This window comes from Indicator indicator, chromosome 8, assembly GCF_027791375.1.
Source record: "Indicator indicator isolate 239-I01 chromosome 8, UM_Iind_1.1, whole genome shotgun sequence".
NCBI classification, from domain to species: Eukaryota; Metazoa; Chordata; class Aves; order Piciformes; family Indicatoridae; genus Indicator; species Indicator indicator.
Window position 1 is genome coordinate 5,205,001 of NC_072017.1, and position 140,118 is coordinate 5,345,118.

At 43.7% G+C, this 140,118-nt stretch overlaps 1 protein-coding gene across 1 annotated transcript; it reads right to left on the reverse strand.

The window, feature by feature from the left end:
• Positions 1 to 17,583: 17,583 nt before the first annotated feature.
• Positions 17,584 to 74,389, reverse strand: GRXCR1 (glutaredoxin and cysteine rich domain containing 1). Its single transcript, XM_054383296.1, has 4 exons — positions 73,943 to 74,389; positions 33,631 to 33,870; positions 21,605 to 21,670; positions 17,584 to 17,763 (listed from the first exon to the last, which is right to left on the reverse strand). The coding sequence occupies exons 1-4, from the start codon at positions 74,387 to 74,389 to the stop codon at positions 17,584 to 17,586; spliced, it is 933 nt and encodes a 310-aa protein (XP_054239271.1).
• Positions 74,390 to 140,118: the final 65,729 nt, after the last annotated feature.

Consider the following 140,118-nt stretch of genomic DNA (forward strand, 5'->3'; position numbering starts at 1 on the left):
CACAAGAAGGTCTCCTGGGAGCCTTCTCTTCTCCAGATTGAACAGCCCCAACTCTCTCAGTCTGTCCTCATAGGAGAGGAGCTCCAGCCCTCTGCTCATCCTGGTGGCCCTTCTCTGGACACATTCCAGCATGTCCAGATCCCTCTTGTAATAGAGGCTCCAGAACTGGATGCAGTACTCCAGGTGTGGTCTCACCAGAGCTGAGCAGAGGGGGAGAATCACCTCCCTTGACCTGCTGGCCACACTTCTCTTGCTGCAGCCCAGGCTCTGGTTGGCTCTCTGTGCTCTAGTTTAACACCATTGCCCCTTGTCTTATTGCTACAGTACTGCACATGGTTGACTTATAAAAGAAGCACTGATGGATGGACTAAATGTGATGTATTTGATACAAATAAGAATCAGCTTCCTTCAGACCACCAGTGGCAAGAAATTCAGCTACACAGCTTGTCTTGCAGAAAGGTAGGAGAAAACTAGGAGCCTATTTCTCTGACACTAAGAGGAAGAATCTAAATCTTCTGCTGTCAGATTTGGTCTTTAATACATGCAGTATTCAACACATTTCTGTCCAGGTGAATGAGGCAGAGTACACAGACTGCATAGGGCAGAGCACCTCTAATGTCTTCCCTGAGCTCTAAAGAAATGAGAAGATGCTGTGGATGTGGAGCTGGCTGGAGAGCAGCTGGGTTTGGTCCAATACCAGGGGAATAGGAGAATCCAGGGAATAAAAGTAAGCAGAGTTACCTAGATGAGAGGTCTAAGTTGCTGAAAAGAGTGATTATAGAGCTGTTCACCTAAAGAACCAACATGTTTAGCAAATGGCTGTGGTGTGGAGGGGCCAGCAGAAGGGATCCTGAGTGTGTCAAGTTGAAAGGAAAGCATCAGAGTGCACTGGAGATGCAAGATGTAGTGAGTGTACAGAATAGCCTCTCTATAAAACCTTGCTGGTATAAAGTGCTGGTGTTCTGGTTCAGTTAACTGCAAAAGACAAGTTTTTTCTTTTTCCTTGCGTGGAGAACAGAAGAAAGAGGCTGCCCTAGGGGAAAAAAAACCAGTTGTTTCGTGGTTCTGCTTGCTGCAAGCAAAGCTTTCTTGCTTAACTGTGCTTCTGAGGCTGCAAAACACCCCAGCAGGAAATTACACCCTGGCAATCACGTTGTAGGAACACAGCCAGCTCTGCAACATCTGTCTTTGCCCAAATTTTGCCCAAGCCAATTAAATCCCTTCATAACCAGCTGGTCCCAGTGCGCCCACACACTGGCTCAGCCAGCACAGGCTGGGGCAAGGCAGCTTTCATTTCCACCTCTCTGCACAACTTGTGCACTGCAGCCTCAGCCTTGCTCCTGTGGGTTCCCCTCACCAAAATGCCATTGCATTCAAGCTAAGGCCAAAGCCACCCTCAGAAATGTCTCCAGCCTTCTTTTACTGTGTGATCCACATTCCCTAATGCACAGCAAACATTACCTGGTTCTTCCTGTGTTTCAATTATGGTTGTCATACTGCTGTCACTGTCCCCCAGTGAATTCTAGGCTGTAAGTACTTTCCCAGTACTCAGAGCCTGCAAAGCCTTGTTTTTCACATCAGTTCCTGACATATGAAGCCTCCTGCTCATGAGAACAAGGGCTGGACTGACTGACCAACCCCAGCACAAACAACACTTTTCATTTCAGGTGCCTTTCTAAGATAGCTTTTTTCTGTTTCTGCTGGCTGAGGTCTCTTGCCCTCTGGCTTACTGTCTTTTCAAAAGGAAATAAAAATAATTTACAAAGGTTGCTGCCTGTCATTTTATTCCCTAGCAGACAGAGTTATTAAGAGCAGAGGGCAAAATAACACAGTATCATGGTTCTGTCCTCTCTCTGCTCCTGTGTATCAATCAATTAAGATCACACAGTGGAGAAAGTTTTACAGTAGATTTTCATGAAAGTCATAGTCATACACTGATGAGGCTGTTGGCAGAAATGTAAGTGAATTATGGTCTGAGCAGGGATGAAGCCATTAAAGGCAAAACGTCCTCCAAGTCATCCCTAAGGATCAGTACGTTTGGTACCCAACAGCTTTTCTTTACTTAATGGTGCTGCAGTGGGAATTAGAGGAGACCTGTATGCCTTAAAGGACTTCTTATCTCACATTTGAAATGCTGTGTCCAGTCAGTGCAGGGTTAGGGGATGCAGGAAGGAAAAAAAAAGGAACATGGGAAGCAACATTGTTTTGAAATTAGGAGCTGAAACAGCTATTTTCCTCCTTATAACCCAGCCTAAAATCTTTATATACCTCAAGCTGTGTAACCAATGTCAAAACATTTATCTGATATGGATTTACCATCATTGTCAAATGAAAACTGTAGCACAAGATTTGTTCTTAAAGGGGGCAAAAAATACATTTCTGTAAGGTTTTTTTATTATGCCATTTAAGCAGCTTTTTTTAGCTTTGTTGTTTTTCATCAGTGGTCAATATATTTTTCACGCTTTCCCTGTATGACAAGGATTATTTTTTATAGAGAAACAGCTCTACCTTGATAACTTCCTACATGGACTCATCAACATCTTTATAATCTACCACCTCTTGCTAGCACACAGAAAGGCCCTGTGAAGATAATGTTTTAGCCTGATTCTCATTCAGAGACAGCTCTACAGGGAAAATCATCTCTGTTCTACTCAATCACGATCACTTTGGTGTATTGAACTCTGAGAGGTGCTGGAAGACCTCAGAAAAAAGACAAGCTCATGTGAAAATAATGTCAGGTGTAAATATTCTTGCTGTTCACTGCACTTTCCCCAACAAATATGTTTCAGAGTAAGCACAAGAAATTATTCAGGGTTCTGAAAAAAAAAACCCTGTTCCCTAAATATGAGCATGATGCATATCAAAGCATGAGATAGAAGGGTTATATGATTGCTCATGCCTTAAATGTTGCTGTTTATATATCTGTGAATATATATAGATTCCATAATCAATACTATATGCATATTATACACACACACACACACACACATCTGTGTGTAATTCATGCCCATGACCTACTTTAGGTATTCTGAGGCATGATTTTATTTTCAACACGTTGTCTGTATATCATCCAAATGTCTGCATCCACTCTGACTTATTCAAACTTGGTTATATCATCCAAATAATCCCAAGCATGTTTTAAAAATATATTCTAATCTCTTTTTTGCTACCTTAAATGCAACAATATTTGCATGAGTCAGAAGAGGAAACACCACAGCAACAATCTGTTTGCTCCTTGGGGCTGGAAAGACCAACATGCTGAATCGTAGAAATGTCAGGACTGGAAGGGACCACAAGGATCATCCAGTTCCAACCCCCCTGCCATGGGCAGGGACACCTCACACTACATCAGGCTGCCCAGAGCCTCATCCAGCCTGGCTGCAAACACCTCCAGGGATGGGGCCTCAACCACCTCCCTGCACAACCCATTCCAGACTCTCACCACTCTCATGGGGAAGAACTTCTTCCTCATGTCCAGCCTGAATCTCCCCACTTCCAGCTTTATTCCATTCCCCCTGGTCCTATCACTACCTGATATCCTAAAAAGTCCCTCATGAGCTTTCTTGTAGCCCCCTTCAGATACTGGAAGGACAGAAGAAGACTCTTCACAGTATCACACAGCATCACAGTATATCAGAGGTTGGAAGGGACCTCAAGAGATCATCAGGTCCAACCCCACTGCCAGAGCAGGATCACTTAGGGGAGTCTGCACAGGAATGCATCCAGGTGGGGTTGGAAAGTGTCCAGAGCAGGAGACTCCACAACCCCCCTGGGCAGCCTGTTCCAGTGCTCTGTCACCCTCACTGGAAAGAAGTTTCTCCTCATGTTGAGCTGAAATCTTCTATTTCTTTGAAGAAGATTCTTTTAAACTCTGGTTTATACATTAGAGCAAAATAAGTGGCTCTCTTTTGTGTCAAGTCATTATTTATCCCTTTAACCTCAGCCTGGGGTGCCCCTCTGTGTAACCACTTGTGAAAAAATGTCCCCAGCTTCTGCTGCTGTTGACCAGATATATCCTTGTCCACCAGCAATGTGATTTGAACTGTTTCTGTGCAATGGGTTACCTATGAAAAAGAGCAGCCTGTTTCCACAGGCAAATAATTATTCTCATGGCAAGTATAAACCCTCTGTTCTGGAGCTGGAGGCTTTGTCCTTCACTTCTGACCTTAAAGCTGTCCTGAAGATTTCAGGACCTGCAGTGATTCTATTCATAATTCAATCACAAATTGCTTCTCCCCTCCTATTACTGTGCCTTTTTCTTCTGATTCATTTTTGATCAAAGTGGCATACGCTTTCTGAGGAATGGAACAGGGAAAGAGGGACTTGTGATGCCAGAGGAGAAAGCAGCAGGCATACAAACAGATCTTTCCCTCCTACATCTCAGTGCACAGCATTAGCTGCGAGCCCTCGAGAAGCAAGAGCAGCTGCAGGAAAAGCAGTGGCACTTTTGCCATGGTGATAAAAGAGAGCAGGAGGCTGAGCTTGCAGAGCTGTATTGTGTTGGGCAGAAACAACTGCAAGTGTTGAAAACACTGCTGAACAGCCAGCAAGTTCAGCCAGCTTCTAATACCTTTTTTTTCTTATTTGGTTGGTTTGGGTTTTTTTGGTTCGGTTGGGATTTTTCTTTCTTTCTTTTGTTGTTTGTTTGGTTTGGTTGTTTTTTATTTGTTTGATTGGTTTAGGCTTGGGTTGGGCTTTTGTCTTTTGTCTCTTTTCTTTTTTCTTTTTTTCTTTTAATTTTTCTTTTTTTCTTTTAAATTTTCTTTTTCCTGTTTTCTTTTTTTTTCTTTTGTTTGGTTTCATTTGGGTACATTCTTTTTGTTTTGTTTGCTTGCTTTTGTTTGTTTGCTTTTGGTTGGTTGGTTGGTTTAATTTGGTTTGGGTTGGACTTTTTTTTTATCTTTTCTCTTTTTTCTTTTTATCTTTTCTCTTTTTTCTTTTTATCTTTTTTTTTTTCCTTTGGTTTAGTTTGGGTTAGGTTTTTTTCTTTTTTCTTCTTTCTTTTCTATTTTTTCTTCTTTCTTTTTTTTTATTTTTTATTTTTCTATTTGCTATTTTCTTTGTTTTCCTTTTGTTTGGTTTCATTTGGGTAGGGTTTTTTTGTTACTTTTGTTTCTTTTGTTTGATTTTGGTTGGTTGTTTTGTTTAGTTTGGTTTGGGTTGGGCTTTCTTCTTTTTATCTTTTTTCTTTTTTCTCTTTTATCTTTTTTCTTTATTCTTTTTTTTCTTTGGTTTATTTTTGGGTTGGGGTTTTTTGGTTTGTTTTGTTTGCTTCTGGTTGGTTGGTTGGTTTAGTTTGGGTTGGGCTGGACTTTTTTCTTTTTTTCTTTTTTCTTTTTTCTTTTTTTATTTTTTATTTTCTTTTTTTCTCTTATTTTTTTCTTTTTTCTGTGGTTTAGTTTGCGTTGGGGTTTTTTTTGTCTGTTTTGTTTGTTTTGGTTGCTTTTGGTTGGTTGGTTCGTTTTGGTGTGTTTGGCTTGGGGGGGGTGGTTTCTGTTCTTGTACAATTCTTTATAATCAGAAAAAGCAACAATATGTCAAAAGTATATTTTTACCACTGTGTAAGGTCCACGGCACCATGCTGCTTGTCTCAGTGTGATTACAAATGTTGCCCAACATCTGAACAATACGATCATTAAGGAGCTTCCTAACTGTTTTGAATTACTTCTGGTGTCTTGCAAAACTGCTGACAATAAAATGCTTTCAGGACAAAAGCTGGCTGATAATATACAGCATATCCCACATGGAATTCTGCCTACACTGCTGGGTTCTCATTTAGAGGGATATGAGGAAGAACATTTCCTTCTGCTGCGCTCTAGATGCTGTTTTCATCATTTTCATGGGAGCTGTGATATTGTTGGTGATATTTCTTCTAATCCCTGCCTGTATTACAGACAGGATATTTCATACTTCCAGAAATGGCTGATGGACCCTACAGAGCACAAGCCACACACAGCAGGGATTTGACTGAATTTCCATCTGCACATGACTGTGTGCAGTCTCTGTGGGGAACACCAAGCAGACAGATGGACAGATAGATAGATGGATAGATAGGTAGATAGATAGATTAGGTAGACAGACAAGAGAGAGAGAGAGAGAGAGACAGATATATAGACAGATAGATGGATGGATGGATAGATAGATGATACATAGACAGATGATAGACAGACAGATAGACAGATTAGACAGACAGATAGATTAGAGAGAGAGGGAGAGAGAGAAAGATTAGACAGATAGATTAGAGAGATCGATAGATAGATTAGACAGACAGACAGATGGACAGATAGATGGATGGATAGATAGGTAGATAGATAGATTAAGTAGACAGATAGATAGATAGGTAGATAGATAGATAGATAGATAGTTAGATAGATAGATAGATAGATAGATAGATAGATAGATAGATAGATAGATAGATAGATAGATAGATAGACAGACAGATAGACAGACACCTCTATGGAGATATTAATACTAGATTGTTTTTTAAACTGTAGGCTCCAAGTGAGAAGGAATTCTTTGCACTCCCAACGATGTTGATTGTTTAGCCATTAGAACTGCTTTGGTCTGGTAAAGTCTAGAGCAAGTCATAAATACCATGTTGGGGAAAGGTGCTTCCAAGCACAGCTTTGACCTTATTTGGCAATAAAAATAAGAATGCCACGTGGAACTGCGAGGTTGGCAAAGCAAATTGCTGGGGACAGTGGGATAAGGGTTTGGAAGGAACATGAAGCTTTATTTCTCTTTGTTCATAGCTGTGTGTCCTTTTTCAGTGAATAACTGATGTCACTTGTGGTAATTAACACTTCTTTTTCTTTTTTTTTTCATAATCTGCCTTCAAGTGAAAGAAAACCTTCTGAACAGGTTGAACATAGCTCAAGGTCTAGGACAAAAGTGCATGAGAGTAGGAAGGTAAAATGTAGTTACTTAATAATCTTAATTTGGTTGATTTCATTTAATAGGAAAACACATAAACTATTTCATCCATGAAAGGTGGCTGTTATTTTTCTATCAATTAGAAGCAGTATCCAGCTAATGAATGTGTCATCATTAAGCTCCTTCCCTTGCAATTAAGGTAATAGAGGTCCTTCAGGGATAAGACATTTTCCAGTGTTTGGTCAATAGAAGCAGCACTCACAAATGTTTAGATCTCTATACAAAAATGACAAAATATTTACAGCTAGTTTCAACTGCAGCATAGAGGATTAGTGAGGGCTGGGGGGGGCAAAAATAAGTAAAAATCACTAAGTACAAATGCCCAAAACTCAAAAACTCTTCCAAAAACTTGTAATGACCTCATTTAGGACGAAACATAAATCCATAATCCTACAGGCAAGATGTGATCCTTTTGAGCTATCATGGAAAAACATTCCTTTTGCTGAAAATATTGATTGCAGTTTAATGTCAGATGATCAATTACTGATAAAGACTGCCCCCCCCCCCCCCCCAAAAGAAAAAAAAAGAAAATAAAAAAGGATGTTACCAGCATGCCCATATTGATGCCTCTCTCTCTAGTGATCAGTGATGAATTGGTGAACCTGCTGCTCAGTGTTAGGGAGCAAATTTACAATAGAAAGGTGAACTTTTTTATTTGCTTTACAATGGGATTTGGGTTTATACACAATCAGCTTTTAAAAGTGAAAACTGACAAGTTATAGCTATGTTTAACAACTTAGTTATTTCTAAGCATCCAAGGGAGGAAAGAAGCAAAGTCAGAAACTCTCACTTTTTCAGATATAAATCTTTTGGAAAGACTTTGTATTGAAAGTGTGGTGGGTTGAAGATTCCCCATTCTCCCCAACAGGGAAAAACAGGGAAAAACTTCAAATAATTTACTTTTTTTTTAGGGGCAGAAGATTTGAGGTATTCCAATCTCTGCCTGAAAACATCTATGTGAATCTCAGCATCAGTGCCTCTGAGGCAAGCAGAGATGTTAAAACATGGATCACAGGATGTCAGGGGTTGGAAGGGACCCAAAGAGATCATCAAGTCCAACCCCCCTGCCAGAGCAGGACCAGAGAATCCAGCACAGGTCACACAGGAATGCATCCAGAGGAGTCTTGAAAGTCTCCAGAGAAGGAGGCTCCACAACCTCTCTGGGCAGCCTGTTCCAGTGTTCTGTGAGCCTCACAGTGAGGAAGTTCCTCCTCATGTTGAGGTGGAACCTCCTGTGCTGCAGCTTACATCCATTGCTCCTTGTCCCATCACAGGGGGCAAATGAGCAGAGCCTGTCCCCTCCCTCCTGACCCCCAGCCCCCAGATATTTATAAACATTTATTAAATCCCCTCTCAGTCTTCTCATTTCCAGACTGAAAAAGCCCCAGGTCCCTCAGCCTCTCCTTACCAGGCAGTGTCCAGTCCCCTAATCATCCTCATAGCCCTCTGCTGGACCTTCTCCAGCAGGTCCCTGTCCCTCCTAAGCTAGGGAGCCCAAAACTGAATGCAGTACTCAAGAGGAGGTCTCACCAGGGCAGAGTAGAGGGGGAGGAGAGCCTGCTATCAGAGTACTCAAGCATGATTTCCCCTTGGTAAATTCACACTGACTACTCCTGACTGCTCCTGATGATAGATTTAGGGATGGTAGATGTAACCTGTCTTACAATTCAGAATTCCTGTGCCCATTATGAAATCCTTTTCAGATTCACAGCCAAGAATTACTTTGTCAAATTGTAATTGTTATTGATATGATCAGAATGAAAGGCCACCTTGGAAGGGGGTGGAGGGGTGGGGAAAGTGCTTTGGGGATATAGTAAAATTCAAGAAAATAAAGCTCTCTGTCAAGTCAAACAAAAAAAACCCTCTCTCTCTCCCTGTATATATATATATACACACATATATATAAACCTCTCTCTCTCTCTCTCTTTATATATATATATATAAAATACATAGCCAAACAAGAAAAACCTGTCTCTCTCCCTATATATATACATAAACATCTCTCTCTATATATTATATATATATATAAAATATAATATATAAAGTTAAATTTATTAAATAATATGCATAATAAATACAATATATATATAAATATAATAAATAAATATGAGAAATATAATAAATAAATATAATTAACACAATAAATTAAATATATTAAATATATATTTAATATATATATTAGAGAGAGAGAGAGTACTTTGGCTTTATGCAGTCCCATGTTGGATGAAGACAGTTGGTTACAAGAGGTTAATAGCTACTCAAGCTGGCTGTCAGGAGGAGAGGAAGTCAAAGGCTGACACCAGCCAAGGATTTAGGATAGCAGGATGGCATAAAGTACCTCTATTAAGAAGAGAGGCTAAACTGTTTGAGGGAAAGAAAATGAAAGAGAGAATCTGGGATCAAATACCAAAACCATGTCATGGTATAGCAAAGTATTCTGGACCATAAGTTATGACACAGCAAAGAATCATGGTAGGAAATTCCCAAGACAGGACAATAGGATTTGTGGCTGGGCCCCAAGGCTATAAATCCTCCAATAAGTAGATAGACCAAGCTGGCTGAAGGTAAGCATAAAGTGCATCACAACATATTTGGCATTATTGAGCATTAAATGCTCTGGAAGAAGAACAGACTGCAGTAGGAAAGACTTATTACCATCATAGACCTGATAAAGGAGTGGAGAATCAATGTGGAAAACCAGTATAGAGGTTTTTGAACCATACTGCTCATGAAGGATGTCCTGAAAGATCAGATATGGTAGCTATAAAAAGAGGAGAGGATTTTGTTGTTAACTTTTCTTTGATACAAGATGGGAACATTTGATTGAAAGTGTGGGAAAAGATTGATCAATTTAGGAACATTATGTCCCAAACTGGTAACATATTTTTTATCTTGTTCTTGCTTCTCCTGAGAACTTAACTGATGGGGGGAAAGAATAACAATAATTTTCTCCTTGCATTTAAAACTACTGTTCTGTTCTTTGATAGTGTGCTGTTAAATTTTATTCTATGGTCATGATGAGAAGCAAAACCTATCAGCACCAGCTATTAGCATCAAGCTGTAAAGAGAGGCAGCAGCATTTTCAGCATTTCCCCATAATACTAAAAGAAAATATTGCAATACCTCAAATACAAAAGTAATGATGACTGTTTATAATTTTTGTAGTAGTAATAATAATAATGATAATAATAATATAATTACAATAATAAAATTATAATATAAAAATTAAAATAATTATAATAAAATTATAATCATTATAAAACATAATAAAATTATATACTAAATACATACTAAATAATAAAAATATAAAAATATAAAATAATAAAATAACAACAATAGGAAATAGAATAAAATTATATAAATATATATAGTTATATATTTGTATATGTTTTTATATTTGTGTATATATATTTTTATATATTTATATATTTATATATAATATAGCAATTATATAAAATATACATAACAAAATTTTTATAATTACAATAAATTATTATTATTATTATTATTATTATTATTATTATTATTATTATTATTATTATTATTACTCAAGTTTTTACTGAGTCCTTTAATTTTGCAGACTGAGGTACTGACCTTATGTCTTGCCTCTCTGATTAGATCCTTGAGGCAGTGTAAAACACTCATTGGCAGTGAAGCTCTATTGATGCATAAGGTTTAAGATAAATCTACCAGCCCTAAGCTTTGGAAGTGTTTTGCTGGAGTACAACACTGCTGTCCTAATATGTGATATTGCCACGTGTCATATGATGGAGAAAATTACTGTGCAAAAGGCTTTTGGGAGTAAGACAGAGTTTAGATGTTCTACAAAGCTTCAGACATTGGTTCAAATCCAAGGCAAGGTCCCAAAGAGAAATAGTAGGTACTGGGAGTTAGCTCAGAGAGTGCTCAGATTTAGTTGATGTTTGTAGATTTGCCATCCTCACTCATCTATGATTTACCTAACCTGAGATCAGAGAGGAATTTCTCCCTTATGTGAGAGATGAGAATGCATCCACCAGATTTAATACTTACAAAGTGAAATAGCCTCTTTAAAGTGATAATTTGATGAGCATTCACATTGAAATGATGACATTTGGTGACTTTGTATTGATCATGATTTCCCTACTTTGCACTGATCATGCTCAATAATAAAAAGAACAACTTGCAGTCAAACCTTCTGCCTGATCACACAGCCCTGGCTGGTTTTTTGTAGTCTCAACATGGCTTGTTTATTGCTGTTTTATTTTTTTTTTTTCTCTCTAAATCAAACTATAACTCTGTCAGCTACCAGAGGGCATTATCCTGAAGCATAATTCTTCTACAGACTTTCAAATTTCAGGTCACTAAAATTACTTTTTGTTGAACTTAATATCTGATTGGGGGTGGGGGTGGGGGGTGACTTTGAGATAAATCTTTGGTTTCAATAAGATCATCCTTCCACCAGTGGAGAAAAAAATATGAGTCCTCAAAGAGAGACAGGCAATATATGTCTTATTATGGAGTGGCTTTTCTTGAGTGGGAAACTTATTGGATTCCAGCAATCTAAGGTTAGGGGCTGCCCTGCTGGAAAGCAGCTCCACAGAGAAAGACCTTGGAGTGCTGCTGGACAGCAAGTTCTGCATGGAACAACAATGTGATCTTGTGGCCAAGAGAACCAATGGGATCCTGAGGTGCATCAAGCAAGGTGTGTCCAGCAGGGCTAGGGAAGTTCTTTTACCTCTCTACTCTGCCCTGCTGAGACCACAGCTGCAATCCTGTGTCCAGTTTTGGGCTCCCCAGTTCAAGAGAGACAGAGACCTGCTGGAGAGAATCCAACAGAGAGCCACGAGGATGCTTAGGGGACTTGAGCATCTCCCCTGTGAAGAGAGACTGAGAGCCCTGGGGCTGTTTAGCCTGGAGAAGAGAAGGCTGAGAGGGGATCTGATCAATGTCTATCAATAGCTGAGGGGTGGGTGTCAAGTGGAGGGGGCCAGGCTCTTTTTGGTGGTTCACAGTGATAAGACAAGGAACAATGGGTTCAAACTAGAACATAAAAAAATTCAGCTCAACATGAGGAGAAACTTTTTTGGTGAAGGTGATGGAGCCCTGGAACAGGCTGCCCAGGGGGGTTGTGGAGTCTCCTTCTCTGGAGACTTTCCAACCCCACCTGGATGCATTCCTGTGCAGACTCCCCTAAGTGATGCTGCTCTGGCAGGGGGGTTGGACCTGATGATCTCTTGAGGTCCCTTCCAGACTCATGAACTGTCATACTGTGATCTTTTAACTCGTCTGAAACCAGTTTTTTTCAAAGTAGAGCTGATAAGCTGGAAGCAGCTTAAACTTCAAGTTGTTGTTTGTTTGCTTTTCCTCAGCCTTCTAATGAAATTATTTCCTGATTCATCACCCCTAAGCAAATTAATGCAAGAAGAAAGAAAAATGGGATTAAACATAAAGATTTATTTCTAATAATTCTTTCTGTTCATATTACTGCTGGAGAACAATGCCCTTTACTATCATCTCTAAATTATTTAAAGCAAGCTAAGCAATCTAAATTCTTCTTCTTCTTCCTAAATTATTTAGGGCCTAAGTGTTTCCTCTTGGATGCTTTCATGTTCATACAATGTATGCCAGGCTAAGTGAATCAAATTAATTTTAATGCAATAAGACAAATGCAATCGCTAGGAAAAGGACTGGAAGAGCCTTCAATATGTATTTACTCATGAAAATTGTAGAACTCAGGACAGTAAAATTCATTTCTTAGTTTCATTAATAAAACTCCAAAACTCTCAAGGAACTTTTGTTAATTTTTTTTATGTGACACTGAAGTCAAAGGTAGATGATTGTTCCCTCCTCTCACCCCCCCCCCCAAGTGCCTGATTACTTACAGCAGAATTCATTTCTTTCAAGACCTATCAGATTCTTTTCATTCATAATGATGGGTTCCTAAGTGTGGCAAATTGACTCACAGGGTCAATGAGCATCTTGGAGGGCTTCAAGACTCATTACATTCTTATTTTAAAAGCCGTGCTGAGACCACAGCTGCAATCCTGTGTCCAGTTTGGGGCTTCCCAGTTCAAGAGAGACAGAGACCTGCTGGAGAGAATCCAACAGAGAGCCAGGAGGATGCTTAGGGGACTTGAGCATCTCCCCTGTGAAGAGAGACTGAGAGCCCTGGGGCTGTTTAGTGTAGAGAAGAGAAGACTGAGAGGGGATCTGATCAATGTCTATCAATAGCTGAGGGGTGGGTGACAAGGGGAGGGGGCCAGGCTCTTTTGGGTGGTGCACAGTGATAAGACAAGAAACAATGGATACAAACTTGAACGCAGAAGGTTTTACCTCAACATGAGGAGAAACTTCTTTCCAGTGAGGGTGACAGAGCCCTGGAACAGGCTGCCCAGGGAGGTTGTGGAGTCTCCTTCTCTGGAGACTTTCCAACCCCACCTTGATGCATTCCTGTGCAGACTCCCCTAAGTGATCCTGCTCTGGCAGGGGGGTTGGACTGGATGGTCTCTTGAGTTCTCTTCTAACCTCTAATGTTCTATGATTCTATGACAAGAGACATTTTTACAATACTCTAGATAATGCTACTCATGTAACCCTGCATGTCACAGTGGAAGGGGAAAATTGGCTAGGCCTATTCAACCAACAGTTTAAACCTCTAGAATGGTTCTCATTGGTTTGAGAGGACCATCTGTGGAGATCAGCAAACTTTAGAATTAAGCCAGTAAGCTCCATGACTGATATATTTTTTAGACAAGAATTAATAAGCCAAGCTTGTTTATGCAGCACTGCCTGCAGAAACCCTCCTCATCCCAAAGCAGTCTGAAATATTTTATTACAGTGAGCTGCTGACAGGTAAGACAGTCTGTCTGGGAATAAACAGGGAGTGAATTGGAATCTACTCCCAGATGCACTATTTCTTGCTGAAAAAGCCTTGATTTTTTCCTTACAGCAAATGGCTGTGACTCAACCACCTCCCTGGGCAGCACATTCTAATCCCTGACCACTCTTGCTGGGAAAATTTTTTTCCTAATGTCCAGTCTAAACCTATCCAGTCACAGCTTGAGGCCATTCCCTCTTCTTCTACCACTAATTACCTGTGAGAAGAGACCAGCTTCTGCACAACATCCTTTCAAGGTAGTTGTAGAGAGCAATTTCAGTTTCTACTTCTCATTTCTTTTTCATGAAAGTAACCAGTAGATAAAGCCCATGGGATAAAAATATATATATATTAAAACTTAAATTTATAGAAAAATGAGAGAATGAATTGCATCATGTCATTCCTGAATATGAATCCCAGGAAAGCCAAGCCACCCAATACCTGCAGCATAGCACTATGGGGAATATATGGCCCACTGGAAAGTGTGCTTTGAGCTACAGGACTGAGCTCTCCCAACCATTCCCTTTCTCAGGATCAAAAAAAGATTATTTTGCAAAGCAGACAGCCTAAGGATTTCCCTGCTCTCTGATACTTGCTCTTATGTATGTTAATATGCTGAGCTGTCATCAGAGAACACCTACCTTGATCCTCAGCTCAGTGGGCCAGAAGCAGGAGGAGCAGAACTTGATGCATTTTGGAAATTCTCTACACAAAGATGCAGCTGGATGAGTCTTGTTAGTCAGAGCAGAAGAGATCACTGATAATTCCTCAAAAGTAGAGATGCAATACTGATGTAAATCAGAGCAAAGCTGCATTCTTTACCTGTTCCCAGAATGGTTTAAAAGTTATATTGCTGCATGATATATCTCATACTAGAAAGCATCACACCTGGCTCCTGGGTTTGCTTTAGCATTAATGTCATTCTGTCACATTCAGTGCTTCTAGGATGGTTGGAGCAAGCTGATAAGCCAGATCCAAACCCCTATCAAGATGGGAAACCACGAGGTAAAAATATCTTCTTGCAAAAAAAACCCAAAAAACCTGTGTTTACTTTTCTTGCAGGCTATGATGAGGAAAATACAGCTGGAGATGAAAACAAAACAAACAAACAAAAAACCCCAAAGTGGTAATTCAGTTGATGACAGAGGAGAAAAGAACTTTTCTAGTTCTAGTTGTCATAGGTTTCTTGAAAAGTATACAGAGCTTGAAGAATGTTCTGATGTTCTGCTTGTGAACATTACATGTCCTGTGGTTTATTTTGCTAGCTTCCAGTCTCCTATAAAAGCCTTCTGAAGAAAAAAAAAAAAACAAAAATACTCCAGAATGTGACCTTTTGCTTTCATCATTTCTCATTTTAAAAAGAAAACTATGGAGATTTTGCCTCTAGTTCAGTGTCTCTGTTTGAAGAGTAGTGCCTTAGCTGGGACAGTCTCTCTAGTTTTCTTGCAGATAAATCAGGAAAGAAACTGGATTTAGTGTATCTGTCTCAGCCTGAAGAGAAGTCATTTTCTGATTGTCTGGGAGGTAGGAAAACCAGACTCAACCCCCCCTTCCCCCCTGTTTCATATCAGTGAAGAACATTTTCAGTGAAACATAATTTGACAAGTTATAGTAATTTGGCCATGTGGTGTTTCAGTGGAACGCTGGTGATATGGACTATCTCATCAAGCAAAATGTCCTTTCAGGGGTAAAGACTGCTAAATTACTCTGGCATTCTGGCAGACTGGCACTCTCCATTTCCCTCAAGGATGAATTTCCTTCTGCCACCTGAAGTGTGGATCCCAGATCACCCCCTAGATCCACAGGGTGCTAACAACTGGCGTTCTCCACTTCCCTCAAGGATGAATTTCCTTCTGCCATCTGCAGTGTGGATCCCAGATCACCCCCTAGATCCACAAGGTGCTACCAACTGAGCAAAGTTAAGTTTCCATGCATCAGAAATGCTGACACTCTAAGCATCAGTATTCTGCTCTGTGCTACACTTCATTCCCTGTCATACCAGTCTGGACTGCAATATTAGGCAGAAATGGAGGTTCCGTGACAGTATTAAATAACAGGAGAGGGCTACATTTCCTTTCTTTTCTTTTTATCCATGCAATAATAAGCTGAGCACATCTGCAATTCAGAATTTTATATCTGGGGTGCTGCTTAGAATTGTGAATGGCCTCTGTAGAAAATGTAATCTCTCTCATGTTATGCAGCAGATCCAGGCAGTCCTTCTGAGCCTTGCTGTTGAAGCTGTAGGAGCAGGAGGATCTCCAAAGCAAGTTCATGCCTGCACATTCAACATCCCATAGAATATTCATTAAGTCCCTTAGAGTCAAATACTCAAAAAGATAAGTTAGCCCAACCTGTCCAACTCTTCAGCACCAGCTGCCACCTCTAGACATACCAGGTGGAACAGAGGTGGAGGAAAAGTTGTTGTCTGTTGATCCAAGCACCAGAAAACACAATGTTATCAGAAGGGGTTTTTGCAAGCCAGGTTTTGTGCAGCTGTAGTTATCCTGCTTTGTACTACAACTGTGCTGTGTCTGAAACACTGAAAGGACAGAGGAGTGTCCCATCACAGGCAAATCTAGGAAGGTTGTATGGGAAAGAGAGAAAGAAAATGTGGTCCCCCACCAGAGTAAGCAGTGGCTTAACATTTGCTAAAGCAGTTTGGGCAGGATGAAATGCTTGCTATGGGAGCCTTTTCTAGCCAACACTAATTTCAACAAGCTGCCAAACCTCTGTACTGTTTGTGCCAGTACAAACTGACAGCAAGACTAGGAGGAAGATGTGCAACATTGGTATGAACAGAAGGAGGTGGTACACTAAAGCACCCTGTTAAAAAGCACTCTGTGGAAGGGCATGAATGTTAATGCAGTTCCAAAGTGGAATATATTCAATGTGGAGAAACTACAACCCATTCAGAGTATCATTGACTAATTCTCTTGTGTTTGTGTTTGTGTTTGGGAAACTCACCAAAAATCACAAAGGTATAAACAGTGCTGGAGTTGTCTGGGCAGAGACCAGTGGTCCTCCTGGAAAGAACAGATGTCCTGAGACACTCACAGCAGGCTAGCTGTCAAACCACAACAGCTACTAAGCTGCAAAAGCAGAAATCTCATCCTCAAGTAATTTATACACAGTTTATAAAGCTTTCTGGTGTTCTCACTTGATTACTATTAAGATCTCCTGTGATATGCAGGATCCTAAAGCTCTGAAGTAGTACAACAGTGGTTATCAACACGCTGTTGTGTTAAAAGTTCATGTCACTTTGTCTAACAGCATTGAATTAGTAGCAAAGGCAAAGCAGTGCTAACAAAGAAAGCTGATCCATGGGACTTTTAAGAAATGTTTCTGTTCTTCTGTTGCCACTTAGAATTCAGGCCAGAATTCAATCAGTGGATTTTTCAGGGAGGTGCAAAGTGGCATGGTTTGGTGCTAGTTCATATCACAAAACCTTTATTCTTACTGATCTTGAAAGCAGCAGTTAATAATCTGAAGGTTAAATTTCATTTTGCTGTAATCTTGAGGGCATGCTTCAGATGATTCCCTGTAGAAAAAGGGAAGACTTCACATTCAAAGGGTCAGTAATTCACTAAGTTTTGCAGGAATTAGAATAATAAAGAAAGCAGGGAAACATATTTCAGAGTTCACGAGCCGGTAGAAGTATACTACAAACGGAATTTTTTTTGTGTGTTTTATTGACTGACCTGGATGACCAGATTAATGTTACAAAAATCCTATTACAAACTGGTGCAGTACCACAAAAGCAGCGTGTGGAGGTGGAGGTGGAGGTGTGACTCTTATCCTGCACAGCTCTGGCAGCGCTGTAGCCCGTTCTCGTTGCAGGCAGTGCACTTGAGGGCTTTGAATGAGTCCGTAAAGCAGTTCCGAAACACAGACATCTTGCTCCCATGGCACGCTGAACACGGCAGGAAACCAAAGCCCCCACAGGACAGGCACTCGTGGGGATGCTGCACTCTCTGCTCAAAGAAGAATGTGAGAAAGACAAAAATGTTACCTCATCAACCAGCATAAGCTCTAGGACAATGAGGGCTCCGGGAGAGCTGAGAATCGCAGAATCGTGTCAGGGGCTGAAAGGGATCTCCAGAGAGGGAGACTCCACAACCCCCCTGGGCAGCCTGTTCCAGTGTTCTGGCACCCTCACAGGGAAATAATTCTTCCTCCTGTTTCCATGGAAATTCCTATGCCTCAACTTCCATCCATTGCCCCTTGTGCTGTCATTGGGCATCACCCAGCAGAGCCTGGCTCCAGCCTCTTGGCACTCCCCCTGCACATCTTTATCAATATGAATGAGGTCACCTCTCAGTCTCCTCTTCTCCCAGCTGAAGAGCCCCAGCTCCCTCAGTCTCTCCTCATAAGGAAGAAGTTCCACTCCCTCCATCATTTTCGTGGCTCTGTGCTGGACTCTCTCAAGCAGTTTCCTGAGGTCCTTCTTGAACTGAGGGCCCCAGAACTGGACACAATATGCCAGATGTGGCCTCACCAAGGCAGAGTAGAGAGGGAGGAGGACCTTCCTCGACCTACTGACCACACTCCTTCTAATACAACCCAGGATACCGTTGGCCTTGGCCACAAGAGCACATGAATATTCTGGTTCCCATCAGAATCACAGAAAACATTCAATTGGAAGAGACATGAAAAATCATCCAGTCCAGCCCTCAGCCCAGCACTGAAGGGTCAACACTAAAGCATGTTTGGAACTGCAAAGTCCACACACTGCTTAAACACCTGCAGGGATGGTGACTCCACCACTGTCCTGGGCAGAACATTTCAGTGTTTGATAACCCTTTCAGTGAAGAAATATTTCCAAGTATCCAGCCTCAACCTCCCCTGGTTCATCTTGAAACCATTTCCTCTGGTCCTGTCAGTTCTCACCAAGCAGAAGAGGCTGCCCTCTCCTCTCTCCAACCTCCCTTCAGGTAGCTGTAGAGAGCAAAGAGGTCTCCTCTCTGCCTTCTCTTCTCCAGCCTGAACAACCCCAGCTGCCTCAGATGCTCCTTGTAGGCCATGTGCTCCACACCCTTCACGAGTTACATTGCCCTTCTCTGGGCACATTCCAGAACCTCAAAGTCCTCTTGTAGAGAGGGGCCCAGAACTCAACACAGTACTCAAGTTGTGGTCTTGCCAGCGTTGAGTACAGAGGGATGATCACCTCCCTGTCCCTGCTGGCCACAGTGTTTCTAATACAAGCCAGAATGCCACTGGCTTTCTTGGCCACCTGGGCACACTGCTGACTCTTGTTGTGCTGACTATCAACCAATACCTCCAGGTCCCTCTCAGAGTCACAGCTTTCCAACCACACATCCCCAGGTCTGTAGCTTACCACAGTGGTGTTGTGTCCCAGGTGGACCACCCCATCCTGAGATACACCACCATGGAAAACCAGTACACATCTGCCTTTTCCTTTGGTCAGATCCACATGCAATGGTCAGAGAGGCTCACTTGCAGATCCATCAGTCACATTATACCCCAGTAGCCTGTGTTTATACTTGCCCAAATAGCTAAAGGAGAGCTTGCATGCATCACTCTGATGTAGTCTAGGTCTAGATCAGTTCTGGGAGGTGTTGCAATAGATTGGATCTAAACTCCAGGCAGCTGATGCTGGTACTGTTGTTTCTACATTCTGTGTTAAGAGATGGACTTTTAGCATTTGCATGCTCCTGCTGAACATGTTCTGGTTACAGTTAGAGTTGATCATATCAAAAAAGCAATTCATAGCTTCTGACAAGTAGTGCTTGAGGAAATGAGTGGCTTAGTCAGATATAAGGTTGTGGAATTCTGAAGCTTTAAGCATAAAGATCATCAATATTCAGCAGTTATACCTGGAGAAAATTGCTGTAAGCAAGGTTTGGGGTCCCTAAATTACCTTAATTCCCAAGCACAACAATACTTCCACGCAATTTTGTATTGGATTAAAGACAATGGAGAACACAAGAAGAGATTTCAATGACATTTTAAAGTTTCACTATTTTGTTTCATGATTGCCTTAAGTTCTACATCAAAGCTGCACCACCCTGGGTACTTACCACAGCACTGTTGAGTAAACACTTTGCAGATTTATTTACAAAGAAAGGACAAAAAAAGAAAATACCATCCAATTCCTGCTAGAGTTAGTCTGAGGAATTATGCACCACTAAAGAAAAACCGTACAGAGGGTGTAGTCCTTCTTGTAGCTTCATGGAGCAAACTGGAGAGCTTTCTGCAAAGCCATTAATCATGGCACTCATCTATTGCCAGCTCAGATGAACATGCAAACCAGGCACTTTCCCTTTTTCTCCTGTACCTCATAAACTTGCCACTATTATTCACCAGGCAAACCAATACTACTGTCTTCCCCAAGGACATTGTTTGGAAATATTTAATGCAAAATTAGCATTTTTATTTTTATCTCAGGAGAGCTCAGATCTTCCACAATTTATGATGCTGGTTCACTTCATGGGAGATGATTGCAAATAGTCTCAAAAGTTGTAAGAGAACAATATTTTTTTTTAATTTTTACATTCATTATTGCTTGCTAGGCTTGTAAATAACTCCCTTTCCATGTAGTTAAGAGAATTAAAAAAATAAAATAAATCAAATAATAAAATGCAAAATTGTTTTAGCTCCTTTCCTTGGAAAATGGCCATTTCCTTCTAGAACAGAGGACATTTGTGTAACCACTTTTTGCATCTTCAGGAACAAAGAAACCTGACTGCACCTGGCATCTGCAGCAATCAGGGAGTAGAGATCATATTCAGTAATCAGTTATCAGTTTGCTGCACTCTGACAATTCTTTGTCTTATAGGTGAGTTTTCTGTCCCACCCCAATCCCCTCCAAAGTAGGATCTGGGGCTATTTAATGTCAAAGTAATGAAAAAGTTCAAACAGATGTATCAGCTAACCTTTTTCAGTCAGACATCAAGATTTGCATATGACATAACCATATCAGGGGGCTGGAGCACCTCCCCTATGGGGGCAGGCTACAAAAGTTGGGGTCATTCAGCCTGGAGAAAAGAAAGCTCCAGGGAGACCTTAGAGTGGCCTTCCAGTACATGAAGGGGGCCTACAGGAAGGCCAGGAAGGGACTTTTTACAAGGGCTTGTTGTGCAGAATGAGAGGGAATGGACTGGAGCTTGAGGAGGGTAGATTTGGACTGGATATTAGGCAGAAATTCTTTACAGTAAGGGTGGTGAGACTTCATAGATGTCCAGCCTTAGTTCTAGCCAGAATCATGGAATCATTTTGGTTGGAAAAGACCTTTAAGATAAGCAAGTCCAACCATTATCTCTCTCTACCAGGTCTGGTGCTCAACCATGTCCCTCAGCACCCCATCTTTGCATCTTTTAAACACCTCCAGGAATGGGGATTTAACCACCTCCATGAGGGAGCCTGGAGAATGCAGATGTTCAGGTTCCTAGCAGCACACAAGGAGGTGGCGCAGCATCCACACAAGAGGTCTGACTCCCCTAGGGAGTGGTGAAGGTTAAATACCAATAATTATGTCAGCAATTATAGAAAAAGTAAAATGATTTTCCTCTCCTGCTGTGGCAAAATGAAGAGAAAACAGAGATGGACATTTTGATTGATGTTATCACCATTCATGTTTCCTCAGGCTTAATGGGCTGTGATACTAGAATTTCATTCATTCATTCATTCATTCATTCATTCATTCATTCATTCATTCCCAGAGAAACACAGAGCAAAAAAGTTTGGGATTGACAGCTTCTACCAGAACTCAAGGAACTGGTTAAGAAATCAAATCTACTCAGTGACAAATATTCAATGTACACTCCTTCTGTTTATTTGCAGAAAGACAATTACCTCAATTTTGGTTAAGAGATCCTGCAGGTCCCCAGATTCATTCATTAGTAAAATTTTCTCAGCACCCTATTAGCAAGAAGAAGAAAAAAGGTCAACCAGGTCACCATGAAAAAAAAGAAAACAACAACAACAAAAGAGCAACCAGAGATGATTAGAAGATTTGGTCTTGAAAACTTAAACAGGCTGAATATATTTGACTCACAGAAAGTATCTTGGAATTAGGACAACCTTAGGAAAGCTGGAAGGAGAGGAGAAACTAATCACAGTTCTGATAGTAGAGCCTGAAGTTCATTACCAGGTATCACATCACATTGCCTTTTAGTGAAGGGTGACAAAATGAGAGGAGGAAATTGTATTCCAAGTGTCCTGCCAGCTGAGCATTGAATTAAAACATAATATGGCTAATACGTAATGCAAGGCCCAAAAAAAAAAAAAAAAGTAATGAAAATACTGTAACAACATTAAAGTTAGACACAACAATGAATAATAATGGGTTAGGTTGAGTACATTAAGCCTCTGAGGAGTTCTGTGATTTGAGGAGGTACTGAAGTGGTTTTTCCTTTTTTCCTCCTGAAAGTAAATGCTATGAGATCATGGAAGACAAAGTCAGTGTCCAAGATGATGTAAAAGTTCTTTTTCCTTCTTTTTCTAATTAGAGGGACACATTTGAATGCTTCACTTAGGTGACTAAATTCACCAAATAATAGTACCAAAAACCCAGTACCAAATACAGAAACTTCTAAATAGTGGATCACTAACAAAAATTGAGGAAACTAAGACACAGACAGAGGAAACTGCCCAGCCCTTACCCACTGCCAAGGGCGATTGGCCACATCTAGATCAGGTGGTGGGTTCATGCCATTGCACTTCCCCAGTTTGATGGTCTCTGCATGCCCACATGGTTAAATTTCATCTTTGGATTTGCTTCCAGCATGAGCTGGGAGTACCAGTGAGGTGCTGGTATGCAACTGTGGCCTGGTGAGATGCTGGTACACGGCTGAGATGTCACAGGATTATAGAATCATGGAAACATCGAATTGTTTTGCTTGAAAAAGACCTCTATGCTCATTGAGTACCACCATCAACCTACCACCACCATAGTCATTGAACCATGTCCCAAACTGCCATGTCTACACTCTTTGTGAACACCTCCAGGGATGGTGACCCCCCCACTGCCCTGGGCAATCTATTCCAATGCCTGACCAGTCTTTCAGTAATGAAAATATTCCTAATGTCGGCTCACAGCTGAGGCATGGTGGGATGCTGGTACAAAACTGAGGTGTGGTGGGACACTGGTACAAAGCTGAGATGTGATGGGATGCTTATAGAAAGCTGAGGTGTGGTGGGATGCTGACACAAAGCAGAGGTGTGGTGGGATGCTGGTACAAAGCTGAGGTGCAGTGGGATGCTGGTACAAAGCTGAGGTGTGATGGGATGCTGGTAGAAAGCTGAGGTGTGATGGGATGCTGGTAGAAAGCTGAGGTGTGGTGGGATGCTGGTACAAAGCTGAGGTGTGGTGGGATGCTGGTACAAAGCTGAGGTGTGATGGGATGCTGGTAGAAAGCTGAGGTGTGGTGGGATGCTGGTACAAAGCTGAGGTGTGGTGGGATGCTGGTACAAAGCTGAGGTGTGGTGGGATGCTGGTACAAAGCTGAGGTGTGGTGGGATGCTGGTACAAAGCTGAGGTGCAGTGGGATGCTGGTACAAAGCTGAGGTGTGATGGGATGCTGGTACAAAGCTGAGGTGTGGTGGGATGCTGGTACAAAGCAGAGGTGTGGTGGGATGCTGGTACAAAGCTGAGGTGTGAGGGGATGCTGGTACAAAGCTGAGGTGTGGTGGGATGCTGGTACAAAGCTGAGGTGTGAGGGGATGCTGGTACAAAGCTGAGGTGTGGTGGGATGCTGGTACAAAGCTGAGGTGTGGTGGGATGCTGGTACAAAGCTGAGGTGTGGTGGGATGCTGGTACAAAGCTGAGGTGTGGTGGGATGCTGGTACAAAGCTGAGGTGTGATGGGATGCTGGTACAAAGCTGAGGTGTGGTGGGATGCTGGTACAAAGCTGAGGTGTGGTGGGATGCTGGTACAAAGCAGAGGTGTGGTGGGATGCTGGTACAATGCTGAGGTGTGGTGGGATGCTGGTACAAAGCTGAGGTGTGGTGGGATGCTGATACAAAGCAGAGGTGTGGTGGGATGCTGGTACAAAGCTGAGGTGTGGTGGGATGCTGGTACAAAGCTGAGGTGTGGTGGGATGCTGGTACAAAGCTGAGGTGTGGGATGCTGGTACAAGCTGAGGTGTGATGGATGCTGGTACAAAGCTGAGGTGTGGTGGGATGCTGGTACAAAGCTGAGGTGTGATGGGATGCTGGTACAAAGCAGAGGTGTGGTGGGATGCTGGTACAATGCTGAGGTGTGGTGGGATGCTGGTACAAAGCTGAGGTGTGGTGGGATGCTGGTACAAAGCAGAGGTGTGGTGGGATGCTGGTACAAAGCTGAGGTGTGGTGGGATGCTGGTACAAAGCTGAGGTGTGGGATGCTGGCACACAGCTGAGGTGCAGTGAGATGCTGATACAAAGCAGAGGTGCAGTGGCATGCTGATACAAAGCAGAGGTGTGGTGGGATGCTGATACAAAGCAGAGGTGTGGTGGGATGCTGATACAAAGCAGAGGTGTGGTGGGATGCTGATACAAAGCTGAGGTGTGGTGGGATGCTGGTACAAAGCTGAGGTGTGGTGGGATGCTGATACAAAGCTGAGGTGTGGTGGGATGCTGGTACAAAGCTGAGGTGTGGTGGGATGCTGGTACAAAGCAGAGGTGTGGTGGGATGCTGATACAAAGCTGAGGTGTGATGGGATGCTGATACAAAGCTGAGGTGTGGTGGGATGCTGATACAAAGCAGAGGTGTGGTGGGATGCTGGTACAATGCTGAGGTGTGGTGGGATGCTGATACAAAGCAGAGGTGTGGTGGGATGCTGATACAAAGCAGAGGTGTGGTGGGATGCTGATACAAAGCAGAGGTGTGGTGGGATGCTGATACAAAGCTGAGGTGTGGTGGGATGCTGATACAAAGCAGAGGTGTGGTGGGATGCTGGTACAAAGCTGAGGTGTGGTGGGATGCTGATACAAAGCAGAGGTGTGGTGGGATGCTGGTACAAAGCTGAGGTGTGGTGGGATGCTGGTACAAAGCTGAGGTGTGGTGGGATGCTGGTACAAAGCTAAGGTGTGGTGGGATGCTGGTACAAAGCTGAGGTGTGGGATGCTGGCACTCAGCTGCGGTGCAGTGGGATGCTGGCATGCTGCTCAGATGAGCCATCACTTTGATCTGCCCACAATCAGCCAAAGGGACTTTCAACCCCAGTCCCCCACCAGCACCACTCTCCTTGTTACGGGGAAGAGGTATAGGAAATGCTGTTAGGGAGCACAGGCACCACCTATGAGTCACTAATGTATATCTTAGTGTCCAACCACTCACAGTGCTTTGCTGGAAACAAGGCTACAAGTGTGTAGGCAAAAAGACAACTAAGGGCCATCCAACATCAACCAGGATTTTGCATGATAAACTACTACAGTTAATTTCCCTGGAGAAAGCTTTTTTTGCTCCAACTTTGTATGTGATGATGACTTGTGAAATTCTTCACAATGAGTGTAGTGAAATACTGCAACAGGTTGCCCAGAGAGGTGGGGTAGGTCCCAATCCAAGAGACATTCAAGGTGAGGCTTGACAGGGCCCTGAGCAACCTGATCTAGCTAAAGACATCCCCACTCACTGCAGGGTGGTTGGACTAGTTGGCCTTTGGGGTTGCTTTCCATCCTGATGCATTCTATGATTTTTATCTCAGCTAAAAAGCAAACTATGAAGGTTTAAGTGACTGTGAGTGCCATTTCTTCAGTGAATGCTACTCTCACAGTGCTACCATTTCAAAGAGATTTTTTTTTAATAAAAAGAAGTAACTAGAAGGTAATTGGTTGTGGTTAATTAGTCACAGAGGATGACAGAGACTCAGATCAGCCTGCCTTGCTTGTGCTGACTCTTCTATTGAAACCTGTTAGAGATCATAGAATGTGCTGGCTGGGAAAGGCCTCTAGAGATGGGCACATATAGATGGAGGGCACAATGTGTGGCATCTTCAACACACACATTAATGTTTCCCTTTCAGCCTCTTTCACAATTGCCCTCTAATCTTTCTGCTTTCACACAGAAGGGGCAACAGGAGCCACTGACACAACAGAGCAAGTCAGTTAAGACAGGGCACTGAGTATCAGCTCTGGGCATAAATACACTGCAGCAGCTCAGGACCAAGCTGGCACTGCCTGTCTGGTGCAGAGACATTAAGGAACTGCAGCTTTATTGGTGGTGTTGCAACACTGCAAACTCCCTGAGCTAGATAAGCCCCAATTTGTTTAGGAGAAGATCTGTACAGCAGCAGCTGGCAAAAGGATTCCTGTGATTTGTGTTCCATGATGCAGTGATGCTGTGTGATAATGCTGACTGCCTTTTACAGCAGTGTAATTAAAAGTCTGACAGGTTTCCCATTATATAGATTCATATATTGGAGGATTTATATTTCAGATGACATTCAGTCAGCCAGCTGTGTTATTTTCAAAGTGGAAAGCCTCATCAGTATGCTTTTAAAATCCAAGCTCCCAATGTCCAAATGGCTATCAATGTGTTGAAGTGTTTCATCCTGTCTTCTCTGATTAATAGCTGCCTCAAGTGAAAGTGGAATAAAAGATACTTTGCAGAGGTTAACCTTCCCTTTGGATTAATGAATCTTAACACTCAGAGTCTGTAATTACTCGAGTAATTAAAGCTGCTGTTAAATAAGTCCAATAGCTGCTTTCTGACCAGAAAGTGCTGCCTGTCTTTCCTTGCTGGACTGTGCTCAGTGCACAACTACCCTCAAAGGGATGTGTAACACTAAACATTCTGTCCCTCCTAAAACTTACATAAGGAAGCACAGGGGACAGTGGCAATCATGTTTAGAGAAGCAGCAGGGAGAAGGGAGGTTTTCGTTTGGTTAACCAGTTAAATTTCAAGCCACCAGCTTATGAATCCTTTTTCTGCCCTCTTCAATCTCTCTCTGCTATGGTGGAGGAGCCCAGGAGCTGCCCTTCTTTTGGCAAAGAAATGCAACAAACTTGGCTACATCAGTCAACAAGTTTCTTAGACCACTTTTTGTCCTTCAAAGCGTTTTGCCAGTTCTCTTCTAAGAAGGGCCCAGACATTAACATTGTTAGTTCATGTGTTGTCCCACTAATTTCAGAACTAGGACAGATCCAAGGTGCACTAAGTTTCCTGCTGCCCCAGCTCTGCACTGTCACTAAACCAGTTGGTTGATCACCTGTTTTGGGTGTAAACCATTACCATTTTCAGGAGGTAATTCCTCCTCACACATAGATACATGGCTCTGCACCTGCTGATTTTGAGAAGGAGCCTCTCTTCCACATTCCTCCTTATATACAGCCAAAACTTGGCATGGCACTGCCACATTTGTCTTGGGGACACATTTGCTGCATGGATAAATTACATCTCTTATTTCCTTAAAACCAATTTTTTGCTAAGTCCAAAGGTGAGACTATTGCTGAGGCAGCAGAATGCACTCACACAAGTTAGCACTATTGCACCTGCTATGTTTCTTCACTGTGGCTCAGTGAGGGGACAAGCTGCATGTGTGAGTCTTTCCCCCAGAGCTCACATGATCTTCACCTTTCACAAGAAGGTGCCCCTTGGCAGCAGACATGCATGGAGTATGACTAAATGCTTGGAAATCCACCGTAAACTGAGAAAACTGACACTGCAGCATAGCACCAGCACCAGAGGTGATGGATTTCATCTGCAAAGAACTGAAAGACTGATGTGTAAAGAGCTACCAGGTTAATTGAGCCATGCTGTTTCTGATGTCTTAAGCTGCAAAGTGGAGGAAACAAGTGAGAAAATGCAGGGTGATATGATGCAATAATTGCATCATCATTCTACTGCCACTGAGCCACTCATTTCAACTCCATCACCTGAACATCAGGAGAATGTATTTGACAAAGCGTGGAAGCAACTGAGAGCTACTAAGCATAAAAACCCACTAGAAAGCAGCAAAAAGGAAGCTTAATTCATACATAACAAAAAAAAACCCCAAACCCCGAGTTACACAAGTATTTTCTACAAGTCAATTACAAAAATAACCTCAGCACTCTTGAGAAATAATCATAACCAATGGGTAAAAAAACCCAAACAAACAAAACAAAACTAAACAAAACTAAACTTAGTCTCATGCTGGGAAAAGTAAATGGGAAAACAGGTTCTTCAGGGAAAAAAATATAAATTCAGGTATTTGAAAAATATTCAAGTAGGGTTGTATGGCAAATGAATACTGGAATTCAATCACATAACTTGAAGAGAAAAATCAAATAAACGGATTTGTAAAATATCATGGGTTTAAGACCCACAGAGGTTCTTAGGTCCTCTAGAAGGACCAGATAGTCACAGTATCACAGTACATTAGAGGCTGGAAGGACTTCCAGAGATCATCAGATCCAACCCCCCTGCCAAAACAGGATCACTGAGGGTAGTCCACACAGGAATGCATCCAGGTGGGGTTTGAAAGTCTCCAGAGAAGGAGACTCCACAACCTCTCTGGGCAGCCTGTTCCAGTGCTCCATCACTCTCACTGTAAAGAAGTTTCTCCTCACATTGAAGTGAAATCTTCTAAGTTTGTGCTTTCAGATGTTGTTCTTTGTCTTATTAGTGCAAAGAGCCTGGCCCCCTCCATTTGATCCCATCCCTCACATATTTATGGGCATTGATGAGATCCCCTCTCAGTCTTCTCTTCTCCAGACTAAACAACCCAGGGAGGGAGCCCCAGTCCAGGGGATGGCCATGGGAAAATGTAATCTACGTTATTTCATTCCCATCAACCTGCATCCCCTTTATAAATGGACAGTTCTGTCTGTTCTGACTTTTTCTCCCTCTCTCCTGCTCCCAGTGCATTGGCCATTATCCCTTGTTTGGCATTCTGGGGGAGGCTTTTGGCCTGAAGCAGCCTGGCTAATTTTTGCTACACAATTTTGACAGGCTCACAGGAGTTTGGTCTGGTTGAGAGGAAGGTTTCTGGGAAGGTGTTGGGCTGGTGAGGTTTTGGTAAGCCCAGGTTGGAGAACTGAGCTGAGACAAAATATGAATTTGTGTATTTTGTGTTTTTTTTGTATTCATCTGTGAATAGTACTCCCATTTAATTTCCCAGTTCCAGCAGGAGCAGGGAGGGGATTGTCCCCTTGTACTCAGCTCTGGTGAGGCCACACCTTGAGTATTGTGTCCAGTTTTGGGCACCTCAGTACAAGAGAGATGTGGAGGTGCTGGAGGCAGCGCAGAGGAGGGCAAGGAAGCTGGGAAGGGCCTGGAGAATAAATCTGATGAAGAGCAACTGAAGGAGCTGGGGATGGTGAGTTTGGAAAAGAGGAGGCTGAGGGGAGACCTCATTGCTCTCTACAACTACCTGAAAAGACCTTGTGGAGAGGTTGGTGCTGGTCTCTTCTCACAGGTAATTAGTGATAGGACAAGAGGGAATGGCCTCAAGCTATGACTGGGTAGGTTTAGACTGGACATTAGGAAATTTTTTTCCCAGCAAGAGTGGTCATGGATTGGAATGTGCTGCCCAGGGAGATGGTTGAGTCACCAAGCCTGGATGTGTTTAAAGGTGGTTTGGATCTGGTGCTTGGGGATCTGGTTTAGGAGTGACCCTTGCAGAGTAGGGTTCTGGGTTGGACTTGGTGATCCTGAGGGTCTTTTCCAACCTGAATGTTTCTGTGATTCTGTGATTCCTTCCAATTCTGTGGAGCATTTTTATTTCACTCTTTTCAGGAGGGGTAAAATAGCTCTCTGTCCTCTCCACCCAAGACAAAAATTATTATACAGTGAGCTAGCACTGCAGCTAGATGATTCTATTTGCCTTTTATTTTTTTCTGTGCACCCCTTTTCCAGGAGGGTGGATTGCATAACATAAACCCCTAACAATCCACAGTGCCTTTGTAAGAAGAGTGACTGAATGCCCCAATTCTTTTTCTAGTTTCTTGAAAGCATTTTTTTTTTTCCCTTATTCTGCTTTGGCATCCCAGCAGATGGCATAATTCCATTTCAAATGGAGACAGCCTCAGGTGAGAAGAAGGGATTGGATCAGCTGGCAGCAAGCACGCTGCAGCAGGAACCTGCAATTTCCTGACAGACAGATATTTAGACAGCATGTGTCAAGAAATAGTGATTCAATCCTGAAATAAATGGGAAGATTAAAAAGCCTGCTGTACTGCAGGACTCCAGGACTTTGCTTGACAAGGGCTAAATATGATTTTTTTTCTACTGCTTCTACCCAAGCTGGGGGGTTGTTTCATTCCCCCTGTGCAGGCAGTGATAAATTCCACAGTGCTGTGAGGATTTATACACAGCCTGCAGAATTCCAACAACCTTGTCCATGCTTCTGCACAGCTTGGATACTGTGTACTCTAATAGATGCATATAGGTGGTGTTCTGGTGCTTCTGTTACGTTTATCTCTATGAAAACAATCTTGTCCCCTTTCAAAACTGTTTGTATTTTAATTAGGGGTTGGTTTGGGGGCTGGTTTTTTTTATCCTTATGACTCGTTGAAAGGTGCATGGCTCAAGACAGGTTCTCCTTTGTATTGCTACATGCCAGCTCCTTCAGGAAGGGATTTGCCTGAAGGTAAGTATTCAAAATTACAAAAAGAAAGACAGAGAGAAAAAATATTGAACGATTAATTTACTGGCTCACCAGGCTCCTGAATTTCAGTGTTGCATTTGCGTATCAGCAGATAATTATCATGAAAGGCATTATAAAACTGCCCACTGTTACCAATGAGACTAAATTCTTTAATTAGCTCATGACTGCATTATAAAGAAACATGAGCCCAGCATAGGTTCCAGCCAACTTACTGCCTTTAGAGCCACTGATGCATTGTCTTCTTCAGAGGCCACCACCAGGCACTGGGGGTGAACACTTCTCAATATGCAAAGTGCCTCCCTCCTTATTTCTCTTCTTAAATGAATGAATGCCAACCTCTCTTATGAAGCCATATGAAGGCCAAGAAATAAAAATCACCATGAAATAATGGGGTTTGCCACCTTTACCAAGCAGAATGTGTGGACACAGATCCCTTGCCAGTGTGGGTGACAGGTTTATCCTGGAGCTCCCTTTTCCCATTGCCTTGCAGCTCCATGGTTCCTGTTGGCATCCACAGTGGGCTGCCTGTATTAGCTCTGCTCACACTGAACCTCCCATCCTGGCTCCTCTCAGTTTAATTAAAAATTATGATCAAAAGAATAAAGAAACCCCCTCAAGTCTGATTTCTTCTATTTTTTTTAGCAGATACTTTTTGTTTTCTTGAGTTAAACAATGTGAATGCAGTAATAAATGTCGGTAGTCCAAAGCACCAAATTCTTTCCTCATTATTTAGCTACAGGAGGTAAAATCTGCTGAGCACTTGTTATCAGGTAGTTGGACAGCTAGGTTTGTCTCTCCCACAGACAGCTAGCTCCCCAATTCACTTCCCTTCTTTTTTATACCTTTCCAAAGCACCCCAAACAATACTTAAATAGTTTTAATGAGATTATATTGCCTGTTACACTCTTACTCCCCTGTTAAAAGTCAAGTTTCCCATGGTCTTCCAGAAAAGAAGTAAAAGGAGGAAAAAAAGCAGCAGTGCATTGATGGGCCATCCATCACACTAAAATGACTGCAACCAGGCTGCACCTACAGACCAGCAAATAATTTATTCAGTCCATTTCAGCACTGTAACTGAATTCTTTTGACAAATTGATCATACAAGGGCTGAGATTTTCTTGGAGTCAGTCCACAACTCACTACTTTTACTTTTAACATGATAATTAAATGAGCAAATCTTAGCCTGAATCCTGTTGAATTTTAAGCTGCTTTTGAACCAAGCAGCTCCCAGCTGGCTGGAGGACTCTTGAACTCAGGTTTCTTATCAAAGCATCCTCTGCAAGGAGGTAAAAATCACTGCTAATATTCTGCATGCAGGTGGCTGTGCAGCAATTGCAGAGGTCTGTTGAGTCCTGTGCCAGCAAAGGCATTTGTTACAGCACTTGGGGAAACCTGCCTCATGCAGAGCACATGGAGAGCTGGGGAGAGGGCAGGGAGAAAGGAGATTGAAGTGTTTATTCAGGCCCAATATCAATTATGCCTGGCTGTTTATTACATTTCACTTCGTTACTTAAATCTTTCACCTGCCTCATGCAGAGCACATGGAGAGCTGGGGAGAGGGCAGGAAGCAAGGAGATTATTCAGGCCCAATATCAATTATGCCTGAGTGTTTATTACATTTCATTTTGGTACTTAAATCTTTTGTGAAAATGAAAGTGTTAAACAATAGAAACACAACCACCCCACTGTGCTTAAAAATAGTTTGCCTTCACAAATCACAGCCTTGCTGGTGGTGCTAATTGCTAGTTCTTTATTGCTGGAGACAATTACCTTCTCTGAGCTCTCAAGCTGTTTTCTTTCTGTCACTTCCCAGAATCTTTTCCTTTTCAACTCTGATCTTTTTTTTTCTTTTTTTTTTTTTTTCCACTTTCTGGTAAAATACATTACAAAAGTACAAGCTGACCTGAATGAAACGGTGACTCCAAATATCAGCAGGATTTTATATCCAGAGTACCAGAATACAAATCTGGATTATAGATTTCCATTTGAAGTTAATGTCTTGCAACAGGACAGGGTTGGGCTGTTTTGTCTCTATCTCCTACTGTAGGCTTTTCTAAAATTGATCTATTCTGTACCTAAAACAACATTCAGTTGATTTCAGATACAGACAACATCTATACAATTCAATGCATGTTTAAGGTTTGACCCCCTAAACTGTTACTTTCATATTCAGCACAGCTAATTCTTCACCATGAGGGTGGTGAGACACTGGAACAGGTTGCCCAGGGAGACACTGGAAGTCCCAACCCTGGAGGTTTTTAAGGCCAGGCTGGATGTGGCTCAGAGCAACCTCATCTAGTATGAAGTGCCCCTGCCCATGACAGGGAAGTGGGAGCTAGATGATCCTTGAGGTCCCTTCCAGCCCTTACAATTCTATGATTCTATTATTCTATGACTACAAACAAGCATCATGCTTTTTCTTTTTCCCTTGTGTTTACTAGGTAAGCAGGAGGAATCAAGAACTACTATGAGATGTAAACATTTGCAAGACCTAAATAATCAGCACAGATGCACATTTGCTGTAACCTCTGGAAATCTTCTCACAAACATTCTGTTAGCTGGCAACAATTTAAACAACTCCATTACTGTGAACTGATTTTGCTTCTTAACAATTTATCTTTCTCAGTTTCTAGCTTGTTTAACATAGATTCTATCCAGGGCAGGCTGCTTTTGCTTTGTAGGTGGTCTGAAACAGGCTCTGTGAGATCACTTATGGAAAGCTTTAACCCTCTTCACTTTCAGTGGAGTTTTAAGAAACTAGTCATAGACTTTAGGAGTTTTTTTTTCCTGATTCAGACTTCCAAACAGGTTCTACATGTGACTTGGAGCAGTTTACTTTCAAAACGTTGTGAGGAGTTGGAAGAGGATGATCCTTGAGGTCCCTTCCAACCCTGGCAGTTCTATGATAATACTAAATGAGAGGTTTATGCCATGTGTGTTCCTCTTCCCTGGTCAATGATACATACAGGTTCCCATGAAGGAAAAAAGAAAAAAAATCCACATTTCTCTAGATATTCATGGTTTCAGCTATGCAGATAAGCTATTTTTTAAGAAGCAGTATAGCTTAGATTGTATTCCTGCCTTTATTCCCCTCCTGATATTCTCTTCCCAGTTATCTTCTGCGTCTTCAGATCAAACCTATCAGTGTGGATCTGTGCAGCACGTACCACACACAAAGGGGATCTCTGTCTTTGTTCCCATCATTCCAGCATTGCAAGCAATTTTCTAAAAAGCCTCTTTCTCATTCCTCAATATTTTCATCTGTTCCTTTAGACTGCAGAACAAAACACAGGCTCATGCTTTACTTACCCCAAGATAATGGCCATCAATAAACACAACAGGGAGTGAGGGCACTTCACAGACCCTCCTGCATCTTTCATCTAGTTCTTTTCCATAATCACTGTTCAGAGCAATGTTTTTTTCTTCAAACTTAACTCTGTGGTTTTGAAAGATCTTTCTAACCAGTTCACACCTCTCGAATGTGTTTCTCACCACACGAAGGCTGGTAGTATAAATTACTATGCGGCCAAACTCTGGCACTGTTGATACCTGTGGGGGGGAAGAAAAAAAAAAATCAGTTCCCATTACATTAAGTAAGGTATTAATAGCTTCCAAATAGAGTGTAATTTAATTTCAAATATTATTTAAGAAAAAAAATAATAAAAAAACTAATCCAACATTCTACTCTTTTTCAAATGTAAAGATGGAAAGGGAGGAATTCAGTTCGTGCAGTCACCAACTTCAGGCAATTAAAGCTAAGTAAGATGCAGCTTCAGCTTTTTTTGGAAAGTTTTAGAGATGGTGAGTCAAGTTAACATTTTCAAGACAAGAGATGTATTTTAGATCCTGGTGGACTTCCAAATGTGGATAAGTCATCAGTGTTTTGTTGATGTCTGGTTCTGTTATAACAGTGACTCACATCTGCAGAAACAGAGTCTGGTAGTACCCAGACTAAAACTAATGTTGATAGCTCAGGTGTTGTTGACCACCTCCTTTAAGCAAGGACAGGAGTCTAAGGTAAGCATCACATCCTTAAACCAGCACTAGCTTAAAATACTTTAGGTCCCTCCAAGCTGAACTAGATTGTGACTGCACAGTGGGCAGACATGGAGCACAGTGGTGATGGAACACTGCAACAGGCTGCCCAGGGGTGTTGGGGTCTCCATCTCTGGAGGTATTCAAAACCCACCTGGATGTGTTCCTGTGTGATCTGCTCTAGGTGATCCTGCTCTGGCATGGGGGTTGGACTGGGTGATCTCTCAAGGTCCCTTCCAACCCCATTCTGTGATTCTGTGAGCCCTAATTTTTAGTGTGGACTCACGTAAAATTGACATCAAACCAACAACTAAACCACTGTGTATTTAGTGTCCAATTCAAAGCTCACTGCAGCCAGAGGACGCAGTTTCCTTGGCTGTAAAAGGTCTCCTAGTGCAATTCAGACTTCACTTTTTAACTCACTTCTTCATATCACTCCACCTGTGGAAAATTTCCTAGACATCAGCCTGAAACTGCCACATCTGCCTAGAAAGATGCTTACAAGGTTCAACGTGTGGCACAGGGCTCTCCAGGAAAACACTTGCACTTCACAGATCACTTAGAAATCACTGAAGTATGATTCCAAACATATGTGATGTAACTCTTTTCCCACCTCCCCTTCTGGGAAGGAAGCATGCTATGAAAGGTCAGCATTTATTTCTCTTTGGATGGATGTCAGAAATTCAATTTTAAGAACAACTGTTATAAAGAGTGGGGTACTTTTCTCCCACCTGTTTTCTAGGCTGAAAAATCTGTTATGCTGCTACTGCAGCATTGACTCTTCTCCAGCATATTGTTCACACATTCCTGTGTGAGCAAGAGAAAGGATTAGCTTGTCCTCTACTTAAAAGCCAAGTACTCTTCATGAACACTGCTAAGTGTTTTAGGAACCAAACCACACATAGCTGCCAGGAGGCTAAGGAGAGATCTTATTGCTCTCCACAACTACTTGAAAGGAGGTTGTAGTGAGGCAGGTGGTGGTCTCTTCCCCCGACTAACTGGTGATAGGCTAAGAGGAAATGGCCTTAAGATGTGCCAGGGGAGGTTTAGATTGGACATTAGGAAAAATTTCTTTACTAACAGGGTTGTCAAGCATTGGAACAGGCTGCCCAGAGAGGGGTGGTCACCATCCCTGGAGGTGTTCAGGAAGCACATAGATGTGGCACTTCAGGATATGGTTTAGTGGTAGTGGTGTCTGGGTTATGGTTGGACTCTACCTTAAAAGCCTCTCTCAACCTCAATGATTTATAATTCTAGGAGCTCATCCTTTTCAGAAATAACCAAAAGGAGTCCTTAAAATACTCCTTGAAAAGATAACGTCATATGTTCTTTGTTTCCTCCTCTACAGAGAGAAAATGCATTTTGAAGTGCAAACCCACTGAACAGGCTGGAAATTCTTGTTCCTTCACAGCTCTAATCTCTAATGCTGCTTGTTCCCAGACACCAGAGGCTGGCAGCATAGATACAGACAGTCATTATCTAGCAAAGCATCAGGGCTGTGGTGTCCCTACAGCATACAAATAAGCAGTTGAAGAGGCGGAAAAATGGAAAGTTGTAAAGTGATCTGGAAAGCTATCAAGTGGAAGGTGTGCATGCAGAGTCCTTTTTATGCCTGTTCCTTTATTTTTCCCTGTTGTGCCAGGGAAGCAATACCCATGTTTGCCCTGCAAAGCAGTATCAAGGGCATTGACTATACAATTATGCAGGGACATTTTAGTAAACAGGTTGCTTTTTCACAGAACTTGTCCTTGCAGGATTTTATCACACCAAGAAAAATCTTTCCTGTCATCTTCCTGGAAATACAAAATGGTAATTGAATATAAGAATCAAGGCAGAGAGGTTTCCAGGGTTTTTCTTAATGAGAATCTATTGCAATACTTATTTTGCTATCCAGCTCAGGCAGCAAATTCAGGTAGCTACAGCCTGTGATATTCACTGACTAGAATATACCCTTGAAGTAAATCTGCAGAATAATATTTGAATATTGTGGGTTTCTTTCCTAGATTAGAACTGTAGGAAAGGGAAAGAAAGAGAGAGAGAGAAAGAGAAAGAGAAAGAGAAAGAGAAAGAGAAAGAGAAAGAGAAAGAGAAAGAGAAAGAGGGAAAGAGAAAGAGAAAGAGAAAGAGAAAGAGAAAGAGAAAGAGAAAGAGAAAGAGAAAGAGAAAGAGAAAGAGAAAGAGAAAGAGAAAGAGAAAGAGAAAGAGAAAGAGAAAGAGAAAGAGAAAGAGAAAGAGAAAGAGAAAGAGAGAGAAAGAGAGAGAAAGAGAGAGAAAGGAAGGGAGGGAGGGAGGAAGGAAGGAAGGAAGGAAGGAAGGAAGGAAGGAAGGAAGGAAGGAAGGAAGGGAAGGAAGGAAAGGAAGGAAGGAAGGAAGGAAGGAAGGCAGGAAGAAGGAAGGAAGGACGGGAAGGAAGGAAGGAACGGACAGGAAGGAAGGAAGGAAGGGGAAGGAAGGGAAGGAAGGAAGGAAGGAAGGAAGTGGACGGAAGGGAGGCCGGACGGCCAGGCACGGCCGGCAGGCCGACGGACGGAAGGCCTGGCGGCGTCAGGCCTGGCCGGCCGGTCCTGCCTGCCGGCGTCCTCCGGCTGCCGTCCTGCCTGCCGTCCTGTCTGTCTTCCGTTCTGCCGGCCCTCGCTCCCGTCCCTCCCGCCCTCCCTCCCTCCCGCCCTCCCGCCCTGCCCGCCCTCCCTCCCGCCCGCCCCCCCCCCGCCCCCCGCCCCCCCCCCCCCCCCCCCCCCGCCCCCGCCCCCCCCCCCCCCCCCCCGCCCCCCCCCCCCGCCCCCCCCCCGCCCCCCCCCCCCCCCCCCCCCCCGCCCCCCCCCCCCCGCCCCCCCCCCCCCCCCCCCCGCCCCCCCCCCCCCCCCCGCCCCCCCCCCCCCCCCCCCCCCCCGCCCCCCGCCCCCCCCCCCCCCCCCCCCGCCCCCCCCCCCCCCCCCGCCCCCCCCCCCCCCCCCCCCCCGCCCCCCCCCCCCCCCCCCCCCCCCCGCCCCCCCCCCCCCCCCCCCCCGCCCCCCCCCCCGCCCCCCCCCCCCCCCCCCCCGCCCCCCCCCCCCCCGCCCCCCCCCCCCGCCCCCCCCCCCCCCCCCCCGCCCCCCCCGCCCCCCCCCCCCCGCCCCCCCCCGCCCCCCCCCCCCCCCCCCCCCCCCGCCCCCCCCCCCCCCCCCCCCCCCCCCCCTCCCGCCCTCCCTCCCTCCCCTCCCTCGCCCTCCCTACCCTCCCACCCCTCCCCCTCCCTCCCCTCCCTCCCCCCCTCCCGCCCTCCCTCCCTCCCTCCCTCCCGCCCTCCCTCCCTCCCTCCCTCCCTCCCTCCCTCCCTCCCGCCCTCCCTCCCTCCCTCCCTCCCGCCCTCCCGCCCTCCCTCCCGCCTCCCTCCCTCCCCTCGCTCTCCCGATCTCCCTCCCTCTGCCCACCCTCCCTCCCCCTCTCTCCCTCCCTCGCCCTCCCTCCCTCCCTCTCCCTCCCTCCCTCCCTCCCCCCCCACCCAGCCCCTCCCACCCCCCCACAACCACTCCCTCCCAAGTACGCCCCCCGCCCAAAACCCCAAAGCAATCAACCCCCACACCCAAAGCCACCCCACCACACACTCCATGAGCCCAAAAACGCAGCCGGCCACGCAGACAGGTACATCATATGCATTACATGGGCCATGACCACAACTTTACTCTGGCTGTGGAATGTGGGCAGATGGAAAAAAACCAAAAACCATTTGGAACAATTTACATCGAACACTGTCTGACGCTTCCTGTGAGTGGGATTCTCACTGAAACCTGAAGCTGATGGAAATCATTCGGCCTGAGGTGGCAGCTTTTGTGTCAGATCCAGGAATCCCCATGCACATGGGCCAAGAGTGTGCTTCAGAGAAAGTGTGCATGGAGAAAGACTGCCAAGGAAGGGATTTAAGGTTTCAGAGGGAAGTGAATGCTACCAGCTCCCCAAGGGTCCAAAGGCAATAGCAGAAGACCTTATTGTGGCCTTCCAATATCTGAAGGGGGCTACAAGAAATCTGGTGAAGGACTTTTTAGGGTGTCAGGCAGTGATAGACTAGGGGGAATGGATCCAAGCTAGAGGAGGGGTGATTAAGATTAGACACCAGGAAGAAGTTCTTCACCATGAGGGTGGTGAGACACTGGAGCAGGCTGCCCAGGGAGGTGGTGGAAGCCTCATCCCTGGAGGTTTTTGCAGCCAGGCTGGATGTGGCTCTGAGCAGCCTGATACAGTGTGAGGTGTCCCTGCCCAAGGCAGGGGGGCTGGAACTAGGTGATCCTTGAGGTCCCTTCCAACCCTGACAATGCTGTGATTCTATTACATCTACCTGAAGAGCTTCTGTTTTGTTTAGGAGTGCCAAGTAGGCAGCAACAGCAGTAGCATGACCTGCATCACTTCAAGGCACAGGCTCCACTCTCATTGCTGTAGAAAGAGCTGCCCATTTTCTTCAATTTAGAGAGGAAAAGTAATGGTTGCACCAGTTCAATCCTATTCATGGTTGAACACAAGCAAACCAAAAGATCTTTCTTATTTTGCTCCTGATTCAGTCTTTTCCCAGACTTCTCTACCAGGTGGATGAGGGCTTTTGCAAATGAGTTTGTAACACTCTGGTGAGCAACTGGGTGAAACTTATCCCTCTGCCATCCCATGGGCATCCATCTGATGTGGCTGCAACCAATGTAATCATTAACTGAGCAAGCCTTCTGCAAACAGCATGAGAAATATCACTCCATGAGGATAAGCATCAAGAGAGACCACTGAACAGAGGAAGAAATTGCTAATGAAGAGGAGGAGATGTAATAGAGCAAGTGGGTGATCAACAAAACAAAGGGATGCAGGAGACTGAAAAAAAAAAGGGGCTGAAAAGACAGAACTAATAATAATAATAAAAAAAGATAATAAATCAGAACCTGAAATTTCAGGATGCCACCAAAGAAAGAGTAGTACAAATTAAACAAATTAAAATCATGAAAAATATGACCAAAAAAAAGGCAGGCAAACAAAACAAAGTAAATGATAAAAGAGAGAAAAAAGCCACTGAAATATGACATCCTGTTTTGGGGGTTTGTTTGTTTGTTTGTTTAAATCCAGTGTAAATATCCAACAACAAACATATTACAGAATATGTCACTCTCCAAATTGTTTCAGTATTTTGGGATGTTTAAAAAAAATCAACAACAACATTTGGGTATTATTTGAGCTGTAGAAATATGAAATATTAGGGAATCATACTCCTAAAACATATGTTCAAGAATTTTCTTTTTCCCTATATAACAGCTGCCCTGACTATAACAACAGACTTCTCAGCAGCTCTGAAAATGTACTATAACAGTCAGGTGCTTCCATGGTGCTGCTGAAAGCCAGATAAATTATGTATCCCATAAAACTCCCATGGATGTCTCTGGGTACAGATTTTCCCCACTGTATCTTGTCTTCTGGATCCAGCTGCAGCTGGAGTAGCAGCAAAAAGAGTTCCTGTTTCTCTACTGATCCCACAGCTCCCCTGGGTCCTGAACAGTCCACCTAGTCTAAGCAGATATCACTCACACTCCTATTTGTGAGGAGAATTAATTATTGAAGGAGAAGAAGAAGAAGAAGATGAGGAAGAAGAAGTAAAAAGAAGAAAGAAGAAGATAAAAGACGAAGAGAGGAAGAAAAAAAGAAGAAATGAGAAGAAGAGGAAGAAAGAAGATGAAAGAAGAAGAAAGAAGAAGAAAGAAGAAAGAAGAAGAAAGAAGAAAGAAGAAAGAAGAAAGAAGAAAGAAGAGAAAGAAGAAAGAAGAAAGAAAGAAAGAAGAAAGAAGAAGAAAGAAAGAAAAGAGAAGAAAGAAGAAAGAAGAAAGAAGAAAGAAAAAGAAGAAAGAAGAAAGAAAAGAAGAAAGAAGAAAGAAGAAGAAGAAGAAGAAAGAAGAAAGAAGAAGAAGAAAGAGAAGAAAGAAGAAAGAAGAAGAAAGAAAAAGAAGAAAGAAGAAAAGAAAAGAAAGAAGAAAGAAGAAAAGAAAGAAGAGAAAGAAAAAGAAGAAAGAAAAGAAGAAAAGAAAGAAGAAAGAAGAAAGAAGAAAGAAAGAAGAAAGAAAAAGAAAGAAGAAAGAAAGAAAAGAAAGAAAGAAAGAGAAAGAAAAGAAAGAAAGAAAAGAAAGAAGAAAGAAAGAAGAAAAGAAAGAAGAAAGAAGAAAAGAAGAAAGAAGAAAAGAAGAAAGAAAGAAAGAAGAGAGAAGAAGAAAGAAGAAAGAAGAAAGAAGAAAGAAGAAAGAAGAAGAAAGAAGAAAGAAGAAAAGGAAGAAAAAAGAAGAAGAAAGGAGAAGAGGAAGAAAGAAGAAGAAAGAAGAACTAAGAAGAAAGAAGAAACAAAAAAGAAAAGAAAGAAGGACGAAGAAAGAAGAAAAAAGAAGAAAGAAGAGGAACGAAGAAAGAAAGAAGAAAGAAGAAAAGAAAGAACAAAGAAGAAGACAGAACAAAGAAGAAAGAACAAAGAAGAAGAAAGAAGAAAGAAAGAAGAAGGAAGAAGGAGGAAAAAGAAGAAGAGGAAGAAAGAAAAAGGAAGAAGAAGGAAGAAGAAGGAAGAAGAAAGAAGAAGAGGAAGAAGAGGAAGAAGAAGTAGTGATTTCTTCACCGTATTTGTCAGGAGTTGCTTTCCCAAGGCTATAGACTTTCCTGAATATCTTTTAGGACATTTTCATGTCTGCTTTGCTGGCTTTGAGCAGCCCTTTATCTTTGGACCAAACTCATAAAGTGGATATATTTTGCAGCACTGCTACAAGCTGGCCAAATTCAGAGCTGGGGAATTGGTCCAAGGCAATGATTTTCTACCTGTGGTGTAAATGTGTAAAATATTTGTGATGTAAGTATGCAAAATATTTGTGGTGTGAGGATGACCTTGGGGCATAAATTGACTGCTCATAAAACAGTGCTAACATTCTCTTTGTGAAAACCTTTTTATGTGACCACCTCTGCAAACAAGTAAACAGAGAAGCCCAGCAGTGAGAGGAAGACTCATGATGTAAACCTTCATTTTTACTTGGTTACAGCTGAAAACTAGAACAGTAACAGTACAAGAGTAGTCATGGGGCTGGTTTTGGTTTGGGTTTTATTTTTTTAATCTTCTCTATGGATAGAAGGCAAAAACATGTGGTTTACCTTCATTGGTGTGGAAAAAAACCAAACCAACAAAAAAAAAACCAAACACCAAACAAACAAACAACTAAAAGAACTTACATTCATATCTCTATATAATTTTTTTCAATAGTGGTGTCACCCAAAAATTTACACAGGATTCATTTAGAGTAGAAAGTAACAACTGCAAAGCACTCAACCCACCAAGCCAAGTCTATATTTTGCATTTTGTTTCGTATTCTAGCAAGAGCAGAGTATTTTTCTGCTGATATTGATGGGATGCTATAGTACTTTGGCCAAAACTGAAATGTTAATGGCAACCTTTATCACACATGAGATTTTGTCAAGGTTTTTAGTGTGTTCAGATATGACATTCAACAAATGTTATTCATGCAGTAGTGAATTGCTTCTGTGACCTAAATCAATGGCTGATATGCCCTTCTCTGTCTCAGAATATCATCTTTCAACATCTCAGAGTTGTTCTACTGAAATATGCACCCCTTGGCTCTGCAATTAGATACTATCAGCCTGGCAGAGGTATCTGCTGTCCACCAAGTCAGCTGAGGCAGGAATCTAGAGCATGTTACACACATAACAAACCCTGTGCTAGAAATGCTTCAGTGAGTAAATGCAACATCCATGAGCTAAAGAAAATGTCAAGTAAGAGAAAATCATAGAATCATAGAATTGTCAGGGTTGGAAGGGACCTCAAGGATCATCCAGTTCCAACCCTCCTGCCATGGGCAGGGACACTTCACACTACATCAGGTTGCTCAGAGCCACATCCAGCCTGGCTGCAAAAACCTCCAGGGATGAGGCTTCCACCACCTCCCTGGGAAACCTGTTCCAGTGTCTCACCACCCTCATGGTAAAAAACTTCTTCCTAACATCCAATCTGAATCTACCCATTTCTAGTTTTGCTCCATTCCCCCTAGCCCTATCACTACCTGACACCCTAAAATGTCGCTCCCCAGCTTTCTTGTAGCCCCCTTCAAATCCTGGAAGACCACAATAGGGTCTCCTCAAAGCCTTCTCTTCTCCAAATGGAATAATCCCAACTCTGTCAGTCAGTCTCCATAACAGAGTAGCTCCAGCCCTCTGCTCATCCTTGTGGCCCTTCTCTGGATACCTTCTAGCACCTCCATATCCTTCCTGTAATAGGGGCTCCAGAACTGGATGCAGTACTCCAGGTGGGGTCTCACCAGAGCTGAGCAGAGGGGGAGAATCACCTCCCTTGACCTGCTGGCCACACTTCTCTTGCTGCAGCCCAGGCTCTGGTTGGCTTTCAGGGCTGCAAGTGCTCACTGCTGGCTCATGTTGAGCTTCTCATCCACCAGCACCCCCAAGTCCTTTTCTTCAGTGCTGCTCTCAAGCCAGTCCCTGCCTAACCTATATCAGTGCTGCCCCGACCCAGATGTAGGACCTTGCACTTGGTCTTGTTGAACTTCATAAGGTATGTGTGTGTGTATATATATATACACACACACACAAACACAAACACATATAAATGAACACATATTTTTGTGTATGCTTACATCTCTAGAAGCTTCAAATCAAGATGCTCACTTCATAATTGGCATTGCATAGCTTGTAGCTTGAATCAGCATCAATAACTGACAGAAAGAATTATGCTCTAACACTAATTTTCTAACTACAATCTGGTTTGGATTTCTTGGCTTTATTTCCCACTCAGGAACAAAAGGAAAGAAAACAACTGCAACTTTCTTGTCTTGCAGGGGGGGGGGAAATTCAATTTAAGGATTTCATTTCTGCAAGACTGAAAAGCTAACTAGCTTTTGGGTTTTAAAGGGCTTTAAAAACAAGTACTAAAAAGTAATGTTTTTTGAGATATTTTTTTAGAGTTAACAGCTAGCATCAAAATATATCCTTTTTTTTTTGTCTGCATGACACTTCATCAGGACACAAATGCTTTTGCAAAATGGGTGGTATTTAATGAAAAGCATAGCTTTCATCACAGCACAGTTTAGAAGGAAATGTGCAATGGTTTTTGAATGAGATGGCTGGAGGAGGGGAGGTCTGTCTTCTAGTGAAACCTACAACATTTGCCATCACAACAGCTCAGTACAGCGTTAAGGGAGTTGCAAACCTGTCCCCTCCGTCTGTCGTTGCTGGTTGCCTAGTTCAAATGAAAGATTTAATGGCATTGTTTCAGGAAGAATTGATTCACTGGCCAGGAGACCTCTTCCAACAAACAGATCTCATTGATCAAAGTGAAATGCTTTCCTTTGTCAGGTAAGATCTATTTACACATACAGGAGCAACTGCAAGCTGTCCCCCAGCTGCAGCATGCACTCTTGGTACAAAGCCACACTCCTTTCTACTTCACTGTTTGCAGTCCCAAGCCTCCATGGGCTCTCACACAGCAAAACACAGCCCATATTGAAGTTTAAGAACTCTCATCAGGGTGCACTAAGGCTGTAGTCCCATTTGCATTGACTTCAAGGACCTGTAGCTATATCAATATTTAGGAAAGCCCAGAACTTGAACTACATTAAATTCAGAAAACTGCATTTTAGTGAAGCTCTCTAGAATAAAGACTGATTTTCTGCAACAGTGCAAGTCACATACTCAGGTCAAAGTGTGTACTGACTCCTTAAATACATCACTTCAAAAACATGAGACTGTTTTCTTATCTTGTTTTGTTAATTGAAGGGACTAGAACTGCAGGTTTGGGAGTCTGTGAGGCTTGGGAGTAGTGGGATGATATCTCTGGTTATCATCCTCATAACCACCAGCAAGCTGGGAAGGGCTACCAACACCAACCTGTAAGTGGAGACATCAAGAGCTGTGTTGCTAAACAAAGTAGCCAAAGGGTCTAGGACATTCTCAAATACAGACACTAGTTTTGCTGTCCCCAAGAAAGTGGTCACTGCTTTTCTCAGCTTTCAAAATAGCACAAATATTTGTGCCTTTTGTCTGCCTGTATTCTGACACTCACCTTCCCCACAAACAGCAGCCCTAGGAATGCATTAATTTCCACATCCAAAAGCCCAGGCTCCTCTGCCTGTTTAAGTGTCCCAAAACAGGGCATGAAACATCTCAATTTTTCTCATCTAAGTTTCATAGAGCTAGGAGCTGGTCTTAGTGATGGTCTTAAAGCTCTTTTCCAAACAAAATGATTCTGAGACTCCATAAACAGGTTTGTGATCCAGCAAGAACCTGAATTTCATGATCCTCAGACTCCTAGCCGCTCTTGTCTCTCTTATCAACACACCTACCACATAGTGCTGATTGGAGCATAGCACAAGGTTAGCATCCTCTAAATTGTTCATCAGCTAGAGCATGAAATAGATCCAGGGTGTCATTACACCTAAGACATTGGCATAGTATCTTTATAGAGATGTCTGTAATTAATTTGTGCTTTCAGGCTATCAGTTTTGGGGATGTCCGACGAAAATAACAAAAGTCATAATAATATTGCCTGTGACATTTATACTGTTCCTTTCACCCTAAAAATCACCAGAATAACCCAAAACAAAGAAAAGAAGACCTTTCCATGTTCTGCCACCAGGCATATGTGTGTTGTTAGCCTTTCAGCTCCTCAGATAGCACAGTATAACATCATACCTTTTACTTTTTATATTTTTTAAGCCACTGCAGGCTTTCCCACGTATCTTCTGGCACAGACTGCTATGCAGGGGATATCAAAGTGTTTTCATTTCAAAGCAAAATGGAAAAAAATAGAAAAACAAAACCTTACAATGCCACAGCTAAAGAGCACAGAACATGACCCTGTCTCTCTCTTCATTCTTTGTAATGCTTTGGCTCTCAGCAGGTTCAGAAGGTACAAAGACGACAGGTGAGCTCACCTCCCAATGTCCTGATTACCAGCACACACCCATACAACCAGGCTGCAGCCTGCTCTCAGGTGACCCTAGCTCAGATAAGAGAACAGGTTATCTCCCCAGGGTTCATGGTCTCTGCCAGACTCCGATCCCACAGCTTCTGTAGACTTTTTGAAGTCAAACTGCCTGCCGCAAGCGTGGCGCTGATGCTGTGGCTCCACAAAGATGCTGTGCAAGTCAGCCAGGGCAGAATCTATTACAGTCTTCAAATTAGTCAGGAGAAGATCAATATCTGCCCATGCCTAATTGGATTTTATTTATCAAGCATTGGAAGGTCTATCAGTAATTTCTCATTTAGTTTATTTATGCCATTCTGCATGAGATAGGAATAAATGAAACCTTTGAAAAGCAAAAGATAATCTTGAGAGCAATTCTACCCTAGTCTGCCATTGTCTCAGGAAGAAACAATACTGTGATTAATGCTTGGTTCTATCTCTTGCTTGCTCAATTCTCAGGTCCCTCTCTTCATATTTGCCAGATTCTCTGAGAAATTCTTCCCAAAGGAAAAGAGAAAGAGTCTCTGGGAAGATACTTGGAAATGTTTCATAGGTTAGTAAGTGTAAGTGCCAAGAGTCAGGCTCTGCTTGGGTGATGCCAAATGACAGGACAAGGGGCAATGGGTGGAAGTTGGAGGCATAGGAAGTTCTAAGGAAACATGTGGGAAATTTTTTTTCACTGTAATGGTGACAGAACACTGGAGCAGGCTGCCCAAGGGGGTTGTGGAATCTCTCTCTCTGCAGATATTCAAAATTCACATGGATGCATTCCTGTGTGATCTGCTCTAGGTGATCCTGCTCTGGTAGGGTTTTGGACTGGATGATCTTTCAAGGTCCCTTCCAGCCCCTAACGTTCTGTGATTCTGTGATTCTTTGTTGTGCAAGAACACTGCCCACAAAAACTGGAGGAGAAGAAGCTAGTGAAAATAGAGCTGTCCTCAACTGTTTACATGAGGCACTAGAAGCTGTTTGGGAAAGCAGTGTCCAACAACCTCCCTTCACATTGTGCAGTTCTTTGAACTTCATATTCAGCTGAAGAGACCTGAAGACAGACAAGTTGTATGTGGACTGTCCTGTGACATCCATAAAGCTGCCTGTGGTACTCTGGCATATGGAGCATAGGTTAAGACAGGTCATAGGTGAGCTTTTATATTAGTTGAGTGTTTCTGGCTTCTGCACCTTACAGTCATCCTCAAAGTAGTAAATCACACTGTTTTTTTACCCCCTTTCCAAATGAAATATAGTGAGATCTGGTTGTTCAGTCTGGAGAAGGCTCTGAGGAGACCTTCTTGGGGCCTTCCAGTATCTGAAGGGGGCTACAAGAAAGCTGGGAAAGGACTTTTTAGGATGTCAGGTAGTGACAGGACTAGGGGCAATGTGGTGAAAGTAGAAGTGGGTAGATTCAGGTTAGATGTTAGGAAGAAATTCTTCCCCATGAGGGTGGTGAGACACTGGAACAGGTTGCCCAGGGAGGTGGTGGAAGCCTCATCCCTGGAGGTTTTTGCAGCCAGGCTGGATGTGGCTATGAGCAACCTGATCTAGTGTGAGGTGTCCCTGCCCATGGCAGGGGGGTTGGAACTGAGTGATCCTTGAGGTCCCTTCTGACAATTCTGTGATTCTGTGAAATGGTAGGGTGTGTTTGATCTCTGAAGTATCTCATGCTGCATACTCAGCACAGTAACATATTTTATAGCTGATAAAATGTAAGCATTTAGAGGATCAAGTCACATCTCAGCAAAGTGTTGTCTCTCATAGTCCTTCTGTGAAGCAAACAGTTGCATCTACACATGGGGAATAACAGAAGAGCAATTATTTGCCAAAATACTGTCCTGGAAACAACAGATACTGCAAAAATGTTGCTTGTCTTTTTCAGTATCTATGCAAAGCCTTCAAACATAATCCTGGTGCATTGTGAAAAACTTCAAATTATACAGTCCTCATCAAATGCTCTTTATGTATCTATTAATGTTGCTTATAAGAGAAATACAATTTCAGAGTAAATTGGCAAAACATTGTTACACTGTTCTTCAAAAGCAGTTGAAAAATCTTTCCCAGAAAATCCAGTGACAGTGGTGAGAAATAATTCATGGATGTTTTTTACTTAATTACAGGATCACAGGATGTTAGGGGCTGGAAGGGACCTCTATAGATCACCAAGTCCAACCCTGCTGCCAGAACAGGACCATAGAATCTAGCACAGGTCACACAGGAACACATCCAGATGGGTCTTGAAAGTCTCCAGAGAAGCAGACTTTATAGATTTTTTAAATTGATTTTATAGAATTTTTTCATCAACTTTACAAAATTTTGTCATCATTTAAAGCCCCTTCATTTTTGCAGAAGATCTTTGTGATTCCATTTGCTAGCTTCCTCCTCCCCCTCTCATCAGCCTTATAAAGAGACCCAGAACAATGCAGTGGTAAGAAACAGAAAACAAATAGAAATAAAATATCAGAGCCAGAGAAAGGGTCCCCAGAGGTAATATCATTAAAGTTGTCCTGTATAAACTTTGGACTGCCAATTACTGCAAAAATTCCACTACCAGTACAAAACAAATCTTTATGGCTCTTTTCATAGCAGAAAACAACAGTGCATAATACAGGACAGTGCCATTTCCTTAACAGCACTGGCCAGAGAAACTGATTTCAGAACATTTTCATCAACTAGTGCAATAACCAAGCAAAAACAACATAGAATTATTTTTCCAGGACAGGCTGATTCAGTTCTTTGACATTTAGAGCAGGAAATTCCCATTGCAATTTTAAGGCAGCAGTCAGGAGCTATCTTCCCCACTCTTCGTCAAGGCATGTGATACATTTCTCCTTCATTTGCAAGCTGTGCTGTGGGATCTAACACCAAAGTAGGCAACTAAAACCTGATATTCTATTTTATTATGATCTCACCTACAAAATATACTCTGGCACCAAACACTTCCTGGATTAAGAAGAATTTATGATCAGCATTTGGTTTTTTTTCCATTGTTATATTTTCTTTATCAGGCATTATAAGCCATGGAAAGCATTATTCAAGGATGATTATCTTATATCAGTTTGACTAATGCTATTTATCTGTTTGTTTGCTTACACATTTGGAGCTTTTTATCCTGTCCAAATTGATAACCAAGCTTCAGCTGTGGACAAGTAAACATGGTAGAGGGGAATGCTCTGCCATTCACAAGGTAGTCACTGTACAAAGTGAATGAAACTCCACCCTTTCCTAGAACACATTATGAAGAGGGAATATATTTGTCACTAAGAAGGTTGACTGGAAGAGTAGTTCCTAGCTCTTGGACTATGGTTCCTTGAGTACTCATCAGTGACAATTCAGCTGGATCAAGTTCCATGGCAGCTTCATCCCCTTTACTCCACTCTGGTGAGATCCCACCTGGAGTACTGCATCCACTTCTGGACCCTCTATTACAAGAAGGATCTGGATGTGCTGGAAGGTGTCCAGAGAAGGGCCATGAGGATGATCAGAGGGCTGGAGGAACAGACTGAGAGGGTTGGGGTTGCTCAGTTTGTAGAAGAGAAGGCTCTGAGGAGACCTTAATGTGGCCTTCCAGTATCTGAAGGGGGCTACAAGAATGCTGTGGAGGGACTTTCTAGGGTGTCAGGTAGTAACAGGACTGGGGGAAAAGGAGCAAAACTAGAAGTGGGTAGATTCAGATTCGATGGTAGGAAGAAGTTTTACACCATGAGGGTGGTGAGACACTGAAACAGGTTTCCCAGGGAGGGGTGGAAGCCTCATCCCTGGAGGTGTTTGTAGGCAGGCTGGAAGTGGCTCTGAGCAACCTGATGTAGTGTGAGGTGTCCCTGCCCATGGCAGGGGGGTTGGAACTGGATGACCCTTGAGGTCCCTTCCAAGCCTAACAATTCTATGATTCTATGATTCTCAGTGTATGCATTTCACCAAAGTGTTTGTCTGTCAGGTGAGCAAAGTTGCCTCAAACCACATGAGAAGCACGCGTGGGTTTTTGTGTTACTGTCTTCATCTTCACTGGGAGCTTGGTTGCTTCTCAACCTTCAGTGGCAGGGCCACGGCACAATCCAGTCTTGTTCTCACACCTGTTAGTTCGATATCTGCAGGGTCAGCTCTGAATTTAACTGATTGGGAAAGGGGAGTGTAAGGAAAGTTAAAAATTGCTGCTCACCAAACAGCCTGTTCATCTCTCACCTTCCTCCTCCCTCATTAATTCATCGCAGAGTAACAAATGGCTTCAAGCTAGGGAAGGGCAGATTTAGATTAGATAGCAGGAAGAAGTTCTTCACTATGAGGGTGGTGGAACACTGGAACAGGTTGCCCAGGGAAGTAGTTGAGGCTCCTTCCCTGGAAATATTCAAGGTGAGGCTTGATGAGACCCTGGGCAACCTGATCTAGTTGGGGATGTCCCTGCTGACTGCAGGGAGGTCAGACTGGATGAGCTTTGCAAGTCCCTTCTGGCCTGGACCATTCTATGATGCTATGATTCTCAGTGGAAAGGTGCTGGAAATATTTTACTTATGAGCACAGTGTTTGCAAAATGGCTCTTTTGAGGCAACACACAGCACTAATCTGTAAGACTTCTTCTCTCCAGCAAAACAAACTCAGTTTTAGAGTGGAGAAATGCTGCTGTTTCTGTTAAACACTTTTCACTTTTTTGTAGCTTTTTTACAGAATATTGAATCGCAAAATCACAGAATCACAGAATGTTAGGGGCTGGAAGGGACCTCAAAAGCTCATCCAGTGCAACACCCTACCAGAGTAGGATCACCTAGAGCAGATCACACAGGAAATCATCCAGGTGGGTTGTGAATATCTCCAGAGAGGGAGACTTCACAACCCCCCACCCTGAGCAGCCTGTTCCAAGTGTTCCATCACCCTCACAGTGAAAAAATTTTTCCTCATGTTTCCATGGAACTTCCTGTGCCTCCATAGGAATAGGAATGCTTTTAACATTTGTTTTAACCTATACAGAACATATCATGCAAGCTTTTCCTGGTTGGAGCTAGAAAAGAGCTAATTCTGTTCAGTGGGTTTAATTTTCATCTCAGTCTCTTCTCAATAACTACATTTTCAGTCTCTTCTCAGCATATAGTTTACAGCATATTTTGGCAGAGAGTGTCTGCTTCTAGGAGTGATAACACTTGGTGTTTCTGGTTACTACCAAAGGCTGGTCTGCAGAAAGGCTCTGACTTATATTTGCTCCTGTGCAGACCAAGGTCACTGCTAAACCTTGTGTGCCATATTGGGGATTCAGAAAATAAAAAAGGCTACACCTGAAAAGAGGAGCTGAGAGCTCAGATGACCCTAAACTGACCAACAAAGTATTCCATTCCATGTACATCATGCTCAGCATAAAGCTGGGAGATCACGGGGACCAAACTCTCTTCTTCAATGGCCAACATCTGAGAAGGGCTCCATCTGTTCTGCCCTCAATCCCAATCTCTACAATATTGAATCCATTTCCAGAACCCTGCTCATGAATCCAGTTCTAGAATCCACCTCCTGTATCCAAATCCTGCTGAGTCCAGTCTGGGATTTCCCCAGTGCCTGCCCACAGCAGCAGTGGTGACAGTGACAAAATTGCCATCGGAGGGTTTGGGTTCAGTATTGATTTTGTATGCATTTGTAAACATTTCATTTTCTTGTCACAATTTTCATTAAAACTGGTTTAGTTTTCTTTTCACAGAATCACAGAAACATGCAGGTTGGAAATGACCCTCAGGATCACCAAGTCCAACCCAGAATCCTACTCCACAAGGTTCACCCCTAAACCATATCCCCAAGCACCACATCCAAACCACCTTTAAACACATCCAGGCTTGGGGATTCAACCACCTCCCTGGGCAGCATATTCCAATCCCTGACCTGTTTGCTGGGAAACATTCTTTGATAATGTCCAGTCTAAACCTACCCAGCCATAGCTTGAGGCCATTCCCTCTTGTTCTATCACTAAATACCTGTGAGAAGAGACCAGCACCAGCCTCTCTATAACCCTCTTTCAGGTAGTTGTAGAGAGCAATGAGGTCTCTCCTCAGCCTCCACTTTTCCAAACAAACCATCCCCAGCTCCTTCAATTGCTCTTTCATAGAATCATAGGATGGTTTGTGCTGGAAGGGACCTCCAGAAGTCATCTAATCCAACCCCTTCTGCAGTCAGCAGGGACATCCTCAACTAGATCAGGCTGCCCAGAGCCTCACCTTGAATATCTCCATTTTCCCATCCATAAACCTCTTTCCCTTATTCCCCTTCTCTTCCCCTGTGGGGAAAGAAGAAAAATTAATAAAATCCATCTCTGGCTGACCCAGCCCTAACCCTTGACAAAACCTCAGTGAGCACCTGTCCCAACAATGAATGTTCCTTGGCAACATGTTATTCCACAGGTCCCCTCTGTGCCTGCTCTGTGTTGGAATCTGTGTAGATTGCTGTAGCCTGGCATCCAACCAGGGAAACAATTGTTTCCTCCAGGTGCAGTGTTAGTGGGAGAGCTATAAGGTAGTTTCACTAATGTTTGATTATCTGCTGTGCTTGATAAATGGCTCTCAGCTGAGCAGTCAGGGTGGTGGTATAAACAATTTCTCTTTGTTTGACATAATCACTGGATCAGGAAATGGAAACCTTCTGCAAAACTGTGTTACAGTCTTAGAGGAGATCTAAGCTCTCTGATTTGCTTTTTGAGCCTTTAACTATATAAAGCAAATACTAATTAGAGAGGTTTGCTTAATTTAATAGTCACAGTCTCACAGGATATCAAAGGTTGGAAGGGACCTCAAGAGATCATCAGGTCCAACCCCCCTGCCAGGATCACTTAGGGCTGTTTAGTCTGGAGAAGAGAAGACTGAGGGGGGATCTGATCAATGTCTATCAATAGCTGAGGGGTGGGTGTCAAGGGGAGGGGGCCAGGCTCTTTTTGGGTGGTGCACAGTGATAAGACAAGGAACGATGGGTTCAAACTTGACCATAGAAGATTTCAGCTCAACATGAGGAGAAACTTCTTTCCAGTGAGGGTGACAGAGCCCTGGAACAGGCTGCCCAGGGGGGTTGTGGAGTCTCCTTCTCTGGAGACTTTCCAACCCCACCTGGATGCATTCCTGTGCAGACTCCCCTAAGTGATGCTGCTCTGGCAGGGGAGTTTGGACTCGATGCTCTCTGGAGGTCCCTTCCAACCTCTAAAGTACTGTGACACTGTGCTCTTGTAACTCAAGCTCAAACTGAAAACTTCTGTTTCCCTAGTCCCTTCTTCTTTCTCTTCACTTCAGAGAAATTATCAGATTGCAGACTAAGCTTCCCTTTCCCTCCAGCAAGTCTGGCTGATTTTCATGTCTCTTCCAGGTCAAAGTCATCTCTAAGACTTTAACACCCAGTTTTCCCAGGAAAGATTTGAACTTCCTCCAACACCACCAGCACGTGGAAACCTTTCTTCTCCTGCCTCTCACCTTCTGATTTATTCTCTCAAGACAGAGTACTTCAGTGCCACACTTGACATTTCTGGCAGCTATTGAGGAACTGTTTTAAGTGCAGCCCTTATCTTTTCATAAAGATTTATGTAAGGTCAAAATGAGAGACCTGTGCTGCAGGCAGGCTGCAAGAATGGCTGTGAGCTAAAGTTCTCCATGGCACCCAGCTCAGAAGTGGCTGAAACCTCTTTATTGTTTCAGTAGGACTGAGTGTGTAATTAGGCAGCCAAAACAGGAGGAGGAACTTCTTCACTGTGAGGGTCACAGAGTGCTGGAACAGGCTCCCCAGGGAGGTTGTGGAGTCTCCTTCTCTGGAGATGTGTTCCTGTGTGACCTGTGCTAGATTCTCTGGTCCTGCTCTGGCAGGGGGGTTGGACTCAATGATCTTCAGAGGTCCCTTTCAACCCCTAATACCCTGTGATCCCCCCAAAACTTTCTGCTGGCTGCAGCTTATCCCTGTACTGGGATAAATTCAAAGCACTGCTTCCCTCTCTGGTAGGTTTGTTGAGGAATTCTGTGAATTCAGGGGAACCCATCTACCTAACCATCTTAACACTGAAAACACAGACTGCTTAAAATCATCACAGAGCATCTCCACAGCCATCACACCAGCTTTTCAGGCTCCCAGATAACAGTGCAACATCACAGCTTTTCCATTTCTCTCCATGATGTCTCCGTGAATCCACCTAGTAGGAAGCTTTCTCCAGTAACCCATGGATAAACTTGGGTTTTCACAAGCATTTGATTTCTCTCTTGAATTCCCTCTACAATATCAGTGTGCCCATTTTTATTTCTCTCCAGCCTATTCCATGTATTCCCAGAATCACAGAATGTTAGGGGTTGGAAGGAACCTTGAAAGATCATCCAGTCCAACCCCCCTGCCAGAGCAGGATCACCTAGAGCAGATCACACAGGAACACATTCAGGCAGGTTTTGAATGTCTTCCAGAGAAGACAACTCCACAACCCCTCTAGGCAGCCTGTTCCTGAGTTTTGTCACCCTCCCAGTGAAAAAGTTTTTCCTTTCAGTGAAGAAATATTTCCTAATATCCAACCTAAACCTGCCCGGGTGCAGCTTTCATGGCCTGATCTGCCATGCCTACAGGTTTTTTGAACACCTCTAAGGATCCATCACTCCCTGAGCAGTTTGTTTCAACATATCTTGCAAACAGAAACTAATTAATGTAAGAGAGGAAAAAGAAAGTCTGCTGCATGTCAGCCAAAGAAATGCCACCATCAGTAAATTAAAAATGTATGGCTTGAGCTGCAGAGCATCTGCCTGCCTACAGCTATGTCTGTAAGTAGTGTGGAAGACCAGAGAAGTGAAACAATGGATCACAGGTGGGTCATGAACAGAATGTTAATATTAATTAAGCAGTTCCAAACAATGTGCTAGCCTTGGAAATATGAGAATAAGTCTCCACTCCTAGAAGAAGGCTTGTCCTAGATTACACTCTTCAATTTCCTATTGCTTAACAGCTGTAAGTTACTCCTTGGTGATAAGAGTTAGATGTAGAACTATGAAAATTTATTATCATTCAGTATCTGCTCAGTGTTTATTTCACTTTTCTTTATCACCAGCAACAGGGACAAATAGACTGAGTAAAATGAAAAAATGAAACTTTAATAAAATGGAACTTTTTCTCAAATTAAAAAAAAAAAATGTTCAATTTTTACTTTGTTTGTTTGGTTTGGTTGTTGTTGTTTTTCCTGGGCCTGGTTCTGCTTAAAACAAAAAGGGCTGGAAATAAAAGAAGATATCGTGCAGGTCAAATTGAAACAGTTCTGACTAGCACTTAGTGTTTGGTTCCTTATGGGATCAGAGGATCACAGGATGTCAGGGGTTGGAAGGGACCCAAAGAGATCATTGAGTCCAACCCCCCCTGCCAAAGCAGAACCATAAAAGAAAAGAACCCTAAAAAGGAATTTTAAGCAAATCTAGATTTGCCCATATTTGGTTGTAGGTATAAAATACCTGACTAAATGACTACTTATTTTTCTTGTGTAGTTATTTCTCTTACTGCAGTTCACATTTTTAGTCTCTTTGGGGCTTGCTTTTTAATAATGAGTAGGATTTTTCAGATATGGTTCATTGGATTGGGAGGGAATGTTTTGTCCTGCTACTTACTCAGACTTTGCTGGCAGTTCTGTTAACTTAGGCACCATTTCCCATCATATCACCCTCAATTATTAAAAACACAGGCTCACAGGATGTTAGGGGTTGGAAGGGACCTCTGAAGATCTTTGAGTCCAACCCCGTGCCAGAGCAGGACCATAGAATCCAGCACAGGTCACATAGGAGTGCATCCAGATGGGTCATGAAAGTCTCCAGAGAAGGAGACTCCACAACCTCTCTGGGCAGCCTGTTCCAGTGCTCTGTCACCCTCCCAGTGAAGAAGTTCTTCCTCATGTTGAGGTGGAATCTCCTGTGCCATAGTTTATATCCATTACCCCTTGTCCTATCCCAGGGTGCAGCTGAGCAGAGCCTGTCCCCTTCCTCTTGACCCCCAGCCCTCAGATATTTATAAACATTGATTAAATCCCCTCTCACTCTTCTGCAGACTAAAAAGCCCCACAATAAAACACCCAGAATAACACATTTGACTTAAACAGCAACCTTAGCTGTGGGGCCCAAATCTTATTTTCCCTTGCTATAATCAGCTTTTTCTTTTATTTAGCTCACTGTTCAAGATATTTGAATCTTTAGTTGCCTGTCAAGGGAGCATTACTGGGCAGCCTATGTGCTGCTTGACAATATTTTGCAAGTAAGTAAGGATGGCTTTAGCCAGAAGTGAACTAGAGCAGACCTTGTTGAGGGAGGACAGATGAAGATTAAGGTATTTGATGTCTCATGTCATGTAGAAAAGCTAAACAAACAGCATGGCTCTGAGGAAGCCCAGGTTTGAGCATGCTGGCTGCATCTGTCTGTAATCACTGCTGCTTCACTCAGTAGAACATTTCATACTGGGGACAAACAGACTTGTGTTGATCAGCAGCAAATGGCTGTCATGAAAATTACTATATCTACTCTGGCCCATTCCTTTTTTCACTTGGCAGCAGCTTTGGAAAACTCTGTTTACCACTCTCTGGCAGGCAGATGAGGTTTAAAAATAAAACAGAAGCTTGCTATCCCTTCCCTCTTTCTCTTTTTTCCTCTCACCAGTCCCTTACTCATCCTTTCTAAAATATTTCAAGAATCAAGCATCCCACTAGAGAGACTGAGAAGTGCTAAAAATAACAACATAATAATCACACATACATGGATCTCTGACTCAGTCATTTTACATTCAAACAGCCAGGTGCAGTTTGCTCATGCAGTGATCCCCTTTATAGCTCCCAAATGTCAATTAGAGTTTGGTTAATTAAAAGGCGTTAGGAGGCTTTGAAAATGAATTCTAGGCTGTCAAGCTTCTTACGAATGTGATTCATCATATTTCTGATTGGAGAATGAAACTGCTAGCTGCTGAGATCCTGCTCATGATATTACCTAAAATCATAGAATTGTTAGGGTTGGAAGAGACCTCAAGGATCATCCAGTTCCAACCCCCCTGCTATGGGCAGGGACACCTCACACTAGATCAGGTTGCTCAGAGCCACATCCAGCCTGGCCTTAAAACCCTCTAGGGATGAGGTTTCTACCACCTCCCTGGGCAAGCTGTTCCATGGCTCTTCCCTCTTTGCCAGGCTATGTTTCGTGTGCTGAATGGATCTCTTTTCCTAAGACTTACCTTCAGTATCCCAGAATATCATAGGAAACAGCACAACAGTCCATGACTTCATTCTTATTTGTACCAGTGCTGCAACTGGTGATTTTCCTACTGCTAAAGACAATCAGCAAGTACAAAACAGTGCTCAGGAAAGCTCTTAACAGTTTGGCTCAGATGAAAATTTTCTGCCTTTTCATTTGCAGACCTTTCATCATGGATTCAATCCACCCCAGTCAGTCTGTCCCATACAACAGAACTACTTCTGCTGCCTCAGAAAAAAAAACAAAACAACAAACAACAACTAAAGAAGGCAATAGTATAAATTAAATAACTCCTCAACTGCAATCAGTAGCAGAGAAATTTCAAAACTACAATATATTCTTCACATTTTGCCTTCCTCAGCAATAAGATTAGAGAAAAGAGTTAAGTCTGGTTTTGATTTGTTATCCACCCTGGAGCTTTCATGTTTGGGAGATAACAAACTTTCTGTCACAAGCTGTTTTGTTTTTCACTGTTATTCCTGTGAGTGGAAGCTGGAATAAGATGCATTGAGATCCTGAAACTCTCAAGGAATATTCAACAAAACTAGGACAGCATCATTCTCCCAGTATGCTTGGCTTTCGTTTCCAAACATCTGGCAAACAATGTATTTTTCCTTTCCTGCTACTTTATGCAATCAAATTCTACCTGAAAACATTACTCAGCTGGGCTGAGACAAAAAAAAAAACCAAAATTAAAATAAATAAAGACTCTTCTGAAAACAGTTGGGGTTGTCATTTGTACTGCATGGTTAAGGAAAAGGACAACAATTTTTTTCAGGTGGACACAGAGCATTGTCTCACATAGGAACACCAAGCACCCTGCAACACTACCTGGGTAATGAATTTTGCACTGGTCTTGGAATGAGGCAGAGAGCAAAGTTAAGCTCTGCTTAGTGCAACAAAGTGCAGATGAAGTGCTGATTCAGTCCTTACTCCTCGATGAGAACCTTAACTTTCAATATATGGAAGTGATGATAAGGAGCCTCTTGCAGTTACAGCACTGCTTTGTTGTGTATTAGCACTGAGTGATGACGGACTTCATTTTTCTCTTGTATTCCTTAACCTAATTGGAGCTACACTCTCAGCTATCTCATTACTTAACAATACCAAGAACTTTGGTGCCTTCATCTTCAAACCCTGAGTAGTTATACACTCAGTCTTCATTTACTTAAATTAAAGATCCATTTGCATAGCACACATACTGTGCTTCATTCATTTTCTTGGGCAACAGATCCCAAAACTAAAATCTTGAGATTTTTAAGCAGACATCAAGAATGCAATTCCTAGACAGCAGACTGCAGGCAAGTTCTGACCTGGAATAGCCTTAATGTACCAAAGTGAACAGATGACTCATCCATCATTTTGGAGAGAGCAAAAGAAAATACATCTTCATGGAGCAGAGTTATACACTCTGAAACTGAAAATAAACAAAATTTTAAGAATAAAATAAATTAAAATAAATAACAATATTTTAAAGATAAAATTATACAGTATGCTGCAGGTTTAGAAAGTGACTGGGGAAAAAATAATAGTGTAAGGCTGCTGTCACTTCTTAATACTTTTTAAACCTGTTATACAATTAACAATGGCCTGGATCAGCAATAGTGTAGCCAGCAGGAGAAAGGAAGTCATTCTGCCTTGTACCCAGCACTGGTTAGACCACACCTTGAGTCCTGTGTCCAGTTCTGGACCCCTGAGTTTAAGAAAGATGTTGAGATGCTGGAAGGTGTCCAGAGAAGGGCAACAAAACTGGGGAGGGGTCTGGAGCACAGCCCTGTGAGGAGAGGCTGAGGGAGCTGGGGGTGTTTAGCCTGGAGAACAGGAGGCTCAGGGGAGACCTTATTGCCATCTACAACTGCCTGAGGGGAGGTTGTAGTCAGGTGGGGGTTGGTTTCTTTTCCCAGGCAACCAGTGACAGAAGGAGAGGACACAATCACAAGCTGTGCCAAAGGAGGTTTAGGCTGGATGTTAGGAAGAAATTCTTCCCAGAAAGAGAGATTGGCCATTGGAATGGGCTGCCCAGGGAGATGGTGGAGTCACTGTCCCTGGAAGTGTTTAAAATAAGCCTGGATGAGGCATTTATTGCCAATATCAGATGATATTGGGTGATAGGTTGGACTTGATGATCTTGAAGGTCTTTTCCAACCTGGTCAATTCTGTGATTCTGTGAATCAGTAGTGTACCAAGCAAGGTCACTGCATGGTATGAACATATGCAAACACTTTCTGCTAAGATTTCTCACATTCCTTTGTGAGAAGTGCGGAGTGCAGAGGAGGGCAATGAAGCTGGAGAAGGGCCTGGGGAATAAATCTTATGAGGAGTGACTGAAGGAACTGGGGATGGTTTAGAAAAGAGGAGGCTGAGGGGAGACCTCATTGCTCTCTACAACTACCTGAAAGGATGTTGTAGAGAGGCTGGTGCTGGTCTCTTCTCACAGGTAATTAGCAATAGAACAAGAGGGAATGGCCTCAAGCTGTGACTGGGTAGGTTTAGAATGGACAGTAGGAAAAATATTTCCCAGCAAGAGTGGTCAGGGCTTGGAATGTGCTGCCCAGGGAGGTGGTTGAGTCCCCAAGCCTGGATGTGTTTAAAGGTGGTTTGGATGTGGTGCTTGGGGATATGGTTTAGAGGTGAACTTTGTAGAGTAGGGTTCTGGGTTGTACTTGGTGATCCTGAGGGTCTTTTCCAACCTGAATGTTTCTGTGATTCTGTGAACTGGAGAAAGAACAAGTCTGCCTGTGGTATTTCTGCAGCAGAGAAGGCACACTCCACTGACATCATTGATGGATGCTGTCTCTGGATAGTGTTCCAAGGCAAAATTGTACTAAGGCTGTTAAAATGCTTTCCACAATTCAGAAAAGCCACGAATGAAGGTTTCTCTGTCTTCTTTCCTGCCATGTGTGAAATGACTCTCTACCTCACTGACTCCAGCTGCTCATCTGTGACCATTTCTGTTGCCTTATATGATGGAGATTGTAAAGAGCTGTGCTGTGGCAGCCTCTCCACAACATAATTGCATCGAGAGAAACCACAAGACTGCCTGCTTGGATGGGAGCTGTATTTTTCCAGCTCCTTTTCAAAACCAGCAGGCTGAGGATGCTACCAAATTACTATTTATCTTACAAGTCTTGGAGGAATTTGGTGAGATTTGAATTTCATGCTTTGTATTACCTAGTGCTGGTTGTTGCAGCAGTGAGGAAGGTTTTCAAGCATGAAAGTCATATCCTTTCCTCTATGGCTGCAAATTCCATTCTGAAGCAGTTTTTTTGTTGTTGTTGAATTTAAACCACAAAGTGGTGATGCTGCCAGACATTGCAATCACAGGTTTAATCTCCAGCCAAAAGAAAAAACCCAAACAAGCAAACAAAAAACCCCAACAGTATCTGACAATTTCTTTCTTTCAAACTTAATTCATCTACCTTGTGCTGGTGTCGTGTGTGATCACTGCCAACACCAGCAAACAAATGTCAGAGCAGGCTGCTGACAGACCACAGCAGCCCAGCAAGTGTTATCTGTCAATAAAGCATGATTTTGTTTCTTCTCTCTCAGGGAAGGAAATAGTCCTTAGTGACACCCACATGCATGTTAAACTGGCAGCAGGTGACTCTGACCAAATGCATCTGGGTCGAGGCAATCCAAGCACAAATCCAGGCTGGGCAGGGACTGGCTGGAGAGCAGCCCTGAAGGAAAGGACTTGGGGGTGCTGGGGGATGAGAAGCTCAACATGAGCCAGCAGTGAGCACTTGCAGCCCAGAAAGCCAAGCAGAGCCTGGGCTGAATCAAGAGAAGTGTGTCCACCAGGGCCAGGGAGGGGATTTTCCCCCTTTACTCATCTCTGGTGAGACCCCACCTGGAGCACTGTGTGCAGTTCTGGAGCCACTACTACAGGAAAGATCTGGAGGTGCTGGAGCATATCCAGAGAAAGGCCATGAGGATGAGCAGAGGGCTGGAGCACCTCTCATATGGAGACAGACTGAAAGAGTTGGGGTTGTTCAGTTTGGAGAAGAGAAGGCTCTGCGGAGATCTTCTTGTGGCCTTCCAGGATCTGAGGGGGACTACAAGAAAGCTGGGGAGGGACATTTTAGGGTGTCAGGTAGTGACAGGACTAGGGGGAACAGAACAAAACTAGAAGTGGGGAGATTCAGATTAGATATTAGGAAAAAATTCTTCCCCATGAGAGTGGTAAGACACTGGCACAGGTTGCCCAGGGAGGTGGTGGAAGCCTCATCCCTGGAGGTTTTTGCAGCCAGGCTGGATGTGGCTCTGAGCAACCTGATCTAGTGTGAGGTGTCCCTGCCCATGGCAGGGGGGTTGGAACTGAATGATCCTTGAGGTCCCTTCCAACCCTGACAATTCTATGATTCTATGACTCCAGAACTGTGGGTTGGGTCAGCTACTAAAATCAGTGTTCTTGGGTCACAGTAACACGATGGCTGCATGGCATGGGGATGTTTCCTGTGTGAGCTTACTGGTGTGAGTGTCTGCAAATCCTTGTTCATAACTGAAACAGTTCTGAGATATGCCAATTAAATGGAGCTGTAATGTAATTAAGTTGTTAGAAAGCATTTTTGCTAATGCCCTCTGTGGCACAGAATCAAAAGCACTAGTGCATGCCCAAAGTAAAGAAAATTCCTCACTCTTTTGAATATTTTGGGGTTGGTTGGAGCCATATTTTTGCCGTTGCACAACTGCACAGCTCTGCAATCTGGTGACAAATTGACTCCCATGTAGCCAAATGCTTGCTACTACGTTTGTAAATTTATGGAATCATAGAATTGTTTTGGTTGGAATAGATCTCTAAGGTCATCCAATTGACTTAACATCACTGCCTCTGATCATCCTCATGGCCCTTCTCTGGACACCTTCCAGCATGTCCATATCCCTCTTGTAACAGAGGCTCCAGAACTGGATGCAGTACTTCAGGTGGGGTCTCACCAGAGCTGAGCAGAGGGGGAGAATCACCTCCCTTGACCTGCTGGCCACACTTCTCTTGCTGCAGCCCAGGCTCTGGTTGGCTTTCTGGGCTGCAAGTGCTCACTGCTGGCTCATATTGAGCTTCTCATCCACCAGCACACCCAAGTCCCTCTCCTCAGTGCTGCTTTCCAGCCAGTCCCTGCCCAGCCTGGATTTGTGCTTGGGATTGCCTCAACCCAGCTGCAAGACCCTGCACTTGGTCTTGTTGAACCTCCTGAGGTTGGCTTGTGCCCACCTCTCCAGCCTGTCCAGGTCCCTCTGGATGGATCCCTTCCCTCCAGCCTGTCTGCTGCACCACACAGCTTGGTGTCATCAGCCAACTTGCTGAGGGTGCACTCAATGTTCCAATGCCTGACCACTCTTTCCATACAGAAGCCTTTCCTAACATCCAACCTAAACCTCCCCTGGCAGAACTAAAGCATACCTCAGCTAAGACAGGTGCAGTGAGGACCCTTAAATATTTGGCTGCAGATTAATTCAGTTATACACAAAACTAAGAGCCGATGGCTGACAATGATGGTAGTAATTAGCCACCTGATTAGTTGTAGGCAATTTTTTCTGTGTTCCACAAAATTCCTGATTGCTGTGTCAAAGGCATGAAGATATTCAGGGGCAAGAGGACACAGCAAATGAGCTAGCAGAGAACCTGATGCATCATGTCAAAGAAAAGGGAATAAGCCCTGCTTTTCTTCTTAGTCCTGCTTTTAAGAATACTTCAAAAGACATCTCTGTTAATTGTCTTGATGAGATACTGAGTTAAGCTCCACAGCAGGGAAAAAAAAAAAAACAACAAAGTGGAGTTATTGCTACTAATTATTAGTTAGGACTCACCAGTTCTTTTTTTTTTTTTTTCATTTCTGTTGTAAAAGGCCAATTCAGGGGGGAAAAATGAGAAAAAAATAATAATCCTAATGCTAGAATAAACAGGGGAGAAAAAAGATCAGCACTGGCATCTGGAGATTTTTTTAATAGGCTGTTTACATAACATTGCTCTTTTTCAAGAGAGATTGCAGTATGATGAAGCATTTTACATGTTAATGCAAAGGGTGAGCACCTTATTGAGCAGTTTCACAAAGGGACATGGTGTAAGAGTCCCAGAGCAGTGCACAGGCTTTGCTCCAGTGCTCTCCCAGTATTCCAGGCCATCTACCAGGCAGACAAAGTGAGAGCATGGCAAATAGATCTATTTCCTCCTAATGCCCTCTCATTTTATGATGATTTTCAGGTCAGAAAATTTCCTGAGGCCAATATGGAATCTCACTTAACATGACCAGGAGGCATCTTTTTTTCCATTTGTCGCTCACATTCATTGCCTGAGGACTACTAGACTGGTTCTTTCATGCAAAAAGAAAACAAATCCATTTTTGTATTTCAGGAGGGGTGGTGAAACAAGGCAGCAGAATGTGAGCAAAGTTTGTGTCTTGGCTACCTGGATTCAGTTCCCTCTCTACCTCTATTCCCTAGCAAGAGAGGAAGGAAAGAAGAGAGGGGAGGAAGGGAAGGAAGAGAGGGGAGGAAGGGAAGGAAGAGAGGGGAAGAAGCAGAAGAGGGAAGAGCAATGGCAGAAGGGGAAAAAAGGAAGGGGTAGTGGGGAAGGAGGAAAGGGTAGCAGGGAGGAGAAGGGGGTAGGGGGAAGGAAGAAGGGAGAGGGGAAAGGGAGAGGGAAGAGAGAAGGGAAAGGGACGGGGAAGGGAGAGAGGAAAGGGAAAGGAAAGGGAGAGGGAAGGGAGAGGGAAGGGAGAGGGAAGGGAAGGGAAAGGGAGAGGGAATGGAGAGGGAAGGAAGAGGGAAGGGAGAGGGAAGGGAGAGGGAGAGGGAAGGGAAGGGAAAGGGAAGGGATAGGGAAGGGATAGGGAAGGGAAGGGAAGGGAAAGGGAGAGGGAAGGGAGAGGGAAGGGAAGGGAAGGGAAGGGAAGGGAAGGGAAGGGAAGGGAAGGGAGAGGGAAGGGAGAGGGAAAGGGAAGGGAAAGGGAGAGGGAAGGGAGAGGGGAGGGAAGGGAGAGGGAAGGGAGAGGGAAGGGAAGGGAGAGGGAAGGGATAGGGAAGGGAGAGGGAAGGGAGAGGGAAGGGAGAGGGAAGGGAAAGGGAGAGGGAAGGGAGAGGGAAGGGAGAGGGAAGGGAAGGGAAAGGGAAGGGAAAGGGAGAGGGAAGGGAGAGGGAAGGGAGAGGGAAGGGAAGGGACAGGGAAAGGGAAGGGAGAGGGAAGGGAAGGGAAAGGGAAGGGACAGGGATGGGAGAGGGAAGGGAAAGGGAAGGGAAAGGGAGAGGGAAGGGAGAGGGAAGGGAGGGAAGGGAAGGGAAAGGGAGAGGGAAGGGAAGGGAAGGGAAGGGAAGGGAAGGGAAGGGAAGGGAAGGGAAGGGAAGGGAAGGGAAGGGAAGGGAAAGGGAAGGGAAGGGAGAGGGAAGGGAAGGGAAGGGAGAGGGAAGGGAAGGGAAGGGAAGGGGAAGGGAAGGGAAGGGAAGGGAAGGGAAGGGAAGGGAAGGGAAGGGAAGGGAAGGGAAGGGAAGGGAAGGGAAGGGAAGGGAAGGGAAGGGAAGGGAAGGGAAGGGAAGGGAAGGGAAGGGAAGGGAAGGGAAGGGAAGGGAAGGGAAGGGAAGGGAAGGGAAGGGAAGGGAAGGGAAGGGAAGGGAAGGGAAGGGAAGGGAAGGTGAAGCATGATGCTGAAGCATAGTAGCATTTGGTATGGTGAGCTGAGAATCAGCAAACCTGTGTTCCACTCCTGCTCCAGCAACTTGTTCATGCTGTCTCATGACTGTCAGATTCAAAGGAGTACAACTCCCACCACTGCCTCCTGCAGACACGATGTGTAACAAAGCAGCATCTGCTTATGTACAGTTTGTGTAGGATCTGATCCACCAGGCTTGCTCAGAGGACACCTACTGCATCAAGCCCTGCAGGTGAGATAGGCAGAGCAACACCTATTTTGTGGTTCCCATAGGACACAAGTAGGAGGTAACTGTCATGTCCTGTCACTACCAAGGTGCTGAGGCACATGGCCAAGGCAGATCATTAGTCAAATTTTCATCAATAAAAGGTTTCTGCTGCCTTTAGAATCACAGAATGTTTCAGGCTGGAAAGATCTTTAAGATCATCAAGTCCAACTATGAATCTGACACTAAAGTCTGCTGCTAAGCCATGTCCCTAAACACCACATCTACACATCTTTTGGATACCCCCAGGGAAGAGGATTCAACAGTTTCCCTGGGCAGTCTGCTTCAGTGCTTGACAACCCTCTCAGTGAAGAAATTTTCCCTAATGCCCAACCTAAACCTCTCCTGGTGCAGCTTGAAGCCATTTCCTTTATCCTGTCACTTGATACTTGGGAGAAGAGACCCACACCCACCTCCCCACGACTTCCATTCAGGTTCACAGGCACTTAGACCTCAGCTGAGGCAAGCCTGGGACAACTCTATTAGGTACCAGGCAGTTGGTAAAAGATTTTTTTTTTTTCCTAGCAATAGAAGAACTAAAGTGCTAATGATGTGCAAAATGATCTTTTCCTCACTGCTGTTTCCATTTTGCATCTCCCAGAGCCTGGTTATACTTGAGATTTCAGTGTACAATACAGAGCCTTGCTAGGAAGTCAGTTCAGGGTCAGCCTCAGGGACAGCTGGTATGCACACAGGCAGAACCACCCTGCTCATGTCACTAGTGCAAAACATGTACAGCTACATTCTAGGCTGGCTTGCATTTTATGTAGCCATTGCCTGTGCTAAACAGTCAAAAATACTGCAACCAGGAAGGAAATGAGGGTGGTGGAACACTGGAACAGGTTGCCCAGGGAGGGGGTTGAGGCCCCATCCCTGGAGCTATTCAAGGTGAGGCTCCACAAAGCCCTGGGCAGCCTGATCTAGTTCTCTCTACAACTACCTGAAGGGAGGTTGTAGCCAGGTGGGTGTTGGTCTCTTCTCCCAGGCAACCAGTGAGTGGCAGAACAAGAGGACACAGTCTCAAGCTGTGCCAGGGGCAGTCTAGCCTTGAGGTGAGAAGAAAGTTCTTCCCAGAAAGAGTAATTGGCCTTTGGAATGGACTGCCCAGGGATATGGTTGAGTCACCATCCCTGGAGGTGTTCAAAAAAAGATTGGATGTGGCACTTGGAGCCATGGTTTAGTTGTCAGAAGGTGCTAGGTATTCGGTAACAGGTTGGACTTGATGATCTCTGAGGTCTTTTCCAACCTGGTTGGCTCTGTTCTGTTCTGTAGTTGAGGATGTCCCTGCTGACTGTGGGGAGGTCACACTGGATGAGCTTTGGAGCTCTCTTCCAGCCTGGACCATTCTATGATTCCCTGATTCTATGAAATACTAACTTAGTGTCATAACAATTTTCACTCCCCTGGAGATGCAGGTGTGATTCAAGAAGCAAAGTCTCTGGTTATTATATCCTCTGAAGCAGGAACATAGGCAACCACAGAACAGAAATGTTTATTGCCCCAGGGCTTGCCTCTGCTTAGCCCCACGCATTGCACCTGAGAGTCTCAAGGACAGGGTCCTCATTTACACATAGTTTACAAGGATCAGAACACAGCAAGGATGTGTCTACAACTACCTGAAGGGAGGTTGCAGCCAGGTGGGGGTTGGTCTCTTCTCCCAGGCAAGCAGCAACAGAACAAGAGGACACAGGCTCAAGCTGTGCAAGGGGAAGTTTAGGCTGGATCTTAGAAAAAAATTCTTCCCAGAAAGAGAGATTGCCCATTGGGATGGGCTGCCCAGGGAGGGGGTGGGGTCAACATCCCTGGAGGTGTTTAAGAAAAGCCTGGATGAGGCACTTAGTGCCATGGTTTAGTTGATTAGATAGGGTTGGGTGATAGGTTGGACTGGATGATCTTGGAGGTGTCTTCCAACCTGGTTGATTCTGTGATAATTTTCAGGCCATGTAGTGCTCTAGAAGGCTGTGCAGACGCCCACTACCTGCTGATCAGACTGGCAGCATAAAATTCTAACAAATCATAAATGTAACCATAAGTTTGCTGCTAAGCTTCCCAAAGCTGAGTTTCTTGAACAGCCAAGATGTGCCTTAACTGTGCTTTTTAAAAGTCAGACAGCAAAATATTTTTTAGCTCAAAACTTGTCTATATACTGAAACAGGTTGCCCAGAGATGTGGTGGAGGCCCCATTCAAGGCTAAACTGGATGGGGCCTTGGGCAGCCTGGTCTAGCTGGAGATCTCCCTGCTCATGGCATGGTGTTTGGACAAGGTGACCTTTGAGGATCCCTTCCAACATGATGCATTCTATGATTTTTTTTGATCACTTTCAGAGGTTGAGGTAGCTTAAAGTCTATTTACTGATCATTTCAACTCTATGTCAAATACATATCTCAAGTCCAAGCCCTACAATATCATGAACAGTCTAATAATAGACTTGTCTGATCTCAGTGCTTTAGAGCTCATTTACAAGGAGAAGATGAGAACAATAAATACCAATACCCTAAGCAAAGACCAACATCAGGCTGCAGTTAAAAGCTCACAGACCTGAACATCTTTTTTAAATCATTGTGGCTATTCAGCCACCAGCTCTGGAAACTACCTGTTTGAACTGGGAACTTAATCAGCCCAATCAGCTGAATCACTGTCCCATGCACTGTGGTCACAGATCAAAGCCCTTGGGAAGGCACAAAGGATGCTGTGCCCCTTCCAGTGGGGAGCCAATTGTCCTTCTAACCCCAAATTTTCTGTAAGAAACAGAAATGTATTTTACGTAATCACTTGGTCTCTATTACATTTTCCCCCATTCTTCAGGTGATTTTCCTATTCATCAGTGGATTTTCCTGTTCTTCAGTGGATTTTCCTGTTCTTCAGTGTATTTCCAGACTTGCTAACATTAGAACTTCATACCTCAGAGGAAGTACCTGCAACTCATTGGAATTTATCTCTGTCTAAGTGTCATTACTGCAGCAAATGCTATGACTTTAGGTTGTCAGCAGGGAGGTGCAAACAATCCAGCATGGCTTTTCCTTTTCCAGCCTATGCTCATTTGGAAGTCACAGAGCAAGTGTGAATGGATGAGACTACAAAGGAGAGGTTCAGCAGAGCTTTTACAATCTTAGCCCAGTAGCAGTTTTTGAGTTCAAAGAGCCCCATGATGATCTGCCAAAGAAGTGAGAAGGGCAGCATCCTGAGGTCTACAGAAGTGCAGACCCCTCTCTCTCTCTCTCTCTTCTTACCAGAGTTTTAGGGATTTTAGTGGTATACCCTCCAGGAGCTGGAGTGGTCTATACCATGCCACTCACCCTAAAACCTTTGCTTGCACTATTGCAGCAGAAACTTTCCTTAACAGCATTTTGCAGCATCTGCCTTCTTTGGAATATAGTTGGGTTTGCTGCTATCATTCCTTTAGAATCATAGAATTGTTAGGCTTGGAAAGGGCCTCAAGGATCATCCAGTTCCAACCCCCCTGACATGGGCAGGGACACCTCACACTACATCAGGTTGCTCAGAGCCACATCCAGCCTGGCTGCAAAAACTTCCAGGGATGAGGCTTCCACCACCTCCTGGGAAACCTGTTCCAGTGTCTCACCACCCTCATGGTGAAAAACTTCTTCCTAACATCCAATCTGAATCTACCCCTTTCTAGTTTTGCTCCATTCCCCCCAGTCCTATCACTCCCTGACACCCTAAAAAGTCCCTCCCCAGCTTTCTTGTAGCCCCCTTCAGATACTGGAAGGCCACAAGAAGGTCACCTCAGAGCCTTCTCTTCTCCAGACTGAACAGCCCCAACTCTTTCAGTCTGTCCTCACAGGAGAGGAGCTTCAACCCCCTGCTCATCCTCATGGCCCTTCTCTATGTGATTAGCTAGCCCTCCTTGTTTGTAAGCTCTGCGTGTCCTGCTATGAGTTCACTTTTCCAGATCATCTAATAAGTGAAGAAAGATGAGAGTGAACCTAACCACCCAAGAAGCTCTCTTTCTTTTAACAGACTTCCACTCCATTCTTAGTTCTTTCCCACCTCTCCCTCTAAATATCGACAAGCTAATTCTTTATCAGGCTGTATATTGACTTGCACTTTGAAACATTAAGTGTTAGCCCTACCTGAGACACTGTGCTGCAAACTATTGTAAAGACCAAGTACATTATGCCTGACTCTTCACCCATATCCCCTCTGAAGCAGCATTCACAAAGGCATTAATCAGGTTTGTTAACCATGCCTGCCCTTTCGTCATAGACGTCAGCAAACCCTGCCTGAGAATAAGATCTGCAGCTAATTTTGCAGAAGGTGACCTTTCAGAGGAGGCTGGAAAACCAGTGGAGTGTGTAAGTATGAAAATGGAGGAAAGGACCCATGATGAAAGAGTGGAAATGAAGGGAGGGGTGTGTAAAACCTTTGGCCGAGCTCCATTGCCTTGCACGTTGGGATGGAAACCTGGGCTGGCATGAAATGTGTTTAGCAATGTAGCACATCACCCAAGGAGGTTTGCTCTCTCTCACCTGGAAGCCATCAGAGGGATGGACCCAGACATAAAAATTGGTCATGAAGAGAATTTTATTTCAAGGAAATAAGAACCATTTCTCTCCTACTTTCTATGAGAAAATACAGAAAATACTTGTAGTTATCTGCTTTTTTTTAACAGCACTTTAAACACTGGAAAACAAAGATTCTAGTAACATCCTGGAATAAGACTACAATTACTTTGGATACGCAGAGAAGGGGACTTTGCTTCTGATGCAATTAGCAGGCCATGCCCCATCTCCAGAGCTGCTGACAGCACCAGTTTTAGTGTTTTGCAAAGAGATAAGTCCACTTACACCAAGGAGGTGCAAGAACAGGGAGACTGGGAGTTCCAGAACCTTGCTGTTATTCAAGCTTCTCAGCAGTGTACATTTCTCATGAATAAAATGTTCCTGACTTTTTGACCTCTGTATTGCCAACCCTGCTGGAAGCCACCCCTCCAGTCCCAGCTCAGGGGCATGTGGAGGCCAGGTGCCTGTGTGACCAACCCTGACCTCCAACAATGACCACAGCCTGGCCTCCTGCCTTCCCCTCCAAGCAAGGACTGGGGAGTTGTTGCCACAGCAACATCTTCTTGCACACACACACACACAAACACCCCCCAAGGATGTGGTTGCTATGTCAACGATCTCCTTGTGGCTTCCACCTCTGGGAGGGAAAGACTGGAGGGGTTGTCATGGAAACCAGGCTTCCCTAAGGCATCAGTAGGGCTGGTCTCTTCCCTGCCTTTTTGCCCCCAAAACTTCCTGCCATAAAGCTCAGATAACCTCCAGATCTGCCCTGCTCTCCTCCTCTGTGCCACCTCATCCCCACAGTTGTGCCAGCCCCAGCAGCTGGCAGCCACTTCACCAGCTGTGCAGGGTCAGCCTGGTGGGAGACATTTTACTGCCACAGCACTGAAACAGCTCACATCCAGGAACACAGACAGTCATCAGGCACACTACTGAGAGGGACCTAGCTTCTCTTCTCAAAGAGAAATGGGAAGTTGCAGGTTGTGCTGGTGACTGGCCAAAACAACCCCAAGCAGCACTACAGGCTGGGGACAGAGTGGCTGGAGAGCAGCCAGGCAGAAAGGGACCTGGGGGTGCTGGTTGATAGTAGCTGAACATGAGCCAGCAGTGTGCCCAGGGGGCCAGGAGAGCCAATGGCATCCTGGCCTGCATCAGGAATAGTGTGGCCAGCAGGACAAGGGAGGTTATTCTGCCCTGTACTCAGCTCTGGTCAGGCCACACCTTGAGTGCTGTGTCCAGTTCTGGGCTCCTCAATTCAAGAGAGATGTTGAGGTACTGGAAGGTGTCCAGAGAAGGGCAACAAAGCTGGGGAGGGGTCTGGAACACAAACCCTATGAGGAGAGGCTGAGGGAGCTGGGGGTGTTTAGCCTGGAGAAGAGGAGGCTCAGGGGAGACCTCTTTGCTGTCTACAACTACCTGAAGGGAGGTTGTAGCCAGGTGGGGGTTGGGCTCTTCTCCCAGGCAACCAGCAGCAGAACAAGAGGACACAGTCTCAAGTTGTGCCAGGGGTAGGTCTAGGCTGGATATTAGGAGGAAGTTTTTCACAGAGAGAGAGATTTGCCATTGGAATGGGCTGTCCAGGGACGTGGTAGAGTCACCATCCCTGGAGATGTTCAAGGAAACCCTGGATGAGGCACTTAGTGCCATGGTCTGGTTGATTGGATAGGGCTGGGTGATAGGCTGGACTGCATGATCTTGGAGGTCTCTTCCAACCTGGTTGATTCTATGATTCTATGATGGAAGTGCTCAGGAGCAGGAGATGAATGTATACTTAGCAGTAGATGTGCAACCTCAAGCCAGGCTTGAGTCATAGAACAATAACCACCAAACCCCAATTTTTCTTCTAGAAGCACCTCTTGTACTACATTACTCTTTTAAAATTCCCCAAAACTCCAGAAAGTATGATTTTATAGGGTTTTTTTCCCCATCTGAGTCTGTTTTGGGAAGGAATTGTCTGTAGAAAGGCTGCAGTTAGAACCCATGGGGGGGTGGGTCTGAATAAACATTCAAAACATTATCTATCCCATTAAAATACATAGGAGTGCTTTTAGCACAGGTATTTGAACAGAGAACATCAAAGGTCTTTTCTGCACAACTTAGGAAAGCCTGGTTAACGAATTCCTAGAAGAGGTGAGCAAAGTAATTCATATTAAAGGATCTCTATAGCAGGCAGCACTGTGTGTTTGGAGTAATAGCATAGCAGAGGAGTTTGCCACAGAATCACAGAATCAGCCAGGTTGGAAGAGACCTCCAAGATCATCAAGTCCAACTGATCACCCAACCCTATCTAATCAACTAGACCATGGCACTAAGTGCCTCATCCAGGCTTTGCTTAAACACCTCCAACCCCACCACCTCCCTGGGCAACCCATTCCAGTGGGCAACCTCTCTTTCTAAGATCAAGGCTAAACTTCCCTCTGCAAAACTTGAGACTGTGTCCTCTTGTTCTGTTGCTGATTGCCTGGGAGAAGAGACCAATCCCCAACATAGTTTGAAGGATCAGAAAGCAGCCACTGTAGAAAATCTCAAAAAAACACTAGTTTTAGGGTCACAGGACACTCGTGCTCTGTATTTGGCTTCTTGCAGACACATTTTAGTTATGTGGTAGATTAAACACTACAGGACTGTTTGCATTCAAGGATTTTTCAGTGCTCAGGATTTAGGACTCTCAAGAGTTCCTGTGCCTCCTCTAAGATTACAAACACCTGCTTCTATACTGGCTCTAAGAAATGTGTAATGAGGTCATCTCCTGCTGGGTCATCAAAGGGGCAGAGACGGGCTCTCCTCAGGGATAAGGGACTTTGTGATGTCTCAGCTGTTGGTATACATCTCAGGTTGCTCACCTAAGTGAAAGGAAACATGGAACTGCAGATCACAGAATCACAGAATGTTAGGAGCTGGAAGGATCCTCAAAAGATCATCCAGTCCAACCCACCTGCCAGAGCAGGATCACCTAGAGCAGATCACACAGGAACACATCCAGGTGGGTTTTGATTATCTCCAGAGAGGGAGACTCCACAACCCCCCTGGACAGCCTGTTGCAGTGTTCCATCACCCTCACAGTGAAATAATTGTTCCTCATGTTTCCATGAAATTTCCTATGCCTCACAGAAATAGTGCTGGTTCTGACTTGCAACTCTTCTAGGGATAAAAGAAACTCTAGGAATAACAAAAACTTCACTGAAATCAATGTCCATTGATTATTGTCCATGGACCTTACCTAAAGAACTTCCAAACTAAACCTGGAGACAGAAGCAGCAAGATGGCAAGCCCACTGATTAAGGTCCATGTGCCTTCAAATGGGTCCATTCATTTAGCTGATTCAGTGTTTGGAATCAAGGTTAAAGGAGAACCCAGACATGCTCCAGTAACACTTTCTAGCTCATGTTGACTCAAAAGAAGTAAACATTATTTTCAGAGGGCTGGAGCACCTCACCTACAAAGACAGGTTGAAAGAATTGGGACTGTTCAGCCAGAGAAGGCTCCAGGAAGACATTAGATCTAAATTTTAATACCTGAAGGGGACCTACAGGAAGGCTGAGGAGGGATTGTTTAGAAAGGCTTTTAGTGATAGGAGAAGGGGCAATGGTTTGAAACTGGAGCAGGGTAGATTTAGGTTGGACATTAGGAAGTTCTTTGCAATGATAGTGGTAAAATACTGGAACAGATTGCCCAAGTTGAGGCCCCATCCCTGGAGACATTCGATATGAGACTTGATGTGACCCTGGGCAGCCTGATCTAGTTGGAGTTGTCCCTGCTGACTCCAGGGAAGCTGGACAAGACAACCTTTGAGGGTCTCTTCCAACCCAATGCAACCTGTGAATCTGTGAATTTTATCAGAGTGGTGAGCTCAAGGACAAATTCTTCAGCGGATTGCCTGAAAGTAAGCAAGCTACCTGAGTGCTATGTGCTGTAAAGAACAAATATGAAGAGCTAATTCATCTTTGAGGCAACGGCATCCAGCTTCTCCAGGCACAACAGTATTGACAAAATACTGTTATAATTGAGTTACAACATAAAGGCTAGCAAAAGACTGCTGATCTACAGCCATCTGTGAATGCATTATGAGATGATTTAGTTTCAAAGTAAGAAAGAACTTCAGATTTCATTTCAATACACAACAGTCATCACTAATATCAAGTTCCCTGTGCTTTAAAACTGCATAAATGCTTTAAAAACAATTCCCTTAAGTCAATTATAGGTTAACTTATGTACCACCATAACTCTGAATTGTAACAACCTTTAGAAAGAATTTGGCTGCACACTTGTTGCTCTTTTGTTTGGGAATTAATGATTTAAAGGCTTGAATTGTGCACAGAGATAAATTATATATATGAGCTAAATATTTCAGAACTTTTCTCTTTTTTTTTTTTTTTTTTTTGTTATTGGCTGTTTTTCTGAGGGCTGTGTTGCTCTGCCTGTGGCTTCAAACACAAAGTTATTCTTCTCCTTCCACGAAATAAATGGAAAACAGACCTTCAGACAAGAGACCTCTGACTAAGATTTCATTCCTCTGAAATTTTCATGTGGGAAAACTGTCATTGCTGCCATCCTGCACCTAATTGGATCTACTTTGCAGATTAAACACAGTGCAATTTGCAAGTATGCATATTTACATCTAGGGACACAGCAGATAACATTGTGAATTCATTAGAACTCATATAATAGGAGTGGAAACATGACCCATCCCTGTACAGTGGGTCTGCAGACATCTTCAATGAAGCCCCAGTTAATTCTTCTGTTACTTTCCTTTCCTGGTCCATGGCAAGCAGAATATTTCTAGTCAGAAAACTTGACGTTCTCTGCTCACAGTCTGTTGGGAGTGGGGAGCTTGCTCTAAACCTGAAAGAGCAACGAGCCCTTCCTGTGCCATGATAGCAAATGGATAGCAATGGGAAGGAGGCAGAATATGGAGAAATCACCAAAGAGAGAGGTTTGGACAAAGGGAGGAAGAACGTGGGGATTTAAAAGGGACAGACACAGGGAGCTCAGCCAGCAGAACCACATCACCTACCTGAAATACTTTTGCCAAATTGTCAAAGAGGGCTTGGCCAGCACTGACTTTGTGCTTTACTCCTCTGACTGTGCCATTTTTGCTGAGGATGTTGACTCTCTTCGTCCCAAACCCCTTCTCTTTAGCCGCTCTGACTAAGACGAGCAGGTCGTCCTGCTCGTTCTCGTTCTCGTCACACTCGGACCCGCCATGCCCGTTCTGCTGCCCCTCCACCTCGCTCAGCCGGCTGGTTTGGTCGGTCTCTGAGCTGCTGGTGTACTCAGAGTCCAGAGAGTCAGCAGCCTCCCCGTCGGCATAGACCTCCTTCAGCACCCTCCCGCTGTGCGAGGAGGCCACGCGGAACCGAACCTTCCTGGAGAGCCTCTCGCCGTCCGCCTTCGCCTGGCTCTTGCACATCGCCTCTTCCACGGATATGAGCAGTTTGCATTGTCCCAGCGCGGTGCCCATCGCATTGGCCGGTTGGTCACACTTGACAACAATGTCAGCACTCTTTGCTGCTGACAGGCCTTCTCATATTAAACCAAAGAGGGTTCCCAAGAAGCTCACTGGCTGCGGGCTGGCCGTTAATAATGGATGCGTTTGCGCTATGGTTACCTTTAAACTAAAACCTGTAAAGGGATCGCGGCGATTAAAGATTCAAGAAGCCACTGCGTGCGTCGGAGCGCTGGGGAAGAGAGCAAGGGAAGGGAGAAATCATACTCATGGGTGAAAATCCAAAGGATGATACTAAACTGGGGGGGTTGGCTGACAGCTGTCAGGCTGTGCAGCCATCCAACGTGACCTGGACACGCTGAGAGCTGGGTGCAGGCAAACCTCAGGAAGTTTAATAAGGACGAGTGCAAGGTCCTGCATCAGGGGAGAAATAACAACAGGCACCAGGACAGGTTAGGGACTGCCCTGCTGGAAAGCAGCTCCACAGAGAAAGACCTTGGAGTGCTGCTGGACAGCAAGTTCTGCATGGAACAACAATGTGCTCTTGTGGCCAAGAGAGCCAAGGGGATCCTAGGATGCATCAAGCAAGGTGTGTCCAGCAGGGCTAGGGAAGTTCTTCTACCTCTCTACTCTGTCCTGCTGAGACCACAGCTGCAATCCTGTGTCCAGTTTGGGGCTCCCCAGTTCAAGAGAGACAGAGACCTGCTGGAGAGAATCCAACAGAGAGCCAGGAGGATGCTTAGGGGACTTGAGCATCTCCTCTGTGAAGAGAGACTGAGAGCCCTGGGGCTGTTTAGTGTGGAGAAGAGAAGACTGAGAGGGGATCTGATCAATGTCTATCAATAGCTGAGGGGTGGGTGTCAAGTGGAGGGGACCAGGCTCTTTTCAGTGGTTCACAGTGATAAGACAGAGAACAAGGGATTCAGACTTGAACAGAGAAGATTTCAGCTCAACATGAGGAGAAACTTCTTTCCAGTGAGGGTGACAGAGCCCTGGAACAGGCTGCCCAGGGGGGTTGTGGAGTCTCCTTCTCTGGAGACTTTCCAACCCCACCTGGATACATTCCTGTGCAGACTCCCCTAAGTGATGCTGCTCTGGTGGGGGGGAGGGGACTCAATGATCTCTTGAGGTCCCTTCCAGCCTCTGATACCCTATGAGACTGTGATACTGTGAAATGTCTGTGAATTTCTAGTTAAAGATGGTTGTTGACTCCCTATCCAGATACTATGGAGGACATTTCAGCATAAAGAGTCTGGAAATGGAAACTTTTCTGGCAAAAAAAGGTAGCAGAAATTATCCCATATGTCTGTCCTCTTACCTCCCTGAGCACTTTTGTGCATGACCTTGATAAATGTTGATTTCCTCATTCGTTTTGAGGAATGAGGATGTCTAGAGAATGGTAGCAAAGCTGGTGAAAGGCTTGGAGAAGTCTTATGAGTGACTGAGGGAACAGAGATTGTTTAGCCTGGGGAAGAGGAAGCTGAGGGGGGACCTCCTTGCTCTCCACAACTGCCTGAAAGGACTGAACTGGGGAGCCCAAAACTGGACACAGGATTCCAGGTGTGGTCTCAGCAGGGCAGAGTAGAGAGATAGAGGAACCTTCCTAAACATGCTGGCCACACTTTTCGTGACCTAAAAGGGGCTGCTGACATGTTGTTGGCATTGATTCCCTCAGAGTTAAGGTGAAAAAAAAAATAAATATTACCTATCCAAAAACCTAGTCTGGTTATAAATGGACCTGAAAAACATTTTCATAACCTAAGAATAAGATTTGATAACAGAAGCTTCCTCACTGTACCTACAAATCTCTTTTGTTTCTTTGTAAGAGTCTCAGAGTAATTCCAGTAGAACTATAGAACTAAATCTATCTTGTCTCCAAGGGCCATTGAAGAGATGTGTTTAGATAAAGGTCACTGATTAATGAAGCGTTGACAGCTCAGCAGCTGCTCAACAGAAGGTGACAATGAGAGGGGAAGACCACCACATCCAAAATGGTAACGATGCAACATGCAATGATCTAACTGTAATTTATCCAAAGTATTGAAAGCAACACCTAGGCCTAAGATATCTGCCTTATAACGAGCTATATTTTTTCTTTTTTGTCTGGTGTACATGTGAATATGTGGATTTAAGGGCAATGAAGCTGGGGAGGGGTCTGGAGCACAGCCCTGTGAGGAGAGGCTGAGGGAGCTGGGGGTGTTCAGCCTGGAGAAGAGGAGGCTCAGGGAGACCTTATCACTCCCTACAACAAGTGAGGTTGTATCCAGGTGGGGGTTGGGCTCTTCTCCCAGGCAACCAGCAGCAGAACAAGAGGACACAGTCTCAAGTTGTGCCAGGGGAGGTCTAGGCTGGATAGTAGGAGGAAGTTCTTCACAGAGAGAGAGATTTGCCATTGGAATGTGCTGCCCAGGGAGGTGATGGAGTTGCTGACCCTGGAGATGTTCAAGAGAAGCCTGGCTGAGGCACTTAGTGCCATGGTCTGGTTGATTGGATAGGGCTGGGTGATAGGTTGGACTGGATGAGCTTGGAGGTCTCTTCCAACCTGGCTGATTCTATGATTCTACAATTTCTGAGTCAAAAGGTGATGGAAGTTTCATAGAATTTGCAAGTTTTATTGGTTGGTATTGCCTAGAGCTCTTCTCCACAAAACATGAAGACCCTGGAAAGAATAGTTGGAGTACTTAAGCAAATGGTAATGAATTACAGGAGGAAGAGCAGTGCTAAATGGAATTTCACTAGTCTTAGTTCTTCCCACTCATTTGATTCCAATGTAACTGAAGGCAAATCCTTCTAATCCCTGTGCTTGTGTTATTTTCAATCTCCAAGAATAAGCCCAACAGAGAAAGATGGTTTCTAGTGGGAGCTAAGAGAAAGAGATGTGTGAGGAACCTCAGGACAGCATTCAGATATCTCTGCTGCAGCTGAGGCTGTTCCAGGGGGAGCTCTGAGCGTGGGAATGACTCCCTGAAGCTTTCGTGGGTTGTTTTTTTTTTTTTCAGTTTTGTTCACAATGAAGAGGGACTGTTTGCAATCCCTGAAAATTAGCCTTGAAAACTATCACCAGTCTGAGCATCATTTTTCCTTCCAAGGTTGTTCCTTTCTCATTGAAACAATGAGAAACACAAGATGAGTATGAGAGAGGATATTACTCCTAGTGAATCAGTGCTTCTTGTAGCAGGTCCTGTCTCCAAATCTGAGCTGATTACCTCTTCTGACATGCTTTTTATTTTTGTCCCCTGCTGAACTGGATTTTCTTTTCCTGATGCATCATATCTATAAAACAATTCCACCACCCCCCAACACAGTTGTTCTTTCCTCTACAAATTGCTACTATGATACAAATATTTTTCTCTCATTATTTTGAACTGATCAGGAGAATATATACCAGAGATTTGAATGGAGATCAGCACATAAATTGAATCCTTTTCTAGATTCCAAAATATATGACCACCAAAATTTTTTGTGGCCAACTACCGGATGAAGCTTCTAGAGAGACATCTAACAGACACATCCCATGATGACCAATAACATGACAAGAAAAAAATGGAGCTGGAAACAATGGATTCTAAGACTGCATAAGCAGACAGTCTGCATGAGCAGACAGTGTGTGCTGGCAGCCCAGAAAGCCAGTCACATCCTGGGCTGCATCAAAAGCAGCACTGCCAGCAGAGCCAGAGAGGTGATTCTGACACTTTGCTCTGCTCTGGGGAGACCTCACCTGGAGTGCTGTGTGCAGGTCCGGAGCCCTCAATACAGGAAGGACATGGACCTCATGGAGAGGGCCCAGAGCAGGGCCATGAAAATGATCAGGGGGTTGGAGCACCTCTGCTAGGAGGACAGGCTGAGGGAGCTGGAGGTGTTCAGCCTGGAGAAGAGGAGGCTCTGGGGAGACTTAGTAGTGGTCTGCCAGTAGCTGAAGGCAGCCTTCATAAATGAAGTTTCAGAGCTCTCACTTTGGCACTGTACTTAAACCTGAAATGAGAAATGTACTGTGATACTGTGATTTAGTCTTCTGTGGCAGTACATACAGGTTGCTGCTTGCAGAATGGATGGAAATTCTGCTGTTGAACATGAAAAGATCTCCTAACCCTCTGTATCTGACTTGAGGCACAGATCTTGCATGCCTCTCTCAAACTTTCCACTGTGCAGCAATTTTTTACATCTATTTGTGAGCCAAAAATATGACTGGTAGTTATTTCTTTCTTTTTCTTTTAAATCTATCTCTGGCTTTCAGAGGAGAAAATAATATTCAGTGTTTTCTTTTTCTACTTTTTTTTTTTCTCCTTAAAAAGACCACCCACATTCTTATGGTGACTATAGACAGTAAACATTCTACAGATAATAACATAATATAAAGCAGCCTAGGTCTCATTTCACACCTAGGAATAAGAGTGATGAAAATAAGACAAAGGACTTCCATTTAGCTTCCATGGTTACTAGCTGGTGTTCCTGCTAGCATTTTTTCTGTGGGTTTCTTTTATTCAAAACTTCATCAATTATTTCATGTGATTTGCAGTTTCAGGTCATTGCTAAGAAAATAAAGACTCCAAAGCCAAAGCTGGGGGGGGTTCCAACTATTTTCCATGCATGGAACAGCAGACTGGCTCTTTTTTAATGAAGATGCTCTACAAACCCTGCTTTTTCCATACAGCTACTAAGAAAAGTCATCCAATCCCTGGATTGCTGTGCTGTTTTTAAAGTGGGTGTCAGTTTTGGTGAAGGAAACATTTCTGTACATGCAAATGTATTAAATCCCAGATGGAAAGGAAAGGATAGCATGTCATATAGCCTTCAGGAAGATAGCAGCTTTGCCTTGTGTGCTCCTGAGGAGAGTTTAATAGCCATGATGAACTCAAAGGTCTTTTCCAACGTGGTTATTTCTGTGATTCTGACTTTCCTCAGGTGAATGTTTGAGATCTGGAGGCAGAAAAGCCATCCCCAGACACAGAAGAGATGGCAATGGATAGACTTTTCCACATGACAGTAACCCATCACCAAGTCTAGAGGTGAAAAGAAGAAGATCAGGGAAAGGGTTATGGTATTGGTCTGTTTACTGGCTAAGTGCAGATGAGATGAATCATGAAGTCATTTGAGTTCTGTGGATTTCAGCTACTGAACTGGGAATCACCTCACTCAGACTGATTCACACAAACCCTTTCCATGAGCTGGGAAATAATGTCACCAAGTGCTTGTCTGAACCAACGGATGAAATTGTTGCCTTATAGCAACAGAAATTCAGAGCTTAGTGTGTGCCAGCAGAGGAGCCTGGACTGGTGACTCACCAGCTGGCACAGGGATGTTAGGTGCTGTTGCTCATCTCAGGGTAAGGCTGGCACACATCAGCCCCAGACAGGTGCAGGGGAGGCTAGAGAGGCACCACCAGAGGAAAGTGGCTTTCCTTTTCAGTTTGCTAACAGAAAAACAGGTCCGCAGAGGACATAAGTTTGGGAGGACAGATTACTCTTTCCTCTTTCAGCACTGACTGCTTCATTGGGAACAAGTGATGCAGGGCTGTCCAGCTTTCCCCCCATACTTCAGTGCACTCTTGTTAGCCTAAATCCAGTTACTCACAACTCTAATTTGCAGTCACTTTCCTGGGCCACTCATTTGCTATGTTAAGAAAGAAAAAGCTAAACAAACAAACAAAAAAAGAGATGTCAGACATTATTGACCAGAAGGATATGAACAAACCATGGTAATGGAGGGGGAAGAAAAAAGTGATCCCTTCTCCTTTAGCTACCCTTAATCTCTTCAGAACTGGGAAACACTGATTCACCAGCTGAGTACCCAGCACTCTGATATCTGAACACTGTTTAATAGTATATACATTATTATATATACATTATTATTATATTATATTATATTATATTATATTATATTATATTATATTATATTATATTATATTATATTATATACATTATTATTATTGGTATATACATTATTATGAATCATATGTCTTCAGTCACATTCCCTTGTTGTTGCTGTTATTATTATTTTTATGTTATTATTATTATTATTATTATTATTATTATTATTATTATTATTATTATTATTATTATTATTATTATTATTATTATTATTATTTCAACCTTACTTTATTGCTCAGGAAATCAAAGGCAGCAAAACAAGTCTAGCCTCCATACACTATTCTAATCTTGTTTTCTTTCCATTTCAGCTTGGACTTTGAGCACTTGGACTGAGCTAATTAAATTTACAGGCTCATTAACCAGACTGAAAATGAAAGAGGAAGGCAGCATGTCTCCTCAGGAATCGACAGTGTTAGCACAGTCCCTGGGTTTTAAAACCTCAGGAGCTCCTGGGGCAGCATCAGTCTGTTTTCTCATACCTGCAATCCAAGATAGGATCCAAAGGGGGAAAAAAAAGAGAAAGAGAGAAGAAAGAAAAGGAAATTTGTCATGCTTTTTTCTCCAGTAAATATTAAAATGTATGTGCATTCCTCTATAGGCTACCTGGTCAGTCCTTTACAAATGATAAAAGCCAACAGTCTGTTATGCTAAATATCTGCCCTTCCCCCCCCCCCCCCCAATTTGTCTTGAACCTATTCCAAAACAAAAGAAATACTTCTTTCTCTCTCTGGATCTCTTTCTTTCCACCTCTACTGCTATTTGTCACAGCTGAGGGACAGCAACAACACTCAACACTATTTCCAGCAGGAATCTGAGGGCTGTGTCCTGAGCCTGCCTGTCACAGCTCTTCAGTGCAGCCAGCCCCATCAGGTTATCACTGACTGCATGCTACTTCCACAATTCAGTTACAAGATTCTTCTCATTAATGTGAGATAGATTTATAGATTGTTTTCTGGAGGGGCTTTCTGGTTTGTGTTGATTTGGTTTGATTAGTTTACTGAAAGACTAATTTCATATTACTCTTTCTTATTTGCTCCCTGGAGCTGAGGAGGCTGCTGAATTACATTAATTCCCATAGGCTGCAGCCTTCAGCTGAGCACTCACATATAAATGACTATTTCCTCTGTGGTGTGCACTCATCAGAGGCAAATTCAAATGCATGCCCTCATTTTAGTAGATACTTATGTCTGAAAAATGTATTCACAAAGGCAAGACTTCAATTCTTTGGCAAGGTTCAGTGGCAGTCCCAACTCTTAGTAAGCTCAGCAGGAATTCAGACCTCCCCATTATCTCCCCATCAGTGATGCTGAGCCCAAGATACTGACTGAGCTGCAGCGTACTTAAATGTTTGGTCTCCAGTTAATAACACACACAAGGCACTCTCTCCTTTCAAACAAATCCCTTTCACCAGCAGTGGCCTTTATGCTGAGCAGCTAAGTGCCTGGTGGCTAAATGGCACCTCTCTGAATGTAACAGCTATTTCATTGTCCAGAACTGGTCCTGGAACACTGAGCAGCACAGCAATTCCTGACAAAATAGGCACCTGGGATGTCTGATTGCTGGAGTGAATTTTCACAGGCATGCACTGTCACTAGGATCCTATTTTACTGTGGTCTCCAAAGACGTTCATTTATTGGGCTCCATCTCCCTTCTGCTGGCACATCGGTTTCAGGCCAAGTAATCTGAGAAGCTTCTCTTTCCTGCATCTTAATTTGTGGGGCAAATTCTCGTTTTACTGCAGCAGACTGCTTATTTTCAGTCCAGAGGAGAGCCACAAAGATGATCCAAGGGCTGGGCTATGAGAATAGGCTGAAGGAGTTGAGGTTGTTCAGCCTGGAGAGGACAAGACTCCAGAGGAACCTTACGGCTGCCTTCCAGTATCTGAAGGGATCCTACAGGAAGGCTGGAGAGGGACTTTTCATAAAAGTGTGTAGCAACAGGACAAGAAGGAATGGTTTGAAGTTGAGGGAGAGTAGGGTTAGACTGGATCTTAGGAAGAAGTTCTCCAGTACAAGGGTGTGGTACAATAGGCTGCCCAGGGAGGTTGTGGCTGCCTCCTCCCTGGGGGTGTTCAAGGTCAGGCTGGATGGGGCTTTGAGCAGCCAAGTCCAGCAGGGATGTTGGAGCAGATGATCTCTGAGGTCCCTTCCAACCTGAGCCAGTCTATGAAAACCCAGATGAAAGCTAAATCAGCTGGGCAGATGAAGATTCCTTTTAAATAAGTGAAGCACTTGGGTGGTTTAGCTCTAGAACAGAGACTAAAGTCAGCTCAGAGAGTACATGAAACCTAAGTCCAAGTTTTGGTTGTCCCTGACTGATGAAGGTGCACACACATGCACACTCACTGAAAGGAAATGCTTCCATGTATCTTATTTTCCTCTTTCAAATGAAAGGAAAATTATTTCCTCACCCTTGGTGTATAGTTGTCAGCCACATTTCATAAGAGTGCAGTGGGTAGCATACATGAGATGACTGATTTCAAGGGCTAGTAGGTTTCCCTAGTGCACAGGAATTGAATTTAGTGTCATCAGCTGGAGTCAGAAGCCCCACTTGACTTCAGAGAAATTCAAAATGCTGGTATTGGTTCTCCTCACAACCCCTCACAGTGTATTCCTCATGCATATCACAACTTTGGCACATGTTGTTCAGTTTGAAAAACTATTTATCTACATTAGCAAATATGACACTGAAATGAGCACTGTCCTTACACCTCTCTGCCCAAGCTTCTCCCAACTTGAAACATTTCCCTCTAATTTTCAGGCATCATTGGCTGAAAGAAAAAAAAAGAAAAAAGAAAAAAGAAAAAAGAAAAAAAAAGGAAAAAAAAGCAGAGTGTAAATGCAATTAATTTGTATAGTCATTGAAAGCTAATGTGTATAACAATTTCATTTTGTTTTCTGTACTTACTTCATTAGGAGCAAATATTTTGTTATGACTAATTTTCTGAAAGCCTTTTAATCAGATTCAAATTTCACGGCAAATAGAGTAGTTGGAGCATATCATTTGCATACCAAGCAAAGCTTCTGCAGCAGTTCTGGTTTGGATTTTCTCCCCTGCTCTGCTTCCTTCCCCCACCTCTCAGCCTTACTGCTTTGCCAGTCTTCTATGTCTGACCTCCTTCTCAGATTCTTTGTTGGAAGAGTTGAATCTTGACAACATTTTTTTTTTTACATTAAAATAAATAATTTAGAATGTCAGGCTTGTAAACTTGCAGTAATGCAAGAAGCTGGGCTCAGTAAAGTCCTGGTTTGTTAGCTTTATAGAAGAAATATGCGGTTCCTCTGACTGGAACAAGATAGATCATAGCCAAAAAATTTCAGAGAACCATAGAATTGTTAGGGTTGGAAGGCACCTCAAGGATCATCCAGTTCCAACTCCCACTGCCATGGGCAGGGACACCTCACACTACATCAAGTTGCTCGCAGCCACATCCAGCCTGGCCTTAAAAACCTCCATGGATGAGGCTTCCACCACCTCCCTGGGCAACCTGTTCCAGTGTCTCACCACCAAACTGTGCAATCTGCTGTTTCATGATGAAGAGCTGGTGCAATGCAAGAGGTGATTTCATACCTCTCTGGCTCCTATAATAATTTTATTACACCAGAATTACATGCGTTGTCCTCAAGCTGTACAGCTGAATGTGATATCACTGTAAACACACATAGCCTAAAGTGAGCTGTCTGACTCCTTGACAGTGTTTTCTTTTCCCCTTTGTTGACCTCAGAAAGAGATCTGTTTTCTGTTATTTCTAAGAGTCTAGTGCTTTAAGGAAAGAAAGGTAGTACTGAATCTAGAGCTTTAAGGAAAGAAAGGTAGTACTGAATCTAGAGCTTTAAGGAAAGAATGGTAGTACTGAATCTAGAGCTTTAAGGAAAGAAAGGTAGTACTGAATCTAGAGCTTTAAGGAAAGAAAGGTAGTACTTCATTTAGTCTAGGCATTTCAAGTATTATTTCCTTTGCTTGAATCAAGAACCAAAATTTATGCAGGGATAAGGAATTAAAATATCTTTTCACATGCAGCTTGAACCACAGGCAGTTGCCGTTGAGTCATTTCTTGTTTAAACATTTTAAACAACCTAACAAGGCAAACAGCCTTTTTTTTTGTTTGGGTTTTTTTGTACCTAAGCTTCAACACTACAAAATAAGAGTTGATATTTACATCTTGTCCTGGTTTACCCCAGCCTGCTCTTGCCAGCCTTCCTCTCCCCACACAGATGGGAGGGAAAGCAACACACACACACAAAAGTGGATTGAGATAAGGAGTTTAACAATGACCTCAGCCTGTTTGCAGAAAACATGCTGCCAAATGCAGAAGCAGCAGCAGAAGCCAGCAATAAAACATTTTCCCCCACCCCAGCAAGCAGAAGCCAGCCCAGCAGAAAAAACCAACACCCCAAACCCCTGAAACCAGAAGCAGCAACTGGCACAGGAAGCCTCTCATGTTTACAAGCTGGACTTCAAGCCCCATGATGCTCCAGCCAGCACTTTCATTCTGAAGCTGGGATGACAGCAGCATGGCATTGAGTATCACCAGCAGATACTTCAACTCAACCCATGACCTTCCCCAACCCTTATTTTATACCATCTGCACCATGTCCAGCAGCACTTCACATCAAACAACATACATCATACCTACATTCACTGTTCATTCTCACTCAAAATGAAATCACCTTGTGGGACACAGAAGGCATCTCACTGCAGATGCTCTGGAGCTCCACCCTGTTCCAGTACAGTCTGGATCAGCCCATGACCAGTCTAAATGGTGGGGCTGTGTTCCCACCCCTGGAGCAGTCAATTTCAGTGACTCCTTCCACCCCTCCATCTGAAAGCAACCCGGGGTTTGCATCCCGGTGGTCTGCTTCCAACACATCCAGGAGTGGAGATCTCTCTGTCACACCAGAAATACAGATGAGTCCCACCCCTCATAGCTTGATGACATCAGAGTGCACTGTGTGCCTATTTCTACTAAAGCTTTATGCTCTCCTGGGTTCAACATGCCAAGCCATCAAATCTATACAACCCAATGAACCCAAGCTGTCCCACTCCTCTATCTGGTTGGAGGGAGGACCCCTCTAATTCTGACTGGAATCACTCACATCTTGTGAAGATGCTTTGGGAGTCCCTTCAGAAGGATCAGCAGCAGTATCAATTAGTCTGCTCTTGGGTGATTTTCCCCTGGAAACTCCATCTCTTATTCTACTTTAAGTATGTTCTCCTTTGGACATTATTTTCCTCAAGAGTCTATCTTACACCCTCTAACCTGTAGGCATGAAACATCACTGATGTAAGAGACTATAAAAAATTAAGCATTCACTGATTAAGCAATACATTAGCAAAAGTAACTGCTTAATAATAATAATTAAATAGTAAGCATCAGTACTACTGATTTAGTTAAATCATTTTACATAATTACAGCATGCAATTATACAGCTGTTATCACTCAAGTATTAGGAAACACACACAGCTACTGTTGAATTACAGCTCCATAACCCTTCCCTCCCCCCCACCCCATCACTTAGCACCTGACTGCTAGTCCATCTGTCTTTACCATACCCCAAACCAACCCAGAACTAGTGGAAAGTTCAGTGGGTTATTGTGGTGGGTGGAAAATTCACCCCCAGCATTAACTACCACAGTTAATCTAAGTGACAACTTCCTTTCTTCTCACCAAGCTCATCTTTATGGATCTGGGGTGGACCAGACCCTTTGTATGCAGGGACTGCTCTTCACCTTTGCAGAAGACTTCTTTCATGGAATCAGACAATGTTTTGGGTTAGAAGGGACCTCCAAAGGTCATCCAGTCCAACCCCCTGCAGTGAGCAGGGACACATCCTCCATTAGATCAGGTTGCTCAGAGCCTTGTCAAGCCTGACTCTGAATATCTCCAGGGATGGGGCCTCAACTACCAACCTGTTCCAGTGTTTCACCACCCTCATGGTGCAGAACTTGTTGCTAATATCCAATCTAAATCTACCCTTCTCTAATTTCAAACCATTGCCCCTTGTCCTGCCACTGTCCTTTGTAAACAGTCCCTCTGCAGCCTTCTTGTAGGACCCCTTCAGGTACCAGAAGGCTACTCTTAGGTCTCCCTGGAGCCTTCTCTTCTCCAGGCTGAACAACCCTGGTACAAAAAGAGGTTTGTCTACAGTGCTGTACTGTAGGATGTCCCCATGAGCTGCAAAGTGGTGAAGGAGCTAAAGGTAAGTCTTGACTGCAGGCAGTGGTTAAAGTGTGTTAAATTTTCTTGCACTGTGAACAGGATCAAGCATGTTTCTATCCAACATATTCTTGGGATGGCCATGACAGATGATACAAAAATAGCTGGTGTAGTGTAGAGGAGCCACTAGCAGTCAAGTTGTCCAGCAGCAGAGTTTTCTTACCTGCTCATTTCTGAAGTTCATTCATTAGGTTCTTTGCCCAGATGGGAGAAATGTGAACAATAAAGTCTGAAGAATGTAAATATGCTCAGGGCAAACAGAAAACCTGTGGAGGGCTATGAAGGGGAATTCTCAGCCTCCATTCTATCAATGGCTTGTTTACTACAGAGACATAGGAGAGGCAAATGTGATGGGGCATTTGCTTAGGAAATATTCAGCACCATCTGGCATCTTGAGGCAATTAATCTGCACTGTACCTCCTTTGGAAACCATAGCAACTCTACAATAACTTCATTGTGTCCTCCCATGATGGCATAACAAATAATAAGTGCCCACTGCTGTAAGATACTAATTAATGTATTCTCAGCTGCCCAGCTGCTGCATACAAATGCACTGCCTGTGATGGGTGTCGTGGTAAGAAGTGTTTGCAAAACAGAAAAAGAAAAGGCTTCCAAAAGAGCAAAATTTTGCCTGAGATCACTCCTGGATAAAAAATCCAAGAGAAGCTGGCACGTGATTCAATCGATTAAGAATTGCAGGATTCTCACTGCTGCCAGTCAGCCTGGAAAGCTGTGGAACGCAGATCAGGTTTGTCAAACAAAATCTGCCTGCATTCTGGAAGGGCTTCAGTTTTGTTGATTTAAAACAGCTAAGCAGAGGTCAACTGCACAGCTCTGCAAGGTATTTGGTGTACTACTAAGGATTGCTCTGCACCCGAGCCGGAACAATCCTTGCTATTGATACAGACTCGGGGAGGGCTTGGGGGTGCTGATGGATGAGAAGCTGGACATCAGCAGACAGTGTGAGTTTGCAGCCCAGAAGGCCAATCACATCCTAGGCCACATCAAAAGCAGCACTGCCAGCAGATCCAGAGAGGTGATTCTGACACTTTGCTCTGCTCTGGGGAGACCTCACCTGCAGTACTGTGTGCAGGTCCCGAGCCCTCAATACAGGAAGGACATGGACCTGATGGAGAGGGTCCAGAGCAGGGCCATGAAAATGATCAGGGGTTGGAGCACCTCTGCTAGGAGGACAGGCTGAGGGAGCTGGAGGTGTTCAGCCTGGAGAATAGAAGGCTCCAGGGAGACTTATTAGCATCCTTCCAGTAGGACAAAGGTATTGAAGATATTATCATACATAGTAAAGAAAAACATTTGTGGTTCAAAAATGTAATGCGAAATTAAAATATATTGATATACCACCCAAAAAAAAAAAAAATAACCAAACTTATAAACAGGGCTTTCAGAAAGAGCAAATAATCACAAGACCATCAGGAGTTATGCTTCTATCCATCATGATTCATATTTGACTCATGTGGCAAGTGAAATTAATTTGAGTCACAGGCATAAGTGTGAATACTTTTTCTTGTAGGAAGATAAGAGCTGTTTTGAGTTGGTTTGAATATTGTCCCAATATTCCCAAATATCAGTGGTGCTGTCAATATGCAGAGGGACAGGATGTCATCCAGAGGGACCTGGACAAGCTGGAGAGGTGGGCCCAGATGAACCTCATGAGGTTCAACAAGAGCAAGTGCAGAGTCCTGCTCCTGGGCTGGAACAACCATCACTATCAATACAGACTGGGGGTTGAGGTGATAGAAAGCAGCCCTGAGGAGAAGGACTTGGAGGTGCTGATGAATGAGAAGCTGAACATGAGCACGCAGTGTGCAATGGCAGCCCAGAAGGCAAATGGCATCCTGGGCTGCATCAAAAGAAGTGTGGCTCCCAGATCCAGAGAGGTGATTCTGCCACTTTGGTGAGACTCAGGCTAGAGTCCAGGTATGGAGCCCTCAATACAGGAAGGACATAGACCTGACTGAGCAGGTCCAGAGGAGGGCCATGAAAATGATCAGGGGATTGGAACACCTCTGCTACAAGGACAGGTTGAGAAAGGTGGGGTTGTTCAGCCTGGAGAAGAGAAGGCTCTGGGGAGACCTAATAAGGACCTTCCAGTACCTGAAGGAGGCTTACAAGAAGGATAGAGACTGTTTACAAAGGCTTGTAGTAACAGGACAAAGTGCAATGGCTTCAAACTAGAGAAAAGTAGCTTTAGATTGGATGTTAGGAACAAGTTCCTTACCACGAGGGTAGTGGAACATTGGAACAGGTTGTCCGGGGAGGTATCTGGGGCCCCATCTTTGGAGATATTCAAGGTGATGCTCAACAGGGCTCTGGGCAACCTGATCTAGTTGAGGATGTTCCTGCTGACTGCAGAGGGGGTTGGGCTGGATGGCATTTGGAGGTCCCTTCCAACCCAGACCATTCTCTGGTTCTATGGAAAACAAAACCCCACGAAGCCCATTTCTGCTGAACACATCCCCGTTTGAGCTCACAGAAACAAGTCCCTTTCCCTGGCAGCCAACCCTTCCTTTAGATAGGTGCCACAACCACTACCTGTGTCGAATTTTTGCCACAATGCAAAGGTCTTTAGAAGCTTTCCAAGCCTTTCCTTGTCGATGCAATGCCTGCAGTCTGCCACACGAGGGTATGCATCCCAGGGAGTTAACACACTCTAAGTGGCTACTCCATCATTGACATCCTCCCCTGACCAGAAGGAATCGAATGGCTCTGCAAGCTTGGGATATTTTCTGAGAGCAGCAATATCTCATTCCCACCACCATCATGGCAAGAACTCTTGGCTAAATACAACTTTTTTATCATTTACAAGATGACCATGATTATTTGACAGGCTTGGACAAAAATCTATAGCTGCAACATCTGCTTCTGTGGAAAACAGATGAGAATGCAATAATTTCATGCATGCAAGTCAATAGGAATATATTAAATTTATTTGTCTATTTTCAAACCTTTAACTGCTTGAGAGAGTCCAGCACAGAGCCACAAAAATTATAAAAGGAGTTGAACATCTTCCTTAAAATGAAAGGCTGAGGGAGCTGGGGCTCTTCAGCTTGGAGAAGAGGAGACTGAGAGGTGACCTCATTCATGTCTATAAAGATGTGCAGGGTGAGTGCCAAGAGGATGGAGCCAGGCTCTGCTCAGTGACAGGACAAGGGGCAATGGGTGGAAGTTGAGGCATAGGAAGTTCCATGGAAACAGGAGGGAGATTTATTTCACTGGTAGGGTGACAGAACACTGGAACAGGCTGCCCAGGGGAGTTGTGGAGTCTCCCTCTCTGGAGATATTCAAAACTTGCCTGGGTGCATTCCTGTGTGATCTGCTCTCGGTGATCCATCCCTGGCAGTGGGGTTGGACTGGAAGGTCTCTTCCAACCTCTAACATTCTGTGATTCTGTGAAATACTGAAAAAGCTAAAGGGCTGCTATTACCTGCAGTTGGACCAGTGTCAGCTCAGATCAGAGGAACAGACTCTCCCACACATGCTATAGACCTGTGTAACTGAAACAGAATTAACTGGTGTATGTGTTTCACAAGTCACAGAATGACAGGGGTTGGAAGGGACCTCTGGAGACCATCTAGACCAACTCTCCTGCCAGAGCAGGTTCACCTAGAGCAGGTTTCACAGGACAACATCCAAGTGGGCTTTACATAACTTCAGAGGTGGAGACTCCAGCACCTCCCTGGGCAGCCTGTTCCAGTGCTCTACCACCTTCAAAGAAGTGCCTCCTGTTTAGAACTTCCTATGCTCTCTTCTGTGCCTGTTACTGCTTGTCCTGTCATTTCTTCCCTTCATCCATGAAATAAGCATATTTGGAGCATTGTTCTTTTTCAGAGATACTGGGAGTGGAGCATAAAAATAACAGTAACTGTGTCTATGTAATGTGTGGAGTGGGAGGGCAAGGGGGACTGTGAAACAATTTCAGAATTAATAATGGTGTGCTATTTTAAGCACTGCTATTCTATACTAACCTCACAGAAAGCTCCAAGTTGTTTCAATGCTTTCTTTTGATGTTCAGAGGAGCAATGCTAACTGCACGAAGTTCAGTCATGTTCTCTGCAGAGGAAGGGAAGAGGATTGCTCCATTTTCCTTTCTTTCCCAACCCTCTCCTTTCCTTCCTCCTTCCCCACATTTCTGCAGCTTGCATTTTCATATGAGGGGTAACTCTTAACTTCACCACCTCAGCAGCACTAAGCTAATAGCCAGTGATCTAGCAATCCACAGACCAGTCAGCTGGGGCTTTCTCCATGCTAGACATTTGTGGGTATGTGCTGAACACTACAAGTTTGTTCCAGATGAAACCCAGCCTGAACAATTGAGTGGATCTCACCCCTACTACTAAGTGTGAGATATTTCAGCAGCTTGACTTGACAGCCACCATCAATCATAATACAAAAAGTAGTTCACATCATTTACTGCTTAGGTTGAGATCTTCCTCCATGGCTCTAGTTAATGCACAGCATCAGTTAGGTAAATGTTGCCTCATTCCCAAGAATAGGTGGATACAGTCATGGATTCACAGAATGGAAGGGACCTTAAAGATCATCTAGTCCCAACCCCCTGCCATGGGCAGGGACACTTTCCAGTAGACCAGGTTGCTCAAGACCTCACCCAGCCTGGCCTTGAACACCTCCAGGGAGGGAACATCCCTGGGCAACCTGTTCCAGTGCAAAGAATTTCTTCCTAATCTCCAGTCTGAATCTGCCTTCCTCAAACTTCAGTCCATTCCCTCTCATCCTATCACCACAAGCCCTTGTAAAAAGTCCTTCCCAAGCTTTCTTATAGGCCCCCTTCAGGCACTGGAATGCTACTCTAAGGTCTCCCTGGAGCCTTTTCTCCAGGCTGAACAGACCCAGTTCGCACATATAAATGCTGGTTGCCCTGGCTCTAGCATCTTTCCAGACAGCTTAAAAACAGATCTAGAACATCCATAACATTCAGATGCAATTTTGTTGGGAAATCTCCCACCAAACACATTTTGAGCCCATAGACCATCAAGATAAAATAAGAAGTTAGAGCTTCTGTTCCACAGCAGAAATTCACTATTGTAAGAAGCTGCCACATTCCCAGGCTGCTTTCATTCTCTCTCTCTTCCTGGTCCAGATAAAACTCTAACAAACTAATCCTGGTTGCTTCTTCCTCCTTTGACACCTGAGATACAACAGAGAAACACTGCCTGAAAAATGCAAAAGAGGAATTCCAAAAGATTTTTGTCAGCCACAAAGCAAATATAAAGGAACTACAGCTCCCACTATGAGCAAGAAATCAATAAGGTACCAATAGTTTCATTTCTAGATGCATGCAGGTCATTTTCTCATTTCAGGTTTAAGTACATTGCCAAAGTGAGAGCCCTGAAACTTCATTTGTAAAGCCTTTGTTAATTCAGCAGTCACCCAGCAGTTGGAGAGTAAAGGCTGGAATGTGTTAGGTGAACAATAATTTGTTTAACAAGCTAACTGATTAAAAACTCTCTGGAATCTATAAGATATAAGCAGCCATTGTAGCTGTTAACAACTTGGTTTTCTCTGTGCCATACATTTTGTTTGCTATTCACTGACCTCTCCTCAGGAGCTGCTGCCACACCATGAAGACAAAGGCAGCACAAGGCAGAGAAAATATTCCTTTCAAATGAGCTTCACTTTGTCCTACAACGTTTCTGCTATTTCTTCTCATCTGAAGTAGAGGGAACTCAACCCTAAAATAAGTAGGTGTTCTTTAAAGACAACTGGAAACTCTAAGGAGCACCTCAGAAAGGGAAAGTGTTCAGGGATTATTCAGGCAGAGGTGTTCAGATAAAGGCAGCATCCCGCCTGGATTTGCAAGGAAAGTGTGCAGTGCTGGGAATTTTCCTGGCTTTCACCCTGAGGAATCACAGAATGATTGAGGCTGGAAAAGACCTCTGAGATCATCCAGTCCAGCCTAAGACCTAACACCACCACATCAGCTAAACCATGCCACCAATTGCCATATCCAAGCTTTCCTGAAAGACCTCCAGTGATGGTGACTCCACCACCTCCCTGGGTGGTCCATCCCGTTGCCCAATCAGCCTTGCTGTGAGGAAGTGCTTCCTAATAACCAACCTAAAAGTCCCCTGGCACAGCTTCATACCATGCCCTCTTGTCCTGGCACTGGTTGCCTGGGAGAAGAGCCTGAGCCCCACCTGACTACAGTTTCCTTTAAGTAATTGTAGAGAGTAATAAGGTCCCCTCTAAGCCTCCTCTTCTCCAGGCTGAACAACCTTTCCTCACCTGACTTTCCCTCCAGCCCCCTCACCAGTCTCACCACTCTCCTCTGGATCCACATCAGCACACACCACAAGACAGCCTTGGCTGCCCAGCTCCCCAAGAGAACCTTCCACCCTTGCTCTCCTCCTCCTGCCTCCCACCACTTAACATCTGCTACAATCAGTTAACATCAGTAAGCAGTAGTTGATATTCTCTAGAGAATAGCAGCTTCTTGAAAGGTTTCAGCCCAGCACCTTAGCAGTCTGCAAACTTCTGCTTGTAGACAGAGCTGCTACTCACCTGCTCTTGCTCTCCCTGGATTTCAGTCCTGCATCCTGCTTGCTGCAGTCCAGCCACAGCCTCCCTAGGAGCATATTGCATCTCTCACAGCCTACTTGAACAGCATGATCCTAGTGGGGGAGGTGGGGGGGGGGGGCTGGTCTGGGCCAGGCACTGAGCTGTGTCATCTGATGGATTGACTGGATGGAAAACAAGCAGAAAATTCTCTCAGGCCACATTTCAGGGTTTCTTTCAAATCTTTTGTTCTTTTTTTTACTTTTTTTTTTTTTCTTCCTAGAGTAAAAATCACACACAAGCCATTCCCCTAACCCCATTAGGCAAGGTATTTGGGAAAACACTGGCAACCTGCATGATATGATTATTGTAATATTGAGGTCTTCCCTCAGTGAAGCCTGTGAATAATTAATTCTAATTAAGTAGCTGAGAGACACAGTAAATCACTCATCAGGGCTTGAGTCCTGCACCTTACAGACAGTAATACTGGTTTTTTTTTTTCTGTTAGCACAAATGTTGAGCAAGATAACATAAGCAATGAAAGCATTGGTAAAGATTTGTATCCCTGCTGGGAAACAAATGGGAGAATTTCTTCTCTGCCTTTGTTTTCCTTATTTGCTCTTGCAATATTAGGTAATAGTTGTCCTCAGCCAATGACTCATTCTTACTGCAGCACTACTGGAAAAATAGGAGTGAAGCAGAAAGTATAAGAGTAGGGAGAATAAAGAAAGGAAGAAGAGAGATGGACTCCAGGCTGAATGCTGTTGGCCTTCTCTATTAAGGAAAATTTCTAAAAAGTGACAAGACAAAAAATATAATAGTCACAGAAAGCTTATTTTGGAGAGCTTTGTGTTCTGTGGACTGTCATCACACCTACTGTACATGATTTGGATTTAGAAGATATCACATTACACCTAATCAGGACAGGCTGAGGGAGCTGGGGTTCAGTCTAGAGAAGAAAAGTCTCTGGGGGGACCTTAGAGATGCCTTCCAATCCTTAAAAGGATCCTACAGAAAGGCTGCAGAAGGACTCTTCATAAGGGTGTCTAGCAGTAGGACAAAGGGGAATGGTTTTAAGGTGAGGGAGAGTAGGTTTGGACTGGATCTTAAGAAGAGGTTCTTCAGTACAAGGGTTGTGAGACTCTGGAATAGGCTGCCCAGGGAGATTGTGAATGCCTCCTCCCTGGAGGTGTTCAGAGCCAGGTTGGATGAGGCTTTGAGGAATCTGCTCTAGAGGAAAGTGTCCTTGCCCATGTAAGGTAGGTTGGAGTAGATGGTCTCAAAGGTCCCTTCCAACCTTAGCCCTTCTATAATAATTCTGGGATCAAATATCCCTGAATTATTTAGGTTCTATTAGGAAATTTGGGGGTGGGGGTGGGGGGGAAGAATATATTTATATATGTATATATATTTTTTTATATATATATATATATATATATTTGAAAACTAACAGCAAAATTAATGTAATAAATATGATTGTGGTTCCATGTAGAACCTTAATACAAGAAACCATGAATATTAGAACAGGATTCCATTAACTCAAAGCACGAATATATATATATATATCTCCCCACTATCTTAGATGTTTATATTTCAATTAAGGATCCAGGTCTTCGTGTGCTTGAGATACGAGACACTAAAAGCAGGCTTTCACTGTTACATCCAATCACAGTCTCACAGTATATCAGAGATGGGAAGGGACCTCCAGAGATCACCAGGTCCAACCTCCCTGCCAGAGCAGCATCACTTAGGGGAGTCTGCACAGGAATGCATCCAGGTGGGGTTGGAAAGGCTCCAGAGAAGGAGACTCCACAACCCCCCTGGGCAGCCTGTTCCAGGGCTCTGTCACCCTCACTGGAAAGAAGTTTCTCCTTATGTTGAGCTGAAATCTTCTATGTTTATTTTGAACCCATTGTTGTCTTATCACTGTGCACCACTGAAAAGAGCCTGGCCCCTTCCACTTGACACCCACCCCTCAGCTATTGATAGACATTGATCAGATCCCCTCTCAGTCTTCTCTTCTCCAGACTAAACAGCCCCAGGGCTCTCAGTCTCTCTTCACAGGGGAGATGCTCAAGTCCCCTAAGCATCCTCCTGGCTCTCTATTGGATTCTCTCCAGCAGGTCTCTGTCTCTCTTGAACTGGGGAGCCCAAAACTGGACACAGGATTGCAGCTGTGGTCTCAGCAGGACAGAGTAGAGAGGTGGAAGAACTTCCCTAGACCTGCTGGACACACTTTGCTTGATACATCCCAGGATCCCATTGCCAATTAAAATGGAGAAAGTAGAAGTCAGAATCTATAATATACCTTTTAGAGAAAAAATCATGATTACAAAAGGCAATAGCAGCAAATGTAAGAAGTCATTTTAAAAAAATGCATCAAGAACATTAAGGATGATTCAAAAGAATTTATATTGCTAAGTCTGTGAAGGGGGGGGGGGAGGAAAAGTGAAATCAATGCCTATAAAGAAAAAGAAATACATGAAGATAGTAATGCAACTGTAGGAAAAGTATTTGCTCAACCATTTTTCTTCTTTTTATGCATTTTCCATTTTTGGTGAGAGCAATAATTAAAAAGAGGAATTTTATGAGATGCCTACCAAGAAAGCACATCTTTAAAAATGGGAACAAAAGTAAAACTATATATGGCAGGAGGGTTGGACCTGGTGATCACTTGAGGTCCCTTCCAACCTCTGTTATATTGTGATACTGTGAGATATATATAAATAGAATATATATTATATATATAAAATATATAAATATATAAAACATATAAATATATAAAAATAATATATATAAATATATCTCAATTTATATAGATATAAAATAAGAAAGCAAATCTGCAAACAAAAGTCCCAGATGTTTTTTACAATGTTCCTCCAACAGAGTATTTGCCTATTCTGTACTTCCACAGCACACAGGAGACACTGAACACCCCATGGTTATGGTTTTTATCACCACTGTGAATTGCATGTGTCATGAGAAACATCTATTTGTATCTGGGGCAGAAATACAAACCTCAACAGCGTGCAAGTGCCTTCTTGCTCAGACCTGTAGGCACTTTCATAACCCTGGTAGTTATGGGGAGTCCCATTGACTGCAAGAAAGCAAATGACATTTGCATCACAGTACATCAGAGGTTGGAAGGGACCTCAAGAGATCATCAGGTCCAACCCCCCTGTCAGAGCAGCATCACTTAGGGGAGTCTGCACAGGAATGCATCCAGGTGGGGTTGGAAAGGCTCCAGAGAAGGAGACTCCACAACTCCCCTGGGCAGCCTGTTCCAGGGCTCTGTCACCCTCACTGGAAAGAAGTTTCTCCTCATGTTGAGCTGAAATCTTCTATGTTCAAGTTTGAACCCTTTGTTCCTTGTCTTATCACTGTGCACCACTGAAAAGAGCCTGGCCCCCTCCCCTTGACACCCACCCCTCAGCTATTGATAGACATTGATCAGATCCCCTCTCAGCCTTCTCTTCTCCAGACTAAATAGTCCCAGGGCTCTCAGTCTCTCTTCATAGGGGAGATGCTTAAGTCCCCTTAGCACCCTCTCAAGGGTGGAAGTTGTCATTGATGGGGAAGGAAAAAAAAAACAACCAAAAATATTTATATGGCAGCTGGAAGAAGTGATAAATGGTACAGCATACTTCTGGATGCATTCCTGTGTGATGTGTGCTAAGTGATCCTGCCCTGGCAGGGGGGTTGGACTGGATGATCTTCTGAGGTCCCTTCCAACCCTTACCATTCTGTGATTCCCTGGCAAGAAATTGCAATAAAGATTGTACCTTTCTCTCCTTCCCTTTCAGTGAGCATATTTGCCATCTCTAGTAAGACACAGACTTGGAGACGGTTGGGGTTGGGTTTTTTTCTAATTTTCTGATGTGCTCACACAGCATTAAGGAGACTCTCAGTTATCTGCAATACCTGAGCATAGCTCAAGGTGGAACTCTCTTATTTTCATTCATCTTGGCCAAAAAGAAAAAAAAAGAAAAAAAAAATTAGTAATAGTGACATGGTTTTACTGAGATGAATAAAAATATCAATCTCTCTGTATTCCTCAATAACATTTTCTTAACTGAGAAGGAGAAATTAAGTCCAGGGGAAATGGATAAAGAAGTGTTTTAGTTCTTTCCTTTGATTTACTTGATAAAATCAATTCTGCCTCTTTTGAGGCTGAGTGGAATGATCCAGCAAAAAGAGATAACAAAGCTCTGAGCCAAACTGGAGGCAGTCAATTGAAAGCATCTCACTGATTCAGTGAATACAGCAGTGCATTGAATCTTACAGTCAATAATCAATGAATATTGAACTCCATCATCTTCAGTTCGAGACAGATTAAGCCCAGTCCGGTTCTCATCAGTTTACTGATTTGTTTCATTTTTCCCTTGAGGGATTCCACTGTGTATTTTTTGACATCTTCTTCCCCATGAGGGTGGTGAGACACTGGAACAGGTTGCCCAGGGAGGTGGTGGAAGCCTCATCCCTGGAGGTTTTTGCAGCCAGGCTGGAAGTGGCTCTGAGCAACCTGCTGTAGTGTGAGGTGTCCCTGCCCATGGCTGGGGAGTTGGATCTGGATGAGCCTTGAGGTCCTTTCCAACCCTAACAATTCTATGATTCTATAAAGAGAAGGCAGAATAATAGTAATATGAGAAGGCAGAGTAATGCCAACATAACAGAGCTGAAGAGGCTACATGTGCCCTACAGTGGTTCAGTTACATCATGCTCATGTCACCTGGCCATGGAGAGAAGAGTCCCCTGCTGCTGAGAGCCAGTCTACCCAGCAGTCTGTAAAGAGAGTTTTTCTCATCAGCAGGTGTTCTAAAAATGGCATAAAATGAACACAAAAATCCCATGCACATTCCAAAGGCTTCCAGAGTGGACCCATGCAAGAGTATGACTCTTGTTGCTGAAGGAGGCATGGAGGAAAGTCTATCAGACAAGTGAGTTGACACTGCCACATATCTGCAGTTAGAAAAATAAGATGTTTAATGAATGTACTAGTGAAGATGGGATCTGCCATAATGTTAAGCAGCAAGCCAGCCATGGTATGAAGTCTACTCTTCACAGAGTCACAGAAAGTTAGGGGTTTGAAAGATCATCTAGTGCAACCCCTGCCAGAGCAGGATCACCTAGAACAGATCACACAGGAACACATCCAGGCAGGTTTTGAATGTCTCCAGAGAAGGGGACTCCACAACCTGTCTGGGCAGCCTGCCCCAGGGCTCTGTCACCCTCACGGTGAACAAGTTTTTCCTCATGTTCACATGGAACCTCCTCTGCTCCAGCTTGCACCCATTGTCATTGGGTATCACTGAGCAGAGCCTGGCTCCATCCTCCTGACACTGCCCTGCACACATTTATCCACATAACAAGGTCACCCCTCAGTCTCTTCTTCTCCAAGCCAAAGAGACTCAGCCTGTCCTCAGCCATCCCTCACAAGGGAGATGTTCCACTCTTGTTTTAACAATAAGATGGACCTCTGCTTCTTGCAAATAAACCCCATTGCCACGGGGTTTGTGAATCATGTAATCATTTCTAATGTAAACCATTTTAATGTAATCATTTTAATTCCCTTTGAGAACGTTAATATAGAATCATAGAATTTCTTCAGCTGGAAAATACCTTGAGGATCATCAAGTGCAACCATTATATGAGAGTTGATGTTCCCCTGGCAGGGGATGGCAGACTGCAGAATGGAAACTGGGGTATAAAGGCCACTTCTGGTTTTATGAGCAATACCTTTATAGACTATAGAGTTATAGAGTTAACCAGAATTTTGTTTGCTTGTTTTATTTTTACTATATGCCCTTCAATATTTGTTCAGCTCTGTGAGCCCACAAAAGACTGAGTATCTTTTATGGGTTTAATTCATATCCCCTCTATTGAAACAGCTCATCTAAACGTTGCTTTCAAGTAAAAAACCTGTTTCTAAGTTACAAAAGTCAAACCTCCTCCTCCTCCTCCTCCTCAGGCACGCAGCAATTTGTACTTCATGTTTACCACTTTCACATTTTTTAAGCCAGCCACATTTAATTAAAACTGCAAGAGCAGTCTCTGTGTTGTAAATCCTGCTGCAGCCAATGCATCAACAGCACTGTTAAAATAAATAAATAAATAGATAGATAGATAAATAAATAAATAGATAGATAAATAAATGAATAAATAAATCCTACTTTTACTTAGCCAAGTTTTCAAGCTCATGTGGGATGATTGCTCTACTTTAATCTTTTAACTCCGCTAGAGATTACAAGAATGTTGCAGGATTGTGGCAATCAGGAGACAGAAAGCCAGTGGTTACAGGCAGGAGAAAACATTTCATTCCTTATGCAATCACATTTACAGGGTAATAACACAGTAGCTCTTCAGCAGATAAGTTTGAAAAATGAGTGTCTTTCAGAAGCACTGAGAATGCAAGCTCCATGATCTTCATTGCATCAGAGCAAAAGGCATTCTATAAAATGACTCCAGGTATTTTACAACAGAACTTTATAACCCTCTCCTCTTTACACTGGAGCACTCTTACAACTCCCAAGTGTCTGTATTGAAAGAGTGGCTATTTCCTTGCAAAGGGAAATTGATTTAGTATTTCATAAAAGAGAAAAAAAAAAAATTTTTTTTTTAAACTGCTTGTTTAAAAACTGCTGTAGCAACTCAGAGGACCAAAAGCCCTCCTAAACTGATACTCTGGCTTGAGAAGTAAGCAATAATGGAGGCCTAGGAGCATTCTTCTTTACTTTTGCAATTTCCAGAAATTTTAAAAATAAAGAGAAAAAAAATTATCTTTCATAGAATCATAGAATGGCTTAGGTTGTGAGGGACCTCAGAGATCATCTACTCCAACCTCCCTGCCATGAGCAGGGACACCTCTCAACTATACTCAGTTGCCCAAGATCTCATCCAACCTGGCCTTAAACACCCCAAGGGAGGAAGGTATCCACAACCACTCTGGGCAACCTGTTCCACAGTCTCACCACCCTCATACCAAAGAACTTCTTGCTAGAATCCAGGCTAAACCTACTCTCCCTCAGTTTAAAACCCTTCTTCCTAGGTCCTGTCTCTAGACATCCTTATGAGAAGTCCCTCTCCAGCCTTCCTGCAGATTCCCTTCAGCTGTTGGAAGGCAGCTCTAAGGTCACCCTGGAATCTTCTCTTTTCCATGTTGAACACTCCCAGCTTTCTCAGCCTATCCTCACAGCAGATGTGATCCAGCCCTTGGATCATCCTTGTGGCCCTCCTCTGGCCTTGCTCCAACAGTTCTGTGTCCTTCTTATAATGGGGAGATGTGAATTGGAAGCAGTATTCTAGGTGGGTTCTCACAAGAACACAGTAAAGGGGAAGAGTCACTTCTCTTCACCTGCTGGCCACGCTCTTCTTGATGCAGCCTAGATGAAGGGATTAAGAATTTATTTCACTATATTTCCCTACTGCTATGTGACTACATCTGGTTTTAAACTGTAGTTATTCCAAAGTTCATGCACATCACAAGATTGTGTGCAAGTGACTAGAACTGAGAGCAAAAGTGTCTAATCAAGCAGGTTAATCAAACTAATCAATCCCCTGAGCATGAAACACACCCAGGTATGAAATTGCACACAAACCCTGAAGCTCTGGTACCAATCTGGTCACATCTTTGCATGTCTGATGCAGATTTCAGATCTTCTTTCTGAGGAGTTACATCACTACATCTCTGTGATGTCTCATTCCCTTTCCTTCTTGTGGTGAGACCTGGGAAGCTGAAATCACTGCAGATGTACTCCCCCACCATAGGGGGAACAGTGTTATAGATAAGGTGAAGAGGTTAAGTGTTGTCTGTCTTGAAAGTAGCAGGTCATGGAGAGTGGGGATGTCCCCCTTAGAAGCTCAAAGTGACAGTTCTCCATCTGGACTACTTGTATAATCAAGGGCAAAATAATTTCCTCTTGTTCTGCTGTTACTGTTGGGAGGATGTTCTGGAGGTGAACACCAAGTTCAAAAATAATTGTGGCAATGATCTTTCTTTCAAGCCCTCGAGGTAAAGCTTCTGGCTCCCACCAAATTAATGACAGTCTGTTAAGATAATAATCAAAAAGAAGGCAAAGATGACTCAGAGTCCCAAATTTAGACAAAGGACAACTTTTCACAACAATAACCCTTCAGTTCTCTAACCTTTGCTCCCCTCAGTGAGCACTAGGAAAAGGGATCTACAAGATTTTCCTCTGAGTAAACAATCTCCTGGTCATCTACCTTGCTGTCTTTGCTGCTGTTCTTGCTCTAGGCATTGACCTACAAGGACTTGTTCTCTGGGGGGTAATGCAAGTTCTTCAGTTTAGAGTGGGACACACTACCACAGTGCAACAACAATATCTTCTTGCAGCTAAGACATCTAATTTTTTATTGCATCAGGCAGTCCATGAAAGATTAATAGCACTTTTAGGCTGGCTTTGTTTTCTTTACCAGAAGCTTTATTGCTTAATTTTCACTTAAGCACCATGCCCAGCCTCCTATTAGAAGCTCTAGTGCTAGTGGCAAGTTAAAGATCAACTTATTCAGAGTCAGTGACCTTTTAAGGCACCAGAACTGGCCATAAGTTGTGTGTATAGTGCCCTTTGATAGGATCACACATCCTTCTGCCAGTTTCCCAGGCTCAGCAATGCTCTTCCACCCACTTCAGTTGCATCCTCACTGTGGAGGCCTCAGTTGTGTCCATCACACACATTGGCAAGGAAGCACACAAGGCTTGCATACATTTGTTTACCTTGCCCTTTATGACTTTCTGGCATGACAGACACATGCTAAACCAGGACTGAGGTCCTACCTGAACAAGAGGAAAGCCTATCCTTGGGTCTTCAGTTGCCTCCTGCCTCTCAAGATCTTGTTTTTCAGGATGCCAAAGCCAAGTCAGAAGCACAGGTCTCATGCAACATATGAAAATGAGCCCACTGGAAGATGGTAGCTACCTTGGAAAGTATCTCGGTCAGCTTTTGCTTGCAACAGTAAGTGCCCCAGAGAAATGAATGACATCATCAATATTGCTTATACCTTTGCTTTTACAGCATGGCTGTTCTCCTCATAGGTGTGCCAGGAAATGTCTTCCCTAAAGGCACCCCATCCATCACAAGAATGCCCCAACACAAGTCAATATAAAGGACTTCATAGCATGCAGCATGAGCAATACAGAGGGGGATGGGGACATGCCTTAGGACAAGGCAAGCTTTGTAAGGTCACATCTCTCAACACTCGCAACAAAGGTGCTTTGCTCTCTCTCATATGAAACCTGAAAATGGCACAGATTTGGTGCCGTTCTCTGAAAGACTATGCAAGGACCAAAGTCCTCCATCAGTCCTAGTTGAGTAAGCTAAAAAGCCACAGTAGATCATTTCATGTACCAGGGTAGGGGGTATGAAAATGACTGCTTCTTTCTTAGTTTGGTCAATGATTTGGACCTTAATGTTATCTGAAGAATGAAGAGGATAACCTACTAAATGTACCACAGGACAGACACCTGTTAAACACAACCTTAAACTCAGATCTGCTGTTGTTGTCAGTAACCTTTCACCTCTTCATCAGTTCTTTTGCTCTCTGTTAAAGAGATGTTAAGCTGATGTTTTGGGTGAATTATTCACTCCACTAGATCTCATACCAGTTCCAGTGTTCACATTACCTTCCTTCCCCAGGGCATCTCTCAGCATTCAGCTCCTTTTCCTTCATAGGATGATGTACCTCACTGACAGCCACTGCTCTCCCTTGCCTTTTATTAAAACAATAAAATGTCACCACCATACAATCAACCTTGCTTCAGGCCAGATGAGTGTTGTGTATGTCTCTAGCCCTACTTTCAGCATTGTCCTCTCCTCAGAGCACTCTGCTAAGCACCTCGCTTCAGTGGCTTCCTGACCATCTCCTTGCAGCTCAGCACAGGGTCATCCAATAATCATTTTCTCTTGGATCTCAAGGCTGGTTTTGATATTAACAGTTCCATTTCTTCACTGCCTACAAAAGTAGTGGGAGAAAACTGTTCAAATTTATCTATTGCATGGGAAAAATTCGAGCCACAAAAGAGCAGCAAGGAAAGAAGTTGTAATTTAAACAACAAAAAACCTCAATTTGATATTCTACAAGAATATGCTTTGTGTCTTGAAGTAAAAAACACAGCAGGTTTCTCTCATATGTTTTGTTGTTGTTGTTGTTGTTGCTCATCCTGATGTCTTTACCTAGTAGGAGTTTGTCTTAGAGTGAGAGTTATAGCCATTTGCAAGATGATTTCATCTCCTGTTACAACATCTGGTTGTTTCAGAAGCAGTGAATCTTCTCTGCCTCACCACGTATTCAGAGCTTTATCTCCTCTTTCCTCACCACTGTGGCTTTTTTCCAACTAGCTTTAACTATGCTGTTTTGTGTGAGTCCCATGTTAGCAGACAGCATCTCAGGTCAAGGAGGGGGGAACTGCCCAATAGAAAAGACTGGTTGAGGGGGAAATGGGTCCAAGAGGATCCACTAAGACCACAAAAACTGAGTGGAAATAAGGTAAATTAAGGAGAAAAAGCTCCTGATGAAGGAAAATGGCATCCTGGCTTGTATTAGAAATGCTGTGCCCAGCAGCAGTAGGGAGGTGATTGTCCCTTTGTACTCAGCTCTGGTGAGGTCACACCTTGAGTATTGTGTCCAGTTCTGGGCACCTCAATCCAAGAGAGATGTGGAGGTGCTGGAGCCAGTGCAGAGCAGGGCAATGAAGCTGTGAAGGACCTGGAGAATAAATCTGATGAAGAGCAACTGAAGGAGCTGGGGATGGTTAGTGTGGAAAAGAGGAGGCTGAGGGGAGACCTCATTGCTCTCTGCAACTATCTGAAAGGAGGTTGTAGAGAGGTTGGTGCTGGTCTCTTCTCCCAGGTAATTAGTGATAGAACAAGAGGGAATGGCCTCAAGCTATCACTGGGTAGGTTTAGACTGGAGAGTAGGAAAATTTTTTTCCCAGCAAGAGTAGTTAGGCATTGGAACAGGCTGCCCAGGGAGGTGGTTGAGACATCAACCCTGGATGTGTTTAAAGGTGGTTTGGATGTGCTGCTTGGGGTTATAGTTTAGGGCTGAACCTTGTAGAGTAGGCTTCTGGGTTGGACTTGGTGATGCTGAGGGTCATTTCCAACCTGAATGTTTCTGTGATTCTGTGAAAAGAAAAAAAAATATCAAATAAAGAAAACCCTACACTGAAGTTAAAACAGATTATGAGGGTCAACTTAATTCCCCAAAAGCTCACACATATTAACATGACTCTTATGGGGACATCATGGAAGTTGTCTGAGAAAGCATTTACAGTAAACAGGTCTTAGGATGGCAGCAGGTCAGTGGCAAAATGCTGATGATAATTTGCACACAGAGTGACAAGTGCCAGAATGTCCAGGGAGATAATCTCATTTATTTAGAAAAACAAACAAACAAACAAAAAAACTTATGATCCACTATATGAAATGCAGAAGCAATGGGACACAGCTCAACATTCAATCTTCTGTCTACAAGCACTATGCCAACAAACACAAAAGCAGACCTGAGGAAAGAAAAGAGAGAGAATGAATTATACATAAGCATTTCTGCAACACTACAAGCACTTAAAAAACAAAGGAAGTATAAGAATGAATATGCAAGTAACTTCCTTCTGTGTTGCAAGGTCTACTTAAAAGCCTGCTGTAACTGAAACCCTGCCTATTGCACCTCAATATATCTCAGGAGGAAACACAATGCAGCATGGAAGAGAAAATGCAAGTAGAAGACTGCTGGGAATTCTCTCTGCAACACTCTCCAATTTCTCTTCCCTGTATCCAGTATCCTGGCAGTGCATTCCTGAAATCTTCACAAGGCAGGATTCTGGAACGTATATATATGGAGAATAAATCTGATGAAGAGCAACTGAAGGAGCTGGGGATGGTTAGTTTGGAAAAGAGGAAGCTGAGGAGAGACCTCATTGCTCTCTACAACTATCTGAAAGGAGGTTGTAGAGAGGCTGGTGCTGGTCTCTTCTCACAAGTAATCAGTGATAGAACAAGAGGCAATGGCCTCAAGCTATCACTGGGTAGGTTTAGACTGGAGGGTAGGAAACATTTTTTCCCAGCAAGAGTGGTCAGGCATTGGAATGTGCTGCCCAGGGAGGTGGTTGAGTCCCCAAGCCTGGATGTGTTTAAAGGTGGTTTGGATGTGGTGCCTGGGGATATGGTTTAGGGGTGAACCTTGTAGAGCAGGGTTCTGGGTTGGACTTGGTGATCCTGAGGGTCTTTTCCAACCTGAATGTTTCTGTGATTCTGTGCTATACACCAGGAATACACCTATCTTTACATCTGTTGTAAACTATTGCCCTTACTGAACAAAACCATGGAGCACATAGCCACCCAGGTAGCAGAGATCTTGGTGGCTTTGAAGCCAGTGGAAGGACAAACATAAGGGTAGTGAGACACTGGAATCTGTTGCCCAGGTAGGTTGTGGATGCCCACTTTTTGGAGGTGTTTAAGGCCAGGTTGGATTAGGCCTTGAGCAATCTGGTCTAGTGGAAAGTGTCCCTGCCAGTGCCAGGGAGTTTGGAACTAGATGATCTCTGAGGTCCCTTCTCAACCCAAACCATTCTATGAATCTATGACTGTGCAAAGAGCTCCTTACAGCACAAAGATGGAAGAGGAAGATTTGTAGGGGTTTGTAGGAACTATGCATGTGTCCAGATGTCATTTCATGTGTTCACATTGAGAGTTAAGAGTTTACAACTTTAATGTTTTCCCACTTAGGAAAAACAAACAAACAAGTTTCTGTTTGATTCTGTGCTCCATAAATGTTTTGCTTTAATGCATCTTTCAGAACTGGACAGGTTATGTGTACTGGGCAAAGAATCACACAGAATCACAGAATTGCCAGGGTTGGAAGGGACCTCCAGGATCATCTGGTTCCAAGCCCCCTGCCATGGGCAGGGACACTTTCCACACCTGTTCCAGTGTCTCACTGTCCTCATGTTGAAGAACTTCCTAACATCTAATCTAAATCTCCCCTCCTCTAGCTTGGATCCATTCCCCCTAGTCCTATCACTCCCTGACACCCTAAAAAGTCCCTCCCCAGTTTTCTTGTAGGCTCGCTTCAGATACTGAAAGGCCACAATAAGGTCTGATTGGAGCCTTCTCCTCTCCATATTGAACAACCCCAACTCTCCCAGCCCATCCCCATAGGAGAGGTGCTCCAACCCTCTGATAATCTTTGTGGCCCTTCTCTGGACACGTTCTCTCCAAGCTGTTTCTTCCTCAGATGTTCTACTAATATTAATACCACAGTATCCCAGCAGGAAAAAGATCCTGATAAAGCCTTGTGCTCAGCATGTTGGACAGCATCTTATGAATCAGCCTCCTCTGCCACTATAATTCTGATGGTAACTTTTATCATGACTTCAATAACCCCTAGAGCAAACCCAAAGTTACAGGTTTTGCATTCATAAGACAGCCCCCAAAGATGAGATACAGAAAATGCAACCTGAATGCATCTGTCAGAGTTTAACCTCGAAACTCAGTGTGTGCTCCTCTGTCGTCATTGTCCTAATGGAGTAATAAATCCTGCACAGCAGTGAATTTAGAAGAATGCAAGGTGTCTCCCTTCTAGTGATGACATAAGAAAACAAGGGAGCTGCAATCACAGACACTTTTAAAAGAATTTCTGTTCTGCAGGCACATGGGCATTCAACAAGAAACTCAGTGGTTTTACTTTACAGAATCATAGAATCAGTCAGGGTTGGAAGGGACCACAAGGATCATCCAGGGCAGCCATGGGCAGGGACACCTCACACTACAGCAGGCTGGCCAGAGCCTCATCCAGCCTGGCTGCAAACACCTCCAGGGATGGGGCCTCAACCACCTCCCTGGACAACCCATTCCAGGCTCTCACCACTCTCATGGGGAAGAACTTCTTCCTCACACCCAGTCTGAATCTCCCCACTTCCACTCTTTCAGTCTGTCCTCATATAGGAGAGGTGCTCCAGCCCTCTGCTCATCCTGGTGGCCCTTCTCTGGACACCTTCCAGTACGTCCAGATCCCTCTTGTAACAGAGGCTCCAGAAGTGGATGCAGTACTCCAGGTGGGGTCTCAGCAGAGCCGAGTAGAGGGGGAGAATCACCTCCCTTGACCTGCTCAGGCCACACTATCTCTTCCCCTTCATGTGAACCTACCCTGCTGACAGCAAGATAAATGGCAGAGAAGATCAGAATGCCTCTCCCCTGAAAACAATGGATTTTTTTTTTTTGGTTAGACTTCAATCTGTGCCATTTACATTCATGAGTCACTTCTCCCTATGTGTAGCTGCGGTTTAAGGAGCTACAATTAAATCAAAGGCAGGGAAGTTACAATATTTTGACAGAGCAACATGGTTAGCATGCCAAGATTTCTGCTCCAATACCACTGCAGACTTCTAACAATGTGTTAAGATTAGCCACCAAGTGGCATTAGAAATTATTCAGTGGTGTTAATGGTGTGGTCTTGCCCTCATTAAACAAAACAGAGAGAAATTTAAACATAAATTTACATCAAACAGGCAACTTTTTAGAACCCTTATTGTATGTTGAATTGCCATTATCATAGAATCATAGAATCGGCCAGCTTGGAAGAGACCTCCAAGACCATGAAGTCCAACCTGTTGCCCAGCCCTATCCACTAAGTGCCTCATCCAGTCCTCTCCTGAACATCTCCAGGGACAGCGACTCCACCACCTCCCTGGGCAGCACATTCCAATGGCAAATCTCTCTCTCTGTGAAGAACTTCTTCCCAGTATCCAGCCTAGACCTACCCCTGGCACAACTTGAGACTGTGTCCTCTTGTTCTGCTGCTGGTTGCTGGGAGAAGAGCCCAACCCCCACCTGGCTACAACCTCCCTTCAGGTAGTTGTAGACAGCAGTATGGTCTCCCCGAGCATCCTCTTCTCCAGGCTAAACACCCCCAGCTCCCTCAGCCTCTCCTCACAGGGCTGTGTTCCAGGCCCATCCCCAGCTTTGTTGCCGTTCTCTGGACACCTTCCAGTACCTCAACATCTCTCTTGAATTGAGGAGCCCAGAACTGGACACAGGACTCAAGGTGTGGCCTGACCAGAGCTGAGTACAGGGCAGAATAATCTCCTTTGTCCTGCTGGCCACACTATTGCTGATCCAGACCAGGATGCCATTGGCTCTCCTGGCCACCTGGGCACACTGCTGGCTCATGTTCAGCTACTATCAACCAGCACCCCCAGGTCCCTTTCTGCCTGGCTGCTCTCCAACCACTCTATCCCCAGCCTGTAGCAGTGCATGGGCTTGTTGTGGCCAAAGTGTAGAACCTTGCACTTAGCCTCGTTAAATCTCCTCCTTTAAACTTACAGCCTGCTGCTGATGACTACTGGCCTGGACTGAGCCCTCCCCAGTAGACCTTCTGGCTGCTTACATCTCCATAGCACTACATATAAGAAAGATAGAGACCTGCTGGAGAGAATTCAATGGAGAGCCATGAGGATGCTTAGGGGACTTGAGCATCTCCCCTGTGACTGAGAGCCCTGGGGCTGTTTAGTCTGGAGAAGAGAAGACTGAGAGGGGATCTGATCAATGTCTATAAATCTCTGAGGGGTGGGTGTCAAGTGGAGGGGGCCAGGCTCTTTTCAGTGGTGTGCAATAATAAGACAAGAAACAACAGGAACAACCTTGAACAGAGAAGATTTCACCTCAACATGAGGAGAAACTTCTTTCCAGTGAGTGTGACAGAGCACTGGAGCAAGCTGCCCAGAGAGGTTGTGGAATCTCCTTCTCTGGAGACTTTCAAAACCCACCTGGATGTGTTCCTGTGTGGACCACCCTAAGTGATCCTGCTCTGGCAGTGGGATTGGACTCGATGATCTCTTGAACTCCCTTCCAACCTCTAATGTATTGTGGTACTGTGATACCCCTCTCCTTCCTACCCTACCCTGCATTTGGCAATTCCACCCCAAACATGAGCTGTAGTAGGTGTTTATTCTTATGATTGGATATAGACAAATCTACCTTTCCATTTCTCTCTTCTAATGTTGTCTTCAAGCCAGAGTAAAGGGTACCATGTTGACCCAGATGATGGAAATACACAGTCATGGCTTCTTCTCAGCACCTAAAAACCCACAAGGTGGCTTGCTTCCACAACAGGCAGAAGTGGGGGTGCTAAAGACAGGTCAGCAAGGCATCTTTCCTGTGAGCAGGATGAGTCTTGTGGAAAACTAGGTTTTGCAGACTTGAAATTTTCCATGCAAGAAAAAGGAATGCAAGCCCCTTGCTGCATGTTGCTTTCTCCCAAGAGGCCACAGTGAAAAAAAATACTTCAGTGATAGCTGATACGATCAGTAAACAGCACTCCAGCAAGTTTAGTCACTGTTTAAGCAAGCATCCAGCCTTGCATCTGCATCAGCTGGCAGATGGATGGGTTTCTGCATTAAGGCCAAGAAGCAGTGCTGTGCTGGGTTGCTTTTTTCTCATCTCTATAGCTTTGCAAAAGATCTCCAGATATGCCATATGAAGGTATTGTCTCTGGTTTTGAGCCCACTCTCTACTTTGTGCTCAAAGGTGCTGGAAAATTGATAAACTCATAATAAGTTCATGATGAGTTGCAAAGTCAGGAGATAACAGACACTGGTCCAGCAGAGAAGGCAGCTGACTCAGCAGGACTGGCCCCTAGTAGCAGTGAGATTAGATGAATCTAGAGCCAGAAGTGGGAAATAGTTCTCTCCCAGCAGCCAGCCTGCACCAGTAGTTTCTAGTTTATGAGCCCCAAGAGAGGGCTGGATTGACAGCAGCTGCAGGAACTCATTGTCAGGACCATTTGTTCTGATCCTGAACCCTCCCTTGCTGCTTGTCATTTACAGTGAAAGCTAAATGACAGGAGTCATAGAGTCACAGAATGCATAGGGTTGGAAGGGACCCTCAAAGGTCATTCAGTCCAAGGCCCCTGCAGTAAGCAGGGAGGTCCCCAACTAGATCAAGTTGCTCAGAGCCACTTGTAGACTATGGGACAGAACAGAATGTCTATTTAATTCTCTAAGGAAAAAGGTGTTTGGCTTCCACAGCTGGTCTAGGTATGGCTATTGAGAAGTGCAGAGGCAGAGAGTCTTAGAAAACAAAGCACAGCATAAAGGAAGCATAAAGAGCACAGAAGTGAGATTCAGAGCATGTAGGAGGCTCTCCAAAAGGATGTCTGCATATGAGATATCTGTAGCATTGTCTTCACTGAATGCAGTGAGATGTCTTTCAGACCTCTTGTACATTCACCATCTGCCTGGAGAAATCACTTGTAGCTGTTTTTCTGGTGCCTTCAACCAGCCCCCCAAAGTTTCTCCCAGGTCATTGTGACCACAGAGGTTGGTATGGGAAATGTCTGAAGTTAAAATTGTACTGTAAAGCATTACTTCATAGTCTAGACTTACCACTTCTGGAGCAATTCAAGGGAGGTTACATAAGTTACATAAAGCTCTTCATTATGAGAAGATAAGCCTTCCCAGACTTGCAGAATAAAGCATAATAGCATGTACTGATGTGTGAAGAAAAAAAAAAATACCCTCATTTAGTTTCCATAGCAATAGGAAAATTGCGAATAGTTTTCAAGGCCTTTGCTCTCTTTCTTTTATTGCTACTGCTGGTCATAAAATATCTGAAACAGGAACAGCTAATGTGCTTCTAGTCTAGAAGAAGATACAGGGATCTATCATTCAGATTACATCATCCATCAAGGGTTAGTTTCCAGGAGTCTGGGTTGATGTGACTTGAAAAATTACTTTAAGCAATTCACAGGTGGGAGGGGAAGCAAGAACAGCAATGCAATTGTCAATCTCCTTCCAACCATCAGAACTGGAACAATAACATTAGATTTCCAGCTAAATATTGTCTCCATACTGGAATGTTCTCAGGGCTCATTCTAACACACAGATCAATTGCACTGAGACTCCCCCAGGCAGCATTAAAAATCCTCCACCTTGAAGCTAATCTGAGACTCTCTCAGTTAAGCCTCTTCTGGGTTTGGGACCTTTCACCCCCTTTGCCCAGTGGGGTAGTTTTAGGCTGTACCTTGAAAATTTTCCACAGACCTTGAACAGAAAGTGGTGGAATGCAAATAAATGGTGATTGGGTGTAAAAAGGAAAATAATGACAAGTTCTAAACAATTCCATTGGAAAGATATCTACCACAAGAATTAGTTTGGTAAACTTTCTGCCTCTCTTCTGGCTTCCTCACTCTGAGAAACACTAACTTTGTGCTTCTTGATGGCTTCTGCTGACCTTGGCTGCACTGTTGTGGTTAAGCCTAACAAAATAACTCTCTTCTCTTTCACTTGGCCCTTTGTGTCCAGGAAGGTAAGGAGGGGGGCAGGGAGTGGGAAGCTGTAAGCAGCTCCCCTGGTTTTTGGCCAGGGGGTTTCTTGTGCTGTTTATCCATTGTAAATACCTGTAAATGTTTGTAAATCCTGTATATTTTGTCCATATTCACTGCATTTCGTTGTAGATTGTAGTTTTGCTTGTAAATACAGCTTCATTTGCTTCCAGCTGGGCTGGGCTGGCAATTTTAACGCTTGGGGGGGAATTTTCAACCCACCATACTGGGTGTCCACAGTAAAGCCATCAGAGGCCAACAATCCCAGAGAAGGTGAAGGGATACAGCTGCAAAAGAGCCTCTCCCACAGCCTCCACCAGCCAGGGAAGCCTTGCTCTTATTCTCCCATTAGAACTCCAGCAGCAGTCCAGTGATCACATGAAATTGCTAAGTTCCTGAGTTGCCACCTGGCCTCTGTCAGAGATGCTTTGGAGACAGGCAGCCTTATGTCACTGGAAAAGGATGCTGGAATCCCAGCTGGTCTCTAGGCAATCCCAATCATTTTGCACAACATGCAACCCACCCAATGAACAGAGGTGAGTTTGTGAAGGAGGTGGTAGAAAACAAGCCCAGCTACATTTCTTCTTCTTGTTATTGTTTTTAATTGCATGTGGATTTTGTGATGGAATTAGCTTCAATAGCTCTGCACCACTGTCACACAGGGATGACTAAAAAGCATGCACTCTTGGATCAATACACTACTTAGTCACCTACTATTACTACTAGCATTACATTTACTCTGGCATGGTAAGGATTCAGATGGCTGGTGAGGGGCAAGGTGGCAGTTCTGCTGCAGCCTCAAGTCAAGAAACTGTGAGTACTTTGGGTTTTCTGGAATAAAACTCCCCTCTAACAAGGAAGAAAGGCTGAGTTGCTGGGATGGAGAAGAAGACAAATTGTATTTCTTTGGCTAGAAGGTGGGAGAGGCTACTTGCCACTTGTGTAGAGAAGGCCCTTGTTTACTTAAGGTTTGGTCATGACACAGAATCATAGAATGGTCTGGAATGGAAGGGACCTCAAAAGGTCATCCAGTCCAAACCCCTCTGCAGTCAGCAGGGGCATCCTCAACTAGATCAGGTTGCTCAGAGCCCTGCCAAGCCTCACTTTGAATATCTGCAGGGAAGGGACCCCAGCCACCTCCCTGGGCAATTTGCTCCATTGTTCCACCACCCTCATAGTGAAGAACCTGTTCTTAACATCCAATCTAAATCTGTTCTTCTCTAGTTTGAAGCTATTGCCCCTTGCCCTGTCAGTCCAGGCCTTTGTAAACAGTCTCTCTACATCCTTCTTGTAGCCCCCTTCAGGTACTGGCAGGCTGCTATTAGGTCTCCCCTGAGCCTCCTCTTCTCCAGGCTGAACACCCCCAGCTCCCTCAGCCTGTCCTCGTAGCAGAGGTGCTCCAACCCCCTGATCACATTCAAACATGGATCTATCTATGTGATCAACCTCTGAAAGACTTATATAACACATCCAGAAGAATTTTTATTTTGGTAAAACCATTTGTTTTTTGTTTTGGTTTGAGCTTAAAGGATCCTTTTTTTTTTTTCCCCCTGTTGAATTTTGATGCAGCTGTAATATAAAGTGCATTATGCTAGATGCTATTTTCTCAGTATAACCTGGTGTTGCTGCTGGTTTATTTTTTTTTTCTGGTCTTCCTGAGAGTTGTCTTTTCTCTACTTCCTCCCTTTTTCATTTAGGCATTTCACATAGCTCCTTTGGCTGCCTTTAAAATGGCACATCATTTCTTATGGTCTGAGACCCAGCAGAATCTTTTAGTCACTTCCTGACATATGAGCATTCCACATTTACTAGAGGGTAATATAAAACCCAGAAATGTCACCTGGCTAATTGTTTCATAATACTCCTGCATTCATTATGCTACACCCTGCTGAGGAGGCTGATAAAATGGAAAACATCTGAAGAGCTGCAGAAAACTGTGCTAGTTTGGCTCAACCTGTGTCAGAAACTCATGGAGGAAGACTCAAACCCCCTTGCTCAAGCCTTCCTTTCCCCTGAGCTTGCCCCAGTGAGCACAGTGTGCAGAGGGGAGCTGGATACACCCTGAGGTAGACAGAGCTGGTAATAACCATCCACTGTCAGTTGCTTGACAGTTCCCATTAAAAGATTCTCTTCTGGTTGTTTGTATCTCTGCCCAACTATTTGGACTACAATTTTCTATGCCAGGTTCTCTGCCTCAGGCAGAGTTTTAGTGGAAGCATTGCAGGGAGGAAAAAATAAATAAGAAAAAAAACTTACTCTGCTGTGTCAGAGAGCAGAGCTGATGGAGAAGGGGAGTGCACTGCTTTTTTTGCATTACTGGAACAACTCAATTAGCTAAACAGCAAGCCATTTGTTTGCCATTGCTCTTCCCAGTCCTCAGAAGGTGCTGCAGCTGATCAAATAGCTGGATCTGTGTGGCTAGGGAAAAAAATCACCTGGACACTGAAAGCAGCAGTGGATTAGAAGGGCTTGGGCAAAGCAAGGTTCAGCTCTCCATTTCAGTTTTGGATTAGAATATCCTCAGCTAGAAAGCAGCCTGGTTCTAGTCATTCTCAAAGCAGAGAAGGAGACAAGAGATGAGACACAAAGAATCATAAAATCAGTCAGGGTTGGAAGGGATCATCCAGTTCCAACCCCCCTGCCATGGGCAGGGACACCTCACACTACATCAGGCTGGCCAGAGCCTCATCCAGCCTGGCTGCAAACACCTCCAGGGATGGGGCCTCAACCACCTCCCTGCACAAACCCATTCCAGGCTCTCACCACTCTCATGGGGAAGAACTTCTTCCTCACATCCAGCCTGAATCTCTCCACTTCCAGCTTTGTTCCATTCCCCCTAGTCCTGCCACAACCTGACACCCTAAAAAGTCCCTCCCCAGCTTTCTTGTAGCCCCCTTCAGATACTGGAAGGCCACAAGAAGGTCACCTCAGAGCCTTCTCTTCTCCAGACTGAACAGCCCCAACTCTTTCAGTCTGTCCTCACAGCAGAGGAGCTCCAGCCCTGTGCTCATCCTGGTGGCCCTTCTCTGGACATGTTCCAGCACGTCCAGATCCCTCTTGTAATAGAGGCTCCACTTGAGGGATCTGCACTTGAGGGAGAGGGCAAAGGGGAAGAGTGGAGCACAGCCATAGCAGGCAGTGTTCTCTGTGTTCAGATCCTGATGGAGGTAGAGATCACCAGATTCCCCACCCTTCCAATGCTGGCAGAAGCTCATCTTGTTCTCATCATGCTGTTGATCAGTGAATAGAGTGACAAGCTGTTATCTCACCCAGTGAGAGAGTCTAAAATGTTCAATACTCTTGATGGCCCCTGCCATGTCATTATAGTCAGTGTGAGTTTTCCATGGCAGCATTGGTTTCCTCAGTTCTTGGAGTGTTTAAATCTAGGAAATATGCAGGGGGAAAAAACACCCCAGAGATGAGGTGCAAAGTCAGTGACATCAAAGTTATAGAGAACTAGATGAAAGGCTGACTGTATTTCCCACCACATCTCACAGGGGACTGCCCTATTTAATTTCTTGCAGCATTTAGCTGCCAAATTCTGCTTCTGTGCTTGGAGCAGAGAGAAACATTGACCAATGGTCTATGGGGCTACAAGGAAGAGCCAGCAATGTGCTCCTGTGGCCAAGAAGTCCAAGGGCATCCTGGGGTGGATTAGAAGTGGTGTGGGTAGTAGGTTGAGAGAAGTTCTCCTGCCCCTCTACTCTGCCCTGGTGAGGCCACATCTGGAATACTGTGCCCAGTTCTGGGGCCCTCAGTTCAAGAAGGGCTTCAGCAAACTGTTTGAAAGAGTTCAGTGCAGAGCCACAAAGAGGCTGAAGGCAATGGAACATCTCCCTTATGAGGAGAGGCTGAGGGAACTGGGGCTCTGTAGCTTGGAGAAGAGGAGGCTCAGGGGTGACCTCATTGCTGTCTACAACTACCTGAAGGGAGGTTCCAGCCAGGTGGGGTTTGGTCTCTTCTCCCAGGCAAGCATCACCAGAACAAGAGGACACAGTCTCAAGCTGTGCCAGGGGAGGTCTAGGCTGGATAGTAGGAGGAAGTTCTTCACAGAGAGAGAGATTTGCCATTGGAATGTGCTGCCCAGGGAGATGGTGGAGTCACCATCACTGGAGATGTTCAAGAGAAGCCTGGATGAGGCACTTAGTGCCATGGTCTAGTTGATTAGATAGGACTGAGTGATAGGATGGTCTGGATGATCTCAGAGGTCTCTTGCAACCTGGGTGATTCTATGATTGTATGATTCAAAGAGGAGTCTGAGAGGTGACCTCGTGCATGTTTATAGAGATGTGCAGAGCAGTGTCAGGGGGACAGAGCCAGGCTCTGCTCAGTGATGTCCAATGACAGGACAAGGGGCAATGGGTGCAAGCTGGAGCAGAGGAGGTTCCATGTGAACATGAGGAAAAACTTGTTCACTGTGAGAGTGACAGAGCCCTGGGGCAGGCTGCCCAGAGAGGTTGTAGAGTCTCCTTCTCTGGAGACATTCAAAACCTATGTGGATGCATTCCTGTGTGACCTGCTCTATGTGATCCTCCTCTGGCAGGGATGCTAGACTGGATGATCTTTTGAGGTCCCTTCCAATCCCTAGCACCCTAGCATTCTGGAATTCTGTGACTCTGAACTTGTTTTTTCATCTATGATTCAAAAGCAAACAGTTGGCAAGCTTACTGTTAAATGTACATGTGTTTATATAATTTATCATTCTTCTTAATTTCAAGACTCCATTTTAAGATATTTCAACAAAGAACAAATTTCTTTGGACAGATTTTTTTTTTTTTATTTCCTGCCTTCAAACTCGACCAATGCAGCTGGCAGCAAAGTGCTATGGAGTCCTCTCTTCCTCCCCATCTCACATGGAGGATGAATTTACAAATCACATTTTACAGGAGGTTTCCAGACTCTAAACACCTCTAAGCAATGCAGTCAATCACAAGCACAGAAAAAATGTTGCATAGAAAGGGAGCAGCTGAAATCATTGAAGAAAGCAACTGGAAAAAGTGAACATGTTCTGCAGCGGGCTTGGAAGAGATGGAGGGGCAGGCAATGCTCATTTCTGAATCTGATGGTTCCGAGGCATTTCTGAGGTGCTGCAAGAAAAACAGCCAGCAAGGCAACCTGCCACATGTGATGTTTTTCATCAAATGAAGGATGCCAGGCAGAGACCTAACTGCTGCTTGAAGGGTCAGGCTCAATCTGCTCTTCCCCAGCTCTCAAGGAAATGTGTTTTGCAATCATATTGGCTAGGGGAAGAAAAAAAAAGAAATAAGGGGGGGAAAAAGGCTTGAGGCTTGTTCTTAGTGGTATTCATTTGACTCATAGTCAGATTTCCAGCAATTCACAGGCTAGCATCCAACCCTCAGGACTTGTGCAGGTGGGGACTCGGTGTGTCTCCGAGGTGGCAAAGCAACCGGGCAAGAGGAAGGAGCCAGATGGCCCCCGTGCAGCATGATGCTGGGAGAGCAGCCTGAGGAGAAGGAGCTGTGACTGCTTCAGCTACCAAGGAGGAGGACTGGGGGAGGGGGAAAAAGCACTCTCTGAGCATGGACTAGCCAGTTAGCTCATATTCAAATGCCTGCTGTTCCCTTTCATTAGATAGATAATCAGATTCAAAGTCGAAAGCAGTTGTCTTGGATATTTTTCTTCCATAACCCACCCCAAGTAGAAGGTATAGTGACAGACTGAAGAGGTGAATTCTAGCAAATCCAACAGGAAAATCCATTTAGGAGTATTAATTTCAGCTCTGTACACACCTTTGCATCAGACCCATCACTTGAGACCTGCTCTACGCACTTCTTCACCTCCTCATTTACAGCTAGATTTGCGCTACTGAAGGGCGGTGTCCTTTGCTCAGTGCCATCTGTGGGGTGCCTCAGACCTAGTGTGCTAAGCAAAGATTTAACAATGTGAATACACTCATGGGACACAGATTTCAGGCATGTCAACAATCACCTGGAGCACTGCACAATCCTGGACAGAAACGATGCTCATACACCTGGAAAAGATTGAGAGCTAAAAGTCAGTTAATGATCAAACGGAAAAACACAAAAGCATGCCATGAATAAAACCCATCTCTGCTATGGGCAGATTTCTCTTTAGTGAAGAAAAGTGGAGATCATTTCCAGAAGCTGCAGGAGGATACAATTGTGAGAGTCTGCCAGACAATCTGTGACACAAAAGCCTGGAGTGGAATGATAACCAGAGAAAAGCACTTTATTCCCTTTATGTGATGTATTTGTTTACCCATCAGAAACCACAGAGCCATGATAAGCTGCTGTTAGGATTCTGCAGCTCTCTCCTGATGATGGAGAGTGAATGAATGGTATAGAGCTACTTTAAAAACTTCTGCCTTACTTTATCATTCAGGGGTGAAGTTTAGCCTTCCCTGTGTCCCCAGTCAAGGCAGGGCTCTTTTTAACCACACAGATAGCACCTCCTGGGTGCAGGGCAGCACAGAGCATACTTAGGTCTTGCTGCAAACTGGTGGAGGAAGCCAAGCAGCTCTGCTGAGCAAGAAAGGGCTTCCTGGAGCTTATTGCTATTCCGGGACTGCAGTTGTTTTGTAATTTTATAGAAAGATTCTTCACTCAGTGCAATTTCCAGCAGAGACCTTATTGTGGCCTTCCAGTATCTTAAGGGGGCATACAAGAAAGCTGGGGAGGGACTTTTTAGTGTGTCAGGTAATACTGGAACAAAAATAGAAATGGGTAGATTTAGACTGGATGTTAGGAAGAAATTCTTCACCGTGAGACACTGGAACAGGTTGCCCAGGAGGTGGTGGAAGCCTCATCCCTAGAGGTTTTTAAGGCCAGGCTGGATGTGGCTCTGAGCAACCTGATCTAGTGTGAGGTGTCCCTGCCCATGGCTGGGAGGTTGGAACTGGATGATCCTTGAGGACCCTTCCAACCCTAACAATTCTGATTCCCTGCAAATAGCTCATTTGTTTTAACCATTGGTGAGAGAGAGATTTCACTTTTAAATAGCAATATCTGACCTAAAAACATCTCTGAGAGGAGTGGGGAAGTGAGATGGGGAAGGTTATGTTTGTAGAAAGCCATGTAATGTTTCTTTCTTTCTTTCTATGGTGTGCATGAGTGTTTCCCAGACACTGAAACCCCACAGGGGAAGTGATATGCAGCAGGGGCACGGTGCTGCTCTGATGTGTGTTACTGTGTGCTTAGCAGAAGGGGAGAAGGGGTTTAGCATGTAAAAGCAACACATAAAGGTCCCTATTGGAATTAGCCATGGAAATGACAAATATGGTTAGTGGCCTAAATGAACTCACTGAAATTTAAGTGAGCAGGATGTAATTAATGACTTAAAGCAACAACAAAACTACATATGTGAGTCCTTCTGAAAACAGTAATTAAGTGTTTCCTAAGCACAGTTGGTACATTGATCAGGAGGCAAAGTCAAAAGATTTGTTTTCTTCATGAAGTTCCTTACAGCAGAGATTTCCAAGCTGCAGAGAGCTGGCTAGTGAGGTATTCATTCATTTTTCTTTTAGCCCTTGAGCACAAGGGGATAAAGCAGAGGAAAAGAGAGAAGGAAATTAAGCAAGCATGTGTGTGCAGAAGTACACAGAGCAATTTTTCTTTTTCCCCAAGAAAAAGTTCCCAAAACCCCCACATGCATTCTTGTCTAATGTCATTACACCTCATCACATCTTGAGGTTATCAAGGGGATGTTCTCAACTGCAAACAGGAGGAAAACCATTCACCTGAGACTTGAAATGGAAGAAGTTGTGCAGTTGCTTTGAATGCAGTCCATGCCCTGGAAATGTGAAATTTCTTTCTATGTAATGCATTGAATAATTTTTGTCAGTACTGAATTGGCTGTATCCATATTAATAAGGCCTACACCATCCACCTGAGACTTGAAATGGAAGAAGTTGTGCAGTTGCTTTGAATGCAGTCCATGCCCTGGAAATGTGAAATTTCTTTCTATGCAATGCATTGAATGATTTTTGTCAGTACTGAATTGGCTGTATCCATATTAATAAGGCCTACACTGTAGATTCTCTTTGAAAGTCAGTGACCAGGTTTAGTTGTTTGTTTTTTTTTTCTGTTCAGCTACTGAAAATGAATAACATCATGAATCACAGCATTTTGTTTTCCTCTCCCCTTCCTTTCTTGATTGCCTATTAAAAAAAAAAAAAAAAAAAGTTCAGAAAGGAAATAAAACCTCCTTCAACACTTACCCCATCTCCAAAGTAATGCACATCATATAAAAGCTCTGCTTAGAATCATAGAATGCATGGGTTGGAAGGGGCTCCCAAAGGTCATCTTGTCCAACCCCCATGCAGTGAGGAGGGACATCAGGTCTGATCTTGAATGTCTCCAGGGATGTGGCCTCCACCACACTTTTGGGCAACCTGTTCCAGTATTTCACTACCCTCATAGTAAAGAATTTATCTCCTCCTAATATCCAACCTGAATCTCCCCTGCTCTACTTTAAAACCGTAAGTTTGCCACTTTTGCTAACACTTGAGTGACATCACAACTTCATGCCCTCATCCTTGCCACTCTTTGCTTTAAGACTTTTTACCAAACACCTCACAATACTCTTAGATCTGTTCATCAGGAAGCTTACAAAGCCTAATGCTTAGGAGGTCTGGGTTTGCTGTGTTCCCAGTGTGCCATTTTGCTTCTGAGCTGTGCTGGGCTTCTTGCACCTGAGGCTGAAGCCTGCTTCTTTAGGATGCAACCTGAGACCTTCTGCTCCTCACAACATTTTGAAAGTAAACTGCTCCATGTCACAGGTAGAGCTTGTTTGGAAGTCTGAATCAGGGAAAAAAAAAACAAACCAAAGTTTATGACTAGTTTCTTAAAAGCTTCAGTGAAAGTGAAGAGGAGTAAAGCTTTCCATAAGCTATCTGACAGAGCCTGTTTCTGACCACCTGCAAAGCCAAAGGAGCCTGCTCTGGACAGCATCTATTTTAAGCAAGTATAGCTAGAAATAAAAATGTACACATATAAGCAATTACAAAGCCAGTTTAGTCAGATTTTTAACCCTTACTTAAACCCATATTCCTTATTTTATACAGCCATTTGCCCAATGAAACTATAAACTACCTCCTGACAGAACAATGCACAACTATTTAAATTATAACCTATTGCCCTTTCAAAATTCAAGCAGTGGATCAATCATCTGCACTTTAAAGAACAGGAGTGCAAAAAGAAGTTCTTTTTTTCAGTGTGAGGGGAGGAGAAAATCTCAGATTTGACCTGCTGGAGAGGGTTCAGCAGAGGGCTACGAGGATGATTAGGGGACTGGAGCACTGCCTGGTGAGGAGAGGCTGAGGGACCTGGGGCTCTTTAGTCTGGAAAAGAGAAGGCTTAGAGGGGATTTAATAAGTGCTTATAAATATCTGGGGGCTGGGGGTCAGGAGGGAGGGGACAGGCTCTGCTTAATTGCACCCTGTGATAGGACAAGGAGTAATGGATGTAAGCTGCAGCACAGGAGGTTCCACCTCAACATGAGGAGGAACTTCTGCACTGTGAGGGTCACAGAGCATTGGAAGAGGGTCCCCAGAGAGGTTGTGGAGTCTCCTTCTTTGAAGACTTTCAAGGCCCATCTGGATGTGTTCCTCTGTGACCTGTGCTGGATTGTATGGTCCTGCTCTGGCAGCGGGGTTGGACTTGCTGATCTCTTTGGGTCCCTTCCAACCCCTGACATCCTGTGATCCTGTGATTGGGTTTCTACCATCTATATCCATAACTATTTATGGTAGGTGTTCAAAGGCTTTGATATGCTAAGGTAAGAGCAAGAGAGGAAAATTGGGGATGGGGGATGGCAGAGTCAAGGGGAAACAGCAAATGCTTTGAACTGTAGCTGCTGAGGGCAGAGGTTAGTGAGTTCAACTGGATGCAATCAGATTCCCAGTCCTTTTTGGATATTGCTTTTCTAAGGTCACCTAGCTTAAAAAAAAAACAAACCCAAAGGTTTGAAGTACAACCTAATTTCAGGGTTATGGCTACTACTATTACGTTGAGAAACTGATGTTATCTTGTTACCTTAGCTTCTCAGATCATAAAAGAGCAGGGTAGGCAAAGCCAGGAGATAAGGCAAAATTACTGCTCTCAAAGTTCAGAGGGATCCTGAATTTCTACTCTGAGGTTTTCATTTGCTTTCTTTGACCTCAAGTGGCACCAGGGGAGGTTTAGATTAAATAATAAGAAAAATTTCTTTCCTGCAAGAGTGGTCAGGCATTGGAACAGGCTGCCCAGGGAGGTGGTGGAGTCACCATCCCTGGAGATGTTCACAAAACTGTGTGGACATAGCACTTTGGGACATGGTTTAGTGGCCATGGTGGTGTTAGGTCAAGGGTTGGACTTGATCTTAGAGGTATTTTCCAACTGAAACAAGTCTGTTATTCTGTGATACTGTTCTTCACTTACCACTGTCTCTTAATTATTTTCTTTCTTTCTCATTTGGTACAGTGTGTGAGTGTATTTCAAGGAGATATGGAGAAAAAGGAAAACATTTTTCAGAGCAAAGAAAAGTTCCCAGGTAAAATGGCTCCAGAAAATGAGATCAAACTTAAAAAAGAGGATACAACAGTATATGAACTCCAAATGTCTCCTTCAAAATCAAAGCAGAATCAACAGCCCAAGAAAAACAACTGAGTCATTTGACCAGGTTGTCTCTAGTCTTCTAGAGCATTCAAATATGAAGGGGTGAAACCAAACATAAAATTCCTTAAAAAAAAAAAAAAAAGGATAGGAATTTTCATTGTGTTGGAACACATAGCCTGGAGTGACAAAGGAAGGAACCAATGTATCTTTTTACTCTTGAGAAGTAAATAAATTTGCTATCTTCTCATTTGCAAAAGAAGGCTTCTCCAGATGAATTATCCCTGCTAGCAGAAATAATTTGAGAAGTATTCCATAAGGTGAGTTAGTTAAACTTAACCACCAAAAAGAATCCCACAAAAAACCAACCAGTAGATAAAAAGAGAAAACAGAGAGAAATAAATAAATAAATAAATAAATGAAAGAATAGAAAATTGTGATTAAGACCTTTTAAAATTATTATATAGTTATTATTATATATATTAAGACCTGTTTATAATTATTATATAGTGTCATGGTCAAAACCAGCACATACAAGGGATGAATCAATCAGGGATGGGAGGGAAAGGCAAAGAAAGGTAATTGAAGAGATACATTTCTCTAAGAAGCCCTTTGACAGTCCTTTGGTGGGGAAAACATAATCAAGCAGGCAAAAAGGCTCCCAATATTTCAGTCCTGCTATGGAAAATAAAGTTTGACCCTAATTTCCTAAATGATAATGTTAGTGAAGCCCCATCTCACACAGTCTTGCACTCTTGCATTCTTCAAGTCATTTTGTAATGTGTAACTCAAGACTTTTCCCAGCCAGGTTCAACACTGATCACCTGCATGTTTCACAGTGGAGAGTTGCTAGGCTAAACAAAATAAAACATTAGACAAATATTAGGACTTTTATGGTTACTTTTTTTGTTTGGTTGTTTGTTTTTTTTTTTCCCTTAGCTTCTGTCTCACTTTGTAAAAATAACAAACACCGGCAAGAAAAGTAATCAGGATGAAAATAACTCCACTGCCAAATAAACTTAATAGTGTCATGAAATCAAAGTATGCAAGGAAGATTCAGGTCAAGTGGAATTATAATGACATAAAACCCAGGAGGAGAATTCAAGGCCTACTCATAACCAAGAGGGGAATAACTACTGATGTATTAAAACATCCATCATTCCCTTCCTCCTCTCCACAGAAACAAGAATTTCCATAGAATAACACATAATTGTCTTTTGCCTCTAATGTTTAACATATCCAGGACCTGAGTATCTGGTGTGTGTGAAACCCACATTGGGGATGGCATCTAAGCTCTCCATTCAGGTGCCCCAACAACAAGGACTGTGGAGAAACTGACCCAGTAGTCACCTCTGATCCCTAAAACTGATTCATGCTATTCTACTCTCCCTCTCCCTCTTCTCCTTCTCTCCTTCTCCTTCTTTGTCTTCCTTCTCCTTCTCCTTTTCTCCTCTTTCCTTCTCCTCCTCTGTCCTTCCTTCCTCTCCTTCTCCTCTCCTTCTCCTTCTCCTTCTCCTTCTCCTCTCCTTCCTTCTCCTTCTCCTTCTCCTTCTCCTTCTCCTTCTCCTTCTCCTTCTCCTTCTCCTTCTCCTATTCTATTTTTCCACTTATTTTTGTTCTCAGCTGGACTGTCAGTTAGATCCTGAATACTCATCTATGGCTAAATCTGTGACATCATTATCAAGCCCTGACCTAGTAAGCATGCTCTTCCAGATATTTCCAGACTAACGGGGTGCACTCACATCGTGGTGCCGTGGGATGAATGCTTTTGACAGGCACTCCTTTATCCAGCTCACCTTGCTGTTTGTGTCAGGTTGAACAATCCTCAGATCTTCTTAGGAGAGGACAATGACAGGTTAAGCATGCAGTGAGGGGAGGAGGGAGGAGAAAAGGCCAGCTTTCTTCCTAGAAAGCAAGTGCTCAGGAAAAGTGCTGGTGTTTTTGTCAACGTGCTAGCTCATGATCCCAGCATGCAGCTGACAAAAGCATTTCTTCAGCCCGCTGCGACTGCACAAGGGCAGTGTGCTTGCAATGCTGCAGCAAAACTGGGAAGTTCCCCAGAGAGCAAAGCTGCTCTTATGCCACTCCTCAGCTGCAGAGATAGACTAAAGGACACTGCAAAAGGCAAATTTGCATCAATAAAGAGCACATCCCATTTCACCAGCTAATATAAGCACTGCATCTCTTTTGTTCCAGCTGTAATCGAGTCATGATTTTAGGCACTCACCAGAGCAATGACATCTTCACTTCAACCATAGAAACAGTGGGTTTGGACCAATGTACTAAGTGCTTGATGGTAAATAAGAACCAGAAAAGGTCATCTATAAAATACAGGGACCAATTTAAACACAATGCCAAATGAATCTGGAATCAAACACAGAGCCTTGAGGACTGCAGCCTGGAGACAAAGGACAAAGTGGCAGTGACCTGTGCCACCAGGCACTGCATGATAGTCCAGCAAGCACTTCAAAATCAGGCAAATTTTGTTCACCCAAATGGATAATGAGGACTCATCCCTCATCAGGAGGGAGGGAGAGAGACTGTTTACAAGGGCCTGTGGTGATAGGACAAGGGGCAATGGCTTCAGACTGGAGAAGGGCAGATTTAGATTGGATATCAGGAAGAAGTTCTTCACCATGAGGGTGGTGGAACACTGGAACAGGTTGCCCAGGGAGGTGGTTGAGGCTCCTTCCCTGAAGATATTCAAGGTGAGGCTCAACAGAGCTCTGGGCAACCTGATCTATTTGAGGATGCCCCTGCTGACTGCAGGGAGGTTGGACTGGATGAGCTTTGGAGATCCTTTCTGGCCTGGACCATTCTATGATTCCACAATTTGGCCAGGCTGTTCATCAAATGAATTGGCTTTTATCAGTTCATAAGCATGTAATAGTTTGAATTTTATAGCACTATGGAAGCAAAACTGAGATTATGAAGAAAGTTTAAAACCTAATGCAAGTGTTACAAGGCACAAAAAGAGTCCAGAGAAGCTGTGTTTATTTGGTGGCTGACAGATACTGTTAATATCTGGGACAGAATGTCTACAATGGATTTTTAAGACATTCCCCCCCCCCCGCACCCCCCCTTTTTTTTTTTTTATTGATTTATTTCTTGTCAAGAAATCTTGTCAAGCAGAAACACAGATGTGGGTGGTTCTTGTCAATTCAGTGATAAGTAGCAAAACACAGGAGCTAAAATTATAATATTTGGTGTTCTGGAAAAGCAAATTTGAAGCCTGTTCAATGTCCAAGTACATTAGTAAATGCCATAGCATTAGTAAATACCATACATCAGTAAATACTGTAGCATGTGCTCCTATGGCATGCAATTTTTACTTCCCCAGATAGGGTTAACTGAATAATTCATAAGTGCTGAGCAATGGGGAATGAATGAGTTTCCTGTAGTAATTCTTGTAAAAGTGATTACCAGCATCTCATGGGGTTCCCAGTGTTCCCTTTCATTCTGTGAATGAATGCCCTACTTCTTTGGACATTAGGAAGAAGTTCTTTACAATGAGGGTAGTGAAATACTGGAACAGCTTGCCCAGAGGTGGTGGAGGTGACATTCTTGGTGACATTCAAGGTCCCTGAACAAGCTGATCTAGTTAAAGACATCCCTGCTCACTGCAAGGGGGTTGGAGAAGATGACCTTTGAGGGTCCCTTCCAACCCAAAGCCTTCTATGACTCTATGAGTCTAAGATTCTTTTCCAGAAATGACCATTCACAATTGCTTTTTTCTTCTATGTCATCCTTATGTATGGAACATATAGAATAAGGCCTTTGACGGCAGCTAAGATGATTTTTTTTCTTTTTCTCTTGCACTTCATATTATTCTCCAAAGTGTGCAGTGTGGCAATCAGCCTTTTGTCTCCCACAGAAAAATGGAGTAAAATCAAGCTCTCATTTTACAGAAAAAAAAGTTGTTGTCTGGGTCAGAGATTGTAGGGATAAGCTCACAACTCCTTTTACTCTCAGCTGTGTGTGCAAAGGCAGATTTCAATCACTAATATGAATTTTACTACCTGTCAAAAGCAGTTTATAGCAGGTGCTTTTTCAGTCAAAACATCCCCAAAATGATTTAATCACAAAGCCAAGTAAAGATAATGTTCCTGTGCAACCAGCAAAAATCCAATTAGTGTGAGTGTGTCTCCTTGGTTTCATCTTCCCTCTCCAGGCACTGAAAAAGGGATCCAGCTTTTGCAGACTCTGTCTCAGCCTTGTGCAAGCAAACATTTCCTGAAGCAGTGGAGCTCTGTGCTGACTCACAGACTTGTACCACACAGTGCATTTGCACAACACTTCAGCATCCTTTCCACACTGGATCTTTGCTTCCCACAGGTGGCCTTTGATCACACTGCCCAAATGTATTTGACACCTCACAGACAGTGAGGTGGATTAGGAACGGGTTACAAAATAGAGTTCCAAGAGTGGTGATCAATGGTGCCAGGTCCAGCTAGAGAGCTGTAACTAGTGGAGTCCCCCAGGGATCAGTGCTGGGTCCAGTGCTGTTCAACATCTTCATCAATGGCATTGATGAGGGGACAGAGTTTCTGCTCAGCAAGGTTGCTGATGACACCAAACTGGGAGGCTTGCCTGATACAGCTGAAGGCTGTGCAGCCATTCAGTGGGACTTGGACAGCCTGGAGAGCTGGGCACAGAGGAACCAAATGAGGTTCAACAAGGACCAGTGCAGAGTCCTGCATGTAGGAAGGAAGAATAAACTGCACCATTACAGGTTGGGAGGTGATCTGCTGGAGAGCAGCCCCATGGAGAGGGACCTGGGAGTCCTGGTGGATCACAAGTGATCCATGGGACAGAAATGTGCCCTTGTGGCCAAGAAGGCCAATGGGATCCTGGGCTGTATTAAGAAGAGTGTGTCTAGGGAGGTTCTCCTCCCTCTCTACTCTGCCCTGGTGAGACCTCATCTTGAGTACTGCATTCAGTTTTGGGCTCCACAATTTAGGAGGGACAGGGACCTGCTGGAGAAGGTCCAGTGGAGGGCTTCAAGGATGATTAGGGGACTGGAGCACTGCCTGGTGAGGAGGGGTTGAGGGACCTGGGGCTCTTTAGTCTGGAAAAGAGAAGACTGAGAGGTGATTTAATAAATGTTTATAAATACCTGAGGGCTGGGGGTCAGGAGGGAGGGGACAGGCTCTGCTCGGTTGCACCCTGGGATAGGACAAGGAGCAATGGATGCAAGCTGCAGCACAGGAGGTTCCACCTCAACACAAAGGGGAACTTCTTTACCATAAGGATCACAGAGCATTGGAAGAGGGTCCCCAGAGAGGTAGTGGAGTCTCCTTGTCTGGAGACTTTCAAGGCCCATCTGGATGTGTTCCTGTGTGACCTGTGCTGGATTCTCTGGTCCTGCTCTGGCAGGGGGGTTGGACTTGCTGATCTCTTTGGGTCCCTTCCAACCCCTGACATCCTATGATCCTGTGAACTGTAGCAGAGGCTCCAGTTTTCTTTCCAGGTGGCAAATGGCAGCTTCCCTTAGGCAGAAGAAGGCAGTAAGAGCAAAGCTACTGGCCACACTCACAGAGACAGCCAAGCAGGGGAGGGCAGCCTGCAGCAACCTCAGCAAGTTTCTGTTTCACTCTGCCCCCTGCCCATGGGAGAAAGGAATCCATTTCTTTTCCTTGCCACATTTCTTTTGGGAAAGGAAAGTAAGGCAAAGATCATGTGCTGAATGCTGAGTCACTCCTTTGATTTATGAGCCCCTTGCAGCTCCTCTTTGATTACTGCATGTTAAATAATGATTCAATATTGACAATCATTAGAGTCAACTCCACAACTAAAATAGTTTTCCATAAATATACAGGAAATGCATAGTATGACTGTAAAATAATACACAAGTTTATAGATTCTTAGTCTTAAAACTTATCTTAGTTAGTTTTCCATAATTTTCCCCTTTCCTAGATGAGAGAGAAAAGTGAGCAATAATATTCATTTGTTCTAAACTAAGAACTGTATTTATAAATGTTACCCAAAGCTGTTATTTGCTATATTTTACTGGTGAAGAGACAAGTGTGGAAATCACTGCAGGAAATGAGAGGCAATATCTGGAGCTACATTCATGTCTTCTTTCTAGATTAGTGAAGAAAACAAGTAAATTACAAGAGGGTGCTATCAGTGGGATGCTGCACTTTATGATGGAGGGTGAAGTGCCTTTACTCTTCTCCTTCCCCTTTCCCAGGAAAGCAAATAAAAAATTACTTTCTTACCTGTTTTTCTCGTATTTGTCTTTGGTAGACTATATTTTCCTTTAAATCAGCTCTGCAGAGAGTTCTGTGGTGGGTTGGAAATTCCCCCCAACATTTTTACTACTTTCTGCTCAAGATCTGTGGCAATTTTTTTAAAGGCATAGCCTCAAACCACCACAAGTTCCATTTGTGTCCTTATGACCAAGAAAGCCAATGGTATCCTGGGGTGTATTAGAAGGGGTGAGGTTAGTAGCTCTGCCTTGGTGAGACCACATCTGGAATATTGTGGCCAGTCCTGGGCCCCTCATTTCAAGGAGGACTTCAGGGAACTGCTTGAGAGAATCTAGTGCAGAGCCACAAAGATGATGATGGACGAAGCAGAACATCTCCCTTATGAGGAAAGGCAAAAGGGAGCTGGGGCTCTGACTTGGAGAAGAGGAGACTGATATCATGTTGATAAATGTGTGAAGGGCAGCATTAGGAGGATGAAGCCAGGCTCTGCTCAGTGATGTCTAATGATAGGACAAGGGGCAACAGGTGCAGGCTGGAGCACAGGAGGTTCCATGTGAACATAAGGAAAAACTCTGGGGGTGACAGAGCCCTGGGACAGGCTGCCCAGAGAGGTTGTGGAATCTTCTCTGGAGACATGCAAAACCCACCTGGATGCATTCCTGTGTGACCTGCTCTAGGTGATCCTGCTCTGGCAGGGAGGTTGGACTGGATGATCTTTTGAGGTCCCTTCCAATCCCTAACACTCTGTGATTCTGTGACCAAGACCACTCAGTTTTCTGTGCCCTAAGAACACATCCGAGTGTTGCTGAAATATAAATAGAAAACCAACTTACTGGGTTGTAAAGCCATAACTAAGCTTATTAAAATGAAGACACCACACAAAGCACACTCAGTCCTTACTAAATCTGATCTTTACATGCACTAACACTGAATTCAGTTTATTCCGAAGCACTTCATGGAAAAATGACAATCAACGTGATCTCTCCAGACCTATGTTTACAGCAGGTCTCTGAGCAGGAACAGTCTTGTTTTCAGTGGGTTAACAGTTGAGAATTAAAATAATGTATTTAAAAATATTTGTTGTGGCTTAGAGGAAGCTAATCTTTACATCCTGGCATGCATGAAATCAGCTGGGTAAGGGATACAAAATGAAAGCTGGTATTGCTGAAACCAATGGAGCTTCTGCAGCTGACATGAGATGGACTAGCTAAACTTTGCCTGCAGAGAACACTGCTCTGCTCTTCAAAATCTGAATAATCATCTCCTTTAATTTCCAAATATTGAGGCAATAGTGGTTGCACCTGGTAATCCACATTTTATGATCCTTTTCCTTCAGATAAACATCAGATTAGTCTCACAGTAGCTAAATAGATGTTGGTATCACTAGAGAACTAAAAGAGAAATGGAAATGGAACAGTTAGAGAAAATGCCTTTTTTTCCCCCAATTCCCCTTCAGTTTTCCTTTTCTGGGACAGCAGTTAGAGCTTTTTTTGACTTAGCTGAAATCTTACCAACCTTCCACTGTATTTACATTCTGTTACAGATTCATTTATATTTAGCATTTTTCTTTGGCCAGCAGAATAGGCTATGATGCTGGATTAGTGCTTTGTTCATAGCAGGATTTCAGATGAGTCACAGATATATCTCTGCAGCAGCTGTTGCAGACCTTGTAATGCCATTAGGCTCTGACTCAGAGAAAGATGTTGCACTGGTGTACTGTGGCTATAGTCTTAGTGACCTCTACAACCTCTACAGAAGCTGTTCCATGTAGAGGAAGGGAAAGCATCAATGAAATTCTCATGCAGAACATACCCTGGAGACATAAGGCACACACTATAGCCACTTGACAAGTTCCATGACCTTTTCACAAGTTGTATGGAAAAAAAAAAACACTTCAGAAGATGAGGAAATTCTACTTGTAATTGCTTCCTGCCAAAAAAAAAAAAAAAAAAAAGACTCATTTCTTATCTCATGGTAAAAAAAACCCAACATTTCCTAGCTCATGGTAAAAAAATACCCAAAAAGCCAACACCCCCCCACACACTTCCTTGCTCATTGTAAAACAAAACAAAACAAAACAAAACAACACAAAACAAAAAAAGAAACAATTCCTTGCTGATGCTTTAAAGTAATACTACTTCTTTGCTCATGACAAAAAGCCTCTGCAGGCCCACTGAGCACCATTAAGACCCATGAAAACTTTCAGAGGTTCTGCTAAAAAGCTACATAGTCAAAGTACAGAAGAAAATAGGTCCCATGTGATACTAGAAATTTGGTGAGGAGTCTGGATGTCTGCAGAGGATTGCAAAGCATCTTGCATATTCCAAACACTATTATAAAAGCTACAGTTTCAGAGTTCTGGGGAAGAGTCATCACACACACAGATAATGCTTGGCATTTTCAGCTTCAATGCCAAGAACTCTGCTAAACCTCCACCCTTGAGTGATGCCATCTGTGCAGAAACATTAAGCCCATCTTTACCTCTAAGTCTGATATGTTAAACTCACACACTCAGATAAATTCAGATTTAGAGCAGATAACCTTCTGTGTTTGGCAGCAGGTACAGTAAAGTACAGCCACTGGTCCCAAATGCTTGGTAAGTAATAGCTACAATCACCTTGTTTCTGCCAAGTCACCCAGCCAGATAGCAGGCATAATTCTGGACTGATGGAAGATATATACCTGGCTCCTTGCACATCTTTCTAGGACCACTTGCCAATCAATGTTCCTTTCACAGTATCACAGTCTCACAGTATATCAGAGGTTGGAAGGGAGTTCAAGAGATCATCAGGTCCAACCCCCCTGCCAAAGCAGGATCTCTTAGGGTGGTCCACACAGGAACACATCCAGGTGGGTTTTGAAAGTCTCCAGAGAAGGAGATTCCACAACCTCTCTGGGCAGCCTGCTCCAGTGCTCTGTCACCCTCACTGGAAAGAAGTTTCTCCTCATGTTGAGCTGAAATCTTCTCTGTTCAAGGTTGTTCCTGTTGTTTCTTGTCTTATTATTGCACACCACTGAAAAGAGCCTGGCCCCCTCCACTTGCCACCCACCCCTCAGCTATTGATAGACATTGATCAGATCCCCTCTCAGTCTTCTCTTCTCCAGACTAAACAGCCCCAGGGCTCTCAGTCTCTCTTCACAGGGGAGATGCTCAAGTCCCCTAAGCATCCTCCTGGCTCTCCCTTGGATTCTCTCCAGCAGGTCTCTCTTTCATTTGATTTCATTTCACTGATTTGATCTAAGTATCTCTGGAAAGACTCTGGCCTATTAAGATATAAGCAAAGTAATAGGGGACATGCACACAGAGATCTAACTGACTAATCATGTAGCAAGTTCTGGTTCTGGAAACAAAAAAAAACCACGAACCAGAAATAGAACAGCACATAATTGCTGTAGTGTGAAGAGACATAAATAAAAAGGGAGCAGAGGAGAATGAGCTAAATCATTTGTTATACTGTTGATTACCCAGACTGACAGAGATTTCTTGGCATGTCAAACAGCTCAAAAATAAAACATGAATTCTCACCTCCCTAACACAGAAGAATAGGCATCTGTCATGCTATGTTCACTCTATCTATATTAGCTTTCAGACACCATGCTGCCTGTTTTGATTTTGCAATGAACCCAGCACAAGGTCATCATTTTCTTTAAAGGTCACACCAAGCATTAGCTGAGCACACTCTTAAAGAAAACTATTTCTTAAATGCACATGGCTAGAATATTTCAGAAGGACCCAGCCTTGCAAGATTTTGAGTACACAGGCAATGACCTCATTCCTCAGATGTGTCTCTATTTATTGCATAGGTAAAAGAGAATTTGCAGTGCAAATGCTTGCACTTACATCAACACAAGGGATCAGCCTATCAAAGAGAGAGAGAGATAAAAATAATATGTGCTATAATGGTCAGTATTACCTCTGGGCAGCTGTGCATATACTAGATATGGAGTGTGTACAAACGTTCACATTGTAAAGTGAAAGTGGGATGTTTTAGGCTCTCACATTGGTTGTTCAAAGCTCCTGCCATCCAGGGGGACTTGGACAGGTTTGAGAGGTGGGTGCGAGCCAACCTCATGAAGTTCAACAAGGCCAAGTGCAAGGTCTTGCAAGATCTGGCTTGGGGCAATCCCAAGCACAAATACAGGCTGGGCAAGGAGTGGCTTGAGAGCAGTCTCAAGGAGAAGGACTTGGGGGTGCCAGTAGGAAAACAAAAAGATCAACATGAGCCAGCAAGGTGAGCTTGCAGCCCAGAGAGCAACTGTGTGCTGGGTTGCACCAAAGGAAGTGTGAGCAGCAGGACAAGGGGGAGCCTTCTAGTCTGATCTCATGAGGCCCCCATCTGCAGTACCATGTCCAGCTCTGGGGCCCCCAGCATAAGAGGGACATCAAACTGGTGCAGAAGGTCCAGAGGAGGGCCAGGAAGATGATCACAGGGCTGGAGAACCTCCCCTGTGGGGACTGGCTGAGACGGAGCTGTTCAGCCTCGAGCAAAGACGGCTCCATGGAGACCTTACAACAGCCTTCCAGCACCTGAAGGGAGCCCATAAGAAACCCAGGAAGGGACTTTTTACAAAGGCTCATAGTAATAGGATGAGAGGGAACGGATTGAAGCTTGAGGAGGGCAGATTTAGGCTGGGTACCAGAAAGAAATTCTTTACAGTGAGGGTGGTGAGACACTGGAACAGGTTGCCCAGGGAAGTGGTGGATGTCCCTTCCCTGGAGGTGTTCAAGGCCAGGTTGGATGAGGCTTTGAGCAACCTGATATAGTGGAAGGTGTGCCTGCCCGTGGCTGGGGGGTTGGAACTAGATGATCTTCAAGGTCCCTTCCAACTCAAACCATTCTATAAATCTATGAAAACACATTTTTTAATGTGTTATGGCTGCATTTCTATCTGGATAGTCTGATAGCTCTCTTCAGTGTGATACTGCAGAGCTAAATAAATGCTGAAGACAGAATTTATTTGACTAGAAAGTAAAATACCATGTCATAAACATCAAACATCCAACACTGGCAATATATACTTGCATTCCTAATTCAGCAGTAACATTATTTTAAAGATTACATGAAAATGCCTTTCTGCCCTTCATCTTCAATGCCTGGATATGTTCCTGGGTGGCCAGCCCTAGGTGATCCTGCTTTGGCAGGGGAGTTGGACTTGATGATATCCAGAAGTCCCTCCCAACCCCTACCATTCCATGATTCTATGGTCTTTAAATTGCCTTGCTGTAGAGAGGACATTAAGAAAATAGATAAAGCATTGCAGAACAATATTGATTTATAATGACTGATTTATAGCCTAACATTATTTGCCACTGTGTTTATTAGTCAGAAGAGGTTTGTGGTTTGCTTTTACTGACTAGATTGTAACATGATAGGTTTGAAACTACTGAAACAAATCTGAGTATTATCCTTGCTCTCCTATGGTCAATAGCAAAAAGGACTGCTGAATTCAGCACATCCAAGATTTCTCTCTGAGCTTTTCTTTATACTGAAGGATTTGGGAGAGGTTAAAATAAAGTTTTCATAAAAACAGTATCAAAAGGAAACTTCTCTGGGCACTTGGGAAAAGTGATTTATGATCAAAGTATAAACTGGGCAGTTTCATGAATGCATTAAAGCCTGTAAGGTTCAACAGGCAGCCAGAATGCTGACTTCTAACTCGGAACAAACTGTCTCTGTGACCTTGCAGTGAAAATTCCCATACTTTAAAAGGCCAAGGATAAATAACCCCATCAGACAGTTTATATTCACTTTTCCTTGAGGTTTGGACTGGCTGGTCTTTGAGGTCTCTTCCAACCAGATATATTCTGTGACTCTGTGATTTAAATCTAATCCATCTGATGTCTTCATTGCAAACTGATCCTTCTACATACAGACTAACAGCCTCCTGGAATCACTTGCTGAAGCATGCAGCAAAATCCATCCTGATAGTTCACACATTTCAAAACTTACCTATTGCCAGAGTTAAGATATTTGGTTATTACTCAAACAGCCTAAGAGCTGAGAGTCTTAAATAATGACTGGGAGAAGACCCCACTGCAGTGTCAAACATCAGACACTTGCCCATGAGTCAGCAGAAAGCATGAGCTTCTTGATGTCCTAGAGAGGTATACTTCGGTAGCTTCCTTTGATTTGTACAATGTTCTCTTACTCCTACTTTGCCAACTCAAAACTTGATTTCCTAACTCCAGTCCTCAGTGTTGCAATCACAGTTCATCCTCTTTGGCACACAGTTGTCTCCAGAAGTGACACTGAAAAGCACAGGAAGTTGTTTGTTTGTTCGTTTTCTTAGTTGAATCTTACTTGACCTATTAACAGCCCTCCTGATACTGGGAAGAGCTATTGCAGAAGGGAACCCCCTTCTCTCTCTCTCCTTGCAGTCCTGGGACAGAATATATCCAGCAAACTCTGTAACCTTCAGAGATTTGGCTGTCAGGTGCTGACTGCACTGAGAATCTGCAAGCTCAGATGTTCAGAGTCATGACTTGCCCAGTTTCAGGTGACTTTATTTTCAGTATCTTCTGAGCAATGTCCTAGAGGAATCTCTGATGACCAGGCAGATCACCTGCATCTCTGCAAAGGCTCTGCAGTTCCTCAACTAAATGATCAGTTGATATTTAGCATAGGACTCCCCTACAACATGCTCTTTTTCTCTCATAAGGCCTTCTGATATTTGAGTGCAGTGAAATCAGGGAGAGATCTGTTTCCAAACTCCAATCTGCTACACTGCAGGACAGCAGACAGTGCTTATTGCACTGCGCTGCTACTACAGAGTGACACCTGCTCATCCTCTTCAAAACACAGAGCTGACTCTTGCACTAGATCCACTCTGTTTACCAGAATCTATTCTGCTTTGGGTAGATTTCAGATTGATGATGCATTTTTGGTTTATCATTTCCTTCTCTCTGCTGATATTTGAATATTCCTGCCACTGTAGCTCTTAGTGGTATCTGTATCAATAGATATTTAATTCTAAGTGTTTTTTGTAACTGAACTGCCTGGAAAACTGAAGGCATTTATTATGACAGAGCTTCTCCTGTCCTCCCTCCTTGTTCTCCCAGAAATATGTACCTAAATTGATACAAGCATTTTAACAATGCTGTTGGGAACATACCTCCAGTTGTTAGAATTTAAACTTCAAGGACTTTGTTCACCATCCAGTTATTCCATGTTTACAGTGTCCTAACATCTTTAAAACTTTAAAGCCAGCATAAAATGCAGGAAAGCAGCAGTGAATTATACCATCGCCATCAGTGCAAAACCATGTAACATAAATTTGCAGCAGTTTCTTCAAAAGTATTCAGTGACCAGTAGGATTAAATTAAAACCTGTGCAGTCCACTTTCACTTCCCTTTTAGCATTTTCTTGCATGATCATGCCTCACAGGAGAAACCAATCTAATATAAACATCTGCATTGTGTTTCTAGTCTGTGGCTTTCATCTACTATTTGCATAAGCATGTGATTAGCCACAAAGAGGCCATCTGGCTGGCCACGCTCTTCCTGATCCATTTTCTTCATGTGCCAACATTTGTCCCTGTGCCACGCTCCCTGTGTGATATATCCACTTGCCACAGTACTAGACTGAAGCTTACCAGCAGAAGTGTTTCAGTTTTTATCTGCTGACCAAAGGGTGCTTGTGGGCCGGTCACAGCTACACAAACATCACGGGATGCCTGCAGAATGCTGTGATAGCCTTGAACCTACTAGGAACCCTAAGTAGCCTGGCAAGAGTTCAAACCTTCTCCTTGTTTTCTGGCAGAGTTTTTATTTCAGGCATGATGTTCTCCTCCTCATGTTTTCTACAGCTGTGAGTGACCATCAAGAGTCACATCCAGACCTGGGCTTTCATGTTCTCCTTGAGCTGTCTGCTTCTGTGTGACTGCTCTTCCTCTTTACCCTGTTGTAGCATACAAGATCCTGTGGGTACAGCAGCCAGGCACTAGCAATCCTGTAAGAAACTTTCTCTATTGGAGACTATGAGGAGAGGCTGAGGGACCTGGGGTATTTTAGTCTGGAGAAGGTGAGAGGGGATTTAATAAATATCTGAGAGCTGGGGGTCAAGAGGGAGGGGACAGGCTCTGCTCAGTTGCACCCTGTGATAGGACAAGGGGTAATGGATATAAACTAAAACACAGGAGATTCCACCTCAACATGAGGACAAACTTCTTCACTGTGAGGGTCACAGAACACTGGAACAGGCTCCCCAGAGAGGCTGTGGAGTCTCATTCTCTGAAGACTTTCCAGACCCATCTGGATGTGTTCCTGTGCAACCTGTGCTAGATTGTATGGTCCTGCTCTGGCAGGGGGGTTGGATTTGATGATCATCAGAGGTCCCTTCCAACCCCTAACATCCTTTGATCCTGTGACTCTGACCACTACTTAAGAGCACAGAAGCTCAAGGTGATGGCCATTTCAGCCCAGCCTTGCATGGCATTGAACAGCTTCTGTAAAAGGCTAGGCACTGTTTTGAGCACTGTGCTCAGGACCCCACCATAGTGGGGGTGGCACTACTCAAATTAATACCAAGAGAGACACTTTCCTGCAAACAGCTCAAATAGCAAAGAAGTGGAATTAAAGAAGCCAGGAAGTGCTTATCTAAGGTCACACAACAGGTCCTTTGGCAGAGTCAGAAAGAAAACATAGGTATCTCACTTACTCACACTCCTGTAAAGGTAAGAGTACAAATAAACATGCAATCCCCAATCATGTATCTCTTGCTATGCCATAGTTACCCTAAAAAAATCTGTTGAAAAGATCAAAGAAAGCTTCCAAAGTGGAGAGTTTGGAAGCAATGTGTAACAATTCCTATAGAAGCAAGCCAGCAGAGATCCTCAAGGATGTCTTCTTAAATAACCTGTCTCTAGCCATCCCATCATTCCTATGTGCAAATCAAGTTCTGGGAAAGCCTATTTGGAGAAAAATAAACTTCCCTTCTCTCCACATGTAAAAAAACAGAAGATATGATGCCCATGATGTCCATCTTCTTCTCAGAAAAGGATAATGAGGTGGCTTTGAAAAAGTACTGATACATTCACTTTTATTGCCCAGGAGGAATGATGCTGATGGCAGATTTAATAGCATCTGTACTGTCTCTCCAAGGTCAAGTGACAAAACACACCAAGATCTGACCATAACTGCATTGCACCACTGTGGACATCTGTAGGTTAGCTGCTTCCAACCACCACAGCTCTTTCCAGCAGGTGAGATCTTGTCTTTTCAGGAATTAGTGTGCCTGATGTGGGCTGTTTGATGCTGCCATGAAGTGTTGCAGGATGCATACCAGAGAACTTGGCCTTGCAGATTTCTATTGCAAGCAACTGTGAGTTTCAGTCCACACTATGGAATTGTTTCCTTAAGTCTTTTTCTTCCAGTTCTCAGAATGTGAATCTAACAGTGTACATAAAAAATTGTGAGGAAAGGACATTTAAACTAGAGCTGGGTCTACCAAAAAAAAAAAAAAAAAAAGATGTATAGATGTAGCTTCTATCTGTTACACTCTGAATCTGCTTTGTTTCTGTTTGGGTTTTTTTGCTTTCCTATGCTTTATATACTCAGGCCCTGCTACAGCAGCTGAGTAAGAAACTAAAAGGAACAACTTCACAGGTTTCTATAAATCAGAGGTTGAATTACCTGTTGTGTTGTGTGGTATGTTCTGTACATCTAAATACCCATGTCAGAGGTTTCTTTTATTAACAAGTCTTGCTCCAGGCAAGGGGAAGCTTTGTCTTTCATAATCACAAAGGGTACACACAATACAAATTTACACTGGCTTGTACAGATTAAACACATTCTATAATGAAAACTTCACAGCCTGTTTCCACAGGTGATCTATTTTTAAGCCAGAGGGATAGTGTAGAGAACAGTTAAGGACAAAGCTTCATTACAATAACAACAGCAAGTAGAAGACAAATAATTCTTCATATCTTCGAGTGAGATATTGCTAAGTACATGTGAACACTGGATAGACTTTGCTGGGTACAAGCTAGTGGATGTATTTGATGTCACATTTGGGTACACAAAAGATTTGTTGGTTTCTGTTAAATCACACAGAGAACCAGCAGGAATTTCACTGGGAGTACTTTAAACATCAGCAAAGTCAAATAATCTGAATAAGCTTGCTTCAGAGATATATTTGTCTAAGAAGATTAAACAAACCTAACACGAGAAATTCAAAATTTAGAACGTAGCAATGTGTTAACAGATCATTTCATAAATAAAACATCTTGTCACTGTTGTAATGGCTGCAGGTAGCATTTCAAAACACTTTACCTGATCTGCTTATAGGATAGATAGCAGAAGCTTATGCTTAGACACACGGATAATGGATTTAAAGATCTCCACACAAAGCCTCCCAAGTGTTATCCTTTCAGAGGGTCAAAGAAGGTAAAGAAAGCAGGGACGTGCCTTTCTCCTTTGAGCAGAGCACTGGTTTAGTCTACAGCAATACCATACAAAATCTGCTAGGTGATAGACAAACTATTGACTCATCTGAGCTAAAATGGTTGCTTCCCTGTACCTCTTTTAATTTTAGATGTAGCTATTTATAACATTTAATTAGAAACTTCCCATGCTATGGGAGTATTTTATATATGAAACTACAAAGGTACTGGTTAAAATATTATGGGAACTTTAATTGCACAGTCTACCCTTGCTGCAGCATCTTATGAAGCAGCAAAAGGCAGCTGTTATTGCAAGGATTTTTCTCTATCTGAAATAACTTGCTTCTCTCTGCCATGTTTCTGCATATGTTAAAAAAAACCCATGAGGTTTCTGTCCTCTTCTGTGCCAAAAGGTAGTGTTTGCCAATAAATCAGTGCTAATAAATCACTATCTACACATTTCAAAATCCACAATGAAACTGGAGGAAGCTCAGTCTGGACTGTCACTTGATCTCTAAAGCACAACATAGATGCCCTGTTTCGTTTACACCTTGCTGCAAAGCTGTCTGGCTTGCTTCTGTCCTGCAGCCCTGTTGTGCAAACTCCAAACAAGTGACAATCCAGAAACAAATACTGAATTCCTTAAAGCACAGGCCATAAGCTGAGAATACTCAAGCTTAAAATGTTGCAGATGCCATTTCTGACCTGTTTACATCAAAACAAGAATGGTGGCATGTGCAGTTGGAACCTGTTTGAGTGACATGGGCTATATTTGCCATAGAAGTGATGGGATGGAGCTTATGTACCTGTTTTCCAAAGGAAATAGTAAATACAAGGGCCAGTTGGTTCTGCTGGCTGATTCTGTGAAGGGAAGGAAGAAAGGACAGAGGCCAATGGCTTCTTCTCCCGAAGTAATAACTGCAAGTGGATGAGACTGTTACAAAACATTGCAGTTGAGTTTCCTACATTCAGTTTCCTACATTCAGATGATATCTGGATGAAATGCCTATTGTGTAACTCAATGGTTAAATGTATTTAGCTTTGTAGAATAAAAACTGGAAAAACAGATAATTTCTTAAGTGATGGCAAGATTGAATAGAACCTTGTTCCCTTTTCTTTTCAAATGCTATTCATACTAAACATTTACAGAAGGCTTTTTCTTAGGACAAAAAAAAAGATATTAAACATTCACAATAACTCAGAGGAATGTATACCAAGAATAAAGCTCCTGATTTTTTTGCTCTGCTATTTTGTGGATAGTGGCCTTATTTGTAAAATAAAATAAAATAAATAAATAAGCACTTGGCAGCATTGTTGTACCATCTTCTGTACACAAATGGGTAAATTTCCAGTTGCTCAAAGGTATCAGTAATAAGCACCACTTGCCAGGAATCTTACAGCCAGCAAGAGGTTTAGACATAAAATGGGATTTAAAAGTGGATTTTAAGTGACAGTCTTATTTGTCACCAGCACTGCAGTGATCTTGGGAGGAAATATACACTGACTAGCAGCAAGTTTCACAGCTTTTTAACAGCTGTGTAGCTGCTTAGAAACCACAAAAAAGACCCCCAGCCCACATCACCTTTTTCACCAAAGGGCCCTATTTACACAGGGAGGGTTATATAGAGATGCC

Coding starts and splice junctions, on each gene's coding strand:
- GRXCR1 (XM_054383296.1), bottom strand. CDS start 74,389: ATGGGCACCGCGCTGGGACAATGCAAACTGCTCATATCCGTGGAAGAG. Junction 33,871..73,942: donor ATTTGGCAAAAGTATTTCAG/GTAGGTGATGTG, acceptor TCCCCCCCACAG/GTATCAACAGTGCCAGAGTT. Junction 21,671..33,630: donor TTGATGGCCATTATCTTGGG/GTAAGTAAAGCA, acceptor TCTTGCTAATAG/GGTGCTGAGAAAATTTTACT.